The 142,613-nt window shown below is 42.6% G+C and overlaps 4 protein-coding genes across 5 annotated transcripts; 2 read left to right on the top strand and 2 right to left on the bottom strand.

The window, feature by feature from the left end:
* The first annotated feature begins 35,125 nt into the window (after nucleotides 1-35,125).
* UCN3 (urocortin 3) lies at nucleotides 35,126-35,623 on the top strand. Its single transcript, XM_061181664.1, has one exon. It carries the CDS (start codon nucleotides 35,126-35,128, stop codon nucleotides 35,621-35,623), a length of 498 nt encoding a protein of 165 aa, XP_061037647.1.
* Nucleotides 35,624-43,388: 7,765 nt separating this feature from the next.
* On the bottom strand, nucleotides 43,389-60,314 carry TUBAL3 (tubulin alpha like 3). The gene is made up of 5 exons (XM_061181410.1): nucleotides 60,129-60,314; nucleotides 56,732-56,875; nucleotides 51,903-52,146; nucleotides 45,782-45,930; nucleotides 43,389-44,367 (listed from the first exon to the last, which is right to left on the bottom strand). The coding sequence occupies exons 1-5, from the start codon at nucleotides 60,312-60,314 to the stop codon at nucleotides 43,423-43,425; spliced, it is 1,668 nt and encodes a 555-aa protein (XP_061037393.1). The 3' UTR covers nucleotides 43,389-43,422.
* Nucleotides 60,186-114,510, top strand: NET1 (neuroepithelial cell transforming 1). Of its 2 annotated transcripts, XM_061179687.1 has the most exons (12): nucleotides 60,186-60,440; nucleotides 74,788-74,854; nucleotides 78,944-79,003; nucleotides 107,421-107,528; nucleotides 107,940-108,107; nucleotides 108,505-108,567; nucleotides 108,899-108,995; nucleotides 109,377-109,453; nucleotides 110,279-110,536; nucleotides 110,979-111,149; nucleotides 112,125-112,311; nucleotides 112,618-114,510. In XM_061179687.1, the coding sequence occupies exons 1-12, from the start codon at nucleotides 60,313-60,315 to the stop codon at nucleotides 113,022-113,024; spliced, it is 1,791 nt and encodes a 596-aa protein (XP_061035670.1). In that variant the 5' UTR covers nucleotides 60,186-60,312; the 3' UTR covers nucleotides 113,025-114,510. The 2 variants fall into 2 exon arrangements, with proteins under 2 accessions (XP_061035670.1, XP_061035678.1); XM_061179695.1 differs by lacking the exons at nucleotides 60,186-60,440; nucleotides 74,788-74,854; nucleotides 78,944-79,003 and adding an exon at nucleotides 102,125-102,414.
* A 23,235-nt stretch (nucleotides 114,511-137,745) lies between these two features.
* LOC133084867 (calmodulin-like) lies at nucleotides 137,746-138,186 on the bottom strand. Its single transcript, XM_061181662.1, has one exon. The coding sequence runs from the start codon at nucleotides 138,184-138,186 to the stop codon at nucleotides 137,746-137,748; it is 441 nt and encodes a 146-aa protein (XP_061037645.1).
* Between the last annotated feature and the right edge of the window lie 4,427 nt (nucleotides 138,187-142,613).

Raw genomic sequence — 142,613 nt, 5'->3', positions numbered from 1 at the left:
CACGGAAGATGACGAGGCGGTGCCCTTGACCCCACGCACTGAGAGAATATGAAGGATGTTTCTAAATGGGGAAGCCCCCCCCTGAGCAAAGTGTAGAGGGGTGGCAGAGGAGGGATGCAGGTCCCACTCTTGTCCAAGGCAGATGGAGGCCAAAGCTGGGATGGTAGAGCAGAGAGGTCAAGAGCAAGTGAGGATTCAGAGACAGACAGGCCTGAACTCAGGTCCCAATCTCTCCACTTCCTACCTGTGTGATCTCAGGGAAAGATGCAGTTTCTTCATCCCATCCCTAGGTGGGAAGGATCCCTGTACCTACGTCACAGGACAAATGTTGTACGTTAATAACCAGACAACTTAGCTTCAGAAGAAACTTTGATTAAAATAATATGTGTAACAGGGAACTATATTCAATATCTTGTAATAACCTGTAATAGAAAATAATCTGAAAATATATATATATATATGTATAAGTGAATCGCCTTGCTGTACACCTGAAACTAACACAATATTGTAAATCAACCTTATGTCAATAAAAATAAATAAATATATAGTGTAAAACATTTATCTCAGTGCCCAGCACTGAGTAAGAGTTCAACAGATGGCTGATAATCGCTATGACAACATAGATGTCCCCCCTGGATTTCCGCTTCTGATCCCTCATGAAGTCTAGGCAAGGACTTCATGACTCAGAGCCTTGTTTTCCCCACACGCACACACACACACGCACACACACACACAAAGGGAGTAATTACCTCTGACCCCAATCCTACTTGAGTCTTTAGTTTCCCAAAGAATTAAGACATGTAGGGCAGGACCCAGGAAAAAGATATTATTGATCTTCGGCCTTAAAAAGGAGGAGCTCCTGCCCCTTTAGACATGGATGAATCTGGAGGACATTATGCTAAGTGAGATAAGCCAAAGACAAATACTGCATGATCTCACATGTACATGGAATCTAAAATAGGTGAACTCGTAGAAGCAGAGAGCAGGAGGGTGGTTGCCAGGGGGGCAGGGGTTGTGTAGGGATGGTGGTCAAGGGCTACAAAGTTCATGGTACAAGATGAATACTGGAGATCTAATGTGCAGCATGGTGACTATAAGTAAAAACTGTATTGCGTACTTAAATTTTCCTAAGAGTGTAGATCTTGATCTTGTGTTCCCTCCATACACACACAGACACACTCACACACACACACATGCACACACACACAAAGGAAATGGTAACTGTGAGGTAATAGATATGTTAATTAGCTTGATCTTGGTGATTATTTCACAATGTATGTATATATCACATCATCAATTGTACACCTTAAATAGATCCAATTTTACTTGCCAGTTATACCTCAATTTTTAAAAAAAGATATTGATCTAGAATGAAAAGGTATCAGCATTCCTGCCCTTATGTTACTTCTAGCAATAAGATGTGACTCCCAGGGAGCTGACAGAACAAAAATCACAGCACGTCTGAAGGACCCACCAGCCAGAGAGGAAGAGCTGGTGAAACATTAAGAGCACAAACCCAGTGAAACCTGCAGGGGGAGAAAAATGAACACCTGCAGTAAAAGGTACTAAGAGCAGTCAAGGAAATTGAAGAAAAGCACAAAAAGACTTCCAGGGGCTTCCCCCAGAACATGCTTTGAGTTTTAAAATTTAGTAGATGAATTAAAGAAGAGGATGGTCGGTTACTACTGAGACCAAGTGTTAAGAAATGTGTCAAAGTACAAAAAAAAAAAAAATAATAAGAGATGAAATCAGAGGGAAAGAGAAGATACAGAAAGGATAGCTCCAGGAGAGCTAATTTTTGATGAATAGCATTTCCAGAAAAAGAAAAAGAAACAGATTATGAGGAAATAACAGGGACCACCTCTGCCCTCCTGCCGTAGGCGACTAGAAAACCAAAATGCACGAAAGGTGTTTCTAACATTGGATGACAGACAGTGGAGGACTGCCAGCTTCACATGAGATTGTCCTTCACAAGATCACAGGTAAGTCTCAGCCCTCTCAACACTAGACTGGGCATCTTTTTACTATTCTGTGTGACAAAATGGGAAGAACACAGTCACATCCACAGCACAATGGTTGTTTCAAGGAGAAACACTTGTGCAATTGTTTGAATTTCAGGCTGAACAAGTCACTTTTTCCATAGAGTGTTATTTTTACTTTGAAAGAACAACTGCCAGACAGACAAACTCTGGCTGGTTACTCAAACACAGGTAAATGGCAGACATTTTCTCCTTGCAAGGAAAACAACTAACAGTTTTTGTTGCCAAGAATAAAAATTGAGCTTTCAAGAGAAAATTATAGTTTGAGAAAACATGTATCAGCCACTATGAACTCCCTCAAGAAAAAAATAGTTAATAGGACTAGCCCTGTATTTATTTTTTTTTAATTAATTTATTTTAGTTATTCTTTTTTTTTTAGCAGGGGCTACTCTTCATCGCGGTGCGCGGGCTTCTCACTGCGGTGGCTTCTCTTGTTGCAGAGCACAGGCTCTAGGCACGTGGGCTCGGTAGTTGTGGCTCACAGGATCTAGAGTGCAGGCTCAGTAGTTGTGGTACACGGGCTTAGTTGCTCCGTGGCATGTGGGATCTTCCCGGACCAGGCCTCGAACCCATGTCCCCTGCATTGGCAGGCAGATTCTTAACCACTGCACCACCAGGGAAGCCCTAGCCCTGTATTTATTAATGAAATTGAATTCGTAATTAAAAATCTTATTACTCTGATACCAAAGCCACACAAAGATATCACCAAAAAAGGAAACTACGGGGTAGTATGCCTCATAAACATAGATATAAAAATCCTCAACAAAATAGCTACTTGAACCCAACAATATGTAAGGAGGATAATACATTTTGATCAAATGGTATTAGATCTCAGAAATGGATAGAGAAAAGACAAACATTTTTAAATACCATTGATTCTCATTATTTATGGCAACGTTTGATAAAGTTGCTGTGAACACTGAATTAGTGAATACTGAGCCATCACTTCTCGGGGAAATACTGGGTTATGTTCCTGCCAGCCTCTGGTCACAACATTCTCATCAATTAACCAGTATGTAACCTTGCTTTACGTGTGCTTCTATTTAAGGAAACCTCATTTAATTTAAGTTGTTAAGTCATTAACATTGGACTCATGACCCACAGTGCTGTAAGTCATTCCTGAATGAAATTTTAACTCATGTATTGTCTCCATAAGACACATGTCATCCTCTCGCACTTAGGAATACGAGGTAACACTTCAGCGCTATGCCTGAGGCCATTTCGAACAGCAAAATCACCCAGAAAAAGCAGAAAACCTAAAAATGTGGCACAAAATAGACTGTGAAAAGGACACGTGCAGGTAGTGTGAGAAGGCAGACTGTCATCTGGTCCAATCTCAGCTGGGAAGGGGCACTCGGGGCAACTCAGGATCTACCACCCAGCACACATTTGTGAAGGACCACAAAAACTCCACAAGTATTGATTCTGGGGTTAGAAATAATGTTAGCATTTAGGAAAATTCACAAATACACACTCAGTAAATAATGAGGGTCAACTACAGTCATAGAAGGAAAATGTCCATGAGTTGAAGAAACACTTGGGTCTATGTTTTAATGGGCTCACTGAATCCTAGTTTAGATTGATGAGAAAGGGCACATAAGTGAGCATGTCCTAATGAAGTTCTTGATTATCATGATCAAGGGAGAAATTTGCAAACGTCCTGGGAAAAGAATCAGTTACCCATACAGGGGGCCGGGGCAGGGGGGGAATCCAGCTTGTCTGGGACTTCTCATCTGCTACACAATTACCTGGAACTTTGCTGCAAAAAGTGTGATCCGCTGACTGGCAGCTGTTGTGTCCACTGGGAGGGTCATGGAAATGCAGAGTCTCAGGCCCCAGCCCAGTCCTCCTGGATTCAGATCCACATCTTAATAAGACCCCTAGTGACTAGCAGGCACATTGGGGGAGAAGACAGTAAAGAACATCTACAGACCTTCTAGAAAGAGACTGCCACCCGAGAACCCTCTAAGCAGCCAAGATACCATTTCCTGTTGAGATAAAAGAAAGATATTTAATGATAGACTCAAACAGAGAGAATATCATCTCTGGGTCCTATGTAAAAAAAAAAAAAAAAGCTAGCTAAACAATCCATGAACCAAAGAGAAAGACTTCGAAATGGGGGAAGATGGAGAGGAGAGAAAACAGGGCCAGCAAGCCTTACAATATACAATTAAATATTAATGTGAGAATAGAATCTCTGAGAATGTATAAATAAGAACCTTTGTACCAGAAGAGACAGATTATAAGGAAAATTCTAATAACATAAAATTATTTCATAAAACCTAGATGTTGGGATGAGATTTTGGGAGAGAAATTAAAAGTATTGCAGGGAACCAGTAGCTCCTTGCAAGGGGTGGGTGTAGGGGAGAGGAGAATAAAAGTGCTTTTACCTAAAGGTCTAAAGTAAGGCTCTGAATGGGTTATATTCTGCACCTCCATGCGTGGATGCTTTGCGAGGTTGCCCCATACCCTGTGGATGGACGGCTCTGAAATGGTAACACCCCCTTTTCCCCAGCAAGCTTAGAGATTGAGTTCTGGAGGAAAGCACCATGTCTCTTGGTTATTCTGAGGAGGGGAAGGAAGGATAGCTCCCACTTACCTACCATGCATAAGTCACTCTATGTATACACAACCGCATTTAATCGTCACCAAAATCCTGCCAAATACAATTGATACTGTTTTCTCCATCATAAAAATGAAGAAACAGAAGCTTAGAGAAGGTAACATGCCCAAGGCAAGCTAATAAATGAGAGAAATGGGATTTGAGCTCAGGTCTGTTTGCTTCCAAAATGTTTGCTTATTGGGTGAAGCAGTGAGATTCAGAGGCAACAACAAATAGTAACCTCCAGAAAACTTCACTGTGGAAGACTGTCTAGCAGTTTATTACAAAACTAAACATACTCTTATGCAGTCACACTCCTTGGTATTGGCCCAGATGAACTGAAAACTTATGTCCACGCAAAAACCTACACTGATATTTATAGCGGCTTTATTCACAGCTGCCAAAACTGGAAGCAACCATGATGTCCTTCAGAGGGTGAATGGACAAATAAACTGTGGTCCATCCAGACAACGGAACGTTACTAATGACTAAAAAGAAATAAGCTATCAAGCCATGAAAGACATAGAGGAAGCTTAAATGCATATTCCGAAGTAAAAGAGGTCAATCTGAAAAGGCTACAGACTGTGTGATTCCAATTATATAACATCCTGGAAAAGGTAAAACTATGGAGACAGTAAAATGATCGGTGAGTGCCAGGGGTTAGAGAAAGGGAGGGATGAACAGGTGGAGGAGAAGAATGTTAGAGCCTTGAGACAAGAACATTTGTTATTGTAAGGATGGATAGATGTCATTATATATTTGTCCAAACCCACAGAATACACAACCCACAGAATACGAGTGACCCCTAATGTAAACTATGGATTTTAGGTGATGATGATGTGTCAACCTAGGTTCATTGATTGTAGCAAGGTACCCTGTGGTGGAGGATGTTGATACTGGGGGAGGCTATTCACGTGGTGGGCAGGGGGTGCATGGGAAATCTCTGTACTTTCCCCTAATTTTGCTGTGAGCCTAAAGCTGCTCTTAAAAAGTGTATTTTTTTTGTTTTCAGGAGAAAAAACACTGATTTTTAAAAAAATTTTCATTTCTAACCATTCCAAAAACCTGGTCATATCAAGTTAGATAAATGATCAGATAAAACAACCAAAAACCTTATGTCTCTTCACTTTTTTATTTGACTCTAAACAAAAAAGACTATGGCCAGATTTTGAAAGGAGGTAACTGAATTTCAAGTCACTTTGGAGTCATATAACTCTCTCTCCTAAATAGAGATGAAGCATTAAAAAAAAAATGGGCTTAGTTTTTTTTTTTCTTAAAGAGCATTTCCTAACATTGATGAGTATAAAATTCTAAAATGGATGAAAGAAGGAGAATATGAATTCAACTTCTTTAGACACGTATGGGGTGTTTGTGACATATATACTCATACAGAGAATGCTGGAGTTGGAAGGTCCAGCGGTTTTCATATTCCCAGAGGTGTCGGGATTCTGACACCATATGAGCTGCCTTGTGGAGTTAATGAAGGGGAGGCCTGGTCTTATATATGTTTTATGTATTAAAGTTCTAAGTAAACAAGCACTTGTTAAAATAGTCTCACTGCTTTAAGCAAAAAACAATTTTTTAAAAAACAGGAAAGGGAGAAATTGAAAACCACTTACAATCTGACCACCTATTCTTCTGAACCTGAAATACCAATTTCGTTTTTTAGAACAAAGCAAAGAAAGTGTTACTTTACATGGTGGGCAGCCAATCTTTGGAAATTGCTTCCCTTGGAGGTGTTACAGGTTGAAAAACACGACGGTTCACACATCTTGCTCACATGTTTATTGGGTGTCTGTGCCAGGGTTACAGTGCCAATAAGTCAGGCATGACGCCTACTACATGGAGCTTACATATTTTTAATAGAGTTGAAAGAAAATCATGAAGAAAGACGTTCAAAATTAGCAAAGAAGGGAATTTCTTCTAAGTCTTAGCATGTGAGCTTCCATAAACCAGAGACTCCAACAGCCTAGTAGCTTACTCTTCTTATTGCCCAAAACACCAACTTTAGAAGAAAATAATCCCGGCAGTGTTTGGAATTAGAGCTACCCCTGGACAAGTTTGTGAAGCTGATCTGGTTCGTCTTGAGTTGACTTTTAGCTCCTCTTCCTTCTCCCAAAAAGACTTTTTCCCATCATAAAGCGTCCCCCATCCAGCTCCCCACCGGTGACATTTGGAGGAAATACTCTTTTCACGGCATTTGCATCTACGTCTGTCTAAGACTGTCTAAGCTTCAAGCCTCAGAGCAGGAAATCTGTAATGGTTTGATTCCGGACACCACGATCGTCCCATGGGAGGGATAATTTTGAGCTCTGCTCCTAAAGTTACGCCAGCAGTGTGCCCTGCCTGCTCTTGGGTCTCCTATGGTGAGGACACAGAACAGAGACACGGGTCCTCACAGGGACTGAACACAGCATTGCTTGTGAACCTCGTGTGGGTGGGAAGACGTAGTCCCAGGACTGCATCCTCACTCTCTTTTAATCTCTTATAAATCCTTCCAAAGGAGGTGTTGTCCCTTTTCCGGGTGCATGAAATCAGTACCACCTTCTTCCCCCACTGAAAGTGATGGAACTGCCCAGCACAGCCCATGACTCATTCCTCAGTGATTAGATTTAACTCTGATTTGATTTCCAAATGCGGAGAACACAGATCAGTCATGGTGCTGGGCTTAATACAGTTGAGGCCTTTGTCTGACAGGAGAGAAGGTAGGGAGTAGAGAAAACCTGAAATGTAAGTCTGTCCAGTCATCCCAGATGGAGAACGAGACCTATGTCAGGACCTGCTTTCCTTCCTGCCTTCCTTCGACACCACAGCCCCACTGGGAGCTTGATGCCTGCCTTCCCCAGACCCATGACGACGTTGAGATGGATGGATTTTCAGTGAGCACAGCCTCTCAGCTCCCTGTGTGCAGCGGCCCCCCTTCTCCCCCAGCCCCATCAGCTCCAGCACGTCTCCCAGCTCCTTTGGCCGAGGTTTCAGCCCCCACCCCCCGCCCCATCTCCCTCCTCTCCTCTCCCTGACGCTGATATCTTCCCAGTTTTGTTACTGAGTCCAAGCTTGCTCTGTTCCCCGCACTACAGGCCGATGAATCGGAGACAAGGTGTTGAGGTAAAGAATACGACTTTATTCGGAAAGCCGGCAGACCGAGAAGATGGCAGACAAATGTCTCCAAAAAACCATCTTATGCGGGTTTGGATGCCAGTTTCTTTTATAGAACAGAGAGGGGGAGGAGATGAGGAAGTAAAGTAAAAAGGCCCTGAGATTTGCAAATGTCCCCTGGAATGGCCAGCCTCGGGGAGGGAATGTGTTAATTTCTTCTTTCTTGCAGCCATCCACAGGTGGACAGGGGCCGGATGCTTCCCTGAACAAAGGCACTTTGGTTTAACATTCAGGCAGAGGGGCAGGCTTCCCTGAGGCAGGCCACTGTGTATAGACAGTATCCTCTTAGTGAACAAAAGCAACGGCAAGCAAAGGTTAAAGTAAAAGGAACAGATCCAACACGTAGTCAGAGTTGGCTCTTCCCTGTTACAGTTTGCCTGTTGAACCCCAGTTTTTCCCACCTCCCAATTCCTCCAACTCCAACTGTAGCTGACCCGTGAGATTCTGAACACTCTGATGGCCATGGGACCCTCCGAGGTCTTTCCTTTACACCTCAGGTGCTGTCTCCACCTCCCTCTGGCCACTTCCGTCCACATTTTGGCCAAACTCCACGGCTCAGATAGGATCTCACGTGAGGATATACTGGAAAGTTAGGAGAGATGTGTAGCTGTGAGCTAAGTGGCCCGGCCAACAGTCAGCTGACCTCCAGACCTGTACCTGAGCCCAGTCAGGACCAGAAGAACCACCAGCCTAAAGGGCTGATCCACAGCATTGTGAGCTGAATATGCTTATGATTTTAAGCCAACTGAGTTTTTTGGGTGTTACATAACACTGTGCAGTCAGTAACTGCTAATATTCAACAACATATGTCCAATGTTTGAATAAATTTCCTCCTATTTATATGTTCCTTGACATTTTTCTGTTTTTATTGCCAACTTCTGTGCATTTCACCCCCTTGGGAGCAGTTAAGCCACACCCCCCCCAAAGTCTCACTCCCTTCCCTACTATCTGCTAATAGTAATAAAAAAGGAGCCTGTTACAAGGTTTCGAAAGAATAACTCAAAGGACTATTGGAAGAAATAGCTTATAAGTAAAAACTACTTACTGAGGATCAAAAAGTATTTACTTTCAAAAGTGGGCCCAGTACTACTGACAGAAACAATCAGGGTATAGAAATATATAACTCACAACATTTGCTTTCAAAGTGGCTGAAATTGGAAGAGCTAAAAGTCTTAAAATTGAGGAGAATAAAACTAGTACAGGCTTCCCTGGTGGCGCAGTGGTTAAGAATCTGCCTGCCAATGCAGGGGACATAGGTTCGAGCCCTGGTCCGGGAAGATCCCACATGCCTCGGAGCAACTAAGTCCATGCGCCACAACTACTGAGCCTGTGCTCTAGATCCCGTGAGCCACAATTACTGAAGCCTGTGCGCCTAGAGCCCGTGCTCTGCAACAAGAGAAGCCACCGCAATGAGAAGCCCACGCACCGCAAGGAAGAGTAGCCCTCGCTCGCTGCAACTAGAGAAAGCCCACGCACAGCAACAAAGACCCAACGCAGCCAAAAATAAATAAATTTTTTAAAAAATGTTATGCTTTGAACCACTAAACCCAATCTTGGGGATTTACTCCCAAGCCAATACTTCAAAAGCAGAAAGAAAAAAAAAAAAGAAAGCTATCAACATAAAGTTACTTTGTGCCAAGGCAGTCACAGGAGAGAAAAAAATCTTTAAATACAAAAGGCCCACAAACTGAGAAGAGACAAAGTATAGCAACTTCAGGGAATATTCTACAGCCATTTAAAAAAAAAGATCCATGAAGACAATAGATACACAGCAAGGTGCTTATCATGTAATATTAATCAGAAGCAAACTAAGTTTTATGTGTTCTAAAATTATAACAAAAGTATTCACTCACGTGGGAATATATTAAAAGGATACCTAATTGAAAGTAGCTCTACGTGAGTTTGAGACAAATATTTAATCTTTTCAAATATTATCATGGTTTAAAGGTGATGTAATAATAGCATTTTTTTAATTTAAAATAACAAGTTATGCAGAAGAGTTGAAATAATGACGGTGGAAAATTTTAGCCAAACTGGTCTGGACAGCTCTGTGTTCATATTTTTGAACACTATATAATCATAATAGATTGTGACTCAACCTTCCCACCTCTGTGCCTTACCTTTAATTACCTCTGTCACCTCTAATTGCTCCCATACACATCCCTAAAATATTCTGATTACACAGGGCACCCCAGAACTGTACCCCGGGGCTGCCATTCCTGCTGATGAGTTAGGAGGCACTGATCCCAAACTTCTACTGCTTCTTTTATCTTCTTGTAAGTTTATAGGATTTGATTTAGGGCCTGTCCTCAATTTAGACCATTAGGATTCTCCTTGCCATTAAATGGACTTGTGTAAATCTACAATTTTGTGCCTACAATGTAAACCTGTAAATGAAATGGCTAACAATAACAAATTCACTCAACAAATATATATTAAATAACAGGCACCATGAACTAGGCCCTAACCCTCTATTTCTCTCTTAACAAGGCTTTGATCCATGTAATTTACAGCCCATCTACTTAACCCATCCTTTCCACTGGCTTAGAATCCTGCTGCAGGGACCATGTTCCGGTTGTTCACACTCAAGGCTTCCTGCCTCACCATATACTTGAGTAGAGGTGTTTGCCAATTACATGCAAACATATCTCTGTGTTATATCTAATTCATCTTTGATGTTTAAGATGATAATAACTGCTATCATTTGTCCCTCTGATCAGCCTTTGCATGTTATTTCAGGGAACCCTGAGGTCTCATGTCAGTCAGTGAGCGCAGCAGAGGGAACCAAATGTCACAAAGTACTCAGAACAGGAGTCCTCCTGAGACAATCCCATTAAAGCTGAAGGGGTTTTTTTTCTTTTTTCTTTTTTTTGGTCATTGTGATATGTGATTTATAAGAAGAAATATATATTTGGTCCTCCTCCAGTTCTTGGCACAGAGGTCCTAAAACCCTTGGAATTTCTTAAGTGATAAGAGCAATAAAGGTGAAAGGCTTGCCTCTGGTTATTCGTAATAAGCCCCTTTCGACCACACCTGAGTTTATGCTAATAAGGTGACTTTTGGAAAACCCCCAAAGCTGGGGGCTGGTTGCCAGGGGAACCAGCCACTGATTAGAGGGTTGGAACTTTCAGCCCAACCCCCCAGCCTCTGGGGAGGAGAGAGGAGCTGGAGGTTGAGTTGACCACCAATGGCCAATGATTCAATCAATCGTGCCTATGTAATGCTGCCTGCATAAAAAACCTAAACTGAAGGGGTTCAGAGAGCTTCCAGGTTGGTGAACATGTGGAGGTGCTGGTGGGGTGGAGCATCCAGAGAGGACCTGCCTCTTCCCCCGTGCATACCCTGTGCATCTCTTCCATCTGGCTGTTCCTGAGTTGTATCCTTTTATAATGAACTACTAATCTAGTGAGTAAACTGTTTTTCTCTCGGATCTGTGACGTGTTATAGCAAATCATCAAACTTTCGGAGGGGGTTGTGGGAACCCAGATTTGTAGTCAGTTGGTCAGAAGCACAGGTGACAACCTGGACTTGGGATTGGCACCTGAACTGGGAGAGGGGTCAGTCTTGGCGGGGGCAGGCTCAGCACACTTGACTTACCTTCTTGGAACAGACTGGAATTTCTTTCCCACACTTACGTGAAACAGCCCCCCATCTGTTCAATGAACTCTCGAAGCGTCTATCCCTTCACCTAAGGTGACTTTGATACATCTTCTCTATACTAATCTCCTTCATTAATTCATTTGTTCATTTATTCACCAGCTATTCGTTGAAGACCTGCTGTGTATGTGTCCACCCTGGGGCTAGGCTCTGGGGAGGTCATACAAATCCCACAGCCCTGCCCCTGATTTTAAAGAGAATGTTTCTAATATTTCTCCATTTAGGTTGATGATACTTATAGATTTTAATACCCTTTATCCAGTTAAAGAAATTCCGTTCTGTTTTTAATTTAACGAAGAGGTTTTTTTTAAATCAAAAAATATGTTAAGTATTATTAAGTGCTTTTCCTGTAGCTATTGAGATAATCCTATCATTTTATTCTTTAATCTGTGCATGTGATGAATTTTCCTGTAGCTATTGAGATAATCATATCATTTTATTCCTTAATCTGTGCATGTGATGAATTTTCCTGTAGCTATTGAGATAATCCTATCATTTTATTCTTTAATCTGTGCATGTGATGAATTTTCCTGTAGCTATTGAGATAATCATATCATTTTATTCTTTAATCTGTGCATGTGATGAATTTTCCTGTAGCTATTGAGATAATCATATCATTTTATTCTTTAATCTGTGCATGTGATGAATTATGTTGATAGTTTTTTTTTTTTTAATTCCAAATGTATTTTGAAGACCAAGTCTACAGGATTTGCTGACAGCTCAGATGTGATACTGTTGCCAAATCTTGGCTCCCTGTGCATACCGCGGAGACAGAGATTTGGAAGATAAGAAATAGAGAGGCTTTTTATTTTCTTTGCCAGGCAAAGGGAAGACGCAGTAGGCTAGCGCCTCAAGAACTGTGCCCCCCTTTCCTGGGGAATTACAGGGATTCTTATAGGGAAGCTCGCAGTCCAAAGTGAGTGGTAAGGATCAAAATGGTGAAGGTCTTGCATTCTTCTTCTTCTTGCATTATTTCAAAACAGTCACCACTGGAGTCTGGCAACCCGGTAATTGGGTCTGGCAGCCCGGTAATTGGGTCCATTAGTCTCTGGGTTATCGGTCTGCGACCTCCTTTCTGAAATACAGCTACAAAGGGAGATTTGCTACAAGAAATTACAGGGAGAGTAAAGAGTAAATACCAGGTGCAGGAAGTAAATTACCTAAATTACACAGGATTAGGGATGACAGGTTAGCTTCGCTGAAGGGCAAATCTAGTTACAGACACCACAGATTAGTAACAGTTCAAATAAAACTAGGATTGATTAACTCAGGCCAGTTTATGTTTCTTCTCTAGCCTGTTCACTGTTCCCTTTATTTTCCTTGCTCTCAGGAGAGGGAAAACTTCATTTCTATTTTTGCTGCAACAAACTCTGAGAGAAATAGAGTAGTCAGGTATGATGCCAAAAGTTTTGTCCTAAGCAAGTGAGTAAATAAAATTGCCGTTAATCCAGACAGGGAAGGCTGCAGGGAGAAGGTTTGATTTTTTGGTGGGGGAGGGGAGGTTTACAAATCAGAGCTCAGTTTTGTACATGTGAAATGTGAGATGCAGAAAAGACACTGAAAAGGACTGTATACAATTGAATTAGAAGACAGGTAGCACCCGAAGATATGAATATATAAATGTGGGAGTCATCAGCACCAGAGGAAATTGAGCTGACAAAACATTCTTAAAAACGTACGTATACAAGAGTAAATAGATCTCAAAATTACATGCAAAATGCTTGTCCCTTCTCCCATTTAGGACAAAGAGCACATAGAGACAGATTATCTATCATGTTTATTATCCAGCAGAGGCTTTTGCTCTGGGTTTGGGTGATACTCCTCACCAGGCATGCAAGTTTTTTCTGGCAGTAGTTATTTTGTCCTATAGGTTGCCTTCAAGTGTCTGTTGTTCTGTAAAATATGATGGAAATTTTTCTATTTGGCGAGCAGAGCTGAAACATCTCTCTCTCACACATACACACACACACACACACACACGTGTCAATTCTACTGTATGTAAATTTATATAAAATATATGTATTTTAATGCCTGAGTCTCACAAATTCTGCCTTTGAAGTTTTCCAAAGGTACCAGTCAGCCTAAAGAGAAGGTATGACCTCTTCAGGTAAGATGGAAGGGCAGGTATTTATAAAGTAGGGTGGCTGTGACTGTGGACTTCTCCTTATTACTTGTATTAAATTATTTGGAGTCTCATTGAGCCAAAGACAAAGTCCACTCATTCTATAGGTTCTTGGATCTAATTTTATAGCATCCAAACTGGAGGCTAGATGGGGCCTTCAAAGATGGCACAGTCCAGTCACCTAGTCATCCATCCATGGTGCCTCTAAGTAACACACTAAACCACCCTAGACTGAAATGCCTAGGAATCACATAAGAGGGGCAATGGTTAAGGACAGAATTAAGAGCTTTACAAGTGGAAAGCATTCTTTTTCTTCCCTTTCACTGTGAATCCAAACTTACCAATCATTTCTATCATATCCGTAAGGAACCCAAGACTATAACGTTATCGAGAATTAACATATCAATACTTCTTTAACATTTAACATCAGGATTCCTTTAATATATTTACCAGTGCCCTGAAGTTTGGGCTTCAAGGTCAGTTTGTTTCCGCCATAAAAAGGAACGAAACTGAGTCATTTGTAGAGACGTGGATGGATCTAGAGACTGTCATACAGAGTGAAGTAGGAAAGAGAAAAACAAATATCGTATATTAACGCATATATGTGGAACCTAGAAAAATGGTACAGATGAACCGGTTTGCAGGGCAGAAATGGAGACACAGATGTAGAGAACAAACGTACAGACACCAAGGGGGGAAAGTGGCCGTGGGGGGGGGGGGGTGTGATGAATTGGGAGATTGGGATTGACATGTGTACACTAATATGTATAAAATGGATAACTAATAAGAACCTGCTGCATAAAAAAATAAACAAAATTAAATTAAAAAATTTTAAAAAAAAAGATCTGTTTGTTTCCTTTCCAAAACCTGGCAAATTTATTGAATTCCTGATGAGATTACTCTCTGACTCCTACATTCTCCTCCTGCTCATCCCAGCCCTGACTAATATGTGACCTTTTTTGACAGAATTATTGAAATTCATTCATGATTTTATTGCCTCTGATTGCCGACATTTTTCACTGGTGCTGTGACATTTATCAAGCTCTCGTTAGCCCGGACAAGGGTCACTTCCAGCACTGATTGAACTTCCACAAACAAATTTTCCTTAACTAGCATCAGTTCAGCTCCAACAGTCCTGGCTAATAAGCTACTAATGAGTTTGCCATGAGTTTGTAACAAAAAGAAATAGAATTAGTGAGTATTTAGCAAAGTTAAAAGATATTGAACTTTCAGAAAAGGATGTCATTTCTCTAGAGCACTGTTCTATATAATGCCTTCCTATGGAAGGGTGATGGGATAGCAGGAAGCTGCTTTACCTTGGGGGTGGGGGGGTCCATATCCCCTTCCCTTAACCCAAACTACCTGATGTGTCTACATCTGAGATGACTTCTGATTATTCCAGAGCCCAGAAAAGAAAGGCATTTACGTCAATGTGAAAGAGCTGGGAAGTTGACTCACTCCTTGGAGGAAGCTCAAGTGATCTCTTTACTTCACTGCTCAAGTAGCTTCAGAGAGTTTGAGAAAAGAGTCTTGCCTTAGAAGTCATAAGATCTGCGTTCTTACTAGCTGTTGTGCAAACAATGTAACCTCTTAAACTTGGGTCCAATTACATCTTCAGTAAAATAAGGATAACAAAACTTTACTTGCTCCCAAGAACAAAATTTGGTCAGATGAATTCTGCCCAATGTCTCCTCCCAGATTGAAAGGTGGGCACCCCACAGATTTTACTTGTTGCTGTCCTCACCTCCTTCCTCATTTTCACACCAAGAAGGTCAAAAGCTTCCTTCCACTATGGCTGGAGGAGTTTGGCTGTAACACAGTGAAAAGCATAGTTTTCATGTTCAACCTGCCAAACCCCTCCAGTTTTGAAAGGGAAATGATCTCTGTGATAAAAACCAAACTGAAAACCCTCCAAGGTTTGAACAGAAGACTGGTGGATAGGAGAAGCTCTAGGCGACAGGAAGGAGAGGATGGGCTCAAAGTGCGTGGGGTCTTGACGCTTTCCCCCCACTGTCTGCCCTCCTCCACAAGGCTTCTCTCACTCAGATCCTGGTCCCTGTGATCAAAGTTGGTTCCCAAAGATGTTGTGCTCCTTCTAACATTCACTCATCCTCATCCAGTCAACACTCATTGAGCGCTTCACCTACTTAGTGCTGGGCTTTGGGATAAATGTCCTGGGGTAAATAGGGCACAGTCCCTGCCCTTGGGAAACTCACAAGATAATAGAGGAGTGAGCTGGGTAAAGAGATAATAACAGTGAAACGTGATAAGTGGTCTCATGAGAGTACGTACAAGGTGATATGGGAGCATCAAGATGGAAAAGACCAGCCTCCAGAAAACTTTTGTAGAGGAAGTTTCTTTTCCACCACGTTTAGTTGACCTCTCAAAAGAAGGACCCCTGTATGACCTGGCATGGCCCCCCCTGTGATTAATTCCTTGAGTGACGTCGGCACCTGGAGGTACAGCATCGGCCCTGGTCTGCCCGCTGCAGCCTGTGAGCGAGGGGCTAGGCTACTGGCCTGTCACCCCCCTGACTAAGGGCTGGGGGCTGATGTTACCACCTGTGCTTTGCCTTAAGCATCAGCAGGTGGCTACTGGAGCTATTTGGAAGCAACGTTCCTTGGAAAGTATTAGCATATATAATTTCTAGATGAATTAGTAGAACCATATTATCCATCAAAGTACTTATAGTCAGGGTTTACTTGCTGGAAATAGTCACAGTTTCTTCCTTGGGAATCCTAAAACCAAATAACCCACATGATGCTCATCTTAAAAATCATAATGCCGTCCACTCCCAAAGCCGCTGCCCTAGTTAAGACTCTCATTACCTTTAATGAAATTCTTGGGGCATGCTCCTCACGGGTCTCACTGCTTCCTACATTCCTGGTCTCCAGTATTAATCCTAGCAGAGTCTCCCTCAAAGCACAGCTAAGACCACATCACAAAGTCTGCTACTCAGCCATTAATGTTCCCTACATTGTAGCCGCCATTCCCAAAAAAGGTCCCATCTTTCCAGCCTTATCTCTCACTGCACCCCAACACCTCCCAACCCACCAGCCACACTGTTCCATGAACACCCTCGGCTTTTGCTCATATATTCCCTCCACTGAGAATACATCCCACAACCCACACCCACAGTCTTTGTCTCAAAATTCTTCCCCAATGTCCAGGCCTTGCATAAACCCCCTCTACGATGAAGCTTTGGATATCCTCTTATTCGAATGTGATATTTCATCCTCTGAGCCCCCATATCACTTTGTTTGGAATTCTCTTGTGATCCTTCTCTTATTAGCTTCATGACCCCAGGAAAGTCACTTAACTGTAAATCGAGAATAATACCCACCTTACACATTGTTGAGAGGATTAAATGAGATTAAAAATAACTTGGAGTAGTGCGTGGCATGTAGGAAGTACTCAATTTACAGTAGCTTTTCTGGTAGCTATTTTTTGTCTGTAATCACACACACACACACACACACACACACACACACACACACTGTAAGCTCTTCAGGACAGGTGCCAACCCTGTTCATCTTTGTGTCCCTTGCAGAATCTCTCACGTGGTATGTCCTCAAAAAACATTGATTGAATTGGAAATGCCAGCGTCCCAATTGAAACAGCAATTCTATTTTTTTATTGAAGTATAGTTGATTTACAAAGTAGTGCCAATCTCTGCTGTACAGCAAAGTGACTCAGTTATACACCTATATACATTCTTTTTTTATATTCTTTTCCATTATATTTTATCACAGGATATTGAATATAGTTCCCTGTGCTATACATTAGGACCTTGTTGTTTATCCATTCTAAATGAAATAGTTTGCACCTGCTAATCTCAAACTCCCAGTCCATCCCTCTCCCTCCCCCCCTCCCACTTGGCAGCCACAATTCTGTCCTTTATGTCTATGAGTCTGTTTCTGTTTTGAAGATAGGTTCAGTTGTGCCATGTTCTGGATTCCACATGTAAGTGATATTATATTGTATTTGTCTCTATCTTTCTGACTTACTTCACTTAGTATGATAATCTCTAGTTGCATCCATGTTGCTGCAAATGACATTATTTTGTTCTTTTCTATGGCTGAGTAGTATTCCATTGTATATATGTACCACATCTTCTCTATCCATTCATCTGTTGATGGACCTTTAGGTTGTTTCCATGTTTTAGCTATTGTGAACAGTGCTGCTATGAACATAGGGGTGCATGTATTTTTTGAATTATAGTTTTGTCTGGGTATATTCCCAGGAGTGGGATTGCTGGATCATATGATAATTCTATTTTTAGTTTTCTGAGGAACCTCCATACTGTTCTCCATAGTGGCTGTATCAATTTACATTCCCACCAACAGTGCAAGAGGGTTCCCTTTTCTCCACACCCTCTCCAGCATTTGCTATTTATAGACATTTTAATAATGGCCATTCTGACTGGTGTGAAGTGGTACCTCATTGTAGTCTTGATTTGCATTTCCCTAATAACTAGTGATGTTGAGCATCTTTTCATGTGCTTATTGGCCATTTGTATGTCTTCTTTGGAGAAATGTCTGTTAAGGTCTTCTGCCCATTTTTCAACTGGGTTGTTTGTGGGGTTTTTTGTTGTTGAGTTGTATGAGCTCTTTGTATATTTTGGAGATTAAGCCCTTGTCTGTCGCATCATTTGCAAATATTTTCTCCCATTCCATAGATTGTCTTTTCAGTTTTTTTTTATGGTTTCCTTTGCTGTGCAAAAGCTTGTAAGTTTGATTAGGTCCCATTTGTTTATTTTTGTTTTTATTTCTATTGCCTTGAGAGACTGACTTAAAACACTGGTACAATTTGTGTCAGAGAATATTTTGCCTATGCTCTCTTCTAGGAGTTTTATGGTGCCATGTCTTATGTATAAGTCTTTAAGCCATTTTGAGTGTATTTGTGCACGATGTGAGGGTGTGTTCTAACTTAATTGATTTACATGCAACTGTCCAACTTTCCCAGCACCACCTGCTGAAACAGCAATTCTTAATGTCCAGAGAGGGAGAAACTTTGAGAAGAGGAAAAACTCACACACTTTGTCAATACACCTAGGCTTTGTAAGTATATTTCTTTCTCCTTCTTGAGTGGTTAGTTGGAGACGGAATAGGTATTGTCTTTCCTAATAAGGACACTGACATACACCCAACTCATATCATAATTGCTCAATTTTTATAGCATTTAAAAAACATAATGGTATGTCTCATAGACTGAATTGTGTTATTTGTATTTTCTCCGTTTGTGTGTGGGTCACGGAGGACAGTGGAGTGGCTCTGTCACCTCTGTTTTGGTATCGGCAGACCCATAAACAGAGCCTGGTACAAAACTGTGTTCCAGAAAATGCATTCTGAATATTGTTGAACCAGATTCTCACTCACATTTCTTAGTGAAGCTACTAAGGAAGCAATAGATCAGTCTGGGCCCAGCTGAGCCTCAGCAATTCTCTCTCCCCTCAACTTGTCCTTACTTCATTACCCTCGGGGCAGCTTGCTCATGTTTCTTCCTGGACAGGCCAAACAGGGGCAAAGGTTCTTGAACGTTCTAAGCATGTCAGGGCTGTAATATGCTTTGGAGTTAAGGCTTAAAGGAGCATATTTAAAAGCAGTCCTGTTACGTTGGTATTCACAAAGTTCTGCTCTCCATCAGTCTATCGGAAGCTGATGCTAGGGGAGGATATTAAACAATCCATCAAAGGTCTTTGACTGAAGGAAACTCAATCATAAAGAATGTATTTGTTCAAAGTGCTTTCTTTTTAGGTGCATGATCAAGGACGGGGGGGAGAAAACAATCCCCCCATGTATGCAGAGAGACAGGAAATCTTATCTTCATCTGGGATTTGGAGAAAGATACATAAGAAATTGAACAAGACAGCAACTTCTCTCAGAGTAAACGGGGAACTTATTTCCTTTTGGAAATGGGTGATTCCTATTCATCCCTCAACTCTCATACTAAATGTGAACTTTGACATCTAAGAATCTTTTGGTGGACCCCAAGACTGGATGAGGGGCCCCTCGGGGTGTCCTCACAGCACCCTGGTCTTCCCCTCTTGTAGTAGTGGGTTATCCCACTGTCCGGCCACTGCCTCTTTATCCACCCTCAGCCCACTTCAGCCCACCTGGCAGGTGGTTCAGATTCAACAGACCTTAACTCGCATTCTCATATGTTGCTATTAAGACTGCAAATTGCTACAGTCACTATAGAGGACGATTGGCAATATTTTTCAAATATTATCGTATCTTTTAAAATTATAAAAGTACAGATTCTTTGATCTGGCAGTTCTTAGACATCTAACCTAACACTTAATCTTTGAAGTGAAGGATGAATAGGAATTATCCCTTCTCAACAGGAAATGAGTTCATCATTTGTTCTGAGAGATGCTGCTTTGAAGGCAAGAATCATGACTGTCCTGCTGCATCTTTAATCTCCCGAAGTCAAGACTGTCCCTCACAGCCATAGGCATTCAATAAATATTTAAGTGAACAAATGACTTTACCAAAAATTCAGATTTCCTTCATCATGTGAAATCTATTTTTACAAACCCAACATGTTCCTCTTCCAAATGGGACAATTAACTAGTCCTATAATTTTGAAATGACAAAGCAGGGCATCTCTGAAGCACTTCCTTTGTTGAAAACTGAAACATATTTATTACTGATATTTAAGTGTTGCTCCCACCTACTCCCCCTTTGCAAATATTTCTGAAGAAAATGCATTTCTGGACAGATTTCTCCTCATTTACATCTAATTCTCTTCAGATTACACTCAGTGGAGGGGTGTTAGCAAAGGTTAGGGCATCAGAGACATGTGACAGCCAAAGAATCGAGTGAATGCAAAGCTTTAATTGACAATTAGTCAGGATGAAGAAAGAGACAAAGGAAGCAGATGCCTGTCCTAGCACTCAGCAAAGAACTATGCATTGTGACTGAGAGATGCAAAGAACACAGAAGGCCTTTTTCCATTTTCTCTAAGTCACTGAATTTATGGGCATAGAGCTGTTTGTAATATTCATTACTATCCTTAAGAGTCAGTAATGATGTCCCTCTTGCATTCCTGATATCAGTAATTTGGGTCTTCTCTCTTTTTTCACAGTCAGTCTAGCTAGAGGTTTATCAGTTGTGTTGATCTTTAAAAATACCAGCTTTGGGGACTTCCCTGGTGGTGCAGTGGTTAAGAATCCGCCTGCCAATGCAGGGGACACGGGTTCGAGCCCTGGTCCAGGAAGATCCCTCATGCTGCGGAGCAACTAAGCGCGTGCGCCATAATGACTGAGCCTGTGCTCTAGAGCCCGTGAGCCACAACTACTGAGCCCACGTGCCACAACTATTGAAGCCTGCACGCCTAGAGCCCATGCTCCAAAACAAGAGAAACCACCACAATGAGAAGCCTGCTCACCACAACTAGAGAAAGCCCGCGCACAGCAACCAGGACCCAACGCAGCCAAAAATAAATAAATAAATAAATAAATTTTTAAAAATATCAGCTTTTTAAAAAAAATATTTATTTATTTATTTATTTATTTATTTATTTATTTACTTGGCTGTGCCTAAAATACCAGCTTTTATTTTCATTGTTTCTCTCTTTTTCTAGTCTCAATTTCATTGATATATACTCTTATCTTTACTGCTTAAGTTCCTTGCCTTGGACCTAATTTGCTTTTCATTTTCTAGGAGAAAGTTTAGATCTTTGATTTGAGACTTTTCTCCTTTTCCAATATAAGCATTTAATTACTCTATGCACTGCTTTAAATACATGCCACAATTCTTGATACATTGGTTTTTTTGTTTTCATTTAATTATAAATATTTTTTATTTTCCTTGGGGCTTCCTCTTTGATCAATGGACTATTTAGAATTGTTTTTGTTCAATTTCCAAAAGTTGGGGGATTTTTCCAGATATCTCTGTGTTATTAATTTCCAGTTTAATTATTTTATAGTCTAATAACATACTTTGTAATATTTCCTTTTTTAAATTTATTAGGGCTTATTTTATGACCCAGAATATGGTGTATTTGGTGACTCAGTCATGTACAGTTTTAATAAATATGTATTCTGCTGTTAAATGGAATGTTTTTTAAGTGTGAATTAGGTCAAATGGGTTGAGACCATTGTTCAAGTCACCAATTCGTACTGAGTTTCCTCTTTACTTATTCTATCAATTACTGACCTAAGGGTTAAAATCTCCAACTGTCATTGTAGATTTATGTATTTTGCCTTTCAGTCCTATCAGTTTTGCTGCATGTATTTTGAAGCTCTGTCATTAGACACACACACATTTAGGATTATTCTAGCTTCCTGGTGATTTGACTCCTTTACCGTTATCTAACCTCCGTCTTTATCTGTGGTAATATTTCTTCTTCTAAGTCTGCTTTCTCTGATATTAATCTATCTACTCCCACTTTCTTTTCATTAGTGTTTGCATAGTTGATCTCGTTCATCCTTTTCTTTTATCCATGCCTTTACATTTAAGCTAGGTACTTTTCAGACAGAATGTAGTTGAGTCTTGCTTTTTTATCATACCTGACAAACTCTTCAAATGATGTGTTTATACTGATCATATGTAACATAATTATTGATATTGCTGGACTAAAATCTAATTTTTGCTAGCCATTTTCTATTTTTTCCATCTGTTCCTCATTTCTTTTAAACTATTTTTCTGCCTTCTTTTGAATTGACTATTTTTTATGATCTTATTTTATTTCCACTCTTACCTTATTATTTATCCTTTTAAAAAAATTTTTTGGTGGTTACCCTAGATTTTATAATATACGGTTTAGTTAATTATATTCTACCTTCAAATAGAATTTTGCCTGGATGTCAGGGATGGGGTTGTTCAATGATCCTGCCTCCCCCCTACTGGTAGGAGGCTTCCAATGATCTGGGCCCAGCATATATTCCCCTCTCCTGTGAGTAGAGAGCTTTTGTTCTGTGGGTGAGATGGACCAAAGCATCTGGACAGCACTTTGTATCTTTCCCAAGGTGGCTTCTTCTAAGTCTACACCATGAGACAGGCTTTCTCCATGTCTCACTCTGTCCAATCTTTCTCATGACCACCCAATGAGGTTTGAGGAGAACCTACAATCATCTTTCCTTGGAGGTTGCTATGGTCTGAATGTTTGTGTCCCCCAAAAATTCATATGTTGAAATCCTAACCCCCAAAGTTCATGGCAGTAGCAGGTGGGGCCTTTGGTAAGTGCGTTGTCATGAGGGTGGAGTCCCATGATGGGATTAGTGCCCTTATCAAAGAGACCCCAGAGAGCTCCTTGGCCCCTTCCACTGTGGGAGGACAAAGGTGCCAGCTATGAACCAGATGGAGGACGCTCATGAGAGCGTGACCATGCTGGCACCTTGATCTTGAATTTCCCAGACTCCAGAACTGTGAAAAATAAATGTTAGTTGTTTATAAGCCATCCAGCCTGTGGTATCCTGTTATAGCAGCCCAAAGTAAGATAGGGGTACTTGTTTTTTCTTAGATTAAATTCCTATATCCTAAGCAGAAGCTGGAAGTTTCTCAATTCGATGTTAATTTGCATTTTTCTGATGATTGATATTGCTAACAATGTTGCCATCTGCACATTACCATTTTGATATCTTGTTTTGTGAAATGTCTGTTCAAGCTTTTGCCAATTTTTATTGGGTGTTGTCTTTATTATTGAGTCGTAGGTGCTGTTTATGTATTCTTGGTACACATCATTTATCAAAATTTCTATTATCAGCTTTCTAATGTCTACAAAATGCTTTGTTGGGATTTTGATTGGGATGGCACTGAATCCATAGATCAACTTGGGAAGGCCTCATTATTTCTTAAAATACATTTCCTAGCTCTGCCTATAGAAAGGGCCTAGAAACAATGATACCCTAGTAGCAAGAAGCATCCCCACTAAATACCATTTCTATATACCCTTCCCACTAAAAATAATCAGGGTTCTTTGGAGCAATGTTTGATCCCAGACAGCTGGATAGTGAAATTATAAAGTAAGCCTAGAACATCTTGCTTTACCAGAAAGTAAGGATATATTTTTTTAAAAACTGATAGGGACATGTCAAAGGACATAGGAGCTTGAAGGCCCACCATGGGACAAATTTTGACTAATTTGAGAATTTTTAAAAATTATAGTGATGGATTGTAACACATGGAAGTTTTTTAAACAAAGAATCTGTGTCTGTGGTGATATTCAGAAACAAAACAGAAAAAGAGAGGGAGAGAAAGAAAGGGGAAAGTTGGGGGTGAGAAATTCTTCTCTGCAGAAGAATGTTAGCCAAGAAATGTGAAGGATTATGGAATTAGAAAGTTAATGTTTGCAACCCCCAATGTTATAATTTATTCAATCAAATGTCAATAAATGCTAAAAACCATTGGGTGAAAGGGTATGGGGGAAAAAGGATATTCACATGCTCTCAAAACATCAACACAGATTATTTATTGACTACAAAGGAGAGATCTAGGAAAACCATCTTAACTACATGATCAAAATTAACACTACCAGTAACACACACTTCTTGATATGATGCAATAAAAAGTACATAACATCGTCAATGTGATATTCTTGCCCAAAGTGTTTAACCTGAATCTAAATATGAGGAAACAGACAAATCCAGAATGTGGGGCATTCCACAAGATACCTGGCCTGGATTCTTCATACACAAGACGCACACACACATGCGCGCAATCACAATGTTGACAATTGGTTGATTTAGATAAAGGGTATACCTGTGTTCATCACACTGTTATTTCTACGTTTCTAGAAAATTTTTGAAAAAAAGTTGGGGTCAAAAAAGAGTGCACAGAGGGTTATTTGGGCAACTCCCTTGTTTTACAAGGGGGATAGTGGAGTTACCATCACGGCAGAGCACTGAGAAGCCAGCCATCTCTTCAATAACAAAGTTTGGATGTTTGAAAATAAGCCTAGGAGAGAAGGACTAGCCAGCTGGAATGAAAACAGATTATTGTTTGGGACGATCTCATTTTCACCTCTGAGCTGCTGCAGGGAGACTCCACAGAGCAGTGATGTTCTCGTTAGCAGCTCAAGTTCAACCCAGGCTTCTCTGCCTTCTGTACGGTACAACGTTAGCGATAGTTTCTGCAAACCCTGGGACCTGAGCGGGTGCCTGCTGCTCACCAAGATGACTGTTCAGACCTCCCTTTCCCACCGGGGAACTGGAGCAACCCCGAGAGCCATCCACCTGGTACACAGAGTGTGAGATTGAGGGTAGGGATGTTATTGTCCCCGTGACACAGAGTGGGTGGGAAAGTAAGTCTCAGATGAGCAGAAAGAGAAGCAGATTTTTAAATGTTCAAAAATGCAGTGGGAGGGGGAGAAAGGGCAGAATATAAAATAACATCTATGCTATGGCTACAAATACATGTACCCACGTTTTCTCAGGTTACAAGTCCAATTTCTCATGCCCTGGTCTGATAACATGGAACCTACTGTCCACACTGCCCCCAAGGCCCAATGAGCTATTTCTGGGGTGTCTTACTGAACAGTACTTTTAATTTCATCCACTTCCAGCCCCCCACCACGGTAACATGGTGTCCTTCCCAAAGCTACAGACCCTAATGGGAGCAAAGTGACACTATTCCCTTTGGCTTTCCCTGGGGCAAAGTCAAGCTGTGTTCCACAAAGGATTAAAAAGCTGATCATTTCTAATCTTCTTGCGAGGCTCTCTTCTCATTCAATCACCTGATTCCTCAAACATGTCTACAAAAATATTCCTGTAATAAAGCCATTTGTGGGAATTCCCTGGTGGTCCTGCAAGCAGCCCGGCAAGGTCTAATCAATTAATTAATTAATTAATTAAAATAAAACCATTTGTTAGTGCTTCCCATAGCTGCTCTTCTCCCCTGAGGCTCTTATTAAAAGGAAGAGTTTGATTCATTAGGTCTGGGATGAGATCTGAAATTCTGCATCTCTAATAAGCTCCCAGGGATGCTGAGCCTGGGGGTCCATGGACCACACTTTGAGCAGCAGGCTCCTGTAGTACTTAGTACTTACTATAATACTTAGTACTAAGTACTTAGCACTTATGTTCCTTGTCCTTAGTAGGTCTCCAATAAACCTGATTTGGAGGGATGATTGAATTTATTGAATGTTTCTACAATAGTAGAATAAAGGGGGAAAGCTTTATCAAGACAGCTGCCTTTCATCCCACTCATGATCCTCCTTTTACTTGGAGTAAGGAATCTGGGGCATTGTTGGGTGGAGGCAGAACTGGCAAAGTGGTGTTTATTTTTTTGACTTGTAGAACAAAACAAGAGAGAGCATCAATAGTGGAGGACCCTGCCCATTTGTCCAGTGATCTGGCATCATGGGATGAACCTGCTTATAGCCGCTTCTTTCCCTAACCTCCTAACAATTACTGGCCAAAATTGCAGATTTATCCATTGTTTATTCTCTCCCTACTTTCCCTGTCTTGTACACATATATATACACACAAGCGTACTCCTTGAAATTTGAATTACTCCTTCAGCTTCTATAATAGAAATTAATTGTATGACTTCACACACTCGAAAGCCGACTATAGAGGTACCACTCCCTGCTAACCCAGCCTCGAGCTGTGGAGACCCACGCATACATTCTTCACCCTTCCTTGATTATTAGAGATAAAATGGAATCTCAATGCAGTCTGACTCCCTACAACTTGTCTTTTTGAATAAATCTCTAATAATCTCTCATTTTAATTTCATTACAATAATATGATCTTCAGTTATGGGCTCCATGTCTGAAACAATCCCTCACTCTCAAGGCCAAGTCCTGTTCCCTCCTCATGGTCAGAAATGCAGCCTCATCCAGCTTTGCAAAAGAGGATGACCCTCGAGAATGTTCGTGTTGGGGGCCTGAGCTATGAGGGTAACCTGTGTGTGACCTGAGCTAAGTGATTGAACTAGAGGATGACCTCTCTTTTAGGCCAAACACTCTATGATTCTAGAAAAGTTCATGGAAACAAAGGCATTTAAAATACCTAAAGAATATCTGTTCAGGTATATGTAATTGACTGCAATTGTGTGTGTGTGTATATATATATATATATATATATATATATGCAGCTACTGAATAAGGAGAATCAGCTTTCCTTGTTGAGTCTCTACTAAACTTCAGATGTTGTGTTAGTTGTACCTTTCCTGGCATAAATCTCAGTCTCGAGCTGCTTACAGACAAATAGAGACAGGCAGGAATGGACCACAGCCAGCTTCAAAGCCTAGGCTTGACAAGGGAAACGGATTAAAATTCACAGCAGATAGGAACATACTGGCTTTATTTCTGATTGATTGATTGGTGAATTGATTGAGCGCAGTACCTGATTAACCTGCAGGCATGTAGACAGAGGTTCCAAAACACGTTTAGGGTTGGGGGTGGCAGAGGAGAGTTTATTGCCCTTGGAAGAATGTGGGCTGCTTGGCCACCATGACTACTGACTTGGCCCCTGTGCAGAACCACGGGTGAGCTCGCCATCCTGGCCCCCCTGCCTGGGAGCACGCTGCCCAGTCTGCTGCTTTGTGGAGAAGTCACCTTGTCACTAGAGAAAACATATCCCCTAAGTGGATCTGTTGGTACTGATCACCTTGTCCACACGTCAGGTAATCAGAGCGCTGTGATTGGGCCCACGTTTGGGAAGGCAACAATGGGACAGCCCTGCAAGTCTACTCAAGAAGGCAACGTCCCCCCTTCCCTGGAGGGAGACAGAGAGCTTTGATGCTCTGTTTCACGTGGCCCTGAGGAGGCAGCTGCCTCTTACCAGTGGCCCCCAGGAGCTTCGCTCTAGGAATCAATCAGCCACCAAAAGTCCATCAGAGAGGATCATAAAATGTCTGTGATTCGCCAGGGCACCTGGACACCTGTTTCCACTGCTGCTGGATGCAAAGTCCAATGAAACCAATTTCTGATAGGCCCATGGGAGAGAGCATTGGAGAACCCATATCAGAAAGGACTGAACATGAATGCAGTGTAATGGGTGTGCTATTATTGCAGAAGTACTAATATTAGTAATTAACTCAGTCCTGCCTGTTGGGCAAAATGTGAGTCAAGGCAAGGGTCTCCCCTACCCAACAGACCAGAATAATTTCAGCAGGTTAAAGGGGGCCCTGTTCATTTGTTGTGGGAGATATTGAAACAGTGCTTAGAGGAAAAATTGTAGCTTTAAATGCTTATATTATAAAATAATAGAGGGAAAGATGAAATGAAGAATTAATCAATCTAGAAGAATACAGAAAAGGAAAAACAGGAATAAAGCAAAGGAAAAAAAACAGAGCAAATAGAAAGCACACTGTAAAATAGCAGAAAATAATCCAAATATGTCAGTAATCATCATTAGTACAAATGTGTCACATCAGTGATCACTATTAGCACAAATGTGTCAAATGCCTTGTTAATACAGAGATTGCTAGATTGGATTTTTAAAATTTCAGTATATGCCATTTACAAAAGAATTTTGACACAGAAAAAAACTGGAAAAAATGCACCAAGCAAATGTTAACCAACAGAAAACTGGAATAGCAATTTTGATATCAGACAAAGCAGACTCTAAGGCAACCCTTATTTGGCATGAAAGGGTTTATAGTAAAATGATAAAAGGGGCCATCTGTATGTACCCAACACTCCAAATATATAAAGCAAAAATGGACAGACTTACAAAAAGAAATTGACAAACCCACAAATACAATGGGAGATTAACACACATCCTCTGAAAACTGAGGAGTCAAGTAAACTAAAAATCAGTAAGGGAAATAAGGGGAGAATTGAAAAATAAGGATGAATAATAATCTGTGTCCACGTAAAACTTCATGAAGTTCTTACAAATACTATCTTGACACTGACCTTAGAAAAATAGGAAGATACACTAATCTACATTTTATGAAACAGGAGCAGAGAATGTAAGTGACCGTCCCAATCCAGTCACCAAGCTAGAAACAGAGGCAGAAGTGAAAACCCTTTCTCCTGACACCAAGGTAAAGCCTCTCTCCTATAAATCAAGCGTCCTTCCAATTCCCTAATTCCTTTTTCTTATCTTTTTCTTTTACTGCCTAGCTCAGATGTTAAGAAAATAATTATGTTATTATGTGTAACTGTTTTGGGCACTTTGGTGAAATGAGCTTTATAAGTAAGAACCATTTCTATCTATATATGAAGCTGATCAGATTTTCTCCACACCTGGGCCCTCCACATACTCTCTACTGAGTATTTACATCCCTCATTCATAGAGACGAATTCATGGAAGATACTGATACCAAGCAGGGCCCTGTGGGGCTCCTAGGCACAAAAGCCTTTCTGTGTCCCCCATTTCTTGATAACAGGAAATAGGCTTCATTCAGCCTCCATGACCTTCCCCGCAGGTTCAAACAGATGCTAATCCGGGAAGGCAGGGGACCGGGAGACAGGGGAGGAGCAGTCAAAAGAAACAATAGTGCAGCCTTGGGGCAGGGTCCTGGTTCCCCCTCAAGGGATACACATAACAATACCTTTGAGATGTTTTGCAGACACTGAAGCCCCCACCAGGTGGGAGAAGTTAACTGTGTGCTGCCCAAAAGCACGGAGACCCCAGACCAGTTGGAACCAGAAGGTCCATGATGCTGACTCCCACTTACCTCACCATGAACCAATCAGAAGAATGTCCACAAGCTGATCATGCCCTCTTTGAACCATTACTATAAAACTCCTCACTACCCCCTCCAGGTTGGGACACACAGTTTTGAGGGCATCAGCCCGCTGTGGCCCCCTTTGCCTGGCAAAACAATAAAGCTATTCTTTTCTACTTCACGCAGAACTCTGCTCTGAGAATTAATTCGGTGTCAAGGTACAGAGGCTGGATTCGGCTTCAATACCAATGGCTCACCAAGGCCAGAGAAATGGGCCAGCATAGCAGAATGCTTCATGTGCACTTCAGAGAAGGGTGGGAAGGGAAATCATCATTTATATGAACCAAAAAGCTGGCGATTTTTGCTCACTAATCGTCCTCTTTCTTTCCAAGACTGTCTCCAATCCTCCCTCAGATGCAGCCAGAAGCACTTTTCAAGCTATAAAGCAAACAGACTGCTTATTGAAGTTTTCTTCTCTAAGAAAAGTACCTTTAGGACCCTTCCCCACTGCCCAGGTCTGTGAGCATCCCTTCTGGAGCCTGCCTGCTCACACCCTCAGAGCTCCTGGGAGCCATCAGCCAATCCCAAAGGTGACCTGGGATGGGCCAGTGGGAACACAGGAGCCCATCTCTGTCTGGAGACGGGCCGGCAGGCTCAGCAGACAGCCACCAGCCCCTGACACAAAGATGGTTTGGTGCCATGGAGCTCCAGCCTCAAGTGGGGAGGTTTTCTAGGAAGTTGAGAGGAGTCAGGGCAGATCACAAAAAGAGAAGCCAACGTCCATTGTCTCTCCTTCTAAACCCCATACCCTAGGGCAGTGGTTCTCATGGCGTGGGAGAGGGGCAGGGAGCAATTTTGCCCCCAGGGGACATATCTGGAGACATTTCTGGTCATCACAGCTGGGCAGGGGAGGGCTGATATGTCATCAAATAGCTGGAGGGAAACTGCCAAACATCAGGGCAGCTTCTCCACAGCACCTGGCCCCAAACATCAGGAGTGCCAAGGCTGAGGATCCCCGCTCTAGGGGAGCAATGTTTGGTATCCTCACAAGACTACCCTCCTGGCATGTCAGAGCTCAGAAAGGCAGAAGAGGGAGTGAAACTCAGATTTCCATCTCTCTACCCCTCAACCTACACAAATTCCTCCATTACTGCCTCAGGATCTGAAATGGAAAAAAACAAACAAACAAAAACAACAACCTTCTCCCAAAGACCAGAATATACGAACGAATGAATTTAGATCTCCTAGTTCCATGCTGCCACTAATCTCAGGAGGAGGCCAGCCAGAGAGACAGGCAGCTCCAAAAGAAGGAGCGGGAGTGAGGTCCAATCCCCACGTAGCCACAATGAAGGCTGAAACTGCCAGAGCTTGGGGTCCTTCTGGATAAGGGCTTTCCGTGTGTTTCACACAGATACCTGTGAGCATTGAAGAGTTTTGATAATTCCAGACGTCCACTCACCTCTTCATCATCATAGAGGAATTTCAAGAGCTAAAAGTGCCCATCCAGGATGGGAGCTGTGGTCTGGCCTGGAGACCTGGAGAGAACGTGGTCTTGCACGGCCCTTCATGATGGTTAAGCCCGAGGTTCAAGGTGGATGTGAAAAGAGATCTGGGCCCACCTGAGACCTGGATTCTCAGTCACCAAGCGCCTGTGTAATCCCCACAAGTCACTTCTCTGACAGTCTCAGCTGTGAAATAAGGGGGTCACCTGCCTAAATCCCCTTACACCTACACCATTACATTTAGAGTAAAATTCAACTCAGAGTACCTCCCAGTGTGAGCCCAGCCTCTGCCGCATGCAGTCCCCCTACCTCCTGCCTACCTGCCTCCTGCAGGTCCCTCTCTGCATTGCGTTCTCCATCCCAGACCTCCTTTCCGTCTGCAACCCCTCTGCTCTGCTCTGGTACATTACCTGTCTCGAGTCTCCAGGACAGGGATGCTCCCTTCCGTGCTATGGCATTTGCCACACAGAAATTAGCCTGCTTTTACATATCTTTCTAAACAGCCGATGCCTTATAAGAACGGGGGTCTTAATTCACTTTGAATTCCTGAGGGTCCTGGCAAGACCTGGCACACAGCAGGTGCTCTAAAGATATTGGATAAATAGATAAATAAAAATGGGTAAAGTTCCAGTGATTTCCCACCAAAAGCTCTAGGTAGGTGCCTACCCCCTCTGCGTGCCCTTTGATGAACGCAAACATCTAGAGCCTTGTAAGTAGCCAAAGAGAACACTGCAAGTCAGAACCCACAAGAATCACAGGACAGCAGAGGACCTTTCTTCTCTACTTTCAAGCAGGTCTTGGTGCCAGGTTTCCAAAAGGAGGGTTAGAGAGACAGGGATGAGGGAAAGCTGAAGTTAATAAGAACTAAGGTGAGTAATAAAACTCTTCAAAGAAGCTGCTTCTCAGTTCAACAGAGTGTTTTTCCTTTTTATCAATGAATCAAGTTGCTAGGGCAGGAAGGGCAGGGGGAAGTGATGGGAGGGCTGGGAGGGAAGGTGGATAGGAGGGGTCGAGGGTGCCGGCAGCCTGTCATCTCCATGACGCGGACAGCTGCTTTGGTTGTATTTTAAACGGAATCGCATCCCAGTGTAGACACTGTGTCTGGATTTACGATCCACCCCGTGATCTGTCACTTTTATATACACACACACGAGGGAGTGGAGTGGTTTCCATAGAGAGGAAATATCACGGCCTACTTACGAACAATACAAGAAAAGGAGCCAGCGACCCCAGCGTAGACAGAAGTTCGGGGGGATGGTCCTGGGGCAGACCTCCCGGTCCTGAAGCTGCTGCACATCTCACTGCGCTTTTCCACTCCGGAAGGAAGTCCACTCACGGGTAAGGTTTTGGTTGGGGACTTCTTTATGAAGGATAAATTGATTTGCCCTAAATTAGGCAGGAGGTGCTGGGGACTGGACAGGGTAAGAAATGAGAGTTGCAAACGCCCCTGGGGGCACCGTGCTGAACGCCAAGGTCTGTGTTTTAAATAAGAAGTTGGCTCTAAAGGGACCATGGGGAAGTTTCTCAGGGGGGGCAAAATGATCCTCCCTTCGTTGGTAGAGAGACCTGCTTTGCAAAAGGTAATAGACTGGAGGCAGAATGGGTTCTTACAAATGTATTTTTCTGAACAGAGTCTAGTTGTGAATATGAAAATCGTGTTTACAAATGGGGTGGATGGGGGAAGGTGTGGGGTAGAAACTTCAGGGTACAATGCCCCGCTGCCTGCCCGAGCTGGAGGATGCTTGCACTTATTGGTTACCAAGGGCATCTCCTTTCGTTCTCTCGATGCACCTATGAGGCAGGTAATGTCTCCTTTTTAGGATGTGACAACTGAGAGGTTAAGTGGTTGATGGAAGGCATTTGAGGGTAGGGGAGGTTCCCAGCCCAGGTCCTCTGCTCTAAAGCCTAGAGCCCTTTTCCCCTGGCTATGCTGGGGACACTGGAGGGAGGGGACAGATGTCTGTAATGATTAGGTGCCACCTGTGAAGGGGGGGACCATAAAGATGGATGTTTGCTGTCTCCATCTGATGTCCAAGTCTGCTGAGAAATCCTGTCTGCAATGTTCTCCTCTAACATAGCAATCCAGCAAACACACACCCATACACACACACACACCCCTCTTCTGATAATGAATGAAGTAAGAACATGAATGCGAATGCTGCCAATGACAAGTGTTATCTGTAACATGTCAACTTTCTCCTGGCCGCTCTTCCCTCTTGGGGGGAAGGGTCTTTCATGAGTGAACCCTCTCTGCTCACTTGAGGGTGAATTGCTTGGAAGTCTGTGTGTGTATATGTGACACATAAGCGCTTCCACGAGTCCACAGCTCATTACTATAATACCTTTTGAAATGCTTTAATGCCCCCTAGGTTCAGCAGTTACGTTTTATAAAGGGTTTTCTAATTCAACATCTTATCAGTGTTTGCAGACAAGCTGGGTAACATGGGGACTATCTCCGCCTTCCTCGCTGCTAGAAAACGGGGCTGGCACTGGGCAAAGCCACAGAGTTGTGCATTTGCCTTCTCGCTTCACTTTTTTCCTTTGAGTACTCTCTCCCTTGCAGGTGCTCTGAATTTCAGGCCAGCCCAGGTTCCTCAGTGCCTCTCATCCTAGGGCGTGACATGGCTGTCACAGCTCTCAGAAGTAAGTGTGTATCTTCAGAGAAGCACTGCTAATACTAACCCCAAAGAATGGCTCAGTTTCAGGTATCCAAATGAGAAAAATAAAGAGGTAGAACTTTACCTCTTAAATCTAACTAGGTGGGGACCACTTGTTTTCAGAGCAGGTAGGAGGGAAATCTTAAACCTTTGTGTTGTTGCACTAGGGTAATGGCAAAAGAATCCAAAGAACATAAGAGGAGAAACTTGCTTAGGAATCAGACTTTAGTGAGGAGCAAAGGACATTTCTGTTCTTTTATGCTGCAAATGCTAAACAAAACTAAACAAGGAGATAGACAGAGAGAGAGGGAAGAGCCTGGAACTCAATCCCCTGATCTCACAGATGGAAATACTGGCACCCAGAGCATTTAATTGCTGAGCAAGTTAGTGGGAGGCCAGGGCTGAGTCTGGTCCATGAAAGGAGCGGGGTACAAAGGGATAGAGTGACAGAGAAGACAACTTCCCCACCCGTGTTAACCCTTTCTTTGTCAATTGGTTTTTGGTTTTTTAAATCTTTTCAGCCTTAACAAGCCCTTTGAAAGTTCTTCCAGGCTTTAAGATGCCTCCAAGGTGTAAGGCAGCTAAAGCCACAATTCATGCTACTTTTATGCAAAACAACTAAGGAGCTCCTCGGTAAATGATAAAGCAGGAAGTCTGGTTATTGACACAATAGTGACAGGAAAAAAAAGTCCACTTTTCCACAGTCAATACACACCCCTGTAAAATGTTCTCAGGGAATTGGACACACAATTCTAAGGAGCTCAGAGATGGATTGGAACTCTGAGAAAGTGGTTCTCAAAGTGTGGTCCATGAACCCACTGCATCAGCATCGTCTAGGGATGTGTTAGAAATGCAGACTCTCAGGCCTCACCCCAAACCTACTGATTCAGAAATGCTTGGGATGGGGCCCAGCAGCTGGTGTTTGAACAATCCATTCACATGATTCTGAACACTCTGAAGCTTGAGAACCGCTGACTTAGAATGAGTTCAAGGCAAGGAGAGCCTGTCTGGGTTAGGATGGAGCAAATGGTGTATAGACAAAAAGGAAAAGCCAGAAACACAACACAACAAAGATACTGGTCTGCAGGATCCAATTACCTGGCATATTTGTATATCTATATTTATATTATATTGATATAATTGATATAATTTATACTTATATTATTTATATAATTTATAGTATATTTATAGATATATAGATATAGACAGATCACTTCTGAGATGGCTGTGTGTGTACTGAATCTTATCCTAATAGGACCTGGAGATGATTTATATATAAACAGTTATGAACCAACCGTCTTCATTAAGTATTTGGTTAGACCAGGAGCTTTTCCATTTTAACTTAATCTTTCACTTAACCTTTATGAGGTAGTTATTATTATCCCCAATTATCAGATGAGGAAATTGACGTTCTCAGAGGTTAACCAATCTGCCCACCGCCCTCAGGCAAATAAGGACCAAGTTGGAAGTTGAGCCTACGCCCGACTAATTGCAGAGTCTGTGTTGCTTTCCCTGCGTGCTACGCAGCTAGTTCATACATTTGGATTATTTAAAGCAAGGATCAGTCATCATCAGGCTTGTGAAAATGCAGATTGCTGGCCCCAGAGTTTTTGATTGACTAGCTCTGGAGCAAGACCTGAGAATTCTTCGCGTTTCTAACAAATTTCCACATGATGCTGCTGGCCCAGAGACCACACTTTGACAACCAGTGAAGTGGAACATGAACAAAGCCCTACTGGATTTGATCCATTTCCTCCTGAGCCCTAAGCCCCCTCTCACACCCTCTTCCCACATTGCTCTTTTCTGCTACAGGGAGAGATGCTGATACCGGCCCACTTCCTGCTGCTACTGCTGCTGCTTCTAGGGGCCCCCAGGACAGGCCTCTCCCAAAAGTTGTACAAAGCTGAGTCCGTCTTCAGCTGCCTCAACACAGCCCTGTCTGAGGCCAAGAAGAGCCAGCTGGAGGGTGCGCCCCTGCTGAGCAAGAGAAGCTTCCCCTCCCTGCCCAGCCAAGACTCACTCTCAGGAGACCAGGAGAAGGAGGAGGAGGAAGACAAGGAGAAAAGGACCTTTCCTGGCTCTGGGGGCGGCGGTGGGGCTAGAAGCACCCGGCACAAATACCTGTCCCAGGGGCAGCTCCGGCGGAGGCTGTACCAGGACAAGGCCAAGAGTGACCGGCGCACCAAGTTCACTCTGTCCCTCGATGTCCCCACTAACATCATGAACATCCTCTTCAACATTGCCAAGGCCAAGAACCTACGAGCCAAGGCAGCTGCCAACGCCCACCTGATGGCCCAGATTGGGCGGAAGAAGTAGAAGCAGAGGCCAGCAGGAGGGCGGCCCATCTGGGAGAAGGACAGAGGTCAGGGTGGAGGGGAGGGAGGGTTGGTTCGTATTGGAAGAATAGGCCCTGTTTTCCAGGCTGCTTCACTGCTCAACCCCTCTGCTCCTTCCTGCCTCTGGCCCAGCTCCCTGCTCCTCTGTACATGCACACACCAATGCAGTATAGTCCCAGCTTCACAGATACCAGGCCATTGATGTCTCCACCTACATTCTGCATCTCCTCTCTCTTCCCCACGATGAGAGGCAAAGGTCATGCACTCCTGCCCTCCATGCTGCTCCCTCATGACCCAATGCCCGAGAAGAGGGCGTGCAGAGCCCCTCTCCCCTCCACACACCCACCTTCCCCAGACAAGGCCAGAAGATGAGGGCACTCAGCATCCTGCCACCAGACCCCTTCCCTCCCCTCTCACCCCCATTAAAACCGATGGCTTCTTGAACCCCTGCCTGGTTTCAATTCCTCTTCCTTCAGCCGGTTGCTTTCAGGCCTCCGGGCTTGGAAAGGGGACAGCTAGTGAGGGAGGTGACATGTGAGTCCATTTCCAACTCTCCCAGGACAGGAATGGTTCCTGGAGGTTTTAGGAGGGCTGAAGAAGAGCTTGGGAAAGGCCAAGCTGGCAGGACTGTGCCGGCTGTCGTTCGATCAAGAGCCATCTACATGGCCTGGTCCCACCCAGGGGCACAGCCTGGGATCTGCTGCTGAGTGGGCCCCTGGGTTTAATGGGAGACATCCCCAGCTCCTCCATGCTTGCTAGGGATTGGGCCACCAATCTTCAATAGGTGCTTCTTGAACCCAGAAGCTGTCCAGCCCACTGTCCAGCCCAGTGCTGGACCCAGTGGGGGATATTGATGTGGGCGGCAAGGCCTCTGCTCTCCATGACTCAACGGTCTAAGTGAACAGACAAAAGCAAAATTTGAAAAGAAGCAGATACCACCAGGGAGTATATAAGTGATGAACGGCAACGTGATAGCAATTAGTGTAAAAAAAACCATGAGGAATTCAGAGCAAGATGAGAAGGTTTAATATGAGTAAAAGTTCACTAGAAATGGACATCGGCAAGAACTCTGATGGCCTCTGGCAGCAAAGCCTTCTGCACGGTGACAAGTCATGAATCCATAAAAGGAACTTCCGCACGGTAAAATAAACCACATACACACACACCAGCAGCTAACCCCACCACCACCAGACAGAAAGTCAAGAGCCAAATGAATGACAGATTTGAAAAATGTTTGCCACTCATGTAAAACACAAATGGCTAACTGATCAAATATATAAAGAGCTACTAAAAACTGAAAAGAACAATCCCCTCCCAAAAATAAGCAAGGACATGAATAGAGCATACACACACACACACACACACACACACAAATACAAATGATCCTTAAATGTATGAAACGATGCTAAACTTCATTGCTAAGAAAACAAATTAAACCTGCACTCATATAGAATTTGTCACCCATCAAATAGGCAAATGTCCCTGTTTGACAACTGGCCCACACGGTGATTGATGAGGTGAAAAGCCACTCTCCTCCACTGCTGGCTGGTGGGAATATAAACTCTGAGAGGCAGTTTGGAAATACTTATTAAAATCACAAGTTCACTTTACCTTTAACTCAACAATCCTGCTTCTGGTGGACATTATTGGCAAAAGCGAAACAGTGCATTTTTTGAAATGTTAAGCTAAACTTGAAATGAAAAATACCCCATCTCTTAACAGAACCAATGTTCAAAAAACCGAAATGCAACCGTTGTTTCTATCCTGGGGAAAAAACCTCATGATAGAGCAGAAAGAATCCTGCCCGAGACTCAGAATACCTACATTGAATCTGGGTTCCTCTTCTTATGTGCCTCTGAGCAAATCCTTTAACTTGCCTCAGTGCTGATGTGCCAGGAAATCTCTTTATGAATGTGACCTCATGGAGTTCTCATGAGTATATTTTAAGGTAGCTATTATTTTTTTCCATTTTGAAGAGTTCTTAAATTTTGCATTTAATATTTATTTTTGCTTTAATAGTGCATATTCTGTTCACGCCAAAGGTGCAAAGGACAGGAAGCAGGAGATTAGCTTGGCTAAGGAAAAAATCAGGCAGGTGTGACATTTCCATGAACAACCGAAAACTAGGAGAACTTAAAAGTTGCAGCTGGTACCCCCAAGCACGCCCAAGTTCACAGCTGTCTCCTCAGGACCTTTGGCTAGGTGAGCAAAGCCTTGATAACAGCAGCCTCTAGCGGACTTTGATAAGTGGCTTTAAAAAGTTCTGTTTTGCTTTGTTTTGAATCACGGTACCTGCATCACAAAAGCTCCAATCAAAAGGGTGATTAAAAAAAAAAGAAGGCACAGATCATTGCAAATGCCAGATTTTCTCTTGCTCTTTTTGCAAATACACCATCACGTATAAGCTAAAATGTATCTAAGGTGGTGAGGTTTACTGGCAGGGGAAGGGGAATGGCATATGTAACAGAATCCTAGAGGATTCAGCTTTGCACCTGAAGCAAGAGATTGGAGCCCGGAGAAGTGAGGGAACTGTCCAAGGTCTCCCAGCTGGTTAGTGACAGTCAGATCTCTCCGGCCACAAAGCCTCTGCTTATCCCTCCATGCAGAGCTGACCCTTCACGTATACAAAGGGCATAAAAACACGAGCCATGTTGTTGCCTTACAGGGCTAGCACGAGCCCCAGTGAACCACAAACGTGGAAGCAGCTAGGAAAGCCCCGCACAGATACTAGGACTTATTATGTCTTCAGCAGGTGGGCCTGGTGTTTAGAATGCCCCCAGAGCCTTACAGGTGATTTAAATGTGAGCAGAAGCATCTGCTTAATAAACTAAGGAGAATTTGCCAAAGCTGGACCCACCAAGAGCAGTGGGAAAGCACAGGTTTCCTGCCGGAGGCTCCTGCTGAGCCCAGCATTCTGCTGTCCGCGCTCCAGTCCCCAGAATGGACCCCGTCACAGTCACATCAACAACATGTGGGAAGGGAGAAGGCCACATCCAGAGATCACCACCGCTGCCATCTGCCACCCCTGAGTTCACCTTGTAAAACCAAGATTCACTCTCGATTTCACTTTGTAAAATCATTTGCGGGGGCGAGGGAGAGGGGGAGAATTGTGTTGAGCTCCCTTGAAAAAACTGGTTTAAGCCCTCTTTGTAAAATAAAGTGAGGCTCAAACGCCAAGTTAACCTTCTCCAAGGAGACACGTGCATGGATGACAGGATCTCCAAATGTTCTACGCAACAAGAAACCCCGCAAACAAATACCAACAGCCGACAACGGTGCCTGCTTCGTGGCAATGGAATAATTTTGGAAGCTGTAACCAAATAATCAGGGAAAGCCGAGTGATACCCAGAATTCAATCAGATATTTTATGTAATTCCAAGAAATGGGAGGTACATGAGCTCAAAAGTATGTAGTATTAAACTAAAAGACATTGATTATATATTAAGAGCCAGAGAAAGACAAAACCTAATCAAATGGTGTAGCTAGCTACCTTAGTAAGAACCACAGATGGAATCGGACTTGAAAACTAACCGCATGACTCAAATCTAAGCGTGCGCTATGGGACACTTCGTTCTTTTTTAAATGTATTTTTATTGAGGTGTAATCAACATACACCGTCATATTAGTTTCAGGCATAGGACACAATGATCCCACCTCGTCCTTTAATTAATGAAGTTTCTGTTATGGACTGTTGCCTAGGGTTCAGCATGTCCATGAGAGCTGCAAAGATCCTGTCACAGCCACACACACACTGATTGATCTCACTTTAAAATCCTGACAAGACGCCTCAAATGGGCTCTTAAAGCTGTTCAGCAATTAGGCCACATCTCTCTACACCATTCACATGCCTACTGTCCTAGACTCTCCCTCCTCTTCTTTCCTCAAACCTCTCATAGATCCTCCCTATCCAGTCTCAGCTGGTGACCTTGCTTCCTACTCCACCAAGGAAATTGGATGCTTCAGAAGCAAAATTTCACAATCCCACCCCACATCTACCTACCTGGACTCACGCACTCTGCCCTCGTTTCTACGCTAGAAACCCACACACCCACCCACTCTTGGTGGAGGGCCACGCTGTGCTCTGCACCAGCTTCCCATCCCCTCTCGCCTGCTTACGACATTGAGCCAACAACTGGCCCTTCTTCCTCCCACATCGTCAATGTCACCCCAGCCGCTGCCTGGTTCACATCGGCACAGAAACCTACACGACAGCCTACAAGCCCTTGACCCCTTCCGGGCGGTGGCCATCCCTTTGCTCCCTTTGACAGTGCTCCCTTGGAAATTCCCTCTACTTACCTCTCATTCTCGAAGTCAGACGTCCATCCCTATCCTTCCACTGAAACTGCTCACGAAGGTCAGCCAGAATCCCCACGTTGCTGAATTCAGTGGTCAAGCCTCCGCCCTCACGCCTCTTGATCTGTAAGCATCACTCGACCAGGTGAACCACCACCTGCCCCCCGCACACACTTTTTTTCCAGCCTGGCTTTCAGGACATCATACTCTGTTTCCCTCGTTCCTCAATAGCCCCTCCTTCTGAGTCTCCTTTGCAGGTTCCGTTTGCCAGGTATGTTCTTCCTCCAGGCATCTGCATTCTCCCGGTGTCACTTCCTCCAACTCCTTGTCAAATGCCTGTTTCTCACTGAGACCTTTAGTAACCACCCTATTTCAAATTGCAACCTCCTTTCCCCTTACCAGGCTCTATTATTTCCTTTGTGCACTATTGTACCTGTCACCTTTAACATGCAATATAACGTACTTATTTATCATGTTTATTATCTTTCACCCCACCTTCACTACCATATAAACCATGAGAGCAGGGATTTTGGGGGGGGGGCGGGGCGGGAGGGCTTAATGTTTATCCCTGGTGATCAGAATAATGAGGAACACATGACAGGCACTCAGTAAATAACTGGTGAATGACTTAATTAAATAAGGATTATTAAAGTTCTTGTGACAAGGAATCTGTGCATAATTAGCATTTAAAGTACAGTATGTATAATATTTAAGAGTATTTGGCCTAAAAGAATCATAGTCAGCCTTATAATTCCAATTTTAAATATGTAAATTGAGTAAATAATTCACACCTGTGATCTTAAATAAAAATCTTACTAGTTTATAGACAGTCTGGAACATATAAGAATACTAATCACCATATTTATAGTTTACTTTATTCTATTTTAAAAGAATTAGGGCTTCCCTGGTGGCGCAGTGGTTGAGAGTCTGCCTGCCAATGCAGGGGACACGGGTTCAAGCCCTGGTCTGGGAGGATCCCACATGCCGCGGAGCAACTAGGCCCGTGAGCCACAACTACTGAGCCTGCGCGTCTGGAGCTTGTGCTCCGCAACAAGAGAGGCCGCGATAGTGAGAGGGCCGCGCACCGCGATGAAGAGTGGCCCCCGCTTGCCGCAACTAGAGGAAGCCCTCGCACAGAAACGAAGACCCAACACAGCCAAAAAAAAAATATATATATATATATATATATATAAAAGAATTAGATTTTTTTTAAACTTTTTATTTTATACTGGAGTATAGTTGATTAACAATGTTGTGATAGTTTCAGGTGTACAGCAAAGTGATTCAGTTATACATATACATGTATCTATTCTTTTTCAAATTCTAAAAGAGTTAGAGTTCTTGGGAAAGTTTGTCAATTAAAATTCTTAAAATAAAATAAATTTATAAATACAACCTAAAATATTTGAGCATTTATCTAAGATTGCAAAGGGCACCAAAAATTCAAACATATTCCCTTTAAAAGTGATTATTTAACTTTGCTAAACTTGGAAATAGTAAGATTTACAAGCTGAACTTAAAAATTTAAGAAATTTTTAGGATTTTAATCTTAATTTTAGTAGTTTATTAATTTTTAAAAACAAAAGGAAACTTCTAAATGGTCTTTTCTGAGTTTTCTAAATGTCTTTTCACACATGTGCGCACGCCCACACACACACACACACACACACACATTCAAATGCCCTCTAGAACACTAAAAAAACAAAACATACGAACAGCAATTATTTAAGCATTCACTAGCGCCCTCCAGTGTCTAAAGAGAGAAATAACACATGTACATAAAAACATTTTTTCTTAGTAAAAGCCTACTAAACGTTCAGACTACTATGTAGGATATTCACATGAAAAAAGATATTTCATCAATGAGAATTTACTACAGTATTTTCAATATAGTGAGAAACCTCATAGCGTATCTCCACTCTCTCTATATTCCCAAGGGGCCACAGGCAACAGGTGACGTCTGATCTGGGTTTGAAGTCGGAATTACACCCCACGGTCACAGAAGGAAAGGAGAGAGAAAGTAGTGAGAAGGAGCAGAGGCAAAGGAGAGAGGAAAAAAAGAAAAAAAAAAACGTGCTGGGAAGGGGTGAGCCGTCTAGCTTGAACGGAATGCGTGTGAACACGGTGAAGAGTGTCTAAACATTACTTCCACCAAACTGCAGTCATTGGCCTCCGTGGTGACAGCAGTGTGAGTTGAAAATAAGCAAAGTGGTACATTGTTGGAGTGAAGCTCTTAAAGGCCACATCTCAGCGCAGTGATTTTGGTTCGTAAAAGCATCTACCAGGAAAGTGTTAAAGATGGGAGCGGCAGTTCTCGGGTCCCGGTGGCACACGCAAGAAGAAGGTGGTAGCATTGCACTTTGATAAATCTCACAAGAACCACAACGTTAGGCCTCCAGCCAAGGCTTTAGAGCCTGTTGCTTTAAGTTGTCCAGCCGGACCAAAAGCACTGACCACGTGGAGACCAAGAGAGCATAACTGGAGGGCCCAGGCTGAAAGGTCAGCCCTGTAGATGAATGAGGCACCTGAAACCTACCTACCATCAGCTCGAGAGCAACACCTAAGCCCAAGCGAGCACCTTCGCAGTGTCTTATTTATCTTACTTCCAACTAGTAGACTAAACATCATGGATCTTTAAAATCTAGCTAGTCGTTTTAATGCATTTATAGCTGTTTTGTCCATTTTAAATTATCACCTGTTTGAACATGAGTCAGTTTAATACCCAAAGTTAATTCCATGAAGTGGTTTTTGAACTTAAATCCTCAGATGACCCTCCCTCCAATTCCCAGGGCTTCTCATTTAGCAAGTCCATAATGAAACTCAAGAATCTGCAATTTTTCTCAACGTCTTAAATGGTTCCCATGCAGGGTTCTGCTGGCCATGCTTCCAGAACACGTCCTCAAGGACAGAGGAGCTGAAAGAAATCGCTTTCACCTTCTGACCTGCAGGACACACAGATTCAAACTTCTGAAAAACCCAAGAATATTCTTGTTGTTTGTTTATTTGTTTGTATAAAAAGCAAACTGAGACCTTAAGGCCTTGGAAGAAGGAAAAGACTCATATTGAAAATATTCATTATTTAATCAATGTACAAAATATATATATGGGGAAATAACATTAATAATCATTACATGCCATTTTCCACCTCAGGAACAGGAAAGGGAAAGCATTCACTTTAGGGTTTCACAGTCACTTGGTTGAAAGAGCAAAGAATAAAGCCAGGTTTCCATTCTGACCAAAAAAAAAAAAAAGATGAGCCCCAGAAAGTCAAAGGACTCCAAATCTTAGAAGGTTCACAGGGAGCAGTGCTGAGTGACACTAACAGACAAGGAAATGTGGGTTCATTGTTAATATTGACCCATTTGATTGGAACTCGGGGTCTCACTTGACTTAATTCCCTTTTTCTGCTCATCAAGGGAACTCTAGCCTTTAAGTGTAAAGCGTGACACTTCAGCTTAGCATTCATTGTCACCAGTCAGATCTGCATCAGAAACTTCGCCCCACTTCCTCGTAATCCTTCTCCAAGACTGCCAAGTCTTCCCTGGCTTCTACAAACTCGCCTTCCTCCATGCCTTCCCTAATGTACCAGTGCAGAAATGCCTTCTTGGCGTACATGAGGTCGAACTTGTGTCCCAGGCGGGCCCAGGCCTCCACGACCGCCGTGCTGTTGCTCAGCATACAGACAGCCCGCTGGACCTCGGCCAGGTCCCCTCCCGGCACTGCCCGGGGGGGATGACCATTGATGCCCACCTTGAATCCAGTTGGACACCAATCTACAAACTGGACAGAGTTCCTTGTCTTCATGGCTGCAATTGCCGTGTTCACATCCTTGGGGACCACATCCCCTCTGTAGAGCAGGCAGCAGGCCACGTACTTCCCCAGGTGAGAGTCACACTTGACCAGCTGGTTGGAGGACTGGAAGCAAGCAGCTGTGATGTCTGACACAGAGGGCTCCTCGTGGTGGGCCTTGTCCGCAGAGATGATGGGGGCGAAGCTGGTCATGGGGAAGTGTATTCTAGGGTAAGGTACGAGGTTGGTCTGGAATTCAATCAGGTCCACGTTCAGGGCCCCCTCAAACCGGAGGGAAGTGGTGATGGAAGATACTGCCTGACTCAGCAGCCTGTTGACGCTGGTATAAGAGGGGTGTTCAACGTCAAGTTTGCAATGGCATATGTCATAGATGGCCTCGTTGTCCACCAGGAAGGTACAGTCCGCATGCTCTATGGTGGCATGGGTGGTGAGGATGGTGTTGTAAGGCTCCACTATAGCCATGGAGATCCGGGGGACTGGGTAGACAGAGAACTCCAGTTTAGTCTTCGTGCTGTAGTCTATGGAGAGCTGCTCCATTAAGAGAGACGTAAATCCTGATCCAGTACCTCCTCCAAAACTTCGGAAAATCAAAAATCCCTGAAGACCACTGCACTGTTCCGCCTGGGGAAAGTAAAGGGGACGTAAGAATTCAGCCAAATAAACCCAGGAGCAGTGGTAACCGTGGGACATAACTAGTACCCCAAAACAAACAGAAACTTTCAGAAAGAACTGGTTTACCATCATTAACTCATCACAAACATAATTACTTTGAAACATACTTGAGTAGTTACTTCTGGAGTGGGGGAAGTGCTTAGAGTTTTACTGTAAGCAAAGCATAAATATTCAACTGTCTTTTGCTACCCTTGATGAATTTATCTGTATGTGATCTAAAGTAAGGTCTTTATCAATAACAATGAAAATGACAAGCAAAATATTGAAGTAATATAATCCACCCCCCCCCCCCAGTAGATGAAGTACCTTTCACTTTCATACCCAATCTACTGTGCTGGTGTAAAAGGTACTGTATTCCCTAATGATTATGCCAAACATCAAAATTTTTACTAGACAAAGGATTCTCCAGACACAGGAGCTTAGGGAAGAATTAACTGTCAGTAAAGAGTAACTGATCTCCAGGTAGGATGTGCCTCCTGTTAACTTTACAAATCTTAGTAACTATTGGAAAATGACAAGTTTTAGAGTTCTTTGGAAGTCTCTGATAAAAAGATAAGCCATGAGTCAGCAGAAGCAAGAGTAGATGGGGGCTAGTCATTAAAAAGAAGGAAATCCTGCTGTTTGTGACAACGTGGATGGACCTTGTGGGCAATTAAGCAAAGTGAAATAAGTCAGACAGAGAAAGAAAAGTACTGCATCATCTCACTTATATGTGGAATGGAAAAAAGCCAAACTCATAGAAACAGAGCGTAGAATAGTAGTTGTGAGGAACTGGGGTCGGGGGAGATATGCTGCTCAAAGGGTATAAACTTCCAGTTATAAGATGATTAAGTTATTGGGATCTAATGTACAGCATGGTGACTGTAGTTAACAGCACTGTGTTGTAAACTTGAAAGCTGCTAAGAGAACAGATCTTAAATGTTGTCGTCTCCACACACACAAAAAGGTAATTATGTGAGGGATGGATGTATTAACTAACCTGATTGTGGTGATCATTTGGCAATATATTCCTGTGTCAAGTCACCATGATGTACACCTTAACTTTACACAATGTTATAGGTCAATTATACCTCAATAAAACAGGGGGGGAAATAAAATAAAACATTTCCTCATAAATATAAAAAGAAAAACAAAATAGTCGATGGGGGCTGTACAGTAAGTGCAAAGGCTTCTTTCCCCTGCCTAGTAAGGAAGGTAGTCAGTGCCCACATCAGGACCAGCCGAGCTTTGAGCATGCGCAGGAGGCTCCCAGGGGAGAGGTTGGGTGGTGATGGAGGCGGAGGTAGAAAGTGCTGCTTAGGCAGGTCCCGCAGGATCACAGGCACACAGGCACTGCCTGTGGAAGGAGAGAGGAGCCACTTGCCAGCTTTCGGAGCCTCTCCAGCACCAGATCGAGGATCTCCGGCCCCACAGAGTAGCGACCACGGGCGTAGTTATTTGCAGCATCCTCCTTTCCGCTGACGAGCTGCTCCGGGTGGAAGAGTGAGCGGTACCTGCCTGCACGGATCTCATCTGCCGAGAGGAAAGGAGGTCAGTGCAGTCCACTCCATCCCACCCCTAACTCTTGCACAGCCCTGTACCCTGACCCGCTTTCTCTCTGCTAATGTCCTATAAAGAAATAGATTTAAACTGCCCACCTGGCCTTTCTTAACCGAGGAAAAGGTATAATTATCCCCATATAAATTGAAAGCACGTTTTTCCGTCATACACCCTTTATTAGTTTCTCAGGGCTACTGTAACAAAGTACAACAAACTTGGTGGCTTAAAACAAGGGAGATTTATTGCCTCATAGTTCAGGAGGCCGTAAGTTCAATGTCCAGATGTCGGCAGGGTTGGTTCCTTCTGGAGGCTCTGGTGGAGAAACTGCCCTGTGCCTCTCTCCCAGCTTCTGGTGACTGCATACAGTTCTTGGAGTTCTTGGCCGGCAGCTACATCACATCATCTCTGCCCCCATCACAATGCCCCCTTTCCCTGTCCGTGTGTTCTCTCTTCTCATAAGGTGTACTGAGGGGACCACCCTGCTCTTAGAAAATGAGTGCTTTTCCTCTTAGGCAGGAGCTTCTAGGTATCTGATGCCAAGGCCGTTGGGGTACATCTGCATAAATACATGTCATGAAGCCAATTTTATCATTATTACTTGTAATTGTTATATGGGCCATATATCATACATATATCCAACCAGATCATTGGACATAGGGCCTCCCTAATCCGGTATGACCTCATCTTAACTATGTGAAGACCCCAGTTCCAAATATACTCATATTCTGGGGTTCTAGGTGGATGCAGAGTTTTGGGGGGACAACATTCAACCCACCACACATGCGTGGCACTTTTGCATTTTAAGATAAAGAGCCAGCTGTGTGCTGGAAAAGCATACCAATCTAAATGATTAGTTATATGCTTCAAAAGAGGCTTTCACAAGAAAAACAGAGCTGGAGGAATCAGGTTCCCGGACTTCAGACTATACTACAAAGCTACAGTAATCAAGACAGTATGGTACTGTCGCATAAACAGAAATATAGATCAATGGAACAGGATAGAAAGATCAGAGATAAACCCACACACATATGGTCACCTTATCTTTGATAAAGGAGGCAAGAATATACAGTGGATAAAAGACAGCCTCTTCAGTAAGTGGTGCTGGGAAAACTGGACAGCTACATGTAAAAGAATGAAATTAGAACAATCCCTAACACCATACACAAAAATAAACTCAAAATGAATTAAAGACCTAAATGTAAGGCCAGACACTATAAAACTCTTAGAGGAAAACATAGGCAGAACACTCTATGACATAAATCACAGCAAGATCCTTTTTGACCCACCTCCTAGAGAAATGGAAATAAAAACACAAATAAACAAATGGGACCTAATGAAACTTAAAAGCTTTTGCACAGCAAAGGAAAACATAAACAAGATGAAAAGACAACCCTCAGAATGGGAGAAAATATTTGCAAATGAAGCAACTGACAAAGGATTAATCTCCAAAATTTACAATCAGCTCATGCAGCTCAATATCAAAAAAACAAACAACCCAATCCAAAAATGGGCAGAAGACCTAAATAGACATTTCTCCAAAGAAGATATACAGATTGCCAACAAACACATGAAAGGATGCTCAACATCACTAATCATTAGAGAAATGCAAATCAAAACTACAAAGAAGTATCACCTCACACCAGTCAGAATGGCCATCATCAAAAAATCTACAAACAATAAATGCTGGAGAGGGTGTGGAGAAAAGGGAAGCCTCTTGCACTGTTGGTGGGAATGTAAATTGATACAGCCACTATGGAGAACAGTATGGAGGTTTCTTAAAAAACTAAAATAGAACTACCATATGACCCAGCAATCGCACTACTGGTCATATACCCTGAGAAAACCATAATTCAAAAAGAGTCATGTACCACAATGTTCATTGCAGCTCTATTTACAATAGCCAGGAAACAACCTAAGTGTGCATCGACAGATGAATGGATAAAGATGTGGCACATATATACAATGGAATATTACTCAGCCATAAAAAGAAACGAAATTGAGTTATTTGTAGTGAGGTGGATGGACCTAGAGTCTGTCATACAGAGTGAAGTAAGTCAGAAAGAGAAAAACAAATACCGTATGCTAACACATATATACGGAATCTAAAAAAAAAACAAAAAACAAAAAAAAAACATGATTCTGAAGAATCTAGGGGCAGGATAGGAATAAAGACGCAGATGTAGAGAATGGACTTGACATGGGGAGGGGGAAGGGTAAGCTGGGACAAAGTGAGAGAGTGGCATGGACATATGTACACTACCAAATGTAAAATAGATAGGTAGTGGGAAGCAGCCTCATAGCACAGGGAGATCAGCTCGGTGTTTTGTGACCACCTAGAGGGGTGGGATAGGGAGGGTGGGAGGGAGACGCAAGAAGGAGGAGATATGGGGATATATGTATATGTATAGCTGATTCACTTTGTTATAAAGCAGAAACTAACACACCATTGTAAAGCAATTATACTCCAATAAAGATGTTAAAAAAAAAGAGAGGCTTTCACAAAGAAGCATGCAAACTCAAATGCCCATACCACTCGGTGCAGTTAACACAAATGCCTGAATCAGGGAAATAGCGTGAAGATGTCAGTATTCTATACAACCAAGTACAACCCTTGCTGGTTTCATTCCCTTTTAAAACCCCGGGCAGCACAAGAAAACATCAAAACACAGCATGTCTGAGGCCCGGGTCACACTCTCCTACCTTAGAATTATCCAAACAGCGTGATTCCTGAAGATCGACGCAGTGGCATTTGAGGGCTATGGAGGCTCTGGAAATGTTGCCCTGGTTACAGCGGGCGGGATACGCATTGCATAGCAGTTCAGAGCATGTGCTCAAGAATCAATTTCCTGTGTGCATGGCTGGCCTTCCTCACTTAGCTATAGAGCAGTTACTTAGTGTCTCTAAGCCCCAGTTATATCCTCTCACAAATGGGGATGATAGCAAGACCTACCCCAGTGAGTTATCATGAGGATTAAAGACCACAGAGCATGATGCATGGCCCATATAACGATTATAAATAATAATGATAAAATTGGCTTCATGTCATATATTTATGCAGATGTACCCCAATGGCCTTGGCATCAGATACCTAGAAGCTCCTACCTAAGAGGAAAAGCACTCATTTTCTAAGAGCAAGGTGGTCCCCTCAGTACACCTTGCTCTCCTGTGTATGACCATGTACATGACCACAATTTGGTACACCCCTAAATGTTTAAATTTAATAAAACTGAGTTGAAATTACTTTTAACTAACATATGCACACCAAAAAACAACCACCAAAGTTGGGATGTTTTAAAGATATATTTACAAACAAGTGGGCATATAATTCCAGGTAGACTACTTGCTTCTCACCTGAAGCAATAAGGCTGAGTTCAGTTTAAGTAGAGAATCTATGGAAGCCTGCTTCTTCAAGACAATGTCCAATTGAGTTCTTGAGGGTGGTTAGTTCCATAAATTCTTTCAGTAAAATCCACTTTCTGGGAGATCAGTGATATAGCACCACCATTCACAAGTACACAAACTTCTGCCATGTTTCCACCCTGCTCAGAGACCATGTACCTGGCCCAGCATCCTTAACCAGCATCCACAGGGACTTTGGTGGTTTTTAAACGTGATTATTATTTGATGGTTCCTTGGCTTCCTTACCTCCATTCCAGGTTAAGCCTTCTAGGACTCCCCTGTATCAATGTCCTCCTCATTTTCAAACTGAAACAACACTCACGGGTGTCTGGATGTGTCTTTGCTCATGGTTTCCATTCTCTCTCACCTGTGAACTATTAAAATCCTCCTGCCCAGTCTTCCAGACTCAGAGGAACTATCACTTGGTCCATAAGGTCTTTTCTGATCTTTTCCATAGAGGTAAAGCTCAGGCCTCACTTCCTTCAGATCCCTACACACCACCTCCTCAGTAAAGCTTTCCTTGACATTCCTTTTGAAAAACAGCCCCCTCAGCCCACATGCAATATTCCCTTCCCCTATGGCCTTGCTTTGTTTTCCCCCATGCTCTGATCACCACCAGACACACTATTTGGCTTTTATAGGTCTGCACCCCACTAGAATGTAAGCTCCAGGAAGACTGATACTATATATCTCTCCAATGTCAAGATAGTGTCTAGCCATATGAGGCACTTTTATTTGTTGAATAAAACAAGGAAAATCAGTGCCTCGTCTCTAAACCCTGGAGCTTATGGTGCTTTGTTTGGACCAGCTCAAGATCCTCAAAATTGCCCTCCCTCCAGGCTGAGTTCTAGAGGATTGGGGAATTTCTTCTGGTCTTTGCCTGCCGACTGTCTCTCCTCCAGCTTGCTTAGCTTCTGATCCTGGGTCCTCCTATTTGCCTAGGTCTTTGGATTAGCACAAGTTAAAATATCTGCTACAATATTCATAATGCTGGGATGTGGCCTCTCACATTGCTCCTTCAGCTACATTTACCAAGGTCCTCTGGGGACATATTCTACCCTGCCCAGGATCATGGCACACCAGACTCCAGCTAAAGCTCACAGTTGCAAACTCCCATTTGTTTGAAACAAAAATTCAGATATTCTCTTAGGGCACTTATAACTCAAGTCAGAATATGACGTGATTGCCTCTCTCAGGTTCCATACTAGTCTTGCCTGTTCTTGAAGCCATCAGTAGCTCCTTATTTTTAATTCTTTCACAACATTTAGTGGAGTAATACTGAATCAGTATACATCCTGGCCTTGACATTTCTTAACTTCCACCTATTAATTTAAAAAAACCTTTCTATCATTTCCCTCACATTGACATCAACGTACTTTCTCCATCAGTTTGTTACTCGATTCTGACTTCGTTCTGATGAGGAAATGAACTCCAATCCAGATTGTATTTTCCAAAGATGACTGTAATGATATTTCCTATCTCACTTGTGCTTCTAGAACCTCACTATTTCTGCATCAAGAGGTGAGGTCTATATCCCTTCCCAGGATGGATCTTTGTAACCGCTTCAACCCATGGAGGACAGCTGAAGTGACACAGTGTGACTTCTGAGGCCAGGTTATAAAAATGCCATGGACTTCTGCCTTGTTCTCGTGGGATGCTTGTTCTTGGAACCCAGCTGCCATGCCACGAGGACGCCCGAGCAGCCCACAGAGACCCCACAGCCCTGGCTTAGCTCTCAGCCAACAGCCAGCACCAAATCGCCAGCCAAGCGAGTGAGCCACTTTCAAAGTGAATCTTCCGGCTCCCACTTGAGTCTTCCTTCCTGACACCATATGGACCAGAGAGGGGCTGTCCTCTGAGCCCTGTCCAAACTGCAGATTCATGGACAAAATAATGGTTGTTGGTGTTTTAAACTGCTAAGTTTGGAGGCAATTTATTACACAGCAGAAAATAATTGATACAGAGTACCAAACCCAAACCCACCCTCCTCTGTAGTTTTCTCTGAAGTCAGCAAGACCCTTTCTCTCCCCAGCATTTCACCAGCTCCATTTCAAGTGTTTTTGCATGAGATACTACAACATCTGCTGTTAATAATCATAAGTAATCATTTTATAATCATTAATCATCATTTCCCCACAATTAGAAGAGTTATTTAGCTCCTTCCTTCTTTGGAATCATGTTCAACTATTCTATTCTCTAAAAGCAGGTAATGCCAAATTTCAGATTCTTTGTCAGAAGCTTCTAGCAACTGGCTTTCAAACCCAGGAAAAGATTTAGTGTTCTGTTACAGTAGATTGTGTGGAGAAACTAACAAGGTTTTCATTCTTTTCATCACACAGAAAAAGAAGCCTAAGCTAGTCTTCCCTTTCGGTTTGTTTGTCATTCTGATCACTCTAAGTGTCCACTGAGAGATGCTCTAAATTTGGGAAAGGGCCATATGATCCCGTTCAGATAGATTCATATAATCTGATGATCCCACCCACTGATACTTGCTTGTTTGGGTTGTGGACCCGGTTAAGTACACTAGAACGTAAAATGTACATTACCTACAACAGTTGGCTCCAGGTCCATGAAGAGTGCTCTGGGCACGTGCTTCCCAGCTCTGGTCTCACAAAAGAAGGAATCGAAAGATGCACCCATAGGCTCCGTTTTGGCACGTGCCTGCAGATCCTGCCTGCCGTCTAGAACAACGCCATCTGGCTGGATTCCGTGTTCCAGGCAATAGAGCTCCCAACAGGCATCCCCAATCTGGACGCCGGCTTGGCCAATGTGGACAGACAGGCACTCCCTCTGAAATGAGCCGTAGTATTTAAATTACAGCTGTGCATCTTCCTAACATGATAACACGAGCTACATCACTCAGCAGGTCCGCTCAGGGCTGAGAGAAAGCAGGCTAGCGTATGCCAGCAAGAGAACTTTGTGATAAAGCTAATGAAAACTGTCTCATGGAAACCAAAAACCAAGGTACAGGTAAGCTTCAGGGACAATTAAACCAAGGACTCCAGTTCAAACAACATAAATTAAGCACCTACTGTGTAATGGGCTAAGAATGAGTTAAGACATATAATATATGAATAAAATCAAGCTTTCCGACCCAGAAAAAAAATTAGTTATTGGAAAGGAATAAAACCAAAATCAATGTACAGCCTGATATATGTTAAAACCCATTGCAGTAAATCTCATATCTTGAGATTTTACATTTACTGTTCATATATGCTCTAAATAAGGAAGGATGTTCTAAGCTTAAAAGTAGTGCAAAATTTACCAAGGAAACATGTTATAGATTTAATAACCCCAAAATGTAAAAACTCCATACTATAATAAACAAAAATACTGATGTATATAAAAAAGGATTTATGTATAGCCCTTCATATATGAGCTATACATAGGCAACTTTATATACATCAATTAAAAAATACTTGAGACATCTATTAGATAAATAGGCAAATGACAGAAATGAATTACAAAAGAAAGAAATTATCTAAAATGCAAAGATTTAGGCACAATGGCATTCACAGTATCATTATTTATAAGAGTAAAAACCAAGAACCAATCTACTTAACCATTTACCTATTGTTGGGCATTTAAAGGAAAGTACATCGATACAATGGCATGCTATGCAAACCTTCAATAGTTACCAAAAAATTGTATGACATGGGAAATGCTTATGTTAAAATGTTACGTGAAAGCGTACAAGTTATATAATTGTATATAAAGTATGATGTCAAATACATTTAAAAATAAGCTTACTCAGCCATAAAAAAGAATGAAGTAATGCCATTTGCAGCAACATAGATGGGCCTAGAGATTATCACACTAAGTGAAGTAAGTCAGAGAAGGACAAATATCATATGATATCACTTATATGTGGAATCTAAAAAAATGATACAAACGAACTTCTTTACAAAACAGAAACAGACCCACAGACATAAAAAACAAACTTATGGTTACCAAAGGGGAAGAGGGGAGAAATAAATTAGGAGTTTGGGTTTAACAGATACAAACTACTACATATAAAATAGATAAACAACAAGGTCCTACTGTATGACACAGGGAACTGTATTCAACATCCTGTAATAAACCATAATAGAAAAGAATATGAAAAAGAATATATATATGTATAACTGAATCACTTTGCTGTACACAAGAAACTAACTCAACTTCGTAAATCAACTATACATCAATAAAAATAAACAAATAAAATAAAGTAAAAATAAGCACAGAAAAAAGTCTTTAAAATGCATCAAAATATTAACTCTAGTTACAACTAGGTAGAATTTTTTTTCCTGTTTAAACTTACCTATTTTCTTCACCCTCATTAGCCTCCCCTCTCCTCTCCCACTTTTAAATTACCATTCACTTTTTTTTTTTTAAGGCAAGCAACTTTTTTTTTTTTGTAATTTAAATATCTACTCATCCAAGGGAGGGGAGAAAAAGTTAAATCCTAAAAATCTAAAGGGACAGCAATTGCTGGCTTTAATATCGTTGTGTTTTGATTGCCAATGGTCATGGAACAAGTCTGTGCAGAGGGTCTTACAGGGTGAGAAGTCTGTGTACTGCATCATCAGGACCCTTCAGGCTGTCTGCCTGATATGCTGATAGGCAACCCCGCCCTCCTCTGCCTGTCCGTGGCTGCACTTTCCCAAGGTCTGAGATTCAACCACAAAAAGACCACCGATTGGAGGAGGGGAGGGAGGTCGCTGTGGCCAGTCGCAACCCTGCCATCTGACCGGACTCTGCTCACTTTGCTTGTGCTCAGCCGCACAAACCCTGTACTTTGTCTCCTTGAGTCACGGGGCATAACAACACAGCGCTCTGTGCTTTATGAGGAATTCAAGTTCATTACCTGAGTAGAACTTCCCTCTGATTTCTTTTGTATGCAACCATGTCTCTCATGACAAAGGCAGTGAACTCAATTTACAAAGCACTTCACTTAGTACCAACCAATTTTCCCAACCTCTATCTGGCACAGATAAATCAAAACAACATATTCCATCATCAACAGCCTTCTAACACCTGAGTCTGCAAAGCACAGCTTCATTCCTCTCTCCTCCCAAAGGACTTAAGATGATCTCTGTAAATGAGCTACTGTAATCAGATCAAAACTTACCCCAATTCCTAGATTTAGGTACAAACTTAAAAGTGGCGGGGGGGTGGGGGGTGGGGGGCGGGCGGGGCGGGAGGAAGGGGCGGCGAATTCGTTGTTTCTGCGTCATTAAAACCACTTGCATGTAGATTTCTCTCACAACATCCTTCCACGGCTGTTTCCCACCCAGTCCACAGGGCATGCACACAGGGTACTTGCTCTTAATATTCACAGTAAAAATAATCACCAACATGAAAAGCAATTGCTGCCCCTCATGGGGACTGTTCTCCCAAGTGATATAGACATAGGAGGGAAACTGAGCTTTTTGAACTTGGCAGGAATACTTGGCCCAAGAAGGACCAATCTTGCCCATCCTGGTTTGAGAAGCAGCTGAGTTTATCTCATAACTGTGTCCCGAGGACAGAAGGCTATCTCCACCTTATTCTTAGCCTTTTCCTCCTTTCCAAACTATCTGTTAAAATATTAGTCACACTATATAAAAAAAAAAGACTGTAAAATGCCCCCTGAATATCAGTAGTGATGTCACAGCACATTAATAAATGCTGCTTTAAAGCTTATTGGGAATTACTAGGACAGCACAATTTTTTAATTACCTTTTTATTTTGAGATAAATATGAATTGTAGATTCATGTGTGGTTATAAGAAATAATGCAGAAAGAGCTCATGGATCCCTTACCTGTTTTCCCCCAGTGGAAATATCTTGCAAGATCACACCCAGAATATCAAAACTGATACAGTCAAGACACAGCATTTCCATTACTGCAAGGATCTCTGATGTAGGAAGGTATAATTTTTAAGAGCAAAATATAAAATAAACATCCTTAAAATGTTGGAGAGAGAGTCCAATGGGGTGAGAAGATCAAAGATGAAAAAGCAATTTGAATGCTTGCTTCTGTTTAAGAATTAAAAATTCTAAGACTAAAAATTACTGTGACTGGAACATAAGAGATAACACTATTGGTGGGAACATAAACTGGTGCAGCCACTGTGGAAAACAGTATGAAGGTTTCTCAAAAAACTAAAAAGAGAACTACCATATGACACAGCAATTCCACTCCTGGGTATATATTTGAGAAAAACAAAAACACTAATTCAAAAAGACACATGAACCCCAGTGTTCATAATAGCATTATTTACAATTGCCAAGACATGGAAGCCACCTGAGTGTCCATCAACAGATGAATGGATAAATAAGTGGTATATATATATATACACACACACACACACACACATACACACACACACACACACACACACACACACAATGGAATATTACTCAGCCATTAAAACAGAACAAATTTTTGCCATTTGCAGCAACATGGATGGACTTGGAAAATTAAAATAAGTCAGACAGAGACAGACAAACATGTATGATATCACTTACATGTGGAATCTAAAAAATACAAGAAACTAGTGAATATAACAAAAAGAAGCAGACTCATAGATATAGAGAAAAACTAGTGCTTAGCGGAGGGGAGAGTGAAGGGGGGAGGGCAATTTAGGGGTAGGGGACTAAATGGTACAAACTATTAGGTATAGAATAAGTGACAAGGATACATTGTACGACATGGGGAATAGAGCCAATATTTTATAGTAATTACAAATAGAGTATGACCTTTGAAAATTGTGAATCACTATATAGCACACCTGTAACATATAATATTGTACAGCGACTCTACGTCAATTAAAAAAAAAAAAAGAAACCAAGAGAGTGAAAGGAAAGTGGATCATAAGAGGTGGTCCCCAAACAGAATTATTGTAAGTAACTGTATTAATTACTGTCCCCAAAGAACTAGACTCAAGAGAGGACAACATAGAGGTCCCTGCCCTTCACCCAGCCTCACATTTATGAGCTCAGCAATGGCGACCTGGGTCTGAAGTCCCCAGAAACTCTGAAAGCATAACTAAAAACGAAGCCACTGATTTCTACAGAAAAACCAGCACACTCGGTCTAAAGCAAATGTAAAAACTAAAGGAAGGAGAGGATCTTGCCTCAGTGCTTCCATTAAAGGCAGTGAACCACTACAAATCAACAAAGCTTGTCCTAAAAGCAGCAGAATTATAGATGAATACATGAGATTCAGAGCAGATTCAAATCTGATCCAAACACAGATATTTAAAGAAACAAATGCCTCTTTAAAAATTTCTTCTCTTGTGTTAGGAATCTATGGAGAATTGTTTGGTGGGGGAAAAGAGAGACACACATGATGAAAAAAATTTGCTACAACTGCTGACAGGAACACTGTCAGCAACATAGAAGCCACTTACCATGCTGATCTGCAGGTGCCCCACTGCCCAGTGGTACTGACAGGAGGAGCCGCCCAGGTGAGCTTTATCAAAGGGCAGGAAGTGACTCCACCTGAGGGCTGAGACGCTTAAAGCAGCACAGCCTCTTTTCAGGTTTTCAATTCTCTGGTGTCAGAGGAGCTGTGATGGGCCTGCCTGAACACCCTGTGATAAAGTCTGTGCACAACTACCAATGAATTCTCTAAAGCTTATCCAAATCTGCTTGCGACGTATACCTAGGTTGAAAATAACAAATGTCTTTAAGAAAGAATCCTCTTCTTGTATTAAGAATGTATGAAAACCAGCATATGTGTCGCTTGATAAGCAGTTTTACAAAAACAGAGTTTGATTTATTTAGATAATATAAGGGAATGGATTTTAGAATGCTTGATTTACATATTAATTTATATCCGTATACTAGTTGTTGAATATGTGTAATATCAACCTGCATAGTGATCGGTGTCATTGCAAACTGCTGAAGATTTTGGAAATAATCTTTGAGGAAATCCCCCCATAAGAATAGTTGTAAATCTATGGTTGTAAATCTATGGTTAAAGAAATTTGGGTAACATTTAGGTCCAATTAAGATAGCAGGAGGGACTTCCCTGGTGGTCCAGCGGTTAAGACTCCGTGCTTCTGATGCAGGGGAGCGGGTTTGATCCCAACTAGACCCCGCATGCTGCAACTAAAGATCCCACATGCCACAATGAAGATCCCGAGCACAGCAACTAAGACCCAGCGCAGCCAAGTAAGTAAATAAATATTTTTTTTTAATTAAAAAAAAAAAAGATAACAGGAATATCTTCTCAGGAAGGGAAATCTAGAGTCTGATTTCAGATAGATAGATAGATAGATAGATCGATAGATAGGGACTGAAATTTTATCAGTTTTCTCAAACTCTGTCCTGAAGAATATGTTAAACAGTTTCCTCAAACCCTGTCCTGTTAATACGTTAATATGTCAGGGAACATTTGTCGTGTATTCAGCGCTATCCTAGGCAGGGTAAGACATTGCATTTGGGGGCAGGGACATTCAGACACTAGAACGTTGACCTCTTGTAGGATCAAGACAGTTCACCAGACTTTTCATGTCTTGAATAGCCAAGCTTCAGAATAATCCACTATCCTTTGCTCTGTTTCTATGGTACCCAGCAATTTTCTGATTAAAATTTGTCTTCTATTCACTGCTTTCCTAGTGTATAGGCCAGGGCCTCTTATAATAGGAATTCAGTAAATACAATACTTGTGAGTAATTGAACAAAATAGTAAGTTCACAAGTGTCTGAAAATTGGAAAGGGATGTTCTGACTAAAACAACAGTATTCTAGTCACTGATAAGAAATCCCTCCCCACTGAGAATCCCCACATCAACATTCTGGATTACCTATCACTGTGGGAATTGATTATCACAAGTTCCCAAAGGACTGATCATCTCCTTTTATACCATCGAAGAGCTGAGGACAGATTCTAACTTCGGATGATCTCAACTAAGTACTAGGTTGAAAGGATGAAATTGTTCTTTCTGTGAGTAAAAAGGTCAAATATCAGCAATTTCATAAGGTACAATCTAAATCCTTGCATCCTATGAAGCTCTGTCTGGTGGAGACCAACTCCCTAGATGACATTTCTGTACTGTTTTACTCTAACTGCTACAAAGCAATACTTCCTTCCTTAATTTTTGGGGAGAGATAGAATAGAAGTGATTCTTAGCCATGGGCATCTTGCTCTCTAACTTCTTACCCTTTTTAAAGCTAAAACTTTTTTCAATATTTGTAATAACCTATAAGGGAAAAGAATCTGAAAAGTAATGTATATATAATATATATTATATATATATATATAAAACTGAATCACTGTGCTGTATACCTGAAACTAACATGATATTGTAAATCAACTATATTTCAATTAAAAAAAAAACTATAACTTTTTTTCCTTGTGTCATAACTGTAGTGCAAGTTCAGTGCCTCATGATTTAAAAAAATTATAAAACACAGGAAAGTTTAAAAAAGAAATTTAATACCCAAAATCTGACCACCTAGAGAAATTTTAATACATTGATTTCATCTTTTTCCTCTGTTAAATCTCTGTAATTCATAACTGAATATACCTCTATATTCCATGTTTTTCTTTTAAAATTACAATATACTATTCTATTACACACTTCATAGTTAACTTTTATTGGCTGAAATATTCTTTCCAGTGGATCAACCATAATTAATCATTTTCCTATTATTATTTATTTAGATCGTCTTTGTTTTATCTGATATTATAAACAACAATGCCATTAATATCTTCATGTTTTAGGGGAAACAAAACTTTACTTCTACCCTCTTAGGGTATCCAGTTGGGCATGAGAGTTAAAATGACAGAATTTGAATTAACAGGAGAAAAGCAAACAGATTTTTACATGTACAGAGGAGCCTCCATAGGAAAATAAAGACCCAAAGAAGGAGCAAAACCTTAGTGCTTATGTACGAGGTTGGACAATGAGAGGGAATTGTGGAAGAGTAAGTAAAATACACGGGGAGACCAAAGGAAGATAAGAGTTATTTAAACAAGTTCTGTTTGTACAGAATTCTCTGTCCCTGACTGCCCCCATCCTCCTGATATGGGGAGGGCCGCTATCATAGGGGAGATTTATCTCCTGCTTTCATGAAGAAAGGGGGAGGTCAGAAGGCCCTTCTTGCACCTGGTGTTCTTCAAGTGCCTGCAGCTAAAAATAATCCTCCTGCCAAAGCGGCATGTTTGGGGGTGGCATATATTGCCACCCTTCAATGTATATACAATTTTATTTCTTAGGATAGATTCCCAGAAAGGGAATCAGAGTGTGAAAGGGGAGGTGATTTTTAAAGCCTTTGACATAAAGAAAGCAGTATTTTAAACCAAAGAATGTGCTATTTAACAATTTTCTTTTTTATTTGAGAAGGTCCTTTACTTGCTTTAGTGCCTTCTTATAACTAGAGGATGAAGGCACTTGGACTCTCTTCTGCTCTGGAGACAGGAGGTCTCATAATCAGATTTACTGGTTTCCTAGAGACAGCCCTGAGAACACATTTTTCCAATACCTTTGGTGACCCGGGATTTATCTCACATGAATAATTCAGCGTGTGCAAACCTCATTTTACTTTCAACCTCTCCCCACATGCTAAGAAAGATCTAAAATGCTTCCAATTTGCATTGGCTTGTGATGAAAGTCCTAATGAACGTGAACTACTAATCGGGCCTTGGGGATTTAGGAATGGAGTCAGAACTAAATCCCAGGTCACCCGTTTTCAACAGGGAGACCCCCTCGACTACCCTCCCCTTCTAGTTTCTATGAAGTTAAGCGCCTGGAGGTAGAAGGAGAGGGGCGGGACTCCACGTTTCCCAGCAACCGCGCGCCGTCCCCTGATTGGCTGGTCGCCGCGCGGCCGCCATTTTCAAACCCCGGAAGATGGCGATGGCTGAGGCGGCGGTGGCGGCGCCCTCCTGACAGGAACCCTTCTCCGGGCCGAAGCGGCCGGGCGCCGTGCGGCTCCCAGCGGGCCTCCCGGGCACCCGGCCACCGCGCCGCCCCCTCCACGCCATGGAGCCCGAGCTGGCGGCCCAGGAGCAGAGCCGGCCGCGGAGGCGAAGCCGCCGGGCCTCGGGACTCAGCGCGGGCGGCGCCGCAGAGGCTTCGGCCGATACCCCCGGGCCGGGGCCAGACGGCAGGTGAGCGCTGGGGGCGGTGGCGCCTGGGGACCCCTGGCGTCGGGTCCGAGGCTGGGGCGGGGGTGCGAGGAGGGGGGGGCAGGGGAGGGCCGGGCTGCCTACTCTCCTCCCCCTTCTCCCCCTCCCTCTTCTCCCCCCTCCCCCTTCTCCCCCTCCCCCTTCTCCCCCTTTTTCCTTCTTCTCCCCCTTCTTTTCCTTCCTCCTCCTCTTCCCCCTCCTCTCACCCTCCTACTCCTCTTCCTATCATCCTCTCCCTATCATCCTCTCCCTATCATCCTCTCCCTCGTCCTTTATTTCCTCTTCCCACGCCTCTCCTTACTACCTCTTCCCTTCCCCCTCCCTCCAGTCTCCTCCCCTCCCCCTCCCCCACCTCCCTCAGGGGGCCTTGGAGAGCCTCTGCACATCCGGCAGGTTTCGGGCTGGAACTGGGAAGGTTCCTAAATGCCCACGGGGAACTGCTGGGTCGGGGGACAGAAATCGTCCCTCGAGCCAGAGGACTTCTACCAGACGCCAAACTTTTAGCCTAAAAACGAGCATTAATATGAAAAGTTTTGCCGAGGTCAGAGTCCCTCCTTTGGAGCCCTGGCCAAGTCGGTGCTCAGCGCAGCTCACGGCCCCAGCCTCCTGGGTAAAGAGAGCGAAGAGGATGGTCGCCGACTTTTTAGCTGTTGACACATTTCACATTCTGTCCCGTGTGTCTGCAAAGGAAGGACACTAGCCGAGGGTTTCAGAGGCTGTGTCTGCAAGAGGAGAGGGTGAAAAAGTGCTAAAGGCGTGGCTTTCCCCTAACGGTTTTGCAGGGGGTGGGTTCCAGTGACTGGCAGTTGGACCTTACATCCCTGAAGTTGTGTCCTCATCCATCAAATGGGATTATAATAGTACCCACTTCCTGTAAGTTGTGAAATTCAGTGAGGTCATGTGTGTAACCCTGTACACAGAGAGCTCTCAACAAATGTTAACTTATTTGTCGATTTTTATCTATAATTCCACATCTGCTCCATCTTTTCAGAAGCACTGTGGTCCACTTCACATTATTACTTGAGGTAAACTGCAGTTCCTTACATAATTTACATTCCAGTCATGCCTGGATGTGCCAATCTTTTTTTTTTTTAATTTATTTAATTAATTTATTTTTGGCTGCGTTGGGTCTTGGTTGCTGCGTGCAGGCTTTCTCTAGTTGCAGCGAGCAGGGGTTACTCTTCATTGAGGTGCACGGACCTCTCACTGCGGTGGCTTCTCTTCTTGCAGAGCATGGGCCCTAGAGCGCGTAGGCTTCATTAGTTGCGGTGCGTGGGCTCAGTAGTTGTGGCACACAGGCTTAGTTGCTCCGCAGCATGTGGGATCTTCCCGGACCAGGGATCGAACCTGTGTCCCATGCACTGGCAGGCAGATTCCTAACCACTGTGCCACCAGGGAGGTCCGCCAATCCCTTTTTGAGAGAAAGGAAAACACCTTACTTTCATGGACAAGGCATTTATAAACTCATTGTAAGTTATCATGCAGAGAGAACAGTATCTTTTTCATTAGATATTGATTTTTATTTTGAAGTTTACGATAACCCTTGCCTGAAACTTTTATACTGATTACAGCCTATATTTAAGAGGAAGTGAAAGAGCAGAGAGAGAGATGTCATCATCTCTGAGACTGAGAAATAGGAGAATCGGGAAAGCCTAGTTAAGGGAAAATGAACATAGAATTTCAAAAACATGAAGTGGGGCAGTGTTAAATTCATTGCACCTGCCTAGTGCCAGGCATTGTTGTAGATACTGGGAATTCTGGTGAACAGATGAAGTCCCTGCTCTCCTGAAGCTTAAAGTCTGCTTGGGGAGGAAAGACAATAATGAAATAAATAATAAAATATCAGGTGGTCATGCTGTGAAGAGGCATACTAAGGGGGATAGAGATAAGGAGAGGGTCATGTTGCTGTTTTTAAAAGATCACAAGGAAAAGCCTCTCTGATGATAACGATGATATTTAAGCAGAGATCTGAAGAAATTAAGGAACAAAGCCATGTGAATATTTGGGGAGAAAGGCAGTAAGTGCAAGTAGAATCCTATATGGTATGTTCAAGGACTGCAGAGAAGCCAGGGTTGGGCTTCCCTGGTGGCGCAGTGGTTGAGAATCTGCCTGCCAATGCAGGGGACACGGGTTCGAGCCCTGGTCTGGGAAGATCCCACATGCCGCGGAGCAACTAGGCCCGTGAGCCACAATAACTGAGCCTGCGCGTCTGGAGCTTGTGCTCCGCAACAAAAGAGGCCGTGACAGTGAGAGGCCTGCGCACCATGATGAGGAGTGGCCCCCACTTGCTGCAATTAGAGAAAGCCCTCGCATAGAAACGAAGACCCAACACAGCCATAAATAAATAAATTAAATTAAATTAAATTAAATTAAAAAAAAAAAGAAGCCAGGGTCACTAGAGTGGAGTGAAACAAAGGGCAGAAAGGTAGACGATGAGGTCGGAGAGATGGCTGGGGCCAGATCAGGTAGTATATGGTTGACTGCCAAAAGGACTTTAAATTTGAATCGGTGGTTGGGAAGCAGTAGGAAATTATGTGATCTGTCTTTTAAAAGGATCGCTTTGTTATGTGGCAAGGATAGAATCCGGGAGACCAACTAAGAGGCTATTGCAGTTGAGACATCCGAGTGGTAGACATGGTGGAAAATATTCATATTTGGGATGTATTTTTGAAGTAGAGCTGACGGGATTTGCAGGTGGATTAAATGTGGAGTTAAGAGAAATAGAGGAATGAAGAATGATTCCAAGTTTTTGGTCTGAGCACCAGAAGAATGGGTTGCCATGGTCCTACAAAGGAAAGACCTGGGGAGAAGTTTGCCTTGGGATATGTTATAAGACTCCTATTAAGGAGTTATCACACCAGTTTCTTTTTTTCCTTTTTCTTTTCTCTTTTTCTGCTTTTTTCTCTTTTTTTAAAAAAAATGTTTTATTGAAGTATAACAGTCGAATGAAAGAGGGCATGAATCATAAGTGTTTTGCTCAGTGAAATTTCATAAAGTGAGTGCATCTGTGTAACCAGGTATAAATTGGGGGGTTGTCAGCAAGCAGACTTGAAATCACAGCATTGCAAAGTCATTTAGGTAGTGAGTCTGAATAAAGAAGAGATTGGGGGGCTTCCCTGGTGGCATAGTGGTTAAGAATCCACCTGCCAATGCAGGGGACACGGGTTCGAGCCCTGGTCCGGGAAGATCCCACATGCTGCGGAGCAACTAAGCCCGTGCACCACAATTACTAAGCCTGCGCTCTAGAGCCAGCGTGCCACAACTACTGAAGCCCGTGCACCTAGAGCCCGTGCTCCGCAACAAGAGAAGCCACCGCAATGAAAAGCCTACGCACTGCAAGGAAGAGTAGCCCCTGCTCGCCACAACTAGAGAAAGCCCGCGCGCAGCAACGAAGACCCAACGTGGCCAAAAATAAATAAATTAATAAATAAATTTATTTTTAAAAAATTAAGAGATTGGGGACTTAACCCTGAGGCACTCCCCACATTTAAAGGTCAGGGTAATGAGGATGCTCGGAGGAGCAGCTGGTGAGGTAAGAAAGAGCCAAGTGAGCTCAGGATCCAGGACGCCAAATGGAAGAAAGGATTTTGAGAAAGGACATGGTAAACTATGTCAAATGTGACTTATAAGGAAGGACTGGAAAGTTTAGTTAGATAAGGAATGAAAAAACCATTAAATCTGGTAATGAGAAGAGCATATTGACCTTGGATAGTTTCCATGAAACAGTTAAAATATTGAATTTAGAATGTTTGTAGTGGGTTGAGAAGAGAATGAGGTGTGATTTGTTCCGGAAATATGTGAGTGTTAGACACTAGGAGTATGGAGATGGAAAATACTGTCCTTACTCTGGAAGAACTTATAATGGTATAGGGAAGAAAGTTAATAATTATAATAGTGTATGACAGCAGTTACTATAGCTGTATATATATGATGCAAATAAAAGGAGAACTTACCCTGACTGGAGAGGACAGGAAATGATTCCCTGTAGTAATCCCTGAGTCTTGGAGGACCAGTTTAGAGCATAGGTGTAAATGGGTGACATCATATGGGGGAAGGATGTTAAATGTTAAAAGGCCCTTAAGCAAATGAGCATGATGAGTTCTGGGTATCATAACTAGTTCACTGTGGCTTGACACTAGTTGTGTAGGAGAGAGGACTCAGACCCAGAGGAGGTAGTGATGAGAGATTATACTGAAGAAGTAAGAGTCACATCATGAAGGGACCTTGTATGCCATGACAGTAAATCTTAGGAAAACTATTCCCTAAAAAGTGCTCATATACATAAAATTTCAGATTTGTGGACCCTTGCAGCCCAACTATGGATACCAAGTTAAAAACCCCAAGTGAAGATGATGAATTGGTGGGAACTCTATCTGCAGTAGCCTAGATGAATGTTTGAATCTGATGGCTGGCAATGAGATTGGAGAACTTGAAACGCTAAGTGTGGGTTCCACTTTCAAGAACTCTCGCTGCAACTGGAGAGCAAGAAAGAATAATGGAGGCAATGCAAGCTTGTGGGGTAGAATCTTAAGAAGGGGTAAACTTGATATGGGGTGGGGGCGGCGGGGAGTAAGCAAGTACAGGGAGAGGTTGAAGAGACAAGAGAGAAGAGATGATGAAACCAGCATCATCAGTGACCAGCAAGGCAGAAGAGGATGGAATCCAAATTAAGGGTAGAGAATCTAGCCTGGCTAAGAGCTAGGTAAGTTTGGGGGATGGGGTATGTTGTAAGCAGGAATTTGAGGGCTTTCCCACCAGGTTCTATTTTTTGTGTGAGGTTGGAAATGGTGTCAGCTGAGAAAAGGGTGGTCAAAGGCAGCATGAGGAGAGTAATGAAGTTAGAAGAACCTTGGAGGGAAAGGATGTAAGATCATCTACAAGAGCATGTGAAGTGTGACAAGATAGTGTCAGTTAATAGTGGGGCAAGACACAACTGTTTAAGCATAACATCAGATCCAGAAATCATAAGGAAAAAGATTGATGTATATGACAATGTAAATATTAAAACTTTTTCTAGACACACTCACTATACACTAATTTGAAAGACAAAAAACATACAGGAAAAGGAAAGTATCACCTTTTTTAAAAACAGTGTTCACATACTATAGTTTCACCCATTTGAGGTGTATAGATTCATAGACGTGTGCAACCATCACCAGGCAATTTTAGAACATTTTCTTCACCTCAGAATGAAAACCCATACCCTTTAGTTATTCATCCCCCTCCCCAACACTCCTTTCTTGCTTTACCCCAACCTCTAATCTACTTTCTGTCTCTATGAATTTTCCTCTTCTGGACATTTCACATGAATAGAATCATGTGGCCAATTTTAGTGAGCCATCCTTTGCCCATTTTTAAAATTGGGTTATTTATATTTTTTATTATTAAGATATAAGAACTCTTTATTCTGGATACAAGTCCCTTATCAGATACATTGTTTGCAGGTAGATATGTTCTCCTATTCTGTGGGTTGTCTTTTTTTTTTTAATTGAAGTATAGTTGATTTACAAGTTGTGTTAGTTTCTGGTGTACAGCAAAGTGATTCAGTTATACATATATACATATATATTCTTTTTCAGATTCTTTTCCATTATTGTTTATTGCAAAATATTGAATGTAGAGCCATGTTTTATTCCGCCTCCAGCGGCAGCCATGGCGGCAGCTCAGGCATTGTGGGGAGGGGGACGGTGCCGGACAGAACCTCCCCGAGGGCTCCCTCCTCTGCCTCCTCCTCTCACCGCTCCACTGCTCCATTATTTCTTCAAATATTTTTTTCTGCTCCTTTCTCTCCTTTCCTTCTGGTACTCTCACTACATGTATATTGGAGCAAAATCTGGTAGATAAAACAAAATTTTAATAAGGTGTATATTTAAACCAAGCAATTATAGGGATTTATCTTAAGAAAGCAGTTTCATAGCATATGTAGATGTATGTACAAGGAAGTATATCACAACACATTTTTATAGTAAAAAGTTTAGAAAAAACAGGAGAAAATTAAATACATTATACTTTTATACAATGAAATATCATTAGCTATAATAGTTTTTAAAATCTCTTCATAATTCAGATGGCGTTTATTTGGTATATTGTATACAGTATATTTGGTTGTTAGTTTCTTTTTTGTTGTTGTTTTTGGTACATTTCCTCTGTGTATCTGTGCAGGTTTTCTCTAGGGCAGCAGTTCTATAAGTTTGGCATCTCTGATAATCTAGCTTAACAGAGGAGGGCTGGATTCTTATATCGCCTTGTATATAATGTGTTGCAGTGTATAAAGTTGAAGTATATAAAGAATGAAGTATATTAGTAGATAAAGAAAATCTGCCCTGACATTTTCAGTTCAGTAAGGCATGGGTACTTTAATAGCCTTTTCAGATAATTGAGGATATTCTTTGATAATACACCAGAGCTTGACAAGTGGTAGTTTCTTAACAGGTGGCTGCAATTTAGAATCTGAAACCATATCAATGAACTTTTCATTCTCTGTTACATTAAAATCCATTGGTCTGTTAAAACTTTGAATAGATCTTTTTTACCCATCCTTGATTTTGTGACATTATACATTTGTCATTTGGAAAATATTGGCACACGGAGTTAAGCAGATCTTCTAAAGGTTGATATATACTGTTACATGCTATCAGAAAATCACAGTTATTAATAGTACCACCAATCTCATGTGAAAGCTTTTAAGTATTGGGAGGATGCCATGCTCATAGTGATGGGTACAGTTGTCAAAAAATTCTAATTTTCATTTGAAAGCCCAAATTTTTATCATTGGCAGCAGTAATACTTCATTGTAGATAAATGTCCGCAAAATACTCAAGTGAGAATGACAGTTTATCTGTTAGTCATTCTCTCAAGTAAAAATATTGTTCTCTGCAAAGCTAATTTGGTTCACAACCTGATTGATCACACAATTGCTTTTCCTCAAGACAACCTTATTACACTGGCCATTTTCCCTTACTCAGAAGGGATATTCCCCTGGAATTTGTATCGTTACACTTGATTCATTTATATTTAATATCTAATTCTTATTCTTTGTCTCTGACTGCTTTTAAGAGTAGAGAACCAAGGATATGACCCAGTGTACAAGTGGAGGGCTTGGCCTTAAATAATAGAGCTTATCCACTATAACAAGAGAGAAGAAAAGGTCTATGGTTGGTAGACTGGACAGTGTAAATATGTGGGATATAATATAATAAGGTGCAGAGTCAAAGCTGTTAGTGAGGTGGGGGTGGGGGAAGGAGTATTGGAAGAGTAAAGAGAGAAAGGTTTGAAATAGTTACGTCAGACGGTAGGCGAGGAAATGACAAGGGAAGTCTAATAGCGTTGCTGAGCAGAACTGAGGATCACTTGAAATTTGTGGTCAGGAATTCAAAGTGAAACTAGGCAGCATGTGTGTGTGTGTGTACATGTACATGTGTGCATATTACTGTTTACAGGGCCTGCCCTTTAGTCAACCTACCCACGTGGTTGGAGCTCATTTCCAGCCACATCCGTTGCTAATTGTTAATCCCAGCCATCCAGGCGAGAAACTGGCTAGACTAGAGAATGAGCAGGGAATAGAAATGGCTAGGATGTGCAGAGCCTAGGAGAGATGGCTTACTGTTTTAAATCTGTACTAAGTTAAATAACGGATTATTAAGCTGATTTGCCTCTGCTAAATATTGATACGGGGGATTGCTTCACACTGAGGTAAAAAAATTTTTTTGAACATAATGTGTGTGATGACTACTATAGGATATGGCAGGGGCAAGATAATTAGGGAGAAAAGAGTGGAGACATCTGGAATCCACTGGGTTGTAAGCTTTCTGTGCGGCTGCCTCTTATGTGGCAGGCCTCTCGCTCCTTTTTCCTCTTCCGTCCCTCTCTTTCTGTTTTTTTTGTTTTTTAAAAATTTTATTTATTTATTATTTTATTTCATTTAATTAATTAATTAATTTGCACCGGGTCTTTGTTGCGGCGGGTGGGCTCCTTAGTTGTGGCATTCATGTGGGATCTAGTTCCCTGACCAGGGATCGAACCCAGGCCCCCTGCATTGGGAGCATGGAGTCTTAACCCCTGCGCCACTGTCCCTCTCTTCTTGTTCTGGGTAGTAATAGGCCAGGGTCTTGTCCTCAGGCAGCCCTGGGCCCCACCACGTGGCCCATAGCTCAGAAGGCGACTTGCTTTTCTGGCCCAGTTTTCCTGACACTGAGTTTGTTCTAGCCCCAGCTTTGACTCAACTAATTATTTTCTCTGGGAATGTACATTCTTTTAGACTGTGACCCACAGCCAAATAAAACATTAGCGTTTAAAGAGTTTAGGCTTCACAGTCAGACTCCTTGGGTTCAAACTCTTGCTCTTGAGGACTTAATCTCTGTTAAGTCTCACTTCATAGTGTCTAGCTCATTAGTAGTATCTGTCTCATAAGGCTGTGATTAATCTCTTTAAATCTCACTTCATATAGTATCTGTCTCATAAGGTTGTGAAAATTATGGTAGGTAATTCAAGTAAAACGTTAGAATAGTACCTAGACACAGCAAATACTCCAGAAATCTTGTGTCATTATTTTTGTTTTCTGCAGGAAGGACTAGAGCTATAACTTACTTACCCTCTATCAAGGAATATTTAGCAATTAGCTCTGTTGTCAGTTTTTGTAGAGGTGGTACAGTATAGCTGGTAACAGCACAATGCTAGATCTTTGACTTTTGTTTTCCTAGTGAAACTGATGAATTTGTAGAATGGACATCCAGGGTTAAAGGTATATTCTTAAGCCAAGCTAGCTGTTCTGTTAACTTAGAGCTGAGGATTCCTGTTGCCTTTAAGGGAATTTAACTTCTTGGATGGACTATTTTTCAAAACATTTAAAAAACTAAATTAGGGTGTTTAAACACAAATTGAGCCAATCCTTGATAATCCGGGATTGTCATTATTATTACTATTTATATTAATAGTACTGAAAATAAAAGGATGCCCCCACTAGCTCCTAAGGCTGTTTCCTCCCACATTGAAATGACTGTACTTTTTAACAGTTTTATTGAGGTATAATTTGCATATCATAACATTCACCCATTGTAAGTGTGCAATTCAGTGATTATTAGTAAATTTATAGACACAGTTCACTGTTAGAACATTCATCATCCCAAATACTCCCTCACGTTTGTTTGCAGTTTGTCCTTGCTCCTACCCCCAGACCTAGGCAGCCACTAATCTGCTTTCCATGTCTATAAATTTCTATTTCTGGACATCTCATATAAATGGAATTATACAATATATAGTCTTTTGCATTTGCATGTTTTGCAGTTTGTCCATATTATGACATGTATCAGTATTTCATTCCATTTTACTGCTAAATAGTATTCCATTATATGAAATGAGTATTCCACATTTTGTTACTCCATTTACCAGTTGCTGGAGATTTGAATTGTTTCCAGTTTTCGCTATTATGGATAATGCTGCTGTGAACATTTACATACAAGTCTTTGTGTGGACATATGTTTTCATTTCTCTTGGGTAGATTCCTAGAACTGGAATTGCTGAGTCATATGGTAAGCTTATGTTTAACTTTTTAAGGAATTGCCAAACTGTTTTCCAAAGGCTACTAGACTTTTAACGAAGTAGCTTTTAGATATTTTTCTCTTCCCTCACTATTACTTGCTGCTGGCATTATCCCCTGTACCCTCTCTCCTGAATCTGATGCTGTGGGCAAGGCAACCTGATAAGTATATTAGAAATTCGTAACGCAAAGGCATTGAATGATAGTCTTGAGTATTAGTGTAGGACGTTGTGATGTCTGGAATGTGTGTGTGCATGCTGGTTTCTAGACGCTCAGCTGTGTTCTGGACTAGAGATGTTCCAAGATGTATCTGTTATTTGGGACTCTCAGATACAGGTGAGAAAACCCCAGTGTGGTAGAGGAGATAGTCTACATGATTATCAGCTCCACCAGGCTCTTTCCAAAGGGGAGAGGAGACAATCCCTTAAGATGCTAAGCAGTCAAAACAGTAGGAGAAGTCTACTTCCTCAGATATTAGACCCAAATAAGTGAATTTTGTCATTGTTTGTCTAATGTGAAAAGCACTTGAGACCCTGAGTAGTTCAGCACCCCAAATACCAGCAAATGTTATCTATAAAGAATAGTTTACACCATTCGTTCTGTAAGATTGATACATTCATGGTACCCTTGGCATTTACAGATGACATTTTAAATTTAGCTGTCTGTGAGTTACGTATAGTTGTTTGTAATCAGGCTGAGAAATGTGTTTGAGTTGCACCCAACAGCTGCATATCAGTACTACTGTGTTCGTTCTTGTTTTCACATAGGAAGTAATTTTTCTTAACAGATCTGGAGGCATCCCAAAAACTTTTCAATTATGCTTTGTCATATTTCAAATGCCCCTATGCCTCAAGTCTTATTTTTTGCTAATTTCAATGACCTACTCTGCTATACTCCTATCATTAGCCCTTCTATTTTGCTCGCTTTTTAAAAAACATTACTTTGCTAACTCAGTTTGGTTGTTTTCATTGTAAAACCTTAAATACCTATCTTATTATAAGCCAGTATCTTTATATTTTTGTGGTTTATTTTCCTTTTTAATTAGAATAGTCACTTATATTGTCTGGTACACTTTATGAAAATGTTGCCATTTATAAATCTGCCATTATAAATCCAATTCAGCTCTTAATTACCTGCCATGATAGAGGAGGGCAGTGACACAAGTCATAATCTCTGAAAATACAATTTGGTTTAAGAATGAAATAACAGGATGATTTTCTTTTGAACATCAACTTTGCCATTTTAATTACGCTTTGTTTAGACTAAATTTAGTTTAGTGTAAAAATAATAGTTTGAAAACACACCAAATGCTACAAAAGGAAGTGTGATAGAGGCCAAGGAATAATCACAATGGGGTTAGTAGGAAACACAATTAATATACCAAGCTAGTTCCTTTAGGTATTTATTTTATGCTTTAAATGTTATAATTATTTGGATATATGAAAAAAGGGGATTGGACAAAAATTCTTGAAAAGATGAAGAACTGTCACTTCTTATTTCAGCCTTTGAGCTCCCTTTTAAATGGACTGTACTGGGTATCTTCTAGAAAGGCCATTTTTAATGTTTTATGAAATCAAAAATTTTTCCCACAAGGATTTAAAATAGCTGTGTTACATTTTGAGTCTGACCCCTGTGAAAAAATGACTATATATCTTTCCGAGATTTTTGAAAGCTAGCACTGACTCACATGCTTTCAGAGCACAATTTGTTTTTTGGGTTCCTGTTTTACATGAGTTTTCAAAATAAATAGGTACTTGTTATTGAAGTAGGAAAAAATAGCATTACTGTAAAGCTGATTACAACTGGTGCTGGAAAGAATCTTGCCATCCAATTGGAAATATTTTTCCAGTTTGTTGACCTGTTTAAAATTCTGAACAGCTAATTCTTTCCAGCTTTCAAACATCAAATTCATTCTAAGGTCAGTATGGACAATTCTAGGGAATAAAGAAATGAATAGCTTTGGTTTTGTGTTCTCCTTAATACTTGTCTTATACCTGAAAGGAAGTGTTTATTGACTATTTTAAGTGCCACTATGATTACTACTTTGTAATGAATATTTGTATTACATTAAAAATAATCTTCTGAGAAATCATAATTGTTGCTTCTCAACCCAGTCCCTACTGGTGGCTTTTTTTTAACCGTGTAGTATATGATAGCACTTACCTAGAGCAGTGTTTTTAAAAAGTGTGCTCTATGGACTCATAAGGTATGAAGGTCCTGTTTTCCCTGTAATCTTTTGGCATTTGCTTATAATATTATTGATATTATCTATGTATACTATAATACTATATCCATGTATTCTTTTTTTTTTGATTTATTTATTTATTTTTATTTTTGGCTGTGTTGGGTCTTTGTTGCTGTGCGTGGGCTTTTCTCTAGTTGCGGCGAGTGGGGGCTACTCTTTGTGGTGCGCGGGCTTCTCATTGCGGTGGCTTCTCTTGTTGCGGAGCACGGGCTCTAGGCATGCAGGCTTCAGTAGTTGTGGCACGTGGGTTTCAGTAGTTGTGGCACGCAGGCTCTAGAGCACAGGCTCAGTAGTTGTGGCACACGAGCTTAGTTGCTCTGCGGCATGTGGGATCTTCCCGGACCAGGGCTCGAACCCATGTCTTCTGCATTGGCAGGCAGATTCTCAACCACTGCACCACCAGGGAAGCCCCCCATGTATTCTTTAGTCATATGAATTATAATTTATTGCTGATGTCTTAGTGTTTTATCAAAAATCATGCTATTTTCTTCATTGTTGCTTGACTTTTCTGCAGTGGCAAGAAATCATCAGTTCCTTAGGTTATTCAGCTCCACTGAAGAGGCCCTCAAAAATTTTTTTGAGCTCCAAGTAATTATTTAGGAAATGTTTGCTTTAAATATCTTAAGATCTTTGTGCATCTGTTTCTAATTATTATTAGTGTCATTCTATTTCACTATGCCAGGAACCTTAATAGTAACTGAACAGGCCTAGGGAGGAAGAGGAGAATTCTCCATCCAGTTATGCCATTGAGCCCTCTCTCTGGTCTGTTTTTCCTCTCTAACCTTGCTGCTGTCCCTCTGCCCCTTACCATCTGTTGTAAGCAATATTGGAACTGCCTCTTAACTTGTCTTCCTGACCAGTGTGGCCTTCTTCCAATCCAGCCTTCTTGTTACTTAGAACTCAATTGCTGACAGTTGCCGTACATATTCAAGATCAAGTCCATACTCTTTAAGGATTGTATGTGAGGCCTTTTATCATGATCTAGCCCTTTTTAATTTCTTTTGATACTCAAACGTAAGGAACTACTTGCAGTTTCCTGAATATAATTCAGTTCACTCCCCCTTAACATGTACTATTCCCTTTCCCCACAGAGCCTTCCTGGCTCTTGTATGCTTTGCTAATTGCTATTTCTCTTTGATTCAGCTTTAGTATTACTTAAGTATTAATTCTTCTGTGAAGCCATTTTGCTATCCTTTCTCCTTGTAGCCGTTTTCACTTGTGTTCCTTGTCAAATAAACTTCTGCTTTATATTTAGCTTAGAAAACTACAAAAGCCCCTGTGTTTGATTTAAGCTTGTAAATATTTGTAGAAATAACGGCCATCTGTGGTTTTCTGTAACTTATAGACCCCTTATGAGGGTCAAGGGTGAGAGACAGAATATACAAGTGGACAATGGCCTGACAATGCGGGAAGCTAAGCGCAGTAACTTCTGTAATAATGGGCCCCAGATGGCCAGGACTTGATCAGTAACTGCCAGCTTCCCTAATTTTTGTCCTTGCTTCCAACTTAAAACCAACTAGAGCAAATCAAATCTGCACCCAGTAAATCACATAGGATGCCCTAGTCCTAGTTAGCCTGCCTACAGCTTCGCCCTGCCAGTCAGGGTACACCTGAAGCCTTCCCTTTTTTCCACTGTAAAGCTTTCTCATTACCCAGCCTGCCTTTGAGTCTGCCTAAACGCAAGTGATGGTGGCCATCTCCCTTGCCGTAGCAAGCTCTGAATAAATAGCCTTTGCTTTTCTCATAAGTATAGTTTATAAAATTTATTTCCTCTGCTAGCTATGTTTTGTGATTTTCTACATGTTTTATAAACATAGAGGTTTATATTTTATAAAGGTGTGAAGACAGATTTTTGTCATAAGGATTCTTTGTTTCTTTACCTTGAATGGCAAGATGACAGAATAAAAATGTGTCACTTAGTAGTAAAGAACAAAATCCTAGTCAAATTTTAATCTTACTTGAGACCTTTGTCTCATATAGTTATTCAGAGCTTTTTATTTGGTTTATTAAATCATAATTTTTTTAAAAAATCAGTACATGGAAGAGATTTAAACATGAAATACAGAATAAATGCATTTAGGTTTTCTTATGTTAAGAGTATTCTTTTATTCTTATTTTTAAAATATTAAGCATGAATACTGAATTTTATCAAGTAATTTTTTGCATCATTTACTGTTTTTTATTTAACCTATTAGTGCAGTATATTGTATAAATATATTTCATATTATTGAGCCATGTGTATGTTCCTAGAATAAACTCTGCTTGTTTTGAATTATTTTCTTTAAATACTCTTAATCTGTTCACTAATTTTATAAAGGTCCTTTCATTTTTGTAAAGTTTCTGAAAGTGACCAGAACCTATACCCTGATTTTTTCCTTTTTGTGGTTTTTTTTTTACATACCCTTCCTCTTATGTCTAGAATTGAATGACTAATAAGGCTACTTTGAACAGTTTTGAAACTATGAAAAAGATAGCTTTTTATCTGTCTAGTGCTTTATTTTACTGAAGTTACTCTCAGTGTATTTATTGTTTGAATTTTCTGTTAACAGATATTCCCTTCAGAGAGGTAGCTCCTTCACATTTTTAACACCTGGCCCCCATTGGGACTTCACTTTGGTGAGTAGACACTTAGGTTTTTTATTTCAAGACATTAGTTAATTCCTGGGTTGTGTTTCAGTCTGGTGTACAGCTCAGTTGTCTGTACCTCTCTGAAAAGCTTGAAGTACAGAGTTTCTATCACCATCTTTGGCAGCCTAATTTAATTCTTTTCTGCTAACAAACTGAAAGAAATTTTTATTTCAATTAAATATAAAGTATATTTTGAAAAGTATGAGATCTATTCATCTTTAACTCTACGCAATTCTTTCTCTCATCCCTACCCGTGTTAAAATTAAGAGACTATATTAATGAAACGTGAGGCTATTTTTATGCACACACTCTAACAGCTCTTTTCTTGGTTGAAAAATATAAAAATGCTTGTAGATAATATATATAATGAATGAATCATTTCTGTTATTAGTCATCTTAGTATAGAGGGACTCCATTATTTTTAGAATGAGACTTTACAGAGGCATCTAATCTTGTGCAAAGTGACACCAGAAAATTAGGGGGTTTTATAATTAAAAACTCATTACTTCACAATACTCATATAAATAAAGTATGTACAAATAGAACATGATTCTTACGCTCTTCTTATTTGGGTGAAATAGCAAAAAACGATTCTGCCTCTAGTTTGCCAGACTTTACCTATGTGCATGTATTGATGATGTGCCATTTCATTTGTATTCTGTTCTATTGTATTTAATTTGTTTTTCTGTTGGGGACTCCTGTTCGAGATTTCTGTGAATAATAGAATTTACATACATTAAGTGGTCAGTAAATCATTCATGGTAAGAGTCTCCTGATTTTAATGCAGTTCCACATTTTCCTTTGAAACTTTTTTCATCTTGGTCCCTTTCCCTTACTAGTTGAAGAACCTAAACTTATACAGAAAAACTAGTAGAGAAGTGTCTCCAAATTTGATTTTGCAAGCCTATCAGCAAAAATATTTTGAGCATTACCTCTGATATATTTATTTATAATTTTTAGGTATGTAGCAACTTTATTAGCTAATATCTCAAAGCTCAGTACTCACTTAGGGTGAGATTAATGATAGTGGACATAAATGTATATTTCAAATAGTCAGGATAATTTCAGTTTGGGGCTGACTTCTAAAATGGATTTGGTAAGATTGCCATTATCTTTAACTCACATTTTTAAATGTGGTTGATGATGAGCTCATCATCTGTGTATTAAATTTTAGTAAAGCTTATTTTTTAAGGATTAAGAAATACATAAAAATGAAGTTCTAACATTTTCCTCCTGTACTCCAGGAAAGATACCTTGCATATCGTCTGGGATAGATGCATCTCACTTGGGAAAACACTTTTGTAGAGGTCTCCGTGACAAAAGAAATTAAAACTTTTGGAATGTGATTAAGGAATACTAAGAGGGAGATTTATAACTTTTTAAATACATAGTTTAAGAAGGGAAAAGAACAGAAATTAAGCACTCAAGAGGTGAGAAAAAGAACAATAGAGTAAATCAAAGAAAAGAGGAGGAGAAGTAAGAGTGGAAAAAATAAAATCAACACCAATCATGATAAAATTCTTCGCAAACCAGGAATAGAATAGAACTTCCTTAGCCTGAGACCTACCACAAACAACATACATAATGATAAAATGATAGCAACAGTCCCTTTAAATTTAGAAAAAAACATGCTGTCATCATATTTATTCAGCATTGTACTAGCACTCTTAGCCAACACAGTAGGACAGGAAAACAAGTGGTACACATATTAGAAAGGAAGAGACAGTCTTGATTTCATTACTTAGAGACAATATGATTGTCTACATAGAATATCCAAGAGAATATTAATAGCAGCTATTAGGACTAATAAGAGTTTGAGCAAGGCTATAAAAGTTATAAAAAGAAATCAATAGCATGTATGTATATTAGTAATACACAAATGTAATTTTTAAAGATGCTTTTATTGAAATAAAAAAATTTTAAACTAGGAATAAATCTATGAAAAGATGTGTGAGACTTTTATGGGAAAAACTGGAAAACATTAATAAAGAACATAGGACACCTAATGAAATGGACAGATATACCATTTCATGCAAGAAAAGGCTCAATAGCATAAAAATGTCCATTCTTCCCAAATTAATTCATAAAGGCAATGCTGTTCTGTTAGAAATCTCATTAGAATGTAATAGATCCCAATTCATGCAGAGAAGTAGAAGGCCCAGGAAAGGGAAAGTAGTGTACCCATCAGGGAGCATTATGACTGAGCGTATAAGCTATTAAGACTCACTCCAAAGGTACTGAAATTACACAGCATAATATGGGTGCAAATGTAGATAAATAGACCGTTGGAATGAAATAGAGAACCCAGAAACCGACTTATGAGAACTTATTGTATCATAGGCGTTATGAAAGAATGGTGCTCTCAGGAAATGATGTTAGGGGTGGGGACAGTTGGCCAAATTATCTTATACCACATACATACAAAAATAAATTCTAGATGGGTTGAATATACAAATACGAAAAATGAAACTTTAAAATAGTTAAAAGAAAATACAGTAGAATGTTTTAAAATCTGTTAAATTTCTTTATACATATGCCCACACATGTATAGATTTTATATAAATACATAAGTATGATCCTGTACATGCTTTTTTTCCCTCAGTACAATCTTCTTTTTGCTTGGCAGTTTCCTCCCCCTTTCCTCTCTTCTCCCCATGTAAGTCCTTCCATTCCCCTAGTTCCACGCTAACCCATGTCAACAACACTGTTTGTATCCCTCTATATTTTGCTCATGTAATTATTTACAAGTACATGCACAGCCTCACAGATAAGATACACATAAGCAGGATTTTTGTTTAGTTTGCTTTTCAAAATTAGGATCATATTATTCATACTTTGCTGCATCTTCTGGATATAACCTTAGGATCAATAGAGATTTCTTGAGTTCTGTCACCTCATTTTTTAGTTTTTCCCAGTTCTGATTTATATTGTTCTTTCTTGTCTTGTATCATTTTCTTAATGTCTTTTTAGCTAATTTCGAAATAGTATTTTATAGGTTTGCTCTGCTTCTTTGAGCATTCCCTTTTGAGGTGACTTCATTCCCTGTAGGGATGTTATTCTGCCCCTTATTCTCTCTCTTTTTTCTTAGTTATTTTGTGTAGAATTTGACTTGGGGAATTTTCTGTTCATTTTAATACGAATTTAGTTTTCCTGAACTTTTACAAAGAGGCTTGGTGCAGATAGCTTTTCTAACTTCATAGAGTTCCCTCTTTTGTTGTTGTTCACGGGGCTTGCTTCTGAGACTTCCAGGCTCCGTATATTTCCCCCACTTCTATCTGGACTTTATCTTTCCTTTTCTCAATTGTCCCCATCCTGCTCTGTGTTGATTCTGCTCTCAACAGTTTCTCCTCAGGGTGGGGCCAGGTCCTGGAAGGGAGCTCTGGCTTGTCAGTTTTGAGAGTTCACAAGAGCTAGGCTGTATCACAAGTAATCTGAAAAGTTATTTTGAGGTTTAAGAGAAGAAACGTTACTTAAGGATTCTTTTTCAGTATTGATTAAGGACCAGAAATTAAAGCTATATACACAGTTTTGTCACTACTGGCACCAGTAGGGCTGAATGAAGGTGACGAATGATTCCTGGAAGGTACTCCCGGTACATGCATGTTCATTTTCCACCTGATAAATCCTGCTTCAGGCAACAAATCTTAATTACTTGGGCCATGAGAAAAGGATATTTTTTTCCTAGTGAAATCAACCCCCCCATAGGATAAATAATATGTGTTCCTTTTTTAAAAAATTTATTATCTTTATATATAAAGCATATTTTACTTTTTCTCTAACAAGTATAGACTTGACTTACATAAGACTTCTGTTCTGAAAAACTTTAGATAAGTAAGTTTTTTAATAGGGTGGAATCACTTCACAGCAAGGGATGATTTAGTCAGAGGGGACTTTTTAGAAAGTATATAGTATGTGCTAGCGATAATTTATGGGCATCCCTCATAAAAATAATTTTCTTATGAATACAGCCTAAGACTTCACTTTTTAAAACTGATTTTTCTAGTTGTATGTGGTCTTTGTTTAATGGAGTAACATGCATGCCTTCTATAGAAAAATAAAATTTTTTCTTTTTTATAGAAGAGAAAACGAAGAGCAAAAGATGATGATGTCATAAGCCTTAGCAGCCTTGATCTGAAGGTAGGCCTTACTGCTCTGGCAAGGAAAAGCATTTAAGAGTATGCAGATAGCATTTTATTTCTGTGCTGTAAAAATAATGAATGCTGGGGTTTTTGCATTTTGCATTTTTTAAGTGCAAAACTGAATAATATTGGCTGTTACAGATATCCTCCTTTTTTCTGTTCTACTTCTTTGTTAAGAACGAGTAGAAAACCTCCCTCAAAATAATAGTGAACACAAACTCACATGCCTAAGGAGACCAGGCGTGTAGTCTATGCAGAGAAAGGAGTAGGGTGGGGGACTGTGGTGAGCAGAAGGGCACCATGCCTCTCCTCAAGAGAGGTAGCTGCTCCTGTGCTCTAGCCCCAAAATCTGGGGTTTTGTGTGAAATCTCCTAAATTATAAATGTTGGATCAAATTTTTTCTAAAAAAACATGCAAGCCAAACAACTTGTCTACGAGCCAGATGTAGCCCAGGGGTTTCCAATGTGTGATCTATGATAAACTAAAACCCAGTGCAAACTTAAAAATAATTATTTTTAATAATTGTAATAATTATTTTTAATTATTTAATTATGTAAATAATTATATTTAATAATGTATTGTAAATCAATTATACTCAAATAAAAATTTTTAAAAAGAATAAGAAAAATGTAATAATAATTTTTAAAAACTGCCCCCCCCCCAAAAAAAATCCTCTTTTGTAAAATTGTAGTTAAGTCCAAAACTGGTATCTTTGAAATTACTTATTTCATTTTTGTCAGTTGGCAAGTTTTACAGAACCATCTTGGTTTTAAGGAACCTTTTTAAAAAGATTGTTAATGGAAAAGTTATACATTTTTAAAGTAAGATTTTTAAAAAATGTTTCACATCACGTTTAATGATGGCAGCTGCTGCTTTTTATTTTTATTTTCTTTTTTAAAGGGTTGGAAATTTTTTTTTTAAGATTTAATTTTTTATTTATTTTTGGCTGTGTTGGGTTTTCGTTGCTGCACGCAGGCTTTCTCTAGTTGCGGTGAGCGGGGGCTACTCTTCATTGTGGTGCACGAGCTTCTCCTTGCAGTGGCTTCTCTTGTTGCGCAGCACAGGTTCTAGGCGCACGGGCTTCAGTAGTCATGGCACGCGGGCTCAGTAGTTGTGGCTTGTGGGCTCAGTAGTTGTGGCGCACAGGCTTAGTTGCTCCATGGCATGTGGGATCTTCCCAGACCAGGGATTGAACCCGGGTCCCCTGCATTGGCAGGCAGATTCTTATCCACTGCGCCACCAGGGAAATCCCTGCTTCTTTTTAAAGACAAGGTATTTTCTAAAAATTAAATTTTTATAGGTCTGCCCATCAACATTTTAGCAAATCTGGCAATCCAGATTTTGTGGGTATGTGTACATGTCTTTATAGAAGAATTATGTGTTTTAAGTGTTAGGCGTTTTGCAAAACAGTTTTAGTTACATTTTAAAAATCTTGTTTTCAAAGAAAGAAAAAGGTGTGAATGGCAACCCTGAGTATTTTTAGGTATGCTTCAAATGAAATCATATGCAGAAATAAGAGTTTGCCACAATAAAATCCATGGTCAGATCTACTTAAAGACAGTCCTCCTTTTTTTACCCCAGCTTCAGCAATAATTAATATACCATCAGATCAGTCTCATATCATCTCTCCACTCACCTACCCTCCCCTGGATTATTTTGAAGCAAATCCTAGACATTGTATCATTTCATCTGTATCATCAGATTCAGTGTTCTCACTTTCCTTGATTGTCTTAAACATGTTTTGTTTTGTTTTGTTTTTGTTCATTTTGTCTGTTTGAATTGGAATTCATTTAAGGTCCATACAGGGAGATTGATTATATCTCTTAAGTATCTTTTAATATATAGGTTTCCTCTCTAGCTCTTTGTTTTCCTGCAAATTTTTGTTGTTGTTGAGGAAACCATGTCTTTTTTCCTGGGGAGCTTTCCACAGCCTGAAAAGTTGTGACTGCATCCCCATGGTATCATTTCCTGTGTTCCTCTTTTCTCTGTATTTCTGATAAATTGGTAGTTAGATCTAGAGAGTGTTTGGGGCTATTATGTACTTCCCTCAGAAGGTATGTAATGTCTTTTTGTGATGTTCCCAACATTAATTATCATTGCCTAGATCCATTTATTCATTGGAGGTTGCAAAGTGGTTATATTGTGCCTTTATCAGTCCTTTGTTTATTAACTGGAATACTTCTGTAAAGAGAAAATTCCCCTCATCAGTCTTGGTTACTCAAAGGTACTGATTTATAATAAAGGTAGGACAAGTGCTTGATTCCTTTCCTTTATCAGTTTTCAAAAATAATGAGTTTTATTCATTAAAATGCTCTAAAAGTAACTAATGATTTTTCTTTTTAATATTATTATGAACTCATGGATATGAACACATTTTTTGTGTTTTGATCCATTTTAGTTATTACTCTTACTGTGCTCAAATTTTCCCATTTTTGGCCTCTGGGTGCTGCCTCAGGAGGGCTCCTATGTCCTTTTTCCCCAGCTTTATTAAGATATAATTGACATATAACATTGTATAAATTTAAGGTGTACAACGTTTTGATTCCCTATGTCCTTTTGACATGACCCTCACCTCATATCTAGAGGCTAAATGGCCTCCTTTACTTCCTGGATGACAGGTTATTCCAAGCCCACTTGTACATTTCTTTTTTTCCTGCTCCATACCTGGAATCAGTCATTTCTAAAAGCCCTGATTTTAGAGGCTAAAATCTGGGCATTTTGAACACTTGTTGCTACCAATTGATCATTGTTTTTAGACCTTTTTAATGGACAGAGCTAAAAATATATATATAATTTTTAAGATAATATAAATTATGAGTTTATACTGATATTTTAAATTCAACGCTAAAGGATATTTTACTTAATCTCATTAATCTTACTGTCTAGATCTCCTTCAACTGCACCGAAAATCTGGTTTCTGTGGGACACTGACATAATTACTCACTTGATTTATCCTTGGTTCAAAGACAAATCTACATTATTACAAATTACTACCACATTACTACAAATGATAAAATTACTGAAAAAATTTTATGTTTCACATTTTTTGTTATATAGGTTATAGTGAGGATATATAAATTTTATGTTTTAAAATTATTGAACTAGTTCTTTTCTATGTGTAATTATGCCAACTCACTTTATTTGCAATTTTTAAGAATTAACTGCTTTTTAAATTTAGTTTTTCTTATAGCCATGTAACAAAATTGTGTAGAATTTCAAAGTCAGTTCTACAAGATTTTTGTTTCTATCCCTGGCTCTTCTACCCTACTTCTTTCTTCTATACAAAATGTTTTTTTTTTCCTTTTATTAATTTCATGGTTTATCCTTCCACTTTTTAAAATTATAAGCAATTACATATGTTTGTATATCCCACTTTCTTGGATAAACAGTAGCATGTTATCTTTTCTTATGTGTTCTGTTTTATTCTCTCCTTTTTGTTTTACTTGTATGTTTTAGCTTTGTTATATCTTTCAATATTTAGGAAGATTCATGTATTTGTTCTGTTGGTTATCTTTCTATGATGCCTTCACTTCCCTCTTTTTGTCTATTGTAGATTTGTTCATTCCTGTGAGCATTGTTTTAATTAACTAGCACCTCTTCTCCCTCCTCTCCTCTCCTCTGACTGAAGTAATCTCTCTTTATTCTAAGTTAATATATTTAAAGTAATAAGTGCTTATTTTACTTTTCATGTACACTCATCATTCTCTATTTTTAAAAAAAATAGTTTTGCTGTGTCTCCAGGGTCAGCACATTCAGCCATTATAAACTATGCTGTGTACCCTGATAACCACCATTTAGACTTAGTTCTACAGTTAAATATATATTTAATGATCAGCACCAGTCCTTCTATCTATACCTTTTTAGGTTTTTGGTTTTCTTAAGCTCATTCTTTAGCACAGGGGTCAGCAGACTGTGGCCCACAAGCCATATCTGACCTGCCCATTTATTATTTACATATTGTTTATGGCTGCTTTTAAAAACACTACAGTGGCAGAAGTTGAGTAGTTGTGACAGAGACCATGTGACCTGCAAAGGCTAAAATATTTACTGTTTTTTTTTTTTTACAGAAAAAGTTTGCTGACCCCTGCTCTAGAGTTGAGTAAATTCAGAGGAAGTGTTCATGGGAGCAGTATTCCCTGAGTTATTGAATGTTCATATCAGTTTGTTTGCAGCCTTTATACTTGAAGGTTAGTTTGGATGAATATGAAATCTATGGCTCATATTTTCTTTCCTTGAATATATTAAATATTTTACTCCATTGTTTTCTGGTATAAAGTGCCGCTGTTGAAAAGTTATAATTGTATAGTTTCAAGTCATCTTTTATTTTAGGAGCATTTTTTCTTGAATTATAGTTTTTGGTATTTTTTCTATTCTATTGTTTTTGCCTCCCCTCCCTGCCCTTTATACTTAGGTTGGGTCTTCTTTTTGTATCTTTTTATCACTTTCTTTCAAAATATTTTTTTGTCTTTTTTATTTTTAAATTCGTCTTCCTTTTTTACCTTCTTTTTCTCTTAATGCATTAGTCATTGGTTTTTTTCATTCTGAAATAATTTTATTTTTAATTCTTTCCTTCTATCACCTCATTTCAAATCCTCCTTTCTCCACTTACCTAATTTCTGAACTTTATGTTCTTTCATAGCTTCTATAATTTTCTTCATTTATTTTAGGCTATAAAGACATTATTCTACTCCACATTTTGTTTTCTTATAGTAGTTTTAAATGGGTTTCATGATTCTTTTCTGAAGTACATTAAGTTGTCCTTTCCTGTATTTTTAGGTGAGAGGAGTGGGCCATGGTAGCCTGTTTTCAGCTTCATGACTCTAGAGCCCCTCTTCTGTTGTTTTCACAAAGTGATTTTTAAAAGTATGGCCTCTTTGTCTTGTTTATGGTTTCCTTTGCTGTGCAAAAGCTTTTAAGTTTAATTAAGTCCCATTTGTTTGTTTTTCTTTTTATTTCCGTTACTCTAGGAGGTGGGTCAAAAAAGATCTTGCTGTGGTTTATGTCAAAGAGTGTTTTTTCTCTAAGAGTTTTACAGTTTCTGATCTTACATTTAAGTCTTTAATCCATTTGGAGTTTATTTTTGTGTATGGTGTTAGGTAGTGTTCTAATTTCATTCTTTTACATGTAGCTGTCCAGTTTTCCCAGCACCACTTATTGAAGAGGCTGTCTTTTCTCCATTGTATGTTCCTGCCTCCTTTGTCTTTAGAAAACTAAAAATAGAACTACAGTATGACCAGCAATCCCACTACCCATATACCCTGAGAAAACCATAATTCAAAAAGAGACATGTACCACAATGTTCATTGCAGCATTATTTACAATAGCCAGGACATGGAACCAACTTAAATGTCCATCGACAGATAAATGGATAAAGAAGATGTGGCACATATATACAATGGAATATTACTCAGCCATAAAAAGAAACAAAATTGAGTTATTTGTAGTGAGGTGGATGGACTAGAGTCTGTCATACAGAGTGAAGTAAGTCAGAAAGAGAAAAACAAATACCGTATGTTAACGCATATATATGGAATCTAAAAAAAAAAAATGGTACTGATGAACCTAGTTGCAGGGCAGGAATAAAGAGGTAGACATAGAGAATGGACTTGAGGACATGGGGTTGGGGGGGCGAAGCTGGGGTGAAGTGAGAGTAGCATGGACATATATACACTACCGAATGTAAAATAGTTGGCTGGTGGGAAGCAGCAGCATTAGCACAGGGATATCGGCTCGGTGCTTTGCATGACCTAGAGGGGTGGGATAGGGAGGATGGGAGGGAGGCTCAAGAGGGAGGGGATATGGGGACATGTGTATGCATATGGCTGATTTGCTTTGTTGTGCAACAGAAACTAACACAGTATTGTGAAGCAACTATACTCCCATAAAGATCTATTAAAAAAAAAAAAAAGTATGGCCTCATGTTTTCTGAAATCTTTCGTTTCTGCTCCCTTTCTCTTTTATCTGGACTGTTTCTTGTCTTTGCTTCTGTTACCCTGTTCTGCTCAATTTGGATCCTACTCCTAGAAGTTTTTCTCAGTGCAGTGTTAGTTTCAAGAGTTTCTGTGGCCCAGACTGCTCCAGCACCAATAAACCTTGTTACTTGGAAGTGCTCTTGCCCTTGGTGTAAGGCTTTGATCCTTGGAATCCTTCCAGTTTAGACCACTGTTCGCAGTGCACCATTGTGGGGGTTCCCCTATTCTCGGGGCCATCAGACAAGCCCAGTTGCCTTCCCTTTGCTTCTCTGTGCACAAATGCTGAAACCATGTGGGTCTCATAGCTGTTCAGTTTGCCTCCATCTGACCAACAAAAGGTGTTGGGGGAAGCACTCTCATTTTTGGTGTGTATTGGGTTTTCTGTTTTGCTATGGTAGTCACTCTATCTGCCTTTTCTTTTTCTTTAAAGAGTGAAGACCTGTCAAAGATTAGTGTATTAATGTATTAATGAGTAAGCCAACAGAATGGTAAAGCTGGTCAAAGGACTATAGGAAACACTGAAGTATTCTAATCACTGAAAGAAGAAATGGTGGAGTACAGTCACTAAATTTGATACAAAATAGATTAATAGCCTCATCTACATGTCTGCCTACCAAATATATTTACATTGCTATCAGTTCCTACAGAGTTAACATCTACCCTTACAGAGTTGTAACAAAAAAAACTTAATCAATGGCACATAGTGAATCGAGCAAAAGGTACACAGCCCTAGAAAATGAGATAGTCTAATGAAAAAGCATTCGGGCATCCTTTTTGTCTGGTTTCAAGTTTTGGTATTTTCTGCCTCGTTCTTTCCTTAATTTTATTGCCTTTCTAATTCTGATTTATGTTCCTTCATAGCTAATTTTGGAATATTATAGTTTTTGTGAGTATGTTTTTCTACCATGCCTTTTTTTTTTTTTTTTTTTTTTTGGCTGCATCGGGTCTTCGTTGCTGTGCGCGGGCTTTCTCTAGTTGCAGTGAGCAGGGGCCACTCCTTGTTGCGACGCGCAGGCTTCTCACTGCGGTGGCTTCTCTTGTTGGGGAGCACGAGCTCTAGGCGCGCAGGCTTTAGTAGTTGTGGCTCACGGGCTCTAGAGCACAGGCTCAGTAGTTGTGGCGCACTGGCTTAGTTGCTCCGCAGCATGCGGGATCTTCCCAGCCCAGGGCTCGAACCCGTGTCCCCTGCATTGGTAGGCAGATTCTTAACCACTGCGCCACCAGGGAAGCCTCAATGTCTTTATTTTTTGTAGGGATGTTTTTTCCCCTATACCTTTTTTTAATATAAAAACTTTGTATTGGATTTGACTATGATTCTTTTTCTTGGTCATTGTTATGTGAAAATAGTTTTAGAAAGAAGGAATGAGTCAGGAGAGCTTCATGACTCTAAAAATTCCTCTTCTGTTAGGATTCTGTGCTTCACTGCCAAGGGCCCAGGTTCAGTCCCTGGTCGGGGAACTGAGATCCCACAAGCTGCACAGTGTGGCCAAAAAAAAGAAAGAAATGATAAATATAGATATACTTTGAGTTCTCCAGGACCTGTTTTTCTCCTCAACTTTTATCTGAACTTATTCTTTCCTGTATCTGTCAGCTCTATTCTACTGTGTTTGTATTTGAAATCTGTTCCCCGAACTTGCTCCATGGTGTAGGGCTTTGTCCTGGAATGAGCTTTGAAAGTCCATTACACTCAGGTGTTCCAGTCACAAACTCCTTACTGTCACCCTTGAGTATATAAAACCCTTTCCAGTTTCAGTTGCTATTCTCAGAATGGCTTGCCTCTCTCTGAAGTGAGGAGCTGTTAATAGTTTTGGGGATTCTTCTCTACTCATATCTGGCAGATGCTTTGTTCTTTTTCTCTGCTTTCTCATCCAATACCATATAGGTCTTAGAGTTGTTGGTAGTTTATCCATGTTAACATGTATTTTTGGATTCATGGAGATGTGTATCTTATTACAGAGTGCTGTGCATATTGACTTTGGGTTTTGGTTTTGCTGTCCTTGTTCTATGTGTCTTTATGGAAGGATTTGGAAAAATTGTAAAACTATGCCACTGCCACCGCCTTATTCCCAGAATTCTGCCTCATGTTATTTTGTTCCCAATGTGGTGAAAGGCAAATTCAGCATTCTTCTAAACCTAATGTAATTTTAGCAGATTTTATTGACATTGAGTTTACTGGAATTATTTGAATTACTATAATTTTTAGGGTAGATATTATATTATAAACTAATACTCATCAACTAGGCAAAGATAGGCTTCTATTGTCCTTCAAAGTTTAGTACATTTTAGGGAAGTCGTTGTACCTTTGCATGTACTATTGTTAACTTCCTTAAATTGAGTAATTATATTCAAGAAAGAAATCCTTATAAAATTTTGGTTTCATTAAACACATGCCCATCTGCAAAGAGAATAATGCAATGATATGCAGTCTCTGTTTCTTCCAAAGGTAAGGATTCATGTACAACTACAATAAGGAAAGAATGAATTTGAAATAATTATTTACTGAGTATCATCTTTGTGTACTCAAAATTTCACTGGGGTCTGATCTAAATTCTTTCTTTTATTCTTTTTTAAATTTAATTTTATTTATTTTATTTTTATAAATTTATCTATTTATTTTTATTTATTTATTTTTGGCTGCACTGGGTCTTTGTTGCTGTGCACGGGCTTTCTCTAGTTGCGGTGAGCGGGGGCTACTCTTCATTGCGGTACGCGGGCTTCTTATTGCGGTGTCTTCTCTTGTTGCGGAGCGCAGGCTTTAGGCACGTGGGCTTCAGTAGTTGCAGCACGCAGGCTCAGTAGTTGTGGCTCACGGGCTCTAGAGTGCAGGCTCAGTAGTTGTGGCACACGGGCTTAGTTGCTCCGCAGCCTGTGGAATCTTCCCAGACCAGGGCTCGAACCCGTGTCCCCTGCATTGGCAGGCGGATTCTTAACCACTGCACCACCAGGGAAGCCCTCTTTTTTTTTTTTTTATTTCCACAAACATTCATGGAGCACCCACAATGTTTCAAGCACCATACTGGACCTTAGAGATAAGACTATATACAAACAGGAAACAAAAACCTCTGACAAAATCATACCTGCAGAGATTACAATAGACTGTGCAGAAGTACCAGTTGGTATTAGAAGGAGGAATGAGAGTAATAGAAGATATTTTGGAGGTCTTGGTTTGGAGTTGGGTTTTTATGAAAGCAAACGTGAACTTGGGAAGACCAACCCAGATAGAGAAGGGGCATCTACAGACACCAAGAATTAAAATCAGTTATGTTAATATAATGATGAACAAATGATTTGGAAAGAGTCAAAGAAATATATGAAGAACTAAGAAATGAAGTACAGCAGGTTAATTGGCCACTTAGTTGAAGGCTATAAATGATAGACTGAAGAATTTATTGATCTCCCATGAAAATCAACAGAAACAACATTCTGGATTCTAGAAATGATTTTCTGAAGTATAGTCTTTCCATCTGTGTAGAAAGTATAGATTAGTAATGGTCTGGTATAGGTTAGTAATGGTCTGGTATAGTCTAGAGGCCTTGAATTAGAGTAATGGCTGTGGAAATGAAAACAGCATTCCTAAGGTTCCATCTTTATCAATCTTTTCTTCTTAGTTAATCCTTCTCGGAGAGCTCATTCACTCAATAGATGCTGCTGTCTAAAACTGATGACACCTAGTCTGAATCCTTAAGCCAGATCACAGTCCTGATGTTCAGAACTTTTTATCCAATTGCTTCTAGGGGTTTGTAACTGGCCTCCCTGCCTGTAGCCTCTTTATGATGCCATATTGATCTTTCTCCACAACTTGGTCTTTTTAGTACCTTGCTTGAGTTCTTTCAGAAGCTGTTTATTGCTTTAAAGATAAAAATCAAATCTTTTACTTAACATATAAACCCCTTTATGATGAGCTTCCCTACTCCATCTCTCCAGAATTTCTCGTATCATACTTCCTGTTCCCTTTCTTTTGCACATCCTCATTCCCTTTCTTTACCTGGCTCATGCCTCTTTATCCGCTATTCAGGCATTATCTCCAGGAGCCCTTCCCAGAGTCTTACCCCTCTTCGTGTATTTCATGCCCCCACCTGCCTAGGATGGCTACTTCTCCTATATGCCCCTTGGTAGGGAGAATTGAATGGGGAAGGAGCAAGTTAGGATTCCATGAGGAGGAAAGAAGTTAGCAGTGAAGTTCACAGTAGCATTAAGCTGTATTTATACCTTGAAAATAATGACTGGCTAAAACAGAGGTGCTCAACCCTGGCAGCAGGTCAGAGTCACCTGGGAGCTTTTAGGGGAAGAAATGTGCTGCTGGGCCTTATCCCAGACTATGTGAACGTGGGGTGATGGGGTAAGGAATGAGGGTGGGTGACATTGGGACCTAGGAACATCTGGGGAGGAGGGAATTTTTTTGTTTTTTTGTTTGTTTGTTTTTAAGATGTCCAGGTGATTGTTACTTATAGCCAGGGTTGAAAACCACTGAGTTAGAGTATGGCATTCTTAAACTTACCCTTCCCCCAAAAATAGATACTCTGTCAGCTCCCCAACCCCTGTTTTTTGCGTGGGCTTTCATCTAAGTACAGTAGTTAGTATGTAATAAGCTAAATGTAATCAGTTCGTATGATCATTTAATGCCTGTTGCTGAAAATCATTCACTTTATTTACCTCTATATTTCATAGCCATCTGTTTGATGAGTGAACAGATGAAGTAATATTGGTCAAATAAATGAAATAAGACCTTGGATTTGGGTAAGGATGTAACATGAGCATTGTGTTATGTATTTTGACTTAGGATATCTTATATGAAGAATTTAATATTAATGTTAATTGAATTATCATATGATGCATCATTGGCTATGAAGCTGTGATTGCTTATCAAATTTGTCTCTAGGTAAAATTTCAGCACTGTCTTTTATCAGGTTGTCTTACTACTGTGGTATGTATAAGTTTATTCATTTTAAAAAGAACACAGTATTTGTTTTCCAAAGGTGTTTCTCAGCTCTGTTTCTTAGCAGCCATAACCTTGCCTTTTTCTTCTGATAGGAAGAGTCAAAAGTGACTGTTTACTTTATTAATGTGAAATAATACTGGGATGGGTAATACTGAGTCATATTTTTTTTAACGTCTTTATTGGAGTATAATTGCTTTACAATGGTGTGTTAGTTTTTGCTTTATAACAAAGTAAATCAGTTATACATATACATATGTTCCCATATCTCTTCCCTCTTGCGTCTCCCTCCCTCCCACCCTCCCTATCCCACCCCTCTAGGTGGTCACAAAGCACCGAGCTGATCTCCCTGTGCTATGCGGCTGCTTCCCACTAGCTATCTATTTTACATTTGGTAGTGTATATATGTCCATGCCACTCTCTCACCCTGTCACATCTTACCCTTCCCCCTCCCCATATCCTCAAGTCCATTCTCTAGTAGGTCTGTGTCTTTATTCCCGTCTTGCCACTAGGTTCTTCATGACCTTTTTTTTTTTTCCTTAGATTCCATATATATGTGTTAGCATACTGTATTTGTTTTTCTCTTTCTGACTTACTTCACTCTGTATGACAGACTCTAACTCCATCCACCTCACTACAAATAACTCCATTTTGTTTCTTTTTATGGTTGAGTAATATTCCATTGTATATATGTGCCACATCTTCTTTATCCATTCACCCGATGATGGATACTTAGGTTGCTTCCATGTCCTGGCTATTGTAAATAGAGCTGCAATGAACATTTTGGTACATGACTCTTTTTGAATTATGGTTTTCTCAGGGTATATGCCCAGTAGTGGGATTGCTGGGTCGTATGGTAGTTCTATTTTTAGTTTTTTAAGGAACCTCCATACTGTTCTCCATAGTGGCTGTATCAATTTACATTCCCACCAGCAGTGCAAGAGGCTTCCCTTTTCTCCACACCCTCTCCAGCATTTATTGTTTCTAGATTTTTTGATGATGGCCATTCTGACTGGTGTGAGATGATATCTCATTGTAGTTTTGATTTGCATTTCTCTAATGATTAATGATGTTGACCATTCTTTCATGTGTCTGTTGGCAATCTGTATATCTTCTTTGGAGAAATGTCTATTTAGGTCTTCTGCCCATTTTTGGATTGGGTTGTTTGTTTTTTTGTTATTGAGCTGCATGAGCTGCTTGTAAATCTTGGAGATTAATCCTTTGTCAGTTGCTTCATTTGCAAGTACTTTCTCCCATTCTGAGGGTTGTCTTTTGGTCTTGTTTATGTTTTCCTTTGCTGTGCAAAAGCTTTTAAGTTTCATTAGGTCCCATCTGTTTATTTGTGTTTTTATTTCCATTTCTCTAGGAGGTGGGTCAAAAAGGATCTTGCTGTGATTTATGTCATAGAGTGTTCTGCCTATGTTTTCCTCTAAGAGTTTTATAGTGTCTGGCCTTACATTTAGGTCTTTAATCCATTTTGAGTTTATTTTTGTGTATGGTGTTAGGGAGTGTTCTAATTTCATACTTTTACATGTAGCTGTCCAGTTTTCCCAGCACCACTTATTGAAGAGGCTGTCTTTTCTCCACTGTATATGCTTGCCTCCTTTATCAAAGATAAGGTGACCATATGTGCGTGGGTTTATCTCTGGGCTTTCTATCCTGTTCCATTGATGAGTAATACTGAGTCATATTTTTATGACTGAAGTTCTTTAACTCTGATAGTCAATGATCAAAAAACAAACCAAAACACTTCAGAAGAAATCTTTTAAAATATATGAATGGTTCGTTCTTTTTCTGAATGTTCAGATTTGGGGATCTCATTTTCTTAAAAGTTAAATAGCCTATTGAAGTGTTATATTTTGAGTATTGCTGTACTCTGCAATTTTAGATTAAACATAATACTAAATTATGTACTTTATTCCTTAATAACTATGACTGGTAGGTAATTGGTTATTTTCCTGGGGCACAGATTTGAAAAGTTTGAAGCTAGCTGGCACACAAAAGCTGGTGACTTAACTTATGAATAAGGCTACCTTACCGCCCTTCACTTTGCATTTTGATATAACTTGTGATCTCTACTGTTGCCCTGTAAAATAATAAAACATTGTTTCTCTGTGACAGAAGTCCAGAAAATAAAGCCAACTGCTGGTACAGGTGATAAAAGTTAAGAGGAACCAAAGGTATAACAAAATGGTTCCCCTTAACTTAAAATATGAAAATTAAATATAAAACAATTATTCCTGATAATGCTCTAAAAAGCCATTAATCCAGAGCTATCTATCCTTAAACTTAATCATTCCTAGATAGCTATGAATCATTCCTAGACTGCTGTGTGCATCTAAATACTTGTGTGTGCTTTTTAATTGTAAAAGTAACACACAAATGCATTGTCCTTGTACAAAAGTAAAACAACTTTTTCAAGTCCCCTCTGATCACCTCCATCCTCTGAAGTAACCAGTTATTATTTTATGTGTTCCAGGTCCTTTTCTGTTTATTTACCTACTTTCACACAGTGTGTATAATGGTGACATGTATATGATTATCCTGTACTTATGCTACAGCTTGCTTTTGCTATTTATATCTTATCAATACATATAGGGCTACCTCGTGCTTTTTTTTTTTAATAGTATTCCATAGTATTAAAGTACCATAGTCTACTTAACCAGTCCTTTAAGAATGGCCCTTTAGTATATTTTTCTTTTTTTTCCACATTAAAAATAATGCTTAATGTACCTCTTCCTTGTGCACAAAGGAGGGACGATGCTTATGTCTATAATACAGTTACCCAGAAGTGGAATTGCTGGGTTGCAAATTTCAGTTTTGATAATACTGTTCATTTGCCTTCCAGAAAAGTTTGATAGATTTTTCACTTCTCCATCAGTCTATGATAATAAACATATCCCTACACTCTTGTTAGCCCTGGATTTTATTAATATTTAAAACCTTTTTCCAATTGTTGTGATAGACAACCAGACAGAAAATTAATAAGGAAATAGAGAACTTGAACACCACCATAAACCAATTGGACCTAACAGACAAATACAGAACATCTTACCTCAAAACAGTGGAATATATATTTTTCTCAGGTGCACATAGAGCATTCTCCAGGATAGACCATATTTTAGGCCACAAAACAAGTCTTAATAAATTTGAAAAGATAGAAATTATACAAAGTACTATTCCAATCACAGTGGAATGAAACTAGAAATCAGTAGCAGAAGGAAAACTGGAAAAATCACAAGTATGTAAAAATTAAACAACATACTGTAGTAAACAGCTGATGGGTCAGAGATGAAATCACAAGGGAAATTAGAAAAGACCTTGAGGCAAACGAAAGTGAAAGCAAAATATACCAAAACTAATGGGATGTAGCAAAAGCAGTGCTAAGAGAGAAACATATAGCTATGAATGCTCACATTAAAAAGGAAGAAAGATCTCAAATCAACAACCTAACCTCACACTTTAAGGAACCAGAAAAAGACAAACAAGCTAAACCCAAAGCTAGCAGAAGGAAGGAAATAATAAAGATTAGAGTAGACTTAAATAAAATAGAGAATAGAACAGTCAAGAGAGAAATTGAGAAAAATCAATGAAACTAAAATGTGCTTCTTTGAAAAGATCAAAATTGATAAACCTTTAGGTAAATTGACTAAGAAAAAAAAAGAGAAGACTCAAATTACTAAAATCTAGAAGTGAAAGTGGAGATATTACTACCAATTTACAGGACTAAAAAGGATTACAAGAGTACTATGAACAATTGTATACTAATAGAATGGATAACCTAGATGAAGTGGACAAATTTCTAGAAACACACAACCTACCAACCTACCTAATCTAAAGATTCATATTCAATTCAGCATTGTGAAATTTTCTTGTTTTTTAGTTTGTTTTCATCCTTTTATTCTCTGGTCTCTGCTTCTAAAACTCCTATTCAGAAGATTTTGGAATATCTGGAACATCTGGAATTACTTTATATGTTTATTACTCTCTTTTATTCTTCCATTTTTTTCTTTTTTTTTTTTAATTTTTCCATCTCTTAGTCTTTTATGCTATTTTCTGGGAGAATTCCTTAATTTGCTAATTTCTCATTAGTGTCTGTTCTGCTATTTAGCCTAACTATTGACATTTTTATTTTGACAATTTCTTTTTAATTTCCACAATCTCTAGTTCTTTGTTTTGTTTTCTCATAATAGTCATTTTTTTTTCATTAATATATTTTCCTCTATTAGTTTTCTGGGGATATTAATTATATTTCTTTTAACATCTCCTTCTGTTTGCTTTACTAACATAAAATAAGCCATAAATCAAATGAAATTATGCTACAGCCAGTGAAGCTTGTTTAGAAGTTATGAGCTCTTAACTTTTGGACTTACCAGTTGTGTGTTACTAGTTGTTTGACTGTATAACTTATATAGCCATTCTAAGCCTCTGTTATCTGTACTTAAAGATAAAATTTTAATCTCAAACTTGATTCGTAGCTCTTCTCCACTCCCCAGCATATTCAGTCTTCATTCATTCATTCACTCATTCATTTCTATCAATATATTTTGGAGCTCCTACTATGTGCCAGACACAGAGAGCAAAACAAAGTCTTTGCCCTCATGAAGCTTACATCCTATTGGGGGCATAGATTATAGCTGTCTGCAACTCTAGAAATTTGTGGGGGAGACATGTATTCTACTCTTTGAATACCTTTCCTCACCTCCTTAAGACCCAGTCTCCTCCAGGTTGTTAGGCAGGGAGAAAGGACTGGAAATAAGATAGTCTCTTTACCTTACTGGATGAGATTACAATCCTTTTCATTGTTAGCTGTAACTTCTGTTCTGAATTTCCCTCTATGGGATCAATGAGAATGAGTGATGGCTAATGAGGAATCCATTCTGTGAAACTCCCCTAGGTATTGGTAGTCTCTTGCAAGATTTAGCCACATCTTTTTGATGACCTTAGCAAGCAGCATACCAACAGCCCTTCCAGTGCGTGCTACCATCCCAGGGTAGGGTCTGCCTACCCTGATGCAACCATGCCAGCAAGACCATCTCCCCAATCACTTCTCTGTTCCTCATACTGGTAGAACCAGAAACTCCTGTGGAGTCAGTGCCATATTGGCCCTCTCTGCTCTTGAGAGTCCCTAAAGGAAGGAGGGCTTGAGGAGAAGAGAGAATAATCTCTTTCCATGAAAAGTGCAGGCCCCCAAAGACCAACAGCTTTATTTCTCAGGCCTTTTCTTATTTTGCTGGGATAGTCCCGGGGAGAGACCTGCTGATATGCACAAGATAAATCATCCTGTTTACCTAATGCCTCCAGGATACTAGCACCTCTGTACTCTTGATAAGCATTAACATGAGACAGGGATTCTCCCACTTTGTGCACACTCCGAAGGTCCATCTGCATGCCTCTTCTCCAAAATATTATGCCTCAATCTTTCCGATTTTGCTCCTTCCAAGTCCATGACCAATCAGCCAGACCATTCACCACTTCTCAGGGGCCTGTATGGATCAGTACTTCATGCCCTTTCTCCCTCTGTATAAAGTGAACAGCCACGTGTGCTGCTTACAGCTCTACCCACTGGAGGTATTTCCCTTTACCATGCCCCTTCAGGACTATCCCTAAATGGGTCCGTAATGGTGATCAAAACAACAGATGAAGCTAATCCACCCGTGAACTAGGGCCAAGTTTTTCTCCTCTATCAGTTGATTATTGAGAAGCCCACCCCACCCCCACCAACAGATGAGGAGTTGAAGGGGAAATTTCAGTGTAATGTACCGGGTAACATGGCAATCTGTTCAGTAATTTACTTATGCCCTTTGGACTGGCTCAGGCCTGATTCCAAATAGACCATTTCCATGGTACCTGGCCAATCCTGTGACTCGGTTGATATACTTGGCCCTGTTCATTTGGGGCAGCTCTAATTGCATTAGTCACATGATGTAACGTGGGCAGGTCCTCAGTCTTTACTAGGGCTGCTAGCACACCAGGAGCTGCTGTTCAAACAGCAAGTGGTTTCCTGCCATGGAAAGCATACCTAGCTTCAGAACCCTAGGAATCTGCATTGAATTTCTCTTCCTGGCCTTGCCAAAGACGTCACACTGCATCTTTGTCTACCACAGACATCTCAAACTTGATCAGATACACTGGCTCACATGGCCTGCAGGGCACCTGATACCCAGCCTGGACCTGCTACAGTGGCCTCTCTTGCTCTGGATCCTACTCAAAACTGTGAGCGTTTCAGATTACCTCATTAATGGGTCAGAGCAGAATTTCCAAGTGCAGTATCTGCTCTCTCCAACCTAGTGCCATGCCTCTTTCTTAGTGCTGGGATGCAAGGTGCAACAATTTGACCTTTACCTAGGAGGGGAGATCCCAGAAAGCCTCAGGCCATTGGACCTATTAAAATTTTTCTAATATGGCAGCCCTTGAATTTTCTTGGCATGCATTTGACTTCCTAGACTGTCCAGAATACTTGCCATTTCCCATTCACCACGTCCTGTTAGTATGATGTCATCAGTATTCTAGACTAACATGATGCTCTATGGGATGTCAAGCTCCTTGTGGACTCTGACAGAGAACAAAAATGTTAACAGCCTCAGGACATGAAATTTAGAGTGCTGTCTTTACCACGTAAAAGATAACTACTTTTGCTCCTTACTAATGGTTATTGAAAAGAACACACAGGCTAGATTAATAGCTGTGTACCAAATACTAGAGATGTGTTGATCTATCCCAGTAAAGGTTCTACATCTTGCACAACAGCTGAGATTAAAGCTACCACTTAAGTTTTCTGTGGTCCACTGTTAGCCATCACAGTCCATCTTGCTGCAGGAAGCACACAGATCAACTGAATGGAGATACAGTAGAGACTACCACTCCTACCTGCTGTAATTCTGATGGCCATCTCTGCATTTTCTCTCAGTGTGCAATATTGCTTCGGTTTATTACCTTGGCCCAGGTGTAGGGGGTGAAATTTCAGGGGCTCCCACTTGGCCTTTCCCTCTGTAATGACTCTGAGAACTTGCAGGTTACCACCTGCTTTTTCAGGCTTTTAAAGCAATTAACAAAAGCCAGCCAATTCTGCAATCCTTACAATTACTGTTGTCCCCATGTTGTTCATTTGTCACCACTGCTACATATGCCATTGCTTCACTGCTCCATCTGTACCCAATTCATATCTTGGTCCTTATCACCATTTTATCAATGAGTGACCAGTTCCAGAATCCCATCCGGTGTGTCTAATCTCTAGGGCCAGTCTCAGTGTCAGTGTCTTAGCCGGTGTTCCCTCCAGAAATCAGAGCCTGAGACGCGAGATAATTGACAGGTAGTCTGTTTTCAGGTGTGGTGCCAGGGAACAAGGGGGCGTCTAATTATGGGACCTTCTAAAGAGCCATGTAAAATACACCACACAATTGTCTTCTCAAGGGTCTGAAGAGGGGCTTTTATCCATTAGCTCCTGTGCTCCATTAGTCAATGGCTGTCCCATGGGGTGTTAATCCCTCACACTTCCAGGCTACACGTGTAAATGCCACACTCAGCATCCGAGAAGCCCAGGGTGGAAAGCAAGAGAGGTGCAGCTGAGGCCAGGAGCTGTTGGAGGCAGAGCTGGTTGCTGCAGCAACAACTGGAGTAAGAAATGGGCTGAGAAAACAGGAGGCCGGGCACGAGACAGTGTTGTTGGTCTTCAGGTTTTGACCTTAGCTGAGTTTCAGGGAAAAAAGGCAGAAAATCCCACTCAACATTTTGTTATATAAGTATAAGCGATCTTTACATGATACTGGAAGATCCCTGTGTACTTGAAATAAAAAGTCACCACTAACAGCACCAATACCCAATTTTATTTGCTGTTTGTATTATCATTGCAAAAAGAACCATGGTTTTGATAACACCAAGCTTCTTAGCCTGTCAGCTATTCTTTTTATAGTCTTTCTAATAGTATTAACTGATCTGAGTTGATCTTTTCCCAAAGTAAATTCTTAGTAAAGCTTGGACATACTCAAATTTTAATCCAAATGACTTTTAAGAACTCAGATCCACATATAACTTCATTACTAACTTCTTTCATACTCATCCAAATGTAACTGCCTGTTTTGGTGGTGTTTTTAACTCATTACTAGATATTTTGGAACTCTCATTCCTCAGAAGTTTCATTTTGTTAATATTTCAATCAGTGTTTCCTTTTTTAGTAAGATTTGAAATTTATTTTTAACTAACCTATTTTTAGTGAGATACATAGTAGTTATTTGTAATCTTGAACTCTGGAGTTTTAAAGTGGAACATAGTTTTTTTTATATTTAGAAAAAGCCCTTAAAATATTTCTTATGAACTGTGGAATCTTTTTATACACTTGTATGATTTTTAAATATATGTTTAATTTAGCAATATAAAACATGAGAGCTACACAGGGCTAAAGATAAAAATTTTACTATCAATATAAGGTCCTTACAAACATAAAGTGGAAAAAAGTAGGTTGGCAATTGCATTTCACAATATCCCTTGTAGAGGGCAGCAGAGAGCTTAGATTTTTGTTTTTTCTTTACCCATAATAAGGCTTTCCTAGCCTAATTTCCAATTGCTTGTTATTGTTCCAGACAAAAGTAAATAAAAACAAATATCTATACCAAAAAAAGTAATGATTATTCTTCAGCTTTAATTTATTTCTAAATTCCAGAATTCTAATTTCACATTAAAAGGAGAAAAAAGGTAAGTAGGGTAATAGTCCTTTTTCTGTAGAGAAGGGAAACATCTTTCTCTTTACCTTATTCAAATTTTAGGAAAGGAAGCATTGAAGGCTCCATACAAACAGAAGAACAGAGGCTATAACTAAACCTCGTTTTTGGAAAACAGTAATTTTATCAAAAACTTGATTTCTTAAACAAAGCTGCATTATTATTTTTAGATAACACAGTTATGTTTTTAAGTTTATAAACTCTAGATTTTCTACACAAAGAAAAGATACTTAACCAATCTGTGTTTCAATTGTAGAAAGTCATATAAATAATTGCTATTAATAACATGATCATTAAAGTAAACCATTGATTGAAATAGGATCTCTTCTAAAACTTAAGCAGCTGGAACTATTTTGTTACTATCTTTTTATTTACCTCCCTATAATACAAGTAATCTCTCTACTGTGGTTTTATGCTTTCCTTCTCTATAAAATGTTGGCAGTTATTTAGCAAAACTAGCCTGGGACTAGGAGATTGGGTTTTAAACCCAGCTCTGCTCCTAACTCGTAGAATGACAACTAGCAGTGCCTGAGCACTGAGCTGTACAGCCCAGTGCTGAAGGTGGTACATGGATTGTCTCACGGGGAAGAGACGTTGCAGCCACAGTTGAGCAGACCAGATTCAAACCTGTCTAGCCACTGATGACCCATGCAACTTGGGACAAGTTTCTTAAACTTTCTGAGTTTCCTCCATCTGTAAAATGAAGGTAATAATACATACTTCATAAAGTTGGTTGAATAAGATAATATGCATAAAGCTCCTAGCACAGAGTAAGGACTCACATTTCCTTTTTCTTTTTCCTCACTGTCCAGTTTCCTCCTAAGAAAACTGAGAAGGATGCATTAATGATCACAAAGGACCTTTTCAGCCCTCGTATTTTATAGAGCATTGTTAGCGTCAAGATTCTCTCAGGCTCATGGCTCAGAGTGCTAACTGAACATCCCTTGTCCATTGTTGCTTTTATAGATGCTGTCTACAGTTGTCTAAATTATATTTAGACCACAAACCTGAACATCCAAAATGAAACTAAGATTTTAGGTTTGGTGAGCTGGGATTTTTCTACTGGGACTATCACTATTAGACCCTACTTGGCTTTTGCAGGCTATTTCTGCATTTAAGACTTCTACCTTTACCCTTCGGATCCTTACTGAAGGAGAGAAATGAGAGATATCCTTTCCCCTCGTTACCTTGGCCTTACCTCTATCAGAACTAAATAGAAAAACATAGTTTGGAGAAAGACATCAGGTAAGAGAGCATGAGAATGCCCTAGCAACTTCTTTTCTCACTCCCACTCTGCGTAAGTCCTTTATTCCCTTATGAAACTAAGTAGCCATAAAGTATTGGCCTTACTTGCAACCATTTTTTAACTGATGAAACTAACTGAACCAGACTACTGGGTTCTTATTAGCTCTGAGGGCTTAAGCAGATCAGTGTTCTTACCTGTAAAATTACGGAACTGGATTCCATGATCTCTAAGGTGCTTCCACTTTAATGCTGTATAGCATAGAACTACCTACCACAAACAGCCTCTCTTAAGGCCAACTGCATCACACATGTTGCCCCGGTGTGACCTGGTAATAAAGAATAGTTGATGAAATATAACCAATCACCATTACTTTTTTCAAAAGTCTAAAAGCAGAAAGACAAATTAAGAACATCATCCCAAATGCAAACCACATTGGTGTTTATGTAAGGGCAGCGTTCTTCCTTCCTGCAAGAAGTAACACTGTCCTGCGAACCTTAGTAAATTGTTTTATATAGATTATTTGTCATTATAGTCTGTGCCCACTATTACTCTGCTCTGTTCATTCTTCAAACCTTTGTGGTTTCTCTTTTGTCTTTATTCTGCTGAACTAGCACACTTGAGGTCTTCATTAAAACTTGTAGTCACTAAATCCATGAATCTTTTCTTACCCTTCTTAATCTTTTTGCCGTAACTAACACCTTTTCTTCCCTTGGCATCTCTCCAAAGTTAGATCCTTGGGCCTCTTTTCTTTTTGTCCAGATTTTCTCCCCCAGGCATCTCATTCACTTCTAAAGCTTCAACTCTGATCCCTGTGTCTCCAACTCCCCAGTCTAAATCCACCCTCTGACCTCTTCAAGTCCTTGTCCAACATTTCCAAGTTCTAGCTCAATAGTTTCCTTTGCATGTTTTTCCACCACCGAAGACTCAGTATATCTAAAATGAAACCCAGAATTTTCTTTCAAAGCTTATTCCTCCGTATTTCTTTATTTGCATTAACAGTTACCCTTCCTAACTTTACAGTCGTTGGCATCTTTGACTTCTTGCATATGTTGTCTCTTGCACATATCCTTTTCCTTTCCCAAGGAAAAGGCCCTACCTTAGGCAAAGTTCTTGATCCCTGACTGTGATTTTTGCATTATGGTTCCAGCCATCTTTCAAGCCATCTTAAACACCACCTTACAACATACATCTCATTATCTCTCTCACGTGCTCAGTAAAACCCTCTGCTCGTCTGTCTTTACCCACAGCCTGTGACCTCAGGCTGTGAGTTTGCTTTTCGTGCTCCTTTGGGAAAGCCTTGCACTTTTCCCTTGCTCAGACCTTTGAAAAACATAACATGGCCTTCAAGGCACTGAAACATGTTACAGCCTCTTTCCTAGTGTCTTTGCCACCCTCATCTCATCTGCCAGAAGTGGTTTCTGAACTCCTTGCTAGCTGTACAGCTTATTTTGGACTTGTCAAAAGCTGTCTTGCATTACTTATCTCTTCGTGTGGCCTAGCTTTACACAATGGTCTGTTAGCGCTTTAGGAGCATATATGAAACCTATTTTTTTCTGTCACCCATAGCATCTAGAATAGTGCCTTCTACATAGATTTCTCAGATTTCTCTGACCCTAATAAATCCTAAGAATAGAAATGTTTCTGCAAATTATCAGTCATATCATTCATAGTAGCATATGGTTAAGAGGAAATCCTACTTTTCAAAATAGAATACAGTACTTACTGTTAAAGAAGAAAATCTGCTTTGTTGCAGGGCCTACCAAACCAACAGAAGTAGGGTTGCTTCATAGAGGCAAGGCTTTGGACTAGAAATTGCACTTACGTAATATAAAAGCAAGGCCCTTGGATAATTAGGCTTTTCTTTAGTATATACATTATTTAACTCTGAATTACGATTTTCTTAAAGTTGTCAAGTTGTCCGTTCTAAATTATTTTCTAGGAAATAGGGTTTTATAGAAAAAGTATCCCTGTGTGCAGCTAAGTACTAAGAAAGGTAACCTAGATACGCAATTCATTTGTCTTTGGGAATGCTTTTTAAATCAGGAAAAGCCTTACAGTAACCCAGTTTCCTTTTCCCCTCTGGTCTCACTATAGAAATTCCAAACCTCTTGATAAAGAGCTTTCTCTGGCAGAGAAAGCGGAGAGGCCTAGGTGTGCCCCGCTGTCAGTTAAGGGCGGTCACGTGTCCCTCGGGTGCCCGCCCACTAGACCCGGCCCAGCCGGCCCTGCCCACAGAGCCTGGAGTGCTGCTGGCCTCTCGAGCGCTCGCAGAAGCCGACGCTACATCGGAGACGCTGGGTGATGGCTGCGTGGGGCAGCTGAGCGCCCAGCCAAGCCGAGCCGGGCCGAGCCGGGCCGGGCCGGGCCGAGCCGAGCCGGGAACTTCCCTGCAGGCGGCCGACTCTGGGAGGACTCGGGCTGGGGGCGTGAGGGTACTCGGAAAGCATGGTGGCACACGATGAGGTCGGAGGTCTCCTACCTATTAAAAGGACTATACGAGTCCTCGATGTGAACAACCAGTCCTTCAGAGAGCAGGAGGTGAGACTTGAAAAGCCAAAGGAAGGTTTCTAACTCCACGGAACTTTTACGATGTTTAACAGTTTATTAACAGTATATTGTTAAACTTAACTTTGATTTCACTGAGTATTAAAATGTATGACTTTGATTTACATGCCGGTTTGAAATGTGTTTAGGAACTATTTATGCATAGCGTAGCTTGAGTGTACACAAACTTCTATACAAAAGAAAAACATTTAAAATGTATATGCTGTTCAGTTTGGTTAAATTGGTCACATTTCCGATGCTTAATACAGTTTTTTGTTTGGTTGGGGTTTTTTGGTTTTGGGGGGTTTTTGACCTGCTTTTATTTATATTACCTAGTAAGTCTTAGGAACTGCTTTGTGGAGTAAGAGGAAAATAAGAATCCCTTCCTTGCAAGTTAGTGCTAGTGAACAAAATGCCATCTGACCTAGTGTTCATTTTTAATTTTCTTTCCACGTCTAATAAGTTCATTGTGTGTGACTTTTGTTCTTAAGAAAGCAAAATGTGTTAAAATATTTAAGCCAACGAACCATTATTTAGGAGCTTCTGCCCTCCTTGCTTTAATTACCTAAGTCATTGTACTTTTTAAAAGTCCTTATGAATATTTATCAAAATAAGTGATTTTTACGCCATTTTATTTAATTTTGATAGTTGACTTAATACTGTGTGGGCATTCTATTTATATAGCACACCACAATATATATACATTCCATGGTTATACTATATTATTATACTTCTTATCTTCATTGGGGTGATGGTTTTGTGGCTGTATACATACATCAAAATTATCTATACATTTTAAATATGTGCAATGTATTGTATATCTCAGTATAGCTGTGTATTATACATACGCACACCTTTTGGTAGTTAGAATAGCTGCCGTCTTTCAAAGGTATGCTTTCATTTGGTGTGATTTGGCTTTGTTTTTTGTTTTTCTGTTTGTTTGGTTTTGGCTTTTGTTAATATGTTTCTGTTTTCTCAAAAGTGGTCATCAGTGTAAATACTAAAACTGAACTAGTGTTTTGAGCTAGTCTTTTTGTTTGGTATCAGACACCGGCCATGTTTCTGGCATACCTTTTATTCCAAAGATTCAAAACACCAGGAATGTTGTCAGGTTTTTAGCAACACAGCCTTAAATAAATAACTAAATTTGACTATTTCTATTTCTAAGAGGAAAGGGAAGACATCCTGTGAGATAACTTACCTTTATCTTTTTATAAATAACTTTTTCTTTTCATTCTTCTTCAAAGTTCTTGCCAGGTAGAGGAGAAAATTATTTATCCAGTAACCCAAATGAGTAAACCCAGACACATACTTGTTTTTTTGTGTGTCTTGATTTGGTTGACTCTAGAAGAGACCCTTCTGGAATATATTCTCTTATGTGACATCATTAGGAGGAGAAAACCGTTTTACAAAAAAACTGGGTTCACAACAGAATTTTTCCATGTTGTTTTATGTGCAAGGTACATTCCAGTAAAAGACTTGAAATTGATTTTAACAATTTTCTGTTTATAGATATCCAGAAAATATTTTAAGGCATAAAATCTGACTATAACTGGATTAGTAAAATAAATAGATTGATTAAAAACTCGGTCTCAAGTCAGATTTCCTATAACAATGCATGTGATTGCCTGGCTAAACTAGATAGTGTGGTTAAAAGCTAACCTAAGTAAACAACATAAATGAATATTAGAGTTCGTAAAGTGAACTCTAGCCCTGGTGAAAGGTTGCCTACAGTAGGAAGTTCCTTGAGCATGTAAAACTTGTTGGTGTTCTTTAACTATTCCCGTAGGTTTTCAGATTGTCTTTTGAGGAGGGTGTGTAGTTTCAGTATCTGTACTCGTTCTTTAAGCTTCTTGTATTTACCATAATGCTGTTAACAATGCTCCAAAACAAAAATAAACAACCACAGCAGCGAAACCATTATGAAGGCCTTATTCTGGCTGATGGTAAGATAGGTAGAGTCCTACTCCTCTCTTCCTTCTTTACCTCCAAACCCTGTACCTGCATTATGTCTGCAAAGGGGCAGAGGTGGGCGGAATCCCAGCTCTCAAAACACCAAACCAAGATAAAGTGGCTCATCTAGACCTCTAAAGAAAAACTGCTTTTGGTTGTAGCTCACATGGACGAAATTCTAACCTATAAAGAGACAATTTTTTGTCCCTACCCTATAGGTGACCTATGAATGCGTAGTTCATAACACTTTTCCACAAAAGTTGTCTGTATGATTTTTTTCAAATAATGTATTTTTCCTGAAATTCGTGAGCCATATTCAGTATCATGCCTTTACATTTGTCACACTTTTTGAGTTATTTTATTCATTTAAATTCTTCATACTTTTGAAATAAATATATATGCTAAAAGTTTGTGTTGTGTCTGCCAAACATTCATCACATATGAACTTTTAGTAAGGCAGGAAAGTTACTTTTGGATCTTAAAAGCCAGTGTGAAAAGTACAAGATGTCCTCCCACCCCACCCCCTCCCCCATGTACTTCCTGATTCAGCACTACTTTGGTACAGAGAGATTTAAGAGTATCATGCTGTACTGACTGAGCTAGCCAGGCGCTCTTACCAGACGTTTTAGATTAGATACAGTCCTGAGACTAACATCTCCTTTGTGAAGAAGTGAGATTATAGGTGGGTTTCTAAAGGACTGTGGAACATATTTAATAACAAAATACTGCTTAGCATTATATCCTGCCACCCTAAAGAGACAAAATCCACATTTCAGAGTTTTAGTTTCAGAAAGATGCTTTAGATATATTTACATTTAATTATCTAAATCTAAATTCTGTAGTTTTAATTTTAAATATCACAATTTTAAGTTACCAGGAAATTAATAGTTGTACTGATCCAAAGATAAGAATTTTTTGATTTTATGTATTAAATTAGATATCAAAAATTCTTTTCCTTCCAGCTAAACTAACATTTCCTTTCAAATTCACTGGGAAGAGCACCTTTCTTTTAAATTGAAATTAAATATTTTATGATTTACTAGGAAGTCAAATTGGTTATGCTCTAAACAAGGAAGAGGAATTAACCTCTCTTTCCAAACTGTGGAACAGAACTTTCTGACAACTGCTTTGTTTCTAGTTGGCATTGGCATATCTTACTTTGTGAGGTAATTATATCCCCATTCAAACAGAAGCGTCTTTGTCCTGTCTTTACTCAAGAGAAAGGAATGCCTTCTGCCGCCTTCTGCCCGTGCATGTGTCGCTTCAGTCTCGCACAGATGGGTCTGGTAAAGGCATCCACACATGGCCTTGGCCACACAGTGTGTCATTTTACTACATATCCCGGAGGCTTCTTTTTTGGTTCATTTAACATTGGCACATTAGTGGCTTTATAGTCACATTTTTACTTTGGAGTTAATTATTTTGGCGGGGGAAGGTTGGTCTACAGCACCACCTCTTAAGGACTCAGGGGCCTGAACTCTGTTGGTTGTCCACAAAGTCTCCTTACCTTAGTGGGTCCCATTCCCTCCTCATATGTGTATATACCTTTAGGAGCTTTAGTAAGTCTAACTGCTTCTTTGAATATTCAAATCATGAAGTTTCTTTCCGGAGGATTTTAACCCTTTCTGCCACTTTACTTTTAAATTATTCTTAGGGAATTATTTTTACTCACTTTCCTCGTCTCTTTTTTATGACCAGTCAGTTCTTTGATTGGTCATATCAAAGAATTCTTAGGAAAAAATTTTTTTCATCTGTCATTTTTAAGTGGTAATTTTTATATAATTTTTTATCGTATATCCTTCTGAAGTCTCATTAAAATTATTTTGTCAGGTATGCCACAATTGTCAAAGGCACCAAATACAAATAATTATGCTCCATAGACAACATAAAGGATAGGCCTGTTTTATGATCTGGCCTTCTTTATCTCAATAGCTGTGTGAGTCACCTAATGGTATGCCTCCATTTTCCTAGCAGTAAAATTAGAGTAATGCAATTTGTAAAATTTTGAGATCTTTGAATGATAAATGATGTGTTTGCTATACTATTATTATTTTAAAAACAATACATGTAAAATAATGTCTTCTGAATTTGTATATATTTTTCCTTGAAGTTAATTAAATGTATGAAAGAGGATCTAATTATTTATAAATACCAAAGTTTACATAGTAAGTGGAAATATTCCTAAGAAAGAATGTTAGTAATAGCTAAAACTTAGTATGCTCCAAGAACTGTTCTGAGCCCTTTAAACATACCTTAATCTTCATAACACCTTTATAAGAGAAGTTCTAATATTAACCCCATTTTACAGATGAGAAAACTGGGACCCAGGATGTTTCCTATCAAGTGTCCAAACCAGGATTTCGACCCAGTCAGTCTGATTCCAGAGGCTGAGTGTCCTCTTAACCACTGTCCTAACTGTGCTAGAATACCTCCACAACGGGGACCTACCTCACTGCCTTTAGAGCTGACCCATTCCAATGTCAGATGCGTTCATTTAAAAGCTATTCTCTAACTGAAGTATTCAGGAGTGAAATGATAGAATGTCTGGCATTTGCTTTAAAATATTTCAGTAGAGGCAGAGATGAAACAAATTGTTACACTAAAAACTGTTGAAGCTGAGTGATAAGTACATGAGGTCCATTATGCTATTCTCCCCTTTCGTGTATGTTTGAAATTTTTCTAATAAGGAGGTGTTTTTTAAAAGTTACTCTCTATATTAAGCTAAAAGCTTCTAAAGGATTTTAGAATCTAACTGTTTTAATTTTGTTTTTTTTTCTGTTTAATGATAGTATGTTATGTTCTCAGAGTGATGTTCAGATATTTGACTGGCCTTTCTTATACCATTTATTATTTAATAAATTACTGTTATTCATTAGTGTTCTTTGTATTTCAACAATGAAAAACAACATTCATTTTCAGAGTTCCATGTTTCTGCATTTTATACTGTACAAATATCTGGTTTTTGAGAGGGCTTAACTTTGTCCAAACTTGTTTGAAATCATTACACCTAAACACACATTTAGTATAACTTGTTTTTGTTTTCACAGGAGCCAAGCAATAAAAGAGTTCGACCTCTAGCTCGGGTCACATCCTTGGCAAATTTAATCTCTCCTGTAAGAAATGGAGCCGTCAGACGATTTGGTCAAACCATACAGGTAGGGACAAGTAATGTAGTGAGGGGACTTTTTATAAAAGCCTAAAATTTGCATTTTCTTTGAGTCATACAAACATGTTTGTACTATTATACTTAGACATAACTTTCCTTTTTTGGAATATGCTGGTAAGGCATATTGTTGCCAGAACAATATTTATATAACCTCATTATATTAGTTTGTATCTTATATCAAAGCAAGATCTTGGATACTTTTTATTCACAGAGAGAATTTTGACTGATAAATATTTTAGAATACTGCTAGATAGAAACTTGGACAAATGATTGTTTTATGCATAGAGAAATTCTCAGAACTTTGCTTTTAATTTGTCTTTCTATTTTTTTTAAGAAAAAAAATAATAATTCCTGTATCCTCCAAACCTTCTTCTCGTTCACCTCTTTCTTTTCTTTTCAGTCATTTACCCTTCGTGGTGACAACAGATCCCCCGCTTCTGCCCAGAAGTTATCCAGCAGATCGACAGTCCCGGCGCCTGCCAAAAGGAGAAGCAGTGCCCTGTGGTCAGAGATGTTAGACGTCAGCATGAAGCAGTCTTTAACCTCTAGAGAGATCAAACGTCAGGAGGTGTGCCACATTCAGTAGCAAGACCATGTGTACTGGCTTAAACTAAAAAAAATAGACCCTGATTCTTAAACATATGTTTTGCCAGAAGAATAGCAAACTAATGCCTATGGCAAGATAAACTTGCATTTTTGTACTTGAGTGCCGTTCATAACACATGCTGAGCAGCACCTGTGATGGGGGGTGGTCATCCAGTTTAACAACTCGGATGGGGTAGAATTATGAAACCTACGGCATCCTCTAATTTGAGATTCCATTCTGAATTACAGTTTTCAGACTGAGTCACTTTAAAAAGCGCCGTTCAAAACATCAGTTAAATAATGGTAAATATCAGTTGTATATAATTTTTGTTTCTCAAAGGGAGGAGTGATCTATGATGTTTGCTGGATTTTTTTTTTAGGCAATATATGAAATGTCCCGAGGTGAACAGGATTTAATTGAGGATCTCAAGCTTGCAAGAAAGGTCAGTAAATAACTTTCTATCATGTGCCATAGTTTTTAAAAATTACATTTCACAAATTCTAAAGGATGATTTTCTTACCTGTAGAAGTTGAAAAGTAGAGAATATCTACTGGTGAATACTTCTTTTAGATGAGGTTTATTAGATGCATCTCTTCAAATATGAATATCAGTAAGTCTGTTTTGGGCTTAACATATACTTTAATTTCTTTTATGTATAAAATAGAATCCACACTAGTTTTACATAGTTAGTCATGCTTGCATTCAAGTACAGATCTCTCATCATGTTTTATTTGCTTGATCTCTTTGTGTGACACATTTCTCCCCTCTGACAGGCCTACCATGACCCCATGTTAAAGTTGTCTATTATGTCAGAAGAGGAACTCACACAGATATTTGGTGATTTGGATGCTTATATACCCCTGCATGAAGGTAAGATAATGCTACCTAATTTTCATAGGATTCTGAACAGCAGTAACAAGTAATTTTAAATCTAAACTTCTAACTTAGTGCTGAATATTTTTAAAATTTTTATTGAAGTATGGTTGATTTACAATATTATATTAGTTTCGGGTGTACAGCATAGTGATTAAGATTTTTTATAGATTATACTCCATTTAAAGTTACTATAAAATATTGGTTATATTCCCTGTGCTGTACAATATATCCTTGTAGCTTATTTATATTATATATATTATATATATTATACACAGTAGTTTGTACCTCTTAATCCCCTGCTCCTTAGTCTTGCTCCTCCCTGAATTATTTTTTAAATAAACCTATTATTGGCATTTCTGCTTCTTTACACTTCAGATTTGTTGGCAAGAATAGGAGAAGCAACCAAGCCTGGTGGAACAGTAGAGCAGATTGGTCACATTCTTGTGAACTGGGTATGTAGCAAGTTGTTGCCTTCAGATAGGTTTATACAGATGTGCCAGACTTCTCATTTGTGATCAGTATCACATTGATTTGATCCAGTTACTGGATTCTAAAATCAGATAAATAAGGCATTAAAACTGAACAAATTTACATAGCTGTAGAAGTTACAGTCTCTGTTTAAAAAATATTTCATGAATGATGCAGTTTCATTTGTTTTAAGAATATGTTCCTCCTTAGACAGAATTCCCACATTATATACCATCAATTATCTGTTTTATTTCAGTTGAGTGCCTGCCAGATGCCAGCCACTGTTCTAGGAGGGGTGACTAGAGATTCAGTGATAAAAGATAGTCTCTGCATTTATAGTCAAGTGAGAGAACAGTCAGTAAATAACCAGTCTCAAGGCTGGTGAAGAATGTGAGAGAGGAGGGCTCAGGTGTCCTGGGAATACAGGAAACCGGCATGTAATTGAGGCTGGGGGAAGTAGGAGGCATGAGTCTTTGTTTGGATTTAGCCATTTTAGGGAAATTGAAAAAGGGCATTCTCAGATCGGCCGGAAATACTATCCAACCCCCATTATCACCTGCAGGAAAATTTTCACAGCTTGTTAAAACTTTCAAGAATAGCTCTAAGTATTCTATGGTAAATTATATTAGTTTTTCAAATGTTAAACTGATTCTGAACTGTGATAAACCTCAAAGGATCATATAATAAGCTTTTGATAAAAAAAAAAAAAAGAATAGCTGTAAGTTTTGTGTTTTGTGTCCACAGTCTTACTAATGGACTAAATTGTAACAGGAACTCATTATACTTTGTTTTCTCTTATTACTCTTCAGTTGCCAGGCTTGAATGCCTACAAAGGCTACTGCAGTAACCAGCTGGCAGCCAAAGCTCTTCTTGATCAAAAGAAACAGGATCCAAGAGTCCAAGACTTTCTCCAGCGATGTCTTGAGTCTCCCTTCAGTCGAAAACTAGATCTTTGGAGCTTCCTAGATATTCCTCGAAGCCGCCTCGTTAAATACCCTTTACTGTTGAAAGAAATTCTTAGACATACTCCAAAAGACCACTCTGATGTTCAGCTTCTGGAGGAAGCTGTAAGTAGTCCAATAAGTGATTCTTATGTTTTTCAAGTTTACATATTAGCTTGCCTGAGAAAGATATACAATGATACTCTCACACTGTCTGCATGTTGAATCAGCACAGTGAAGTTTTCTGTAGTCGTTTTAAGTTCTCGTATGTTACTGCACTGTGCACTAATAAAGAGATGTGTAACACATAACACATTTTATATTTATATTTTAGTTAGAAGACTGGATTCTAATCTGATCTCTTCCATCAGCTAGCTATGTGACTTTGGGCAAATCACCCATTTGGCTGAGGCTGTAAAATGAAGGGACGGCTGAATTACCCGATTTCTAGAGTCCCTTCAAGCTTTAACATTTTATCATTTTAATGTGACATTTTAGTCCTGTAGGGAAACAGGATAAACTAATATGCTGAAAATGCTACATTGATTTTTTTTTTTTTTATTTTTAGATATTGATAATACAAGGAGTTCTCTCTGATATCAACTTGAAGAAAGGTGAATCAGAATGCCAGTATTACATTGACAAGCTGGAGTATCTGGATGAAAAGCAGAAGGACCCTAGAATTGAAGCAAGCAAAGTATTGCTTTGCCATGGGGAACTGAAAAATAAAAATGGACATGTAAGTGCATTTGGACACTAACATGAAGTGAGCAGTTACTGCCCTTTTCCCACTGTTTAATTTTTTTCCACATTGATTATGAAGCAGGTTTGTAAAATAAACTCATCACATACTGAAAGAAGGTAACTGGATTTTATGTTATCAGCTTTGGTAAAGCAAACATTTGGTTTCTGTCATTACCGAATAAGTTAAATGTCTTGGTGGAGAATCAATAATCATTTATTTTTTAGTTTTGAAGCATAAATCAACTTGTTTGGCTAGGGGTTCCTTTCTAAATAAATTATTAGTTTTATGATGTTTAATAAAAAAGCATATCCTTCAAAAAAAATTTTTGAAGAGTTTATAGTAATAGAAGTAGTTTTTAGCACTACTAAACAAATTTTTGCAGCAGATTGAATGAAAGCAAACTTATTTTTTAAATCTTAATTACAAAGGTACCTGCTAGAACTAAGTATAAGCATGGGATGGTATTTTTATTTCATTACGTGCTTTTCAGAAGCCTAATTTGTAAGTTGAGGTTCTTTTTGGAAAGAGTTAATCTTTCATCTCTGATTTCTATCATGAGGCCTCATTGTTCTATAAAAACTTAAATTTATGTGGGACAAAACAGAACAATTAACATTTTTAAATTCTCACCGTTAGAAGACTGCGGTGTATGGTCCTGGTGTTCCAGTCACGTTACCACCGACAGTCAGGTCTTTGTGGTGTGTAGCGTTTGCTCAGCTGCTGCTGAATCTAATGTTACACACGGATAAAAAAAGTTGCATGTAGTCTGTGATGACAAAAGCTCTCCTAGGAGAACATACATAGCTTTAAAATCACCATCTTTGTGAAGTCATTTGTAAGGGGGATCTTAGTAAATCAATTTGATGAAATTAGTAAGATAAATCAAGTTGTTTTTACAATGGATTTCAGTCACTTAAAGTCACAAAGTTCTATATTTAGGAAGCATTTTTTTTTCTCTAATTTCTCCAGAAACTCTACATTTTCCTGTTTCAAGACATCTTGGTTTTGACTCGGCCTGTTACACGAAACGAGCGTCACTCCTACCAGGTTTACCGGCAGCCAATCCCAATCCAGGAGCTGGTCTTGGAAGACCTGCAGGATGGAGACGTGAGGATGGGAGGGTCCTTTCGAGGGGCTTTCAGCAATTCAGATAAAGGTAAAAATACATGCTTTAAAATAGCTTCAATAATCATAAACTCAGCTGTAATCTTTAAGAATTCTGTCCGCACACAAAAAACTAAAAATGAAATGGGTTCCATCATCCTATACCTATTACACTCCTTGAGTTGGCAGGTGCTGTGCTGCTCTGACACCAGCACATGTACCTAATAAGTAACATCTAGGCACTATGTAATGTATCTGCCTAACAGATGTGCATGCTGTATAAATACCAGCACCCATATTCACTTTATCTAGAATAAACTTAAGTCTGATTTCCATTTTTTAATTTTTTTTTTTCTAGCTAAAAATATCTTTCGAGTTCGCTTCCAAGACCCCTCTCCAGGCCAGTCCCACACTCTACAAGCCAATGATGTGTTCCACAAGCAGCAGTGGTTCAATTGTATCCGAGCTGCCATGGCCCCTTCCCGGCAGGCCACCAGCCCCTCCGAGCTGCAGGGCTTGCCGGAGCCCCACGAGGAGTACGGAGAGAACTGCCCCCCTGCCAGCAATGCCAGGGCCCAGAGACGGGCATCCACGGCATCCAGCGTGACTCAGGTGGAAGTTGATGGAGACGCTTCCGAAAGTGGCACCCCAGTGCACACAGCAGACGATGCTAAGGGCATGAAAGCGCCCCGAGCCCAGGCTGGCCTCCGAAAAGCCAGGGACAAAGCCCAGGTCGGTGGCAAGCGGAAAGAGACACTGGTGTAAAGGAAACTCTGTGGTAACCAGGGGAGAGACTTTATTTATAACTGTGTACAGTTGTTCTTTCTTGTAATGTGAGTATGGGAGCGTTGCAGGGTTACTTAATACCAGTCTTCACATTTTCTGTTTTTGGTTGGGTTTTGGTGGTTGTTTTTTATTTTTTTATTTTTTTTAATGGCAGCTAAAGATATATATACAGATTACTGTTAAACTGCAGTCTTTTTTTTTTCCTCAGATCATCTAGAACATGTAAGTCTGGTATTTTTAATCAAATGAAATACTTATGAAATGGGTTTTCTCTTCATTCTGCATTCATCATGACTTTTTAATACCAATTGTGATATTTATAATATTGGCCAAAGCTTAAAATTTTGCAAATACCAGGATTTTACCAGTGTTTATTTGATAAACTTTGCATGCAGAATTTGAAATTTTAACGTCAGCATCTAAGATCTACTTGGAATATATGTTTGTAATATTTCAGAATTTATGTTGAAACATAAGTTTCTTGGAAAAACAAAACTTAATAGGTTTTCCATTTTACCAACTGGAATGCTTTTTATTAGTTTGTTTTTCACTGCACATTCCTCATTTTTCATTGATTTAACCTGCCAATTATTTAATTTTTTCATTGTAAAGTAGTTTTTAGTATTTGCTTTTATTTTTTTACTTTGATGCCTTTTCAAATTGGCATGTCTTTAAAGTGTTTTTCTTCCTTGAGTAAAAATGTGTGTGTCTGTGTGTGTCTGTGTGTGTGTGTGTGTTTGTGTGTGTATTTTTAAATCATATTAACTTTACCAAGTGAAATCAAGCCATACTGTTTTTGAGCCAGTTAAGAAAATTGCAATTTTTAAAGTGTAGTATTTCAGGGTTACAACATACATGAAATGACTCAGTATATTCTGGACTACTGAAAGAAAACCACCTTAAGGATTTCATGGAAAGTTAATATTGTCTGAAAAGCAAGAGGGAAGGCAGTTGGCTGGTAATAAGTATTTAAAAAAAAAAAAAAGGGAAAAAGAGTGTAGTTTTGTCTTAAAGTAAAAAATGTCTGGTTGTGTCAGACATTTATGAAAGATAGTAAAAGCTAAACTTGAGAGTGTGTAGTAAGTTGTAGAAGGCTCGAGGGAAGTGAACTGTATTTGCCTTGGTTTACAGTACTTGCAAATAATGGGTTTGAAAAGAAAATGTGTTGAAAATTTGACCATATGAGATCAGTTTTGGCAGATGTATTCATAAGAGACTGGTGAATCTTTTACTATGAAATGTTTCTGTTCAAATGAGATCATAGTCTTTAAGGCGGGGGGGGTGCTAAAAGCCCTGTGTCATGGCAGATTTGTAATGGTGATCAGCTCAAGTAAATGTTGACTATTATGTGAACTATATTTGGCCAGTGGAAATGAAAATTGAAAAAGACTGTAAATAGTTAAATCCAAATGATTTCTCTGTATAAATGAATTATACAATTAAAAAAAAAAAGTCACACACATAATCACCCTTAAAGGTTTCTTGGCTGGTGGATGTTTCGGGGACGTTTGCCAGAATGCGTTGGTATAGCAAAGGTGATGGCAAGCCTCACAAAGTTTTTTAAAAAGTCATAAATACTTACATCTTTGAAATTCATTGAAAAGTAAGAGAAAGATTCAATTAGGTCAAGTTTTTTGAATCTTATTAAACCATTTAGAACACATTATAATCAGAAATAGCAGTTGAAGACAGCTGAACATCTGGCCACTTTCTGGATACAGTAGTAAAGCTATTAGCAAAGCATCCTCATTAATTTGATTAATTTCTGATTTTAATTTAGGTATATCAGGTTTCTAACTCTGGACATTCAAAGTCAGTAGTGTAGATTATACCAGTGGTTGTGATCTGAAAAATCAGCAAGATTTCTAATCATTTCTAGAGATGTTATAAGATACAGTCTCTTCCAGAATTACCTTGATCAGCCTCTGAAGTTGTAGGAACAATAGTAGTTCTAATATTGTTAATGAAATGATGTTTCACTGAAAACTCTAGCTTCCTTGGGTTCACTCAAGGGAAAAAATAAGACCCAGAAACTGAATAATTGTGTAGAATGAACACTCTTCATATATTGCATCTATATTTGAGAACATCTGATGATTTAGCCTAGTAGTTCTCAAGCCTGTTTGGGCATCAGAGTCACGTGGGGTACTTTGAAAAAAATAAAGGTAACTGAGCCTCACCCCCTAGCTCCCCTCCCCCAATTCCCACACCTGTTTCACTGAGTCAGTATCTGGGGGGGTGGGAGTAGAGGGCTGATAATTTATATTTGTAAACACTCCCCCCTAGTGATTCTGATACAGTGAATTCCTTGGGTCAGCACTTAGTAATCACTGATCTAGCCAGTAGCCATTATGTAAATGCTATATAGTAAGTACTGACATATATCTATTAGCTTCTCAGTTTGCCTTTAAACTCTTCAGAGTCTGAGTTGAAGTAAGTCCAGTTTCTCTTTTAACTTCTTTCCATGAGTGTGTTTGTATATTTTGAGCAAAGGGTAGTCTCTCTAAACGGAGGGCTCAACCTAGGATGTGTGCACACAGGTGGGAGGGGAAGCTCGGGCATCTGGATTAGCTGTCAGCCAGTGGGACACCAGTGTCACTAAATCACCCTTGAATGTATTAAGACTGGCATTTCCTCAGCTGATCCAGGAGGCGACTCGCCACTCTTGTGCTGGCTTAGCTCTACTTTATGTTTAGTGCTTGAGTAAACGTGCAGACCCAGCACAGTACTTGGTTTTCTACAGTATATGTATGGCTAACACTAATGTTACTGAATTCATTTTACAGCCATCTTCAAATGCCTGGCTAAGGCTCCCATCTGTCAGTCTTGATGACTGAGATACAGACCAAAGTGGGCATCTCTCCAGTTCTCTTCCTTATTAGAACTCCTGCCTGTCCCTAAAGGGGAAACTTGTGGGTAGTATTGTCTGTTAGGGTTAGAAGTCCTGGGATTCAAAGTAGGTGATACCTCAACCTGCAAACTTGGGCTTTTCTTAATCAGCATTAGCGAACACCCTTGAAAGAATCACATTCCTTTGTCCATTGAAGCTAATACCCGAGAGAGGAATATCCTAGCAAAGAAAATCTCCCTCAGTCCTAGAGTCTAGAACTTCCTAGATCAGAGGAGTTTGGGGTTTTGCTTGCATATGTGAGTGACTCCAGAACCAACTGCAAGTCTGAGGAACTTACCACATATGGTGTTTTCCTCAGGTCTGGTGGTACATAATCTTATTTAGCATGAACGCTTTGAGACAATGGGGGCATCCAATAGGGAATAAATGTTTAAATCCATAGCTTCAAAATGATTCTTTAAGAAAAAGCACAACCTTTTAAATCGCCTTTGGAGTATCTCATGAAACCAACTGACTCCTTTGAGAACTGATTAAAAAAAATCAAGCATTTATTCTGCCCTTTCCTCTACAAACCGTATCTCAGGGTAACTGAACAGCTGAGGAAGGGAAGATTTTCTTTATAGCAGTAGCACAGCTAATTAATGAAGAAGGCATGATAGAATATCACCATTTTGTAAGCCCTGGTGGATTGATGGATCTAGATTTCAGCCATTACTAAAGACCACCAGACACAGAGTACCTCCTGACAGTGGTGCCCCCACCACCGAAGCAGTCTTGCCAAGAAAATCAGCCTGAGTTGCATCTGCAGGAAATTAAGACACATGACAGTTTCTTCAACAAAATAAAATTGAAAGATGGAGGTATCTATGACTTAAGAGACATGTCAAACCATTGCAATGTATGGACTTACTTGGATCCTAAATCAAATTGTTTTTAAATAAGACAATCCGAAATATCCAGGATAGACTGGATATTTAAAGTCCCCTAGATATGGGTTTTTTTTTTATATAAATTTATTTATATTTGGCTGCATTGGGTCTTCATTGCTGCACGCGGGCTTTCTCTAGTTGTGACAAGTGGGGGCTTCTCTTACTGCGGAGCACGGGCTCTAGGCGCGTGGGCTCAGTAGTTGTGGCTCGTGGGCTCTAGAGCGCAGGCTCAGTAGTTGTGGCGCATGGGCTTAGTTGCTCCGCGGCGTGTGGGATCTTCCCAGACCAGGGCTCCAACCCGTGTCTCCTGCATGGGCAGGAGGATTCTTAGCCACTGAGCCGATAAAATTGTATGAGGTCTGAGATTTCCTTCAAAATTACAGGGCAGGAGCATGGTTAGGGATAAAAATGAAACCAGATTGGCCAGCAGTTGAGAATTGCTGAAGCAGGATGAGCGATCATGAGAATTCATTATATTCTTTGCATATCTTTTTGAAGATAAGTGAAATTTTTCACTAAAGAAGCAGAAGTTAAAAAGAAAAAGAATAATGAAATTCCAGGATCCTAATGTTTCCAACTTTTCAATCTCTTAACCTACTCTGAACCCCCAGTCTTCACTTTTCAAAATAAAGGCAGAATGTTTATCAAATATAGATGATTTGCTCTCTACCCTCTCACAGATACACAAACCTTTTGCCTAAATTCAACACTTGTGTCCTCTGTTACAGTTTGGCGACAGGATCGGACTAATCTGGATTCTGGTTTAATCCACACAGCCTTTTCCTCCCTCTACTTTCCTTTCCCTGTATGTCTCCCTCTACCATTATCTGCTTCCTTCACCTGCCCTCTTTCCCAGGCACACGAACGTGTTTTCCACCCTGAGCTGAGGCAGTGAGAAAGATGTTCCCAGGTCCCCAGTGAAGCCACTCCATGCAGCCCGACCCTGAGAATTTCCAGCAAGGGCTACATCCCTGCCCCTTAAGAGAGGAGACAGCATTACAGTCTCTGGTAATGTTTGTGCTGCTGAGTAACCCAGAAGGTGAGACAAAATCAGCTACCTTCGAAGAATTCAGCTAACCTTCCACGGAATTCAGATTTCTCTGTAGCTGCTGCTGGGGGTAGGGGTGGGGGTCTTGTTTCCCTCCTTCTCTGGGCAGGGCCAGGAGAGACAAATCAATAAAGTCAGGCCTGGAACCTCACACAGAGAGTTTAAGTCTGATCCCCTCTTCACCGGCTGAGGCATCTGAGATCTGGAAACATCACATGACTCGCCCAGGATCACCTGGCGGGTGTGTGGCAGAGCTGAGGTTAAAGGCCTGTGCCGGCCTGTGTGTGTCCCCTGAAGATGCCGCCTCTGCTGCCGGGAGGACCCGCCTTGGAGGACTCCCACAGACTTTGGAAACCAGTGTGTCATGAGTAGTGACCACAGCAGAGGTTCGTGTCTGGTTCGAATAGGCAGCAGGTACGACCCTGGTCAGTTCACCTCTTCACACAGCTCTGCAGAAACCGGTTTCATTCTGTTCCCAGGAGCTGACACTGTTCTCAGATCGGAAACCAAAAACCAGAGCTCTCTCCAGCCTTGATGCCTTATACTTCTCAGACTGAGTGCCATCTTCCTTGTTATGCAGGTGCAGGCTCAGAGTCAAAGCATCACCCAGGGCCTCATAGCTGGCAGGTGACTAAGATGGAGCTGGGAACTGGGCTCGGACTGCTGGTGCTGTTTACTCCACTCACTGTGTCCACAACTTCCCATCCCAGGAGGTCTGGGGGTGGGGGGATGTTAAAGCTGGGGTGTGGGGAAGGGGTGGCAGAGGGTGGCCTGTCAGTGTCCCCCCACCCAGGTGGCCGCAGGTGCTCTTTCAGTTTGAAAAGGAAGAGGGTGGCGCAGGGCTGGCAGAAGTGTTGGGAGTGAAGGGGAAGAAAAGACGTGACCCCGTTTCCCTGGTTTAGAAAATGGGGGGTGGGTTGACCTGGGCTTCACGGCCCCGGCCTCTGAGCTCTCTGCTTGTGCCGAGGCCTCAAGGCCTGTTGGTCCCAGCCCTCCAACCAGGGTGCTGCCCCCCCTAAACTAGGAAGCAGAGGCTTAACTGGACATTCCATCTCCCTTTCTTTCCCCTCAAACACCAGCTTCTCTGTGCGTTTAGAGACCCGCACCCTCAGGTTTGACCAGCGCCTGGTGTCATCCGCTGTGTTACCCACAGCCTATGTGATCAGGTGGCTCCCTCGTCCCTCCGAATACAGGCCCAACTTGCTGCCTGGTGCCCGCCCGCCCCTGCCCAGCCTCCATGGGCCACTGCCGTCCTGCCCAGCCTGCCTTCCCCCCAGCCCGCTCCCTCCAGGGCACAAGCCGCTCCTGGTGGAGGGTGTCTCCAGTGCCTCCCCCACCCCACTCTGCCAAATCCAAAACACGGGACCTGAGAGTCTTTGTTCTTGCTGTGCTCCGAGCACTCTGCAAAATCAGCCCCATGCCCCCGGCAGACCAGCGGGCACAGCTCGAGGACCATATGCGTCCGTCCCCACGGCTCCCACTGTCCGGGGTCCCCTCCGGGCAAGCCTCGTCTGCCCTTCACGCTGGCCCTGAGCACCTGGAGCTCGCACTGCGGCCCATGTGGCCCCGAGCAGCATGTGCCTTACCCCTCAGCTTCCTCTAAGAAGAGCCGACTTAAACCCACCATGCCTCCCGTCCCCGGTAGGCCTCGCCCTCTGGGTTAATTCTCCAGATTCGGTCCCTGGGAGCAGGCGCCACCTTCCTTCCTGAAGGCCCTTGTCCTCCAGCCGCTGTGCCAGCACATTCCCCTAGTCCTCCTTCCTCCCTCACATCTTCTCTCCTCTGGGCCCTTCTCTTCCAGACCTGAAATGGCAGAGAGCCACAGGGCTCGGTCCCCAGACCTCTTCGATGCTCCTGGGAAACCTGATCCATTCCCATGACTTTACTGTCACCAATGCCTGACAATTCCCAAAGGACACCCCCAGCCCTCACCCCTCCCGTGAGCTCCAGACTCACCACCCGGCACGGCAGCCTCTCCCATGTGCCCACTTGGAAATCTAAGATCTCACATTTGACGTGACCCAAGAGGACCACTGCTTGTCCACCCCTAATCCTCTCCCCCGCCACCCCGAACCTTCCCCCATCTCAGTAGATGACACCACCGTCCATCCACCCTTGATTCCTCTAATTCACTCACACGCCATGACCACTCACTCTCTGAGCCGCGTCACCTTGACTTCACATCACGTTCAGAATCCCACCCAGGGTGAGCTGCAGTAAGCTCTGGTCCCCACATTCCACTCCTCGCCACTCTCAATCCACCCTCCATACAGCAACCAGAATGATCTTTCTAAAGAATTAGATCATGATAAGTTATCAAATCTCTTGGTTTTGTGTACTCAACTTCATGAAAACAAGGCCATTATCCTAAACACCAAGCCATTAAGGGAAACCTTTAAAACGTACCTTCAAAACATCTTAGCAACTTGCTAGAATGGTACCTGAAGAAAGGAAAATTGGAGATGGGCTGAATTGTATATTTCCTACATAAGGCTCTCTTCTAAGTCTTATAATAAATTTAAAGGTCATGTTTCTACCCTAGATAACAATAATAGTCTTCCTTAAGTAGGTCAGTGATCGTCTATGCCAGCTGTATATCCTAGTGCTTATATTTGCTCTCCTGTTCGTTCCTGGTCTTCCTCTGGGTGGTTTTTATTTGTAAGGCACAAACATCCTCTTTTTTTTTAACTCCTTGCTCTTGTTTTCACATTTAGTTTCAAGTGGCATAGTCTTTATTTCAATCCAGAAGATTTAACTATTTCCTCTGAGAATTGATATTTGCTCTTCAAAAATATATATATATATATTTTTTATATTTATATATATATATATCAAAGCAAAATGTTAGAGCTCTAAAAATAATTTTTTCTGTTGTAAAAAATCACACATTTTTGGACTTCCCTGGTGGTGCAGTGGTTAAGAATCCACCTGCCAATGCAGGGGACACGGGTTCGAGCCCTGGTCCAGGAAGATCTCACATGCCGCGGAGCAACTAAGCCCGTGCACCACAACTACTGAGCCTGTGCTCTGGAACCTATGAGCCACAACTACTGAAGCCCGCACGCCTAGAGCCCGTGCTCCGCAACAAGAGAAGCCCGCGCTCGCCGCAACTAGAGAAAGCCCGAATGCAGCAACGAACAACCAACGCAGCCCAAACTAAAATAAATAAATAAAATCATACATTTTCATCATGGAAAATTTCAATAACTCAGGAAAGTATAAAAAAGAAATTGCCTCTAGAGAATGAGAAGACCCTCATCTCAGACTCCACAGGCTCCACAGACTGGAAGAAAGTATTTGTAAAAGACATCTGATAAAGGACTATTACCCAAAAATATACCAAAAAAACAAACAGAAAACCTCTTAAAAAGAATCTCTTAAAACTCAGCAATAAGAAAATGAACAAACCAGTTTAAAAAGACTTGAGTAGACACCTCACCAAAGAAGATACACGGGTGGCAAACATATGAAAAGATATTCAACATCATAATGGCCCAAATTCAAAACACTGACAACACCAAATGCTGACGAGGCTGTGGAGCAACAGGAACCCTTCATTTATTGCTGGCAGGAAGGCAAAATGGTGCAGCCACTTTGGAAGACAGTTTTGGCAGTCTAACCAAACTACAAACTACAAAACCTACCACGTGATCTAGCAATCATGCTTTTCGGCGTTTACCCAAAGAAGTTGAAAACTTATGTCTACACAAAAACTTGCACATGGATGCTTTTACAGCATCTTTATTCATGATTGCCAAAACTCGGAAACAACCAAGATGTGCTGCAGTAGGTGAATGGATTAATAAACTACAGCGCATCCAGACAGTGGAACATTATTCAATGCTAAAAATAAATGAGTTGTCAAGCCATGAAAAAGACATGGAGGAAATTTAAAGGCTACATGCTGTATGATTCCAACTATACTGATGTTATGGAAAAGGCAAAACTATGCAAACAGTAAAAAGATCATTGATTTTGAGGGGTTAGTGGAGAGGGAGGGATAAATAGGTGAGGCACAGAGGGTTTTTAGGGCAGTGAAACTACTCTGAATGATACTGTAATGATGGATACACGTCATTGTACATTTGTCCAAACTCACAGAATATACAACACAAGAGTGAACCCTAATGTCAACAGTAGACTCTGGGTGAGGATGACGTGTCCATGCAGGTTCATCAGTTATAACAAATGTGCCGTCTGGTGGGGATGGTGATGGTGGGGGAGGCCGTGGGTATGAGGGACGAGGGATGCAGGAACTCTACACTTTCCACTTCATTTGGCCGTGAACCTAAAGCTGCTCTAAGAAAATAAAGTCTTTTTTTTTTTTTTTTTAAGAGCAAGAAAAAAATTACCCAGACCCAATGTGCCACTAGGAGCACACATCCTTCAAGGACTGTCTACAGAGATCAAAACTGGAGTGACAGAGCACACGTTCTACACACATGCTGGCGAGCACCTAGCACAGTGATTCAGGCCCGTCTGGCTGGGTGACCGGGCCAGGAGCCCTCGCTCTCAGCCCACGGCTGCTCGGGGACATTGTGCACCCAGAGGCCAGGTCTCAGGCTCTAATCGCAGGCCCCGCCCACCCAGGGCAGCCGCACCTCCAGCTCCTGAAGGGTCAGGATCTAAGGCAGGCATGTGCCCCGGGTGCCCGCAGTCTGGGTGGGAGGGGCTCCAAACTGCCCTTTGTCCACCCCTGTTGAGTCTGGGCTGGAGCCGCCTCTGTTTCAGCTGAGCAGGGGTGGACCAGCCCCGGGCAGAGGCCCTTGCCTCTTCTGTCTCTCTGCCTGGAGTCCGAGCGGGGCATCTCCTCCGTGCCCCGTGGACAGAGGCCCAGGGCTGCCATTCGCCCCCTCCCCGGCAGCGCTGGGGGACGGGATGAGGAAGGAGCAGGCTGCAGCCCTCTGGTTGAAGTAATTCTCTCCCCTCCAGCCGCTCGGGCTATAGCTGCCCGTTGAACGTGACTTGAGAGGCTGGCACCAGGCCCCCCTCCGCTCCTAGAAACTGCCCCAGGACTGGAAAAAGGCTGTTATCTGACATCGCGCATCTTCGCCAACCGTCGAGCATCGAGTTCAAGCCAGTCCGCCTTCTCCCTACCAGGCACCCCCGCGGGCCCACCTGGATGCTCATCTCGGCCCATCTCCAGGTGTGATGCTCAGCCCTCGGCTCCTCACCCAATTGTCAGAGAAAACACGTGGAAGCTGTGATGACGGGGAAGAGAGGGAGGGGAAGGGCAAGAGGTTCCCCGAGGTCGACGCTGCAGATACAGGGGAATGAGGTGTAAGGTGGAGCCCTCGCCCCCACTTTCTTCCTGCCTCTCTACCACATTTCCAGGACCTGCACTCGGTGCCCTCCAGGCAAGGGACAGGGGCGGGGGGGCACCTTCGCACAGAGTCTCTGCCCCAAAGGAACGTGTGGCCCAAGACAGCCAGCAATGAAGCCCACACGGGACAAACCTCACAAACCACAGGGATAGACGAATAGCCAGCAAATGATGTTTCCATAGCGTCAAAGGTACATGCCTCTTACAGGGCAGCAAAGGTAGCTGGAAACCCAGCACAGCCTTCACGCGGTCCGGGACCGGCAGGCCTGTGTCAGGTGTGTTCCCTCAGACCTACGCGTGCCTGATCCCAGCAGGCAGTGCACTTGCCCAAAACAAAGGAAAATGACACACAGGCAAGTAAATAAACACCCCCGCACCCCCCATCTGAGAGCAACTGGGCAGAGTCCCTGCAACACGAAATGATGTTTGCCTGCACGGCAGGAGCGTGAAACAATCTTTTCCACAAGAGGAAACTATTTCTGCAGTCATTCTCTGCCGCTCTAACTTACAGGCCAGGTCCTCCGGGGCTGGATCTCTGAGAACTTTCCAGTGAGTTTCTTTGTTGCAGTAACAAACAAGTGCAGTTGTTGGCATCTGCCTGCTGAACAGCGTGGGTCCAAGGGATGCAAAATAAGGTGCTGAAATCAGAGCAGTGAAAACTGACACCCTAGCCCGGCAATGCCGGCACCTTGAGCCTCTCTCCCCTGCAGCAGCCAGGCTGGCTCCCCAACCTGGGACACTGTTCCCCCCCCACTCCCTCCCTCCCTCCCTCCCTCCCCCTCTCTCTCCTTCCCTCTGTCTAGTGACCTCCTACTCATCCTGAATCAGGCTTGTTTTGCCTGTGTACAGCAACCCAAAATGCTGAGACGCCAAGGTTTGCAGCAAAGAGAGGGATTATTCGCGAGGCAGCCAGGCGAGGACATAGGAAAACAAATCTCAAATCCAGCTCCCCAAAGGCAAGCGGCCACGGCACTTAAGGGATGAGGACTAAAGAAGCAGGGTGGTCCGAGGCATGGGGAGCGTGGGGAGAGCTGATTGGGAAAAGGTGTGATGATGGTCGTTCTGCGCAGGCGTAACTAAGCTACAGGCCTCTGCACGTTCAAAAGGTCACCACGTGGACACGTGCACCTGCCCAGTTGAAGGGTCAGTGGTCCCACCCAGTCTTAACCAGCTCAGTTCGAACTGGACACAGCTGACTCTTGCTCAGCTGAACTAGACGCAGCTGACTCCAACTTTCTGGAAAAAAACTGGAGCAAACATCTTATTGTTTAGGCTCCATGTGGCCTGGAGGACAAGCAAGTCTTTTGTAGCAACAATTAAAAGAACCTTGAGGGCTTCCCTGGTGGCGCAGTGGCTGAGAATCTGCCTGCCAATGCAGACACGGGTTCGAGCCCTGGTCTGGGAAGATCCCACATGCCGCGGAGCAACTAGGCCCGTGAGCCACAATTACTGAGCCTGCGCGTCTGGAGCCTGTGCTCCGCAACAAGAGAGGCCGCGATAGTGAGAGGTCTGCTCACCGCGATGAAGAGTGGCCCCCGCTTGCCGCAACTAGAGAAAGCCCTCGCACAGAAACGAAGACCCAACACAGCCATAAATAAATAAAATAAAATAACTAAAAATTAAAAAAAAAAAAACCTTGATTAGTAAAGGCAGGTGCGATGGAGTTAGTTAATGATCACCCTCGGTTTTGATCCTTCAGACCCAGCTAGGCCTCCCCTGTTGCAGGCAGCTGCCTCTGACGCCCCTGTAGACCCATCCCACTGCTGCGTCCCCACCGCACCGGGGGTCTATGGCTGCCCCTGTGACATTTAACACTTTCCAGTGTGAGCATCACCTTCTCTACTCGTCTGTAAGATTACTGGTCTTTGTGTCCTACCCACCAGTTCTCCTGACGTAGAGAAAGTGCTCGGACGTGTTTGCTAAATGAACCAGGAAAGCTAAATTATCTCAGCTCTGCCTCAGCAAGAGTCAGTGTTACAGGAAACGAACTGGTTGAAGACTTCCAGCCCCACGAGGGCCCTGTGGCAGCCAGGCCTCCGATGAGCCCCCGTCCTGGAATTCAGACCTTCTCCAGCCCCTTCCCGCAGTGTATCCGGGCTGGTCTGCATGACCAACAGAATAAGATGGACATGACAGCATATGACTTTGAAGCCTCTTCTGCCTTACTCGGTCCTGGAGGAAGCCAGACACTATGCTGTGAGGACACTCACGCTGGCCTGTGGAGAGGCCCCCGGGTGGAGGAACTGACGCCTTGTGCCCACAGCCAACACCAACTTGCCCACCTCATGTGGGAGACACGGGGTGGGGGAGCAGACCTCACGCCCCAAGCCAAGCCTTTGGTTGATGCAGCCTCAGCCGCTGGCTTCTTGACTGCAACCTCATCAAAGATGCTGGGCCAGAACCACTCTCTAATTTGCTCCTGGAGAAATTGTGAGATTGTGTGTGTTGATGAAGGTTTTGAAGCCGAGGGTGACGGCCTGTTAAGTCCATTGCACCTGTACCTGCCCTCATCTATGAAGCTCGCTTTCATTGCTGCCACGAAAGACTTGAACGTCCTCCACATGTCACGGAGCCCAAACAATAAGATGTTTGCCTGAGCTGTTTTCCAGGAACTTGGAGTCAGCTGTGTCTAGTTCAAGCCCCAGCCACTTAAGGCTGCTTAGGACCACCGACCCTCCAACTGGACATGCACAAGTATCTGCTTGGTGACCTTTTGTCATCAGGAGCCCAAAACGCCACCTTCAGAACTGCTAACTCCTCCATCTTCTGAACAAGCTCCCGTGGAAAAGCCTGCAGCTTAACACCTGCTCAGAACAACAATGAAACTCACCTTTTTCTTATTTCCAATCACCTTTCCGCCACTCCCCACGCCTCAGACCATGCTGCTTCCTTACCCCATAAATACCCCAGGCCCTCGCCTTTGGGGAGGTTGGTTTGAGGTTTGTTCTCCAGTCTCCTCGCCTGGCTGCGTCTGCCCTTTCTCGGCTGCAAACCTCGGTGCTTTGGTGTTTGGCTGCTACGCAAACTGAGCCTGGTTTAGTAACAGTTTTTACAGAATTTCTTATCGTAGTGATAGGTAAGTACAGACCCTGATAGCTGAGCTGGGTTGGAGCTGTCGTGGGGAGACCTGGGGAGAGCCCAGTCCGAGGGGGCTCATAGGCCCTGGGGTTTGGACCAAACCAGAGAGAGTAAGTTAGTCCAAACCTCAGGAAGGAGAAACCAAGGCTCGTCTCCCGGGGCCCCAAACAGGGGAGTAGGTCATAAACATCAACCAGGCACAGCTGTGGTCTAAGGCCTGCTGCCCTCTGTCCCTGAATCCTGCATCCCACTGGACAAGGCAAACAAGCTGACCTTGAAATCCCCGGTCTTACTCAATCTCTTGACTTTACAGCGGAGGACTGACTTATCCACGGGGTTGAGAGCTGCGCCCCGTTCCTGTGACTCCAGCCGAGCTGCTCCAGGCTGCACTGCCCCACGGACTGGCTTCAAGGCTGACCGCCTCCCTCACTCATGCCTCACCTGCCCCCGCCTACTGGACAGGACGGTAGTCACTCCCCCAACGGCCTGTCCTTCACGCTTCTGGTGGCTCTTCGCACCTCATTGCGGAGGTAACTCAACATCCAGCCTGGGCGGTGTCTGCAAATCTCCTCCAGGTTCTACCTGGTGGTCCCCAGGGGACCCCTTAAACTCAGCTACACAGCTTCCCACCCACCCCCAGGCCCGGGCAGGACTCTCGCTACCCAGTCCCTGGAGACGTCCTTTCTTCAGTCTCCGGAGAGACCCTTTCCTCAGAAGCAGGGCTGTCTCCCAGCCTCTGCAGCCATGTCCCCAGGGTGCTGGGAGGCCCAGCAGGAGAATGAGATGCAGAGAGGAGAGCCTGCAGGGCAGTCTCAGGAAGGCTCTCTCCCTCTGCACCTCCACACTACACTTCCATCCAGACTTCTGTGTACACTAGAAGCTTCCAGCAGTGACTTGGCTGAGCCCCTGGCTTCAGAGCGTGGGCAGGTTTACCAGATGACCTGCCGGCTGTCATCTATTCATTCGTTTTGAGAACATTTTCTGGATGCCTTCCTAACTCCCTCCTGGAGTTACTGAACCAGACCTTCGTTCTCTGCCTCCCCTGGACACGAAGAACAAGCCCTCTCTCTTCTCTCCTCACTTCAGGCCAAACAGTGCCTATCCCCCTCCCAGCCCCTGCTTCTCCGCCTCCCTTTGGGTTGGATGGAAACCTACAGGTCACAAGGCAGGAAGTGGTCCCTGGTGTTCTTCTTGATGAGCAAAAACAAGTTCTGAGACCTCAGGGAGTTTTTGCAAACCTTTGGAAATGAATCAGAAGTTTTGGAAGCTGAATCTTTAAAAAGGTCCCCCCGTGGCTGCAGCCACATTTTGGCCCCTGGGTTGAGTCCTGAGCTCCCTCCGGTCTTGAGAAAGGGTCAGGAGGGGCCTGTGCTGTGCCCCCTCCCCAGGGGGAGAGCCGAGGTAGGCAGGCTGGCGGCACCTGTAGGAGCTCGAGGCCCGGGCCTCCTCTGCTCCCACCTGCGCCTGCCCTGCCCCCGGCTCCCCCCGGAAGAGTCTATGTAGGTGAAGTTCTCTCCTGCATCCCTCACTGTCACTATCCTCTGTCTCTCTCATTCTCCAAGGCACTCACACACCGTCCCCACCACCCATCTTTCCCTCTTGGGACTTGGCTCAAGCCCACCCTTTCCGTGGCCTCAGCCCATCCTCAGTATAATGGAAGGTTTGGAGCACATCCGTGTCTCCAAAGGCCCAGTCATTTAGAGCCACAGTCATAATTCTGCATTTTTTAACCATTCTCTACCCGCTTTTCTTTAATCGACACATTCTGCATTTAATAAGTGTATTTTTAAAATGGTGATTATAAGTGGAAAACCAGCTTCTCTCGCTCTAACCAGAAGGAAACAATAACAATCAGCATCCTGAAAGCAACACGGTAAGTCCTGCCCGAGGCACTCTTGCCTTGAAAAGGGAGGTCACCTCTCTCCTTTGTTACCTTTGCCAGGTTAAGTCCTAAAATCATCTCGGGTACCATCAGGCCCCAAACTCTGGTCAACAACGGACTCCCTTTCAGATCTACCAGTTTAGGACTTCTGGTAGTCCCGTGGTTAAGACTCCACGCTTCCACTGCAGGGGGTATGGGTTCGATCCCTGGTCGGGGAACTAAGATTCCACATGCCACGCAGCGTGGCCAAAAAATTAAAAGAAAAAAAATCTACCAGTTACTTTTGTTTCTTTCTCCCCTCTCTTCCCCCACCCCAGTAATAATCATAACATACATGCAAACACAATCCTCTGGTCTAAAAGTGCATATGCCAAAAAAGCGTTTTTGTTTTTTTTCCTTTTTTGCCAGCACCGGCCACGGAGCAAGACACCAGCATTGTCTGGGGAGCGATAACGGGCTGTGTTTCCAATATCCTTGCCCACTGGCCCCGACAGATACCGCGGTGGTTCCTGCCAGGAAATCCCCTCTGCCTCATGGAAAACCCAGAGGAGGAAGCGGAGCCCCGAGGACTGTTCAGGCTCCACCCCAAGGTGTCGGAGTGAAACCAGCCCGTCATCTCGGGCCCGGAAGCCCCCGGGCTCTGCACACACTTGCAGGGACCTGGGAGCCTGCGACAAGACACACACAACCCCGAGGCCCTGTGCGGGTTGCCTCTGCACTGTGTTTTACCAGATCCGAGCTGGTCTGGAGTCCAATGACCACTTGCTAAAGCCCGCAGGGGAAGAGCTGCTGCTACCTCCATTTTGCAAACGAGAAAACCAGGGCCAAGGGCTCTGCCAGAGACCTAAAGAGGCCACCTTCGCTCCCCCACCCACAGTGGGCTTGAGTAAGTCCTCACCAAATGTATTGCCCTTCCTTCCAGAACACTGAGGCCACCGGCAAAGCGGGCCTGAGCAGCTGCAGGGGGAGAGCCTGGGTCGGCCTCTGCCTGGTGCCCCCAGCCCACCCCGCCATGCCCACAGACTTCCCTGGGCCTCCTCTCCTGGTGACGGGGCGCCTTGTCCTGCTTTCTCTCCCCTCAAGGACCATGACCCCCATCCTTGCCTGGGCCATAGCCCCAGGGAACAGCTGGGCCCCAGTTACAGGGTTGGGTCCTCGCGTCAAAGACCACCCGCCACCCAACCCCTCTGCCCGGGGCGAACGGGGCTCGGCCTCGGGGGTGGGTGGTGGGTGAAGACCACCCCCCCCACCAGCCCTTCTCAAACCCCTGGCTCTCACTTCCAGGGCCTGGCGTGTGGCTGTGCCACAGCCTGGGAGGCCTCTGTCCTCCCCCCTGCACTGGCCTCTCAGTGGAGGGTCTTCAGGAACCTCGCATCCGACACCTCCCAACTTTTCTCCCACCCCGGACCCCTGTTATTCCCCAAACTGTTTTCACCGAACAAACCACAGTCGCTGCATCATTTGTTTTCCAGATGTGATCAAGGGTGGGCGGAGCTGCTCAGACGTCCCCGAGCATTAGGAGAACCTCGCTGGCTCTGCTGGGCGACGCCCTGGAGAGCCTGGGAGCTCCTTCCTCGATGTGCATTTGTGAGCAAGTGCGGACACTTTTTACCCACTTACACTTGTCTCTTGCGGCTGCTGGAACGAGTGACCACAAACCTGGTGGCTCTGTCCTCACAGATCTGGAGGCCAGGTGTCTGTGGGCAGGCGGGGTTGGTCCCCAGCGGGAGGCTCCGGGGAGAGTCTCCTCCTCGCCTCTCGGGGTGCGGGTGGCCGTCAGCATCCTCGGCTCACCTGGCTTGTAGCAGCAACCCTCCCATCCCTGGCCCTCGCCACCCTGTCCAGGGTCTGCTTCCCAGAGAAAAATTCACATGTCATTAGAGTTCAACACATAAATTTGGGGGGACACAAAATGCAGTCCGTAACACTCAGTATTTCCAATAAAACAAGGGTCTTTAGACCCACCTTCGGAAACGATTCCCAAACTGCAGAACCGTTGAACTTCACAAATGGGAGGAACATCAACGTCCATCCAGCCCAGGACCCGCAGGATGGGTGAGACTCCTCCATGGTCCTTCCCAAATGTCTCCCGAGCATCTTTGGGAACGCCTCTGTCCCCCGTCTCCCAAGGCAGCCCCAGACCCCTCGGGTGGCCCTGCGGTCCGGGAGCATCGTCCTGCTGAGCTGCCGTCCGGCTCCCCGCCCCAACTCACCCCCTGCCCCCAGCACACATACCGGCCCCGGGGCCACTTGGAGCAGGCCCGAATCCCTTTCCAGGGGCGGCTCTTCGGCTATGCAGCAGCTGCTGTGCGGGTCTTCCTGCTCCGGGCTGAACGCCCCCCCTGCAGTGTCTTCCTGGTCACCCTTCTCTGGGCAGGTTCCAGTCCATCTCTACCCTTCACCGAGAAGTGAGGTGCCCGGAAAGGAAAGCGATGGCCGTGTCCATGCTGTTCATCCATCCTATGAAATCAGCCCCGCTGCTGGGATAACAGCAATGAGCAGGACGCATGGAGTCCAGCGGCCCTGACGCTCATGTTCCAGCTGGCGGGGGCGGGGGGTTGGGGGGGAATGGTGGAGGGAGAGGAACAAGCAAGGGACAGAGCAGGGCCATGCTCCCTGGAGTGGAAGTACGACTGTCAATAGTGAGGCAGGCGCTCTGGGCTGAGGTCCAATGACAAGGGTAACAGCTAAGGCAAAGTCCCTAAGGTAGCAGAGACCCCCTCCTGCGCACCCGCTTCCCAAAGGCTCCACCGGCTCCTTCCTCTCTCCAGACCTCAGGTGCCTCTGAAGCAGGGCCAGCCCAGGGGCAGCTCAGCCAGTGCGGGGCCACCCAAGGTCATCAACCTGGGAAGGAGGCTCATCCTTAAAGACAGAGATTCCAGAATTTCAATGGCTTCACAGAGAGAGGATTATGTAGCAGTTTAGGCAGCCCACACTTCTCTGGACAAGCATGGGGTCCGGGTGTTTGGTGCCCTCCCCAAAAGTATGAGGCTGCTTCTGAGCAGGAAGAACCACGAGCCCAAAGATGGGCGGAGAGGGTGCCTAAAAGGGAGGCTCTGCAGCCCCGGCTCCAGTGAACCCCGAACTCTCCCCGAGCCTGAAATGCCCACTACCCACGTGGTCTTTGAAGCCTTGGACACAGAGACCCGGCTGAAACGTCATGTCCAACTGCCTCTGCCCCCGGCAGGATGAGTCCCCATCCCAGGGGGTACTAGCTCTCCCCAGTGGTCATCCCCTCCCCAACAGCGATCATCTGTGCCCATGTTGGTCCCTGATACAGGGAGCTTTCAAAGTGGAGGCTTTCTTGCATCACCAGCGCCTAACACTGTGTCAGGAAATAATGTTGAAGGAAGAGAAGAGGGAAGGAGGGGAAGATGCAAGGAGAAAGGAATCCCTGCACTCCAGCAAGAGCCCGGCTCTCGGGGTGAGTGTTGGCCCCCGTTTGCACACTCGGGCGGCTCCCATCTCCTCCTGAGCCTGCTGTGACCTTCCCCCATCCTCACAGGCCCACGGGGAGGCGTGGGGCTCAAGGAAACAGCGTGGAAGGAATGAATGAGTGAGTGAGTGAATGTCACTACCATCACCACCACGCTGTCGTGACCACACGGGCCTGGATGCAGGAAAACTAGGCTCCTTGAGAGCACTGGCATCCCCTCCCCGAGAACTGACTTCCGTCTGGCTCAAAGGTCAGAAAGGTGGGGGCTCCATGTTGGCTCTCGGGGAGGCAGAGTGCGTGGGGGGCCGCGGGTCACCCAGCAGAGCACCGTCTGTTCCCAAAGTGACTCAGACTGGACTTGGGTGACAGCAGCCTCCCAGTGTGGGCTGCAGAGCCTGTGTTCGCCACCCCGATCCGCCCCCCAGCACTGTGCCCCCTGCCCAGTGGGGCAGAGGAGGCTCAGGCCTGGGCCACTGGGCAGAACCATGGCTTCGGGGCAGGTAAGGGCTTCATACTCTTCTTGGCTTCTCAACCTTGGCCACACAAGCACCTGGGAGCATAAAGCAGGTGGCTTAGCCTGGGACCCCTGGACCAAGGAGAGGGTCAGAACATCGTGGAGGGGGAGGCCCACACGTGGCCTTTCTCAAAAGCTCTCCAGGTGCTTTAGCTGGCAACCAGGACTGAGAATCGCAGCTTATAGCGAAGACTCGGGCTGGAACGGCAGAGGTGATGCAGGAAGCTCGTGCCACTGCCCTGGGGCGGGGTCATCTGAGTGGGAAAGAGACCCAAGCGCCCGAGATAGCAAACAGCGGCAGGTGAGCAAGAAGGAGCTTGCAGAGGCACTCGGGCCCTTTCCCAAGTTGTGGTAATGCCGGAGCAGAGCACAGGAGGGGCAGGTGAGGTCACCTGTGCTGGGCAATGCCGGGGGTGGGGGGAGGTGGGGGGAGGTGGGGGGAGGTGGGGGGGAGGCGGGGGGAGGCAGGCCCTGGTTTCCCAGGAGTGGGCTGCACCCTCTGGAGCGTGACCACCCAGCAGAGTCCTGGTGAAGGGGAGGGGTAGGGCAGCCGTATTCATGACCCCAAAACTCAGAACCCGAACAGGTTGACAGAAAATGGGGCTGGATAATTTATCTAGATTGTTCCTGAGAATCTAGGGCATAGCCTGTATCTATTGAGAACATACTCTTAACAACTTCTTGTTTTTTGGGGGGTGGGGTACTGTGAAGAGAGAAGCATTGATCTGAAATCTTATCAACTGGGACAAGTGGCCTGACATCTAAATCGTCTGTCCTACCAGTTACCTGCCCTGGAATCTATTTCCCTCCTACACCGAGAGGGAAAGAACTTTGTGATGGTTAACTTTAATGTGTCATCTTGGCTGGGCTAAACGATGCCCAGAGAGCTGGGGAAACAGTGTTGATGGGTGCGTGTGTGAGGGTGTGTCTAGCAGCCATGAGCATGTGACCAGGTTCAGATTTCTCTCCCCATTGTGGGTAGGCATCATCCAATCCATTGAGGGTCCCAAACAGAACAAAAAGGGAGAGGAAGGGCAAGTTCACTCCCTGGTTTGAGCTGAGACATCCACCTTCTCCTGCCCTCGGACATGGATCTGGTTTGAGCCTTCAGACTAAGATCAGGACTTACCCTGTCAGCCCCCGAGGCTCAGGCTTTGGTTTGGACTGAACTACGTCCCCAGGTCTCCTGGGTATCCACCCACAGCGGGCAGGTCCTGGGGCTTCTCCTCCTCCATAATGCATGAGCTGATTCCTATAACAAATCTCCTTGTGTCTCTACAGACCCTACCGGTTCTGTGGTTCTGTTTCTCTGGAGAACCCGAATACAGAACAGCTGGGATGTTATGATCATATGCAGACTGTCTTCATGGTTCTTAGAAGCCAGGGCGTAAGGCGCCCTCTCTCTCCAGTCACACATCTTCTCATTGAGTGTGAAGTTGTAGAGATTCCTTTTCAACCCATCGGCAGCACGGGAGCCACCTCCTCCTGCAGAGGTCATGCCTCACGTGGGAGGGAGCCTGCCAGGTCTCCTGGCATCTAGTGCAGATGGTGGGAGGGTTTGTACTAAACCAACCCCAATCCAGAAATCCACACGCCCTGAGCTCAATGGGTTTACAATCTAGGGTAAATGTTGATGAGTTTTATTGCGTTATGTGGGGTCCTGAGACAGGAGACTTGGCCTTGTTCACAAGGAATTACAATACGAGATGCACCTTGAGAGACTCATACTAAGAGGGAGAGGTTTAGTCATTCACTCCAAGGGTATATGTTAAGGATCCACAACATGCTAGGTCCTGTTCTGGAGGGCTTCCTGGAGGAGGAGGCATTTGATATGGACCTTAGAAGGCCTGTCAGGAATAGATATAAATTAAGATTTAAAAGATACAGGGGCAATTCAATGAAGAAAATGTATTATTTAGTATATGGAATTTGAAACATCTGTTTTGACCAGAGGTAGCATAATTCATTAAAATTAATGCCTCGAAAGATTTGGAGGAATTTTTGCTTTAGTTGAGATTAGTTTTGTTTTCACCAAAGTGGTTTCTCCCCAACCAGTTCCCGTAAATGTATCAGTTCAGTTCTGCTTAGCCAAATGTCAGTTTTGTGTGTGATTCACATTCCAGGCACTTTGGTATATTTACCAAATACTTAAAACCCATGCAAAATATCCCTTTGATGGAGCCAGTTAACAAATCTGTGAACTGAAAGAAGTACCAAAGCAGCAGTCTGTGTTGAAAATCTATTAGAGGAGAGAAACCCACCCCATCTGTAATCCTTACACACATCTCTGATTCCAAGGGTTTAACTACTCCATCTTGAAATGAATTGGTTCCCCTTCCCCAAAATCAGACCCTCCCCCCCACCAAAAAAAAAAAGACCGTTCATCTCTGTCAGGTTATGGTTCGATGTTCAGGTGAACTGACAGCAACTAAAACAATTTCTAAGCCACAGTCAAACTAAAAATTAAATATCAAACTAAACAGAACTTCAGAGAAATATTCAACAACGGCTAAGAACATCTTATCCAATGTGAATCTCTGTAATACTACGAAGTGTCTTTAGAAATAATTTTTTGGGAAATTGGGAAATGCCAGCAAGCTGACCATTTGCAGAACTAGTCTCAGCAAATGGATTTTCAGAGAGGTGGCTTTCGGAGCCCCCGGTTTCCTGATGTGGCCTCGAGCCACCAGAGGCTTCTAGCTCGCTCTCCTAATCCTCTCGGGGTCTAGATGGGGCGGGGGAGCTTCAGGACTAGGGGCTGGGTAACCTGGGCCCCCCCACCAAGGTCATCCAGGCCACCTGGAGCCAACGTGAAGCTCTTTTTCTGTGTCTGCAGTGTCAGGTGTGAGAAGAAAGTCACTAAAACACAGGCCGGCAGATTTAAGAAGACGATGAAGCCCTGGTCCCCACCAGACCCCTCCCCAGGGCGCCTTCCTCCAAGGGTGGGCCCACCGGGACGCCTCCTGGAAAGCAGCTGTGTAGGTGGAGCCCTGCGGTCCATCCAGGTCCTTCTGTCATCCGAGGCCTGAAGTAAGTCACTTCCTCTCCCAGACCTCCAGATTCCCGTTCTGTTCCCCAGGCAATAGATGAAGAGATATTTCTGCTGCTTTCTTCCTGCCTTGTGGCCCCATCGAACCCTTTTCGGCAACAGCTCGGCAGGGATGAGCCTCAGGGGTCCCACTTGTCACCCCAGTCTGACCCCCACCTCCCTGGGCTGCTGGTGGCTTTACCTCTCTCCTTCTCTCTGTAAGTTCTAACCGTCCATAACTGCTTGCATTGTTCTCAGTAGAACATATCTTACACACACAAGAATATGGAGAATAAAATAGCATCCCTGTATTAGCATCCTAGCACCAGGCAGCCTAGGAAACAAAACCTTGAGGCATTGATCAAGGGCCTCCTGGATCCCTCCTTCTCCTCCAGAGGAAGCACCAGTCCTGAACTTGGAGTTTACTGAATAGTGTTTTTAAGGAAAGAAAACCAGTTTTATACTCCACAGACTGGAGCCATTGTTCTCAGAGGTTTGGGCCTCACGGGACAGTAGGATGTCAAAATTCAATGCTGGGCACTTGTGGAATTCCCCACATTTCAGAGGAAGTACGTGAAAGAAAGAAAGAAAACTCACAAAACTATCACCTACCATCATAGTCGCTTCATGAAAGAAAGGACGTTTAACAGACACTATAGAAAGAGCATATTCTCAATTTAAAAAACTGAATACATTAGGTTCGTCAAAACGTCTGTATTTTTCTTGTTTCCATACAGAGCCTGGAACACTCCCTCCTGGACCAGCCTGGCATTTAGGAACCTCTCATTTAGAAACTAACTTCTATGACCTGCGTCCCTAAGAGGATGGGGACTTTCTTGGGCGGGGAGGGGGAAACAACCCCATCCAGGATGGGTGCCTGCTGCTGCCGCCCTCCCCTCTTCTGATTGTGCCCCACTTGTCTCCCGTTTTATCTCCTCCAGATGCTACAGCCCCTCCCCCCTCGGAACCCTCAGGGACAGGAGCTCCTGCCTTTCTTCTCTGCCTCCCCACCCTCCAACCCAGGCCCGAGGAAAGGACTTCGGCCAGACCCTGAGTCAGGGCTAGGATGGACGGGGCAGCCCTCTGTGAGGTCACGGGAGACTGAGTGACCCACTGAAAATGTCCCCAAATGGAACAACTTCATCGATACCATAGCTGCACCTGGGTGGCCTGATCCCGCTCCCACTGCACGGGGACAGTGCTGTCACTCACCCGCCCACATGCCGGAATGAGGGGGGCGGTAAAGGGCCGGGCAGATATTTTGCAATAACCCCTCATGTAAGCGGGCTCTGCCTCTCCCCACCCTGCGCTGAGAACCTTTGCCTTGGCTCCGGCTAGGATAGTTTTTGTTGCTGTTTTTTTTTTTGGTTTGTGTTTTGTTGTTGTTGTTGTTGTTGTTTTCTTTTGGCCATGCTGCACGGCTTGAAGGATCTTAGTTCCCTGACCAGGTATCAAACCCACACCCTGGGCAGTGAAAGCGCAGAGTCCTAACCACTGGACTGCCAGGGAATTCCCTGGCTAAGATAGTTTTTAAAGAAACACACAGCAACAGCACAGAAATCCAAGTTCAAATCGCACCTCTGCTTGACATGGGGGGGTGGGTGCTGCAGGCAGACCCTCGTCTCCCATCTCCATGTTCTGGACTCCCCCCAGCTCCTCCATGCGCGCTCCCCAGCCTGGGAGGCACTTCAGAGCCCCCCGCCACAGAAAGGCCCTGAGAGGCTGCAGCCAAGGGGTCTGGGGGGGGCCCCTTCCTCCCTGAGCTGTGTCCTCCTCAGATCTGACTGGGAAACGCCCCCCCAAGTGCAGCCCCCTGCCCTCCACCCATCACAGCACCTCTGGTCCTTCCCATTCCCGACTGTCCTGCCCTCCTTCAGGTGGGGCAGGGCCAGTCCTCCAGGGCCGCCACCTTTACTCTAGAAGATCCCATGTCTCAAAGGCAGGACGTGCACGTGCGCGCGCACACACACACACACACACACACACACGCACTTTTTTCTTTCAACTCGAGCCTGAAGAACAGTTGGCTACATGCAAAGGATGATAAACTTCATTTGTGGTGCAGGTATGTCCCAGCCCTTGGTCCAGGCTCCGGCCTCAGGTCCTGACCAGAAGCTCAGGCAGACCCTCGGGTCCCCTCCGTCCCCCTCCGTCCCCCTCCGTCCCCCTCCATCCCCCTCCCACCCCGGGGTGCTCGCCAGCCTCCTCGTCCACGGGCATCAGAGGGGGATCTGCGGGCCGTGTCCCCCACTAGGGCCGAGTGAAAGAGGGAGAGGCTCAACAGAACCCCACCATCTGGGGCCCTTGGACGCCCCCCATTCAAGCGCAGTGTCACCACCTCGGAGCTCAGATCCCTTTTATTCCGACCACCACATCACTTTGGGGCTCCTCACAACAGCCCTGCGAGGTAGGAAGCACCCCCATCACACGAGCACACGAGGTCTCGCCGGGCAGAGAGCAGACCCCAGGCCCGGGAGAGGCCAGCGGTCCCCACGGGGAGGCACCTCCCACCCACCACCTAGACTGTTCCTTGGCGTCGCCACCTCGGAAGCTGGGCCTGACCACGCAGCAGGCCCGGAGTCAGGCAGAAGGAGGAGGCGGCCGGGGGGCCTCACTTCTGGGTGAGGACGCGCACGAACTCCTCGTAGTTCATCTGCCCGTCCTGGTCCACGTCAGCCCCCCGGATCATGACGACCAGCTCCTCCTGGGACACCCCCTCCAGCCGGGCCATGGCCTGCTTGAGCTCATCCACGCTGATGTGGCCGTTGCCATCCAGGTCGAAGGCGTGGAAGGCTGTCCTCAGGTCGTCCTCTCTGGCCTGAACCCCCTTGGCTATCACTGCCAGGAACTCCTGGGAGCTGATGACGCCATTCCCGTCCGCATCCACCCTGGTGACGAGCAGCTTCAGTGCGGCCTCCGACGGGTTCAGGCCCAGCTCCTGCATCACGGCGTCCAGCTCCTGGATGTTGATGGCACCGTCTTTGTCCTTGTCGAATCTGTCGAAGGCCTCCTTGAACTCGGCCATCTGCTCTTTGGATAGCTGCTTAGCCATGTCTCTCGCACCTTCTACGGAGCTTCCTTCTGAGCTTGCTGCCAACCCGCCCAAGGGGCTCACGTCAGAGCTGGGACAAGCGGCGGGACCGAGGCTGTGTCGGTCTGAGGACAGAGCTCCAGCGGCAGCCTTGCCATGGGATGGGAACCCCCTCCTTCTCTGAAAATCCGAGCAGAGCGAACAGGAAGACTCCCTACCCACCCCACGTCCTGGGGTGAAAGCCTCCTCCTAGGGAGGGACAGCCAGCGGCCACAGACGAGAAATGCAGGAACTGGAGCGGCCGGTCTGCCCAGGAGAGGTGGCAGGGAACCAGCGCACCCCGGCCTCACCCACTCCCGATGGCCAACCACGGCACCCCAGAGGCTTTTGCCCGTGTGACTCTCACAGGGACCCTGGCCAAGCTGGGGAGGGGGGCTCAAGAGGGCTTCCCCAATTTTAGAGACAGGGGTGGGAAGGGGAGAGGAGCCTCCCTCAGTGGACATGGCAGGCCCTGGAGGAGTGGGAGGGCTGTGTCCAGCGTTCCTGTCCTCTCTCGGGGCTGCTGGCCAGCTCTCATCCCACGGGGCGGGGCTGGTGGAGGGCAGATGGTGGTAGAATTGAGTGGGATTCTCCCAGAATGGCACTGCGGGCGTCATCACTCTCCAGCCCAGCGTGGCTGGCAGGTCCTTAGGCGGGGATGCGGCTGCCTGCCTTTTTGCTTCGGGAAAGCGGGGAGCCGGTTGCATTCAGAGCCGGGTGCACAGGTGGTGCTGAGACTTGTTTATTAACTGAATGTTCAAAGTGTGGTTTTAGAGCTGAGGGGAAGGCTTCCTGTCCCTGCAGAATACTCCTTCTCTAGCTCCCCAGTTTCTCTGATTCCATTCTATTAAGACTAGGGTTCTCTACAGAGACACCAGGAAGGAGGGGACCCTTCATTTACAATCCCAGAGGGGTCCTGCCTGGGAGCTGCGGGAAGACTGGAAAGCACTGGGCTGGAGTAGGCAGCCCCTGAAGATGCCAGGGGGTAGGAGGATGTAGAATGGGGTGACTGAAGCTGTGAACTTGGCCTGGCTCGTGGGTTTACTAAGTCAGCCCTAAGCACAGAAACCCGTTTAGGAAATTCCCTGGACCCACGGTCTTACCTGTTTCATCTCTGCCCACTGCTCTGCATAGCAGAGTTTAGATCAAGAGCTCGGGCCGTGGGGACCCTGCAGGAGGAGGGGGCATCCCCTTCCTGGAGGATGTTGAGTCCCTTGCAGCTGTGACATGACGGGTAACCCCCTCCAGGGCGGCTGGGTGAGCCCTTGGGGCGGGAGAGACGTCACGCGCAGTAGCCGTGTCTGTGTGAGAGTGACGTGTGTGCATGAGTGTGTGTTGGCGAGAGGTGTGCAGGCCTCCAGAGCCAGCGCAAGGGCGGGTGGCTTCAGCTTCCCGGGTCCCTGACCCGGGAACACACGCCAGCGCGTCCACTGCTGTTTGGGTTTTGTGGGTGAAACACCGAGGAACCTGCAGGACAGGTCTTGGAGGCTCCTCTGCCTTCCCCGACTTGCAGGGACTTGCCTGTCCCTCCCCCTGTGCCAGTCTCCCCGGGGACGGCCCTGCCCTGCTCTTGCCCGGGGAGATCCACCCCGGGAAGCGAGAGAGGACACCGCGTGGGAGTCGCTGTCATCCTGCGAGAGCAGCCCTGGCTCCGCACCCTTCTTCAGGGGCAGTAGAGACGGCGGGTGATCGGGCTGCCCTCCCAGGAGCCCTGCTGGGCCCGCACCCTGAACACAGCGCTCCCACCAAAGCCACAAAGCAGCTGGTTGATCACTGGCTTTGGACCCGGGAAGCTGTGGGTACAGGGCTGGCTGCCCACAAGCCTGGGGCAGGTAACTTCACCTCCCCTGTGGTAGATGCCGGGTCCTGTTTCCCACCAGCTGTCTCATGGTTCCCAGGTTCACGCATCCTTATTACCCTGCGTCTGAGCACCACCGCCCTGGGTCCCTTGAGCATCTTGCTTCCAAAGCCTGTGCATAAGCCACAGATACGTTTCCAGGTCTCTTCTTGGACAGATGTTTAATTATAAAAACCATCTACATATTTGCAATGATTATCCATCACTGCAATTCTCCCAACTGCCATAATTCATGGTCTCACCAATCCAGACGCCCTTTACCTCTCACCCCAAACTCGAATCTCAGCCTTCTTTTTCCTCTGATGGGATCCACTCCTACACCCACCTTCTCTCATAATTCTTTTACATTCTAAGAAGTGCTTGTCGTCTGCTGGCCCTGAGGCTTTTGTCTTATCTACACAGCTGATGTGTCTCTGTGTCTCCTCTCCATCCTCCCTCATCATAAGACCCTAAGAGCCCTTTCTGTGCCACCATAGCTGCGGTCTCTCTCCCACAATCCTGTCCAGCCAACCAAGTTTCCTAGAAACAGAATGTGTTTCTCATACTGCTTCTTTCTTTTGGGAAATTGCTCTTTCCTGCTCTGGAGCCTCGTATCAGCTTTAACTGGTCGACAGTGAGGAAGAGCTCTGTGCCTGATACAACACGGCCCCTGGTACTCCTGCCACCCTCGGTGATGGGTTGATGAGGACCTTTTGCATCTGTGTTCAGTGATGTCAGTTGCCACCAGCTTTACCCTTTCCTTGGACATCCATCCCCGCCTGTCAACACCTCATTGCCTAACCTGGTAGAGCCACGCCCATGCCTCTGCCCCATTTATCTGGGGGAGAGGGTGACATTCATATTCACACCTGAGCTCCTGTGTGCCAGGTGCCATGCAAAGGGCTGTAAAGGGTGATCTCATCTTGTCCTCACTGTTTACTCCTATGTTCCAGATGAAGCAACTGAGGCTCAGAGAAGTCACAAAACAGGTTCATGGAAGAGCCGGGAATTTGCATCTGGGTTCGCCCGACTGCAGAGCCCAACCACTTCTGTCCCGCATCACAGCACAGCTCAGCTTCTGATAACCGCCCTTCACACGCCAGCCGCTAAGGACAGCCAGGCCCTGCCCCTGCAGCCCTTGGGGCCCTGGCGAGAGCTGGCAGCCAGGCTCGACCACTCCATCCACACCTGTCTGCATGAACTGTGGCAAAGCACGGGCACAGGTCTGCTCAGGGACCTGGCTTTGCTCTGGCAGAAGGGCAGGGGCTATGGATTGATGGTAAGACCACAGATGAGATGTGTTTCAATCCCCGCTCTCTGCCTCTCACCAAGTACCTGGCTGGGCGGCACAGCCCAGCTGATGCTGGTTACCTGATTCGAGTCAGTTTTACATTTTAAATTAGCTAACTGGGTCAGTGGATTTGGTACACAGGTGGTTCTCAGGACATATCCATGAAGTCCTTGGAAACAATTTCACCGAGAATGCCATCATTTTGCAATATCCTCTCAGCATCACCTGCATCTGTCAGCATGCATTAAGTCTACCATTGTTCTCCTATCTTCCGGAACATTGTGTGACAAGCTGCCCTCTGATTCTCGCTTGACCTCCTCTCTATCTTGAGACCCTCGTCTCTGGCTACGCAGATTTCTTTGAACTTTAGGTTTTCCCCCTAATTTTATTCCAATTTCTTCACCTGTGTTAGTAATGGCTGTGCTTGCTGAACAGGTGGAAACAATGCGGGTTTTTTGAAGATCTCTAGCCTTTAACTCTCCTTTAAGAGCTTCTTCACTTTTTAAAAGCATGCCTGACCACTTTCTGGCATCTTGAAAAGAGAGTGGAGCTTTTTCTCCTTCCTTGATCCTCCGTTTTATTACAATTTTAACATCCTTCTGTTCTGTTCTAGAAGGAGTTCTCCTTGTCCTGCCCTCCACGCCCTCCCCCAGATCCTGGCTTGACTCTCCTGCTTGATTCCACAGCGTGCAGGATCAGAAAAGGCAGGTGTTTGCTGTTATGTGATTCTCTCTTTTTTTCTTGCTAGTAGAGCCTGTCATTTATACTGGCCCATTTCCCTTGGAGTATATTCCAAGCTGTCATCATTTACAGTGAAAAGTGCTCTAAACCAATTCTAAATATTGGGTTCACAATCATTTTGTTTGTTTGTTTCCTCAAGCTACACCACTTCCCCCTGAGATGCATTTGCAATTCCTTCCTCCAAGTGGACTTTATTTGTATCTAGAAGCCACAGTTTTGGAATCCCGTTTCATTTTTAGTAAGGCGTTGGGTGGATTGGGGCACAGCCTGGGGGGCCCCTTCTCTTACTGGCCACCATGAAGAGCTCCCCCGCCCAGCCCAGAACACCCTCCCCTTCCCCAGCACTTCACGTGTCATGCATCATCCATGTTCTTTCTGGAATGAAAATAGTGCCTGCCCAGGGTCTTCTCTCCCGAGGCTTCCCCCCGAAAGGTTGCCTTGGCCTTCACCCCGTCAGGTCTAGGGGTCAGGGGCTGCCCAGGCCCCGGGATGCTCTCCAGAGCTGACCACAGAGCAGCCAGCTTTCCCAGATGCCAGGAG

This window comes from Eubalaena glacialis, chromosome 2 (genome assembly GCF_028564815.1).
Source record: "Eubalaena glacialis isolate mEubGla1 chromosome 2, mEubGla1.1.hap2.+ XY, whole genome shotgun sequence".
Taxonomy (NCBI): Eukaryota; Metazoa; Chordata; class Mammalia; order Artiodactyla; family Balaenidae; genus Eubalaena; species Eubalaena glacialis.
Note: the sequence above shows the minus strand (reverse complement) of the source record. Positions and strands in the feature narration are given on the sequence as shown.

Coding starts and splice junctions, on each gene's coding strand:
- TUBAL3 (XM_061181410.1), bottom strand. CDS start 60,314: ATGGCGTGGAGGGGGCGGCGCGGTGGCCGGGTGCCCGGGAGGCCCGCT. Junction 56,876..60,128: donor GACCAGCCAATCAGGGGACG/GCGCGCGGTTGC, acceptor CTCTGACACCAG/AGAATTGAAAACCTGAAAAG. Junction 45,931..51,902: donor CCTGGAGCCAACTGTTGTAG/GTAATGTACATT, acceptor TCCTCTCGGCAG/ATGAGATCCGTGCAGGCAGG.
- UCN3 (XM_061181664.1), top strand. CDS start 35,126: ATGCTGATACCGGCCCACTTCCTGCTGCTACTGCTGCTGCTTCTAGGG.
- NET1 (XM_061179687.1), top strand. CDS start 60,313: ATGGAGCCCGAGCTGGCGGCCCAGGAGCAGAGCCGGCCGCGGAGGCGA. Junction 60,441..74,787: donor GGGCCGGGGCCAGACGGCAG/GTGAGCGCTGGG, acceptor TTCTGTTAACAG/ATATTCCCTTCAGAGAGGTA. Junction 108,108..108,504: donor GAGAGATCAAACGTCAGGAG/GTGTGCCACATT, acceptor TTTTTTTTTTAG/GCAATATATGAAATGTCCCG.
- LOC133084867 (XM_061181662.1), bottom strand. CDS start 138,186: ATGGCTAAGCAGCTATCCAAAGAGCAGATGGCCGAGTTCAAGGAGGCC.